The sequence below is a fragment of the Vicia villosa genome, linkage group LG7 (genome assembly GCF_029867415.1).
Source record: "Vicia villosa cultivar HV-30 ecotype Madison, WI linkage group LG7, Vvil1.0, whole genome shotgun sequence".
Classification (NCBI taxonomy): Eukaryota; Viridiplantae; Streptophyta; class Magnoliopsida; order Fabales; family Fabaceae; genus Vicia; species Vicia villosa.
In genome coordinates, this window is record NC_081186.1 from 109,206,783 (window position 1) to 109,350,961 (window position 144,179).

Below are 144,179 nucleotides of genomic sequence, written 5' to 3' on the forward strand. Positions count from 1 at the left end.
AAAGAAGTGGAAGTCTATGTGGACGACATGATTGCCAAATCAGAAAATGAAGAAGACCACATACAAAACCTGACAAAGTTATTTCAACGCTTACGGAAGTTTCAGCTTTGCCTGAACCCCAAACAGTGCACCTTTGGTGTCTACTCAGGAAAACTCCTTGGTTTCATTGTCAGCAAACGAGGAATTGAAGTAGATCCAGACAAAGTCAAGGCAATTCAAGAAATGCCTTCACCCAGAACCGAGAAACAAGTTAGAGGATTTCTTGGACGTCTGAATTACATCTCGAGATTCATATATCTCATGACTGCAACTTGTGCTCCTATTTTCAAACTTCTACGGAAAAATCAAAGTTGCATCTGGACAGACGATTGTCAGAAAGCGTTCGACAGCATTAAGGAATATCTGCTCGAACCACCCATCTTGTCTCCTCCAATGGAAGGAAGACCTTTGATAATGTACTTAACCGTCTTAGAAGATTCCATGGGTTGTGTCCTTGGACAACAAGACGAGACGAGAAGAAAAGAGCATGCCATTTACTACCTAAGCAAGAAATTCACTGACTGTGAATCCCGCTACTCCATGCTCGAGAAGACGTGTTGTGCTTTGGCCTGGGCTGCCAAGCGTCTCCGCCAGTACATGATTCGACATACTACTTGTTTGATCTCTCATATGGATCCAATCAAGTACATCTTTGAGAAGCCTGCCTTAACTGGGAGAATTGCCCGTTGGCAGATGTTGTTATCAGAATATGACATTGAGTATCACGCACAGAAAGCCGTGAAAGGAAGCATTCTAGCTGAGCACCTGGCTCACCACCCACTCAATGGTCATGAATCAACCAGTTTCGACTTTCCGGACGAGGACGTCATGTACCTCAAGATGAAAGATTGCGACGAGCCACTACCAGACGAAGGACCTGAGATAGGATCCCAATGGGGCTTAATCTTTGACGGAGCTGTCAATGCTTATGGACGAGGAATTGGGGCAATCATTGTTACACCTCAGGGTACCCATATTCCATTTACTGCCAGGTTAACTTTCAAGTGCACAAACAATGAGGCCGAATATGAAGTTTGCATCATGGGTCTCGAAGAAGCCGTGGATCTAAGAATCAAACACTTGGATGTATACGGGAATTCTGCTTTGGTCATTAATCAAATCAAAGGATAATGGGAAACACGCCAACCAGGGCTAATTCCTTACAAAGACTACGCGAGAAGATTGTTACCATTCTTCGACAGGGCAGATTTTCATCACATTCCTCGTGAAGAAAATAACTTGGCTGATGCATTAGCCACACTCTCTTCCATGATTAGGATAAATCATTGGAATGACATTCCTCGGATCGATGTTATGCGCCTGGATAGGCCCGCTCATGTTTTCACAGTAGAAGCAATCATCGACGACAAACCGTGGTATCACGACATCAAGAACTTTCTTCAAAAGCAAGAGTACCCTCTTGGGGCGTCAAAGAAAGATAGAAAGACTTTGAGAAGGTTAGCTTGTAGATTCTTCCTGAATGAAGATGTTCTGTACAAGAGAAACTTCAACATGGTTCTGCTCAGATGCGTTGACAGAAAAGAAGCAGAAGTACTCATGAGAGAAATACATGAAGGTTCCTTTGGTACTCACACCAATGGACGTACCATGACAAGGAAAATACTGAGAGCAGGATATTATTGGTTGACGATGGAGTCAGATTTTTACCAGTATGCAAAGAGGCGTCACAAATGTCAGATCTACGCCGATAGAATTCATGTGCCACCATCTCTTCTCAACATACTCTCTTCCCCTTGGCCTTTCTCCATGTGGGGAATCAACATGATTGGAATGATCGAGCCAAAAGCGTCCAACGGACATCGCTTCATCTTGGTAGCTATAGACTATTTCACCAAATGGGTTGAAGCAGCTTCATATGCAAACGTTACAAGACAAGTTGTCGTCAGGTTTATCAAGAATCACATCATCTGTCGCTACGGCATTCCTAGCAAGATAATCACTGACAATGGGTCAAATTTGAATAACAAAATGATGAAGGAGCTTTGTGAAGAATTCAAGATTGAACATCACAACTCATCTCCTTACAGACCAAAGATGAATGGAGTTGTAGAAGCAGCTAACAAAAACATCAAGAAAATCGTTCAGAAGATGGTCATCACTTACAAAGATTGGCATGAAATGCTCCCGTATGCTCTTCATGGTTACCGTACATCAGTACGTACTTCGACTGGAGCAACTCCTTTCTCCCTTGTATATGGCATGGAGGCAGTCCTACCTATAGAGGTTGAGATCCCATCAATGAGAGTCTTGATGGAAGCAAAATTAACAGAAGCCGAGTGGTGTCAAAGCAGATTCGATGAATTGAACTTAATCGAAGAAAAGCGCATGACAGCTTTATGCCACGGTCAGCTATATCAACAAAGAATGAAGAAAGCTTTCGACAAAAAGGTGCGACCTCGCACAATCAAAGAAGGCGACCTTGTACTCAAAAAGATTCAATCTTTTCTCACAGATTCGAGAGGGAAATGGACTCCCAATTACGACGGCCCCTACATGGTCAAGAGAGCTTTCTCAGGAGGAGCCTTAATACTCACGACTATGGATGGAGAAGAATTCACCCGTCCTGTGAACGTCGACGCAGTCAAGAAATACTTCGCCTAAATAATCAAAAGAACAGCTCGCTAAGTTGAAAACTCGCAAAGAGCGACTTAGGCAAAAAAGAGCGTCTCGATGAATCGAAAACCCGAAAGGGCGATTCAAGCAAAAGTTAGAGACATAAAAAAATAAATAATCAATCCCGGTAGACTTAAAACCCGAAAGGGGTAGTTTACGCAAAAGTTAGGGATATATGGCAAGTAACTGTGTTCAGGACAAACTTGATCATTCAAAAATCCATAGCGGAGTATTCATCAGCAGTAGGTCATCTTCTACGAAGCACGAATACAGCGCAACTCGGAGTGGAAGGGAAAGATAACGGTCGTCACGTTTCATCGTAGCCCTTTTCCCGAAAAAAAAATTAATTACTAATTTCCAACTTTGTAAATACTCCATGGAATCAAGCATTTGGCTGATTACCATTCCATAAATAATAATTTGAGCCTTGTGCTTTTTCTTTGCAAATCTAGTCTTATTCAGTTTCTTGAACTGCATTTTAAGTTTAAACAGTCATTTGCTTGAAACAAATGTTTTCATAAAATAAAATGAATTTACTTGCAAAATAGAGGTGAAATTTCTTTCTGAGGATTACAAACAATAGGAAGAATGCAAACAGTTGCTCCGAGAACGGTTGAGACTCCGGGAACCAAGATTTCTCCATGAGGTCGCTTTGCGAACATCTCCCAATGACGGATCTTCACTTCAATTCATATTACTCATTTCGGACAGCGGACAACTGATAACCAGGTGTTCCCAACAGAGTTCGAACTACAAGAAGAAGACATCTGCTGATCAACAAGATTCAAGTCGTATCATAGGATTTTACATCCGTGACAATTCTATTCACTTTCACTTTACATTTTATATTTGTCATAATATTCATGCATACATAACTGCATAGTCGAGTCAGGCTTTGATCATGTGAGTGCCCGAGTCATTAAAGCATATACTCAAGATTCCCCTGCAAAGTTGTGAAAAGGTTTTCTTCTTCATGAAGAAGGTTCATACACCCAAATTCCCCAAGCAAGTCAACAAATGGTAATCTCCCTCAAAGAGATAGTTTGTTCACTTTTGGAATTCCCCAACTGAGAATCTCCTGCAGAGCGACGCTCGACAATCTTCTTCAAATAAGATAGGTTGTTTTGCATTTTGAATTCCTCAGAAGTTCGGTATTTCCCCAGCGGATCAACAAATGATCCCCAACGGAGTCAGTGGATGGTAGTCTTCGTCAAGAAGATAGTTCAGATTCCTCAAGCGTAAGTAGGTGAATGGTAGTCTTCTTACCAAAGACAGTTCGCCCGCTTTCAAGCAAAGTCATTAGCCCCTCAAAAGAGCGCGGGATCATATGACAATCCTTCAAAAAACGTTAAGTTAAAAGGAGGGATGGTGAAGTTTCTTTATTTACCATCAAATGGTATCTTACCTCCAAGTGCTGGTAAGAAGTTTGATGAGGAAACAAACCTTTGAAGTTTCTTTATTTACCGTCAAATGGTATCTTACCTCCAAGTGCTGGTAAGAAGTTTGATGAGGAAACAAACCTTTGAAGTTTCTTTATTTACCGTCAAATGGTATCTTACCTCCAAGTGCTGGTAAGAAGTTTGATGAGGAAACAAACCTTTGAAGTTTCTTTATTTACCGTCAAATGGTATCTTACCTCCAAGTGCTGGTAAGAAGTTTGATGAGGAAACAAACCTTTTAAGTTTCTTTATTACCGTCAAATGGTGTCTCATCTCCAAGTGCTGATGAGAAGTTTGATGAGGAAACAAATCTTTGGAGAATTTCTCTTTATCTGAGATATTGTCTAAAATCACAACTGAGACCAGTTTCGAGGTACAGACATCCGAAACAAGGGGAAGTTGTGCACCTTTTTCTAAGTGTCCACACTTAGTTAAAGAAGATGGATTGTGCATCCTACATTGCCATCCATTCACCAAAATCCACATGACGTATTCCTACAGGAGTTTGTCTCCTCATTCCCCGCTAAGTACGATAACGGGATCAGTTCATGTAAAGATTTTATCAATTACAACATCTCAGGAGCGCCCAAAATTCGGGTATTCTTTGATATTTAAGTCTCTTTCACGCAGGAGAGATCGAGATATCAATCTCTCTCCCTCCGGATAAAAGAAACTTAAATAGGGGCATCTGTCATACCCTAAATTTTGACCCCCCTGAGATGACATATCTTCAGGATTTTCATCAGGTCAAAGCAAGTACCCAGAGCAGTCACTTCTTCATCTGGCATTTAATCAAGGATGTTCAAAGACAAGAAAACTCAGGCAAAGGATCAATCAATAGAAGGATTGGTCTCTAACATAATCATAGGACTCAAAAGCTTCACTTTTATATTCACCTATGATTGATTAGACACCCAGTCATCTGAGTACAGGTTTACTCAGGTCACCAAACTAGGGTTTTTTAGCCTATCAAGGACTAAAATCAGGGATCACCTTTGGGAAACCCTAAAAAGCCCCAGGGGATCATTCAAAGACATCAATCATCTTCAAATAGCTCATATAACAAGATCCACTGGACATCACACCTCAATTCAAAGTCTACAGTCATCATTTTCATCTGGTCGACAATTAGGGTTTTTGACCTAATTCACCAGGATAGTTGACTTTTAATCAGGGCATGGATCCAAAACTCAAGACATGATTCAAGAACCTCTACCACCTCAATATAACCCATTTACATCACTCATTTGAGGAGAAGATCTTGATTCTACACAAAAGTCCAAAATCTCACTTTATCTGGAAAAAGTCAACTATATGGGATCACCTTTGACTTTTAAGATTTTTGGTCAAACCATGACTTTCAAGGATCAATATCATCAATATATGGATATTAAAGTCATTTGACCAAAGAAATTCAAGAAGAATCTTCAAGGAGCAAAAAGTCGGGAATTAGGGTTTTTGAGGGCATTATGGGAACTCAAAATTTCACCTACACAACTCAAAAAACTTCCAACATGAAAGTTGTAGATCTTGCAAAATAAAACAACATCTTACAATGGAACTTTTTTCAAAAGATCAATCATTTAGGAGTTTTGGAAATTTTGAAGTTTTAGGTCATAAACACTTAGAAAATTTTCTAAGTGTTTTAACCTAGTTTTCTTCCAACTTTGGCCTCATTTTTCACAAATTTGCCAAAGGATTCTGAAGAAACTCCAAACTAATGATTTGAAGTAGATGTTTAGGGCTTTCCAAATTGTGTTCAACCTTCTCCAAATTCATTTTGAGCTAGGAGTTATGCTTGTTCAAAGTTGGCCTCATGAAGTGAAATTATAGGTCATGCATCATTTTGGAACTTTGCAATTTTGTGCATATGACCTCAATTATGGATGCTACACGACCCATAACACATCTGAAAACATGCCATGCATTCATTTTCACCATGCCATGATAATTGAGGAAGATTCCTAAAACAAGAACATGTGATTATGTAATGATTACATTTGAGAATTTATGGCAAATTGATGAATCACCCAAGGAATCTTCTCACCAACCAATTAGAGCTCACTTTGTATCTGAAATGTTCCCTAAGATCAGATAGAATCAATGGATAGGGAGCTGGCTCGAAAATGCAATGATCACACTTGGATATTCTTTGAAATTTCTTCATGGCTAAGAAACCAAATTCACTTCACTAAGCAAGCTCACTCTCTCAATCAGTACTGAATCATTTGCCTATAAATAGGAGAGCATACCTCAGTAGAAAAACACACCAAAGCAACCATATTCCTTGCTTTCTCTTTCTCTTCTCATGCTTATTGTTTTTCAAAGTTCTTTGGCAAGAAGAATCGTTTTCTTCAAACCAGAGCTTATCTTTGGAAAGTAAGCATTCTAACATCTCAAGGAGGTTCATTTGAGGTGATCCAAGAACCTGGATCACTTCTGTAAGTGGAGGAACGCCATTGTTACTCTCACTTTGGAGCTGTTGCAGTTGGAGGTCCACAGAGCAATTCAGAAGGCTCCAAGCAAGGTTAAGCATCCAGGCACGTTCCATAGGAGGTAGTGGAGCTATCCAGATGACTGCAGCTCGTCTGTAACTCAAGAATCATCACTCTCCATGTTCACTTGAAGCTCAAATCGAGGGAGGTCCATAGAGCAATTAAGGAGAATTGAAGTTACAATAAACATCCAGTTAGCATCACTGAGTCACAAGGAAGCTTTTGGGATCATTCATACAAGCCCAGGTGCTCTCTACCATCCTCACGACCTCCATTTTCAGAGGTAAGTTTCTGAACTCCACCTCTTTAATTTAAGCACTCTTTGTGGTAAAGCTCGATTCTATCTTGTTCAGCATCATCAGAGGATTGAAAACCCTCTATCATCATTCATTTATTCATCTTGTGCATCATTTAATTTTAAAATTAGGGTTTATATGTTCTTCGTGTTCATGATGAAATTCGTTAGTTACACTTAGAATAAATGAATTTTGAGCCCATGATCATGTTCCTTGTCCAAAAACGAGTGAGATTGATGTTTACATCATGCCATTTAGTTGAGAAACCAGAGAGTTAGGAATTTGAAAATCTGAAGCTCGAGGAAGAAGATGAACATGGCGCGCGTAAAATTTGAATTTCCTGGCTTATCTGAAAATATAATATATTGAGTGTATATAGTTAACAAGCTGCGCGCGCAGCTCAGTTGGTTAAGTTTTGAAATGTGATCATGAAGGGCGTGGGTTCGAACCTCTCTAGGGCCAAACCAATTTTTTTTAGCACCCATTTTCATTCCTTTTTTATACAAACTTCACACAATTAATAAACCTATCAAATTAAATCATTTTCACTTCATTTTTCACACACTTGTTATTTAATATACCTATTTTGTGAATAATAAAAAAAATCATAAAAATATTATTTATTTTATGTATTTTAATTAGGTTTAAAATAGTATGTTTTAAATGTTTTCTTAAATACTTTAAAATATATATTTTCATTTTGTTTTAACCTAATTACTTTGTGAATAATTTTATGATAAAACCCTAATTATTTAGGTCTTAATTAGGTATAGATTTTATCTTTACCTTAATTAAGTTGACTTTCGTCAATTTGCAAAACTGTTTTCAATCTCCGATCAAACAGACGATTAAGATTTTCAAACAACAAAACCTTATATCATTTCAATCATTTTCAACTGTTTCTCATAACAGTGAATCATTTTCAAGTGGGCCTCTAATAGAGTGTAAGTCCCAACACCTTCTTCTCTTCTTAGCTTGTTTTCAAAACTGTATTTTCAAAATCTCCTTTCTGTTTTCAAAACATTCTTCTGGTATTTGAAGGGCATTATTCCCGGTGAAACTTTTCAGATACCTATGTGACCTTTGTCCATCTTCACTTCTTCTGTTTTCAAAAAAACCATTAATTGTTTATCATATATATTCAACTGTTATCCATCAATTACTGTTGAGGCTCTGTACATACCTCTTCAAAGGCCTCCACTCCATCCAGGTTAGGCTTTACAAGCTTTCAATTTACAGTCTTTATTTTAAATTATTGTCAAATATAGAACTGTTTATATATATATTAGAACTACGTTTGAGTATAAACCCTAGGACAGTTAAACTATATATATATTATAGGAATATGACCTAGGGATGAGAATGTCTTCCCGGTGAAGGCTCTTTCCTAATTAGAGATCTGTAGTTCAAACCCCCAAGATGAATTATTCCTGGTGAAACATCTTGGCAAAAACCTTAGAATCCAAAAAAATAGGGCACATCCACCCAAAGAGGAATTATTCCCGGTGAAACCTCTTACCCATTTGCTTAAAGCCAAAATAAGTTCAAAACTACATAGCTTTCTCTTGTGCTATAACAAGGACCCTCGATGACCCTCGATTAGCCTCCTCTTGGGCTTTGTACAAGGACCCACAGGCTTCTTAAAAGCATTTCCAGCTTCCTCTTGAGCTTGTATACAAGGACCCACCAGGTTTCTTATAAATATAGGAACAGGTCTTTAGTCACCTTTTAACATACCTTGGTGAGTTTCTTCCAATTTAAACCAGACTTTAAACAAGCTAAGATTGTCTCAATTTTACATTGAGTACACCTTTTGGAATGAGAGACATGGACAGTCTCTGTCACCCTTATCCTCATCAATCTTCCTTAGCAGAGTTTAGGATCCATGTTTGCTTATCCTCAGTCAGTGTCAGCCTTCATCTTGGGCTTTAAACAAGAAGTCTCATTAGATAATCTTTCTGCCATTCATCTTAACAAAAACCCCTGGAAAGGGTTAGCCTCCAAATCATTCTTTCATCTTAACAAAAACCCCTGGAAAGGGTTAGCCTCCAAATCATTCTTTCATCTTAACAAAAACCCCTGGAAAGGGTTAGCCTCCAAAATCACATCTTCAAAAACCAAAGATTCATTCTCTTAGGAGATAATTTCCCCAAAAAAGAGTCAAAATCCCTGGAAAGGGTTAGCCTCCAAACATTCCTTCATTTTTAACAAAAACCCCTGGAAAGGGTTAGCCTCCACAACACATTCTTTCATTTTAACAAAAACCCCTGGAAAGGGTTAGCCTCCAAAATCATTTCTTCAAAAAAAACAAAGATTCATTTCTCTTAGGAGATAATTTCCCCAAAAGAGTCAAAACCCCTGGAAAGGGTCAGCCTCCAAAAACATGACAAAAATCAGTCTTTTAACAGACAATTCTACCAGCTGAGTCAAAATCCCTGGAAAGGGTTAGCTTCCAAAAAAAATCAGTCTTTTAAATAATAAATCCTTCAATAGAGTCAAAAATCCAACAAAAACAGTTAGCCTCAACCTTGGGCTTCATACAAGGCACCAAAAACAATAAAACTCCCTGTTAATATTCAGCCTCAACCTTGGGCATTGTACAAGGCAGATAATAGAGTCTCCCCTAGTAAGTCCTTCATTGTTCAGTAGCCACAACCTTGGGCTTCGTACAAGGCAGATAAAACCATATTTCATGTGTCAAAGATTCCTAACATCTAGGATCTTTTCCCATAGAGTCATCCATACTCAGTTTATTTAAGAGTCCGCCACAACCTTGGGCTTTGTACAAGGCAGAAAATGATGTTTCCCTAGCTAGAGTCAGCCTCAATTCTGGGCTTTGTACAGAACACCAAATAAAATCCATCCAAATAAACACTCCCCAAGAAGAGTCATCCTCAATTTTGGGCTTTGTACAGAACATAAAAATCCTTGTAAGTTAATCCCCAGTGGAGTTTTCTCCCAGAGTCAATAAACAATCAATCAATTAAAAAGCCTCAAGCTTGGGCCTCATACAAGCCAGTTAAAAATCAAATCTTTTATACAGTAGATAGACATAGCTTATCTCTATAGAGAGATCTTTCTTCTATCTCACCACATTCAAACAAACAAACATTACATTTCATTTCATTTTAATCAAGTCTCCCATTTAGGATTTTGAAAGGCATGAGCTGGCAGTAAAACCCAGACATGTGGTAACTTTCCCTAATTTGGATGAGCATTTTTTCTTTCATTTAAGAGGCATTTGACTGATATACTTGCACATACACAAGTAAGGTCCCCCTCTTGAATGAAATGAATTCAGTTATTCTGTCACTCTTTTAAATGTTTGTGGTGGAATAGTAGAAATACCTCTCTATAAAGATGACTTCATGTCTCTTTACTGTAAACAGAGATTAAATTCAAGCTTCAACCTTGAGCTTCAAGCAAGGAACCCAAAAATAATTAATAATTAATTAGTTCCCCGAACTACATTAAGCTCTGACTTCCATTAGGGATATGTAGGCATGAGGTTCACAAGGAATCTCAGCGAGCTAATAAAATACCAAAAATAGTCAGTCTGTCTGTCTGTCTTTCTTTTATTCAATTCAATTCCTTCTCCTAACACAAAGGAGAAACTTTCCCAATAATCATTAGCAGCACAAACACATTTAGACACAGAGAAGGTTCCTGTAGAGTACTACAGATATGTAGGGTGTTTAAACACTTCCCTATGTATAACCGACCTCCCGGACTCCAGAATTTCTAGTCTAGGTGTAAATCCCCACACTTAGCAAACTCTTAGGGTTTAGTTGAGATCTTTTTTTCCCTTTCCTACTCGTAGGACAAATAAGAAAGTTCGTGTGATATCGTAGGAAGAACTGAAACAAAATTCATCCCACCACGGGCGCATTCTCCTTCCAAATTTCGCGTGAAGGGTCTAGCGTGCCGTCCTCCCAAGTGAAACGGGGAGGTAAAAAAACGACACCACAACTGGGTAAGGGCTTCTTATCCCGACCTCCTTAAATTTTATGTTAGTTTACTCTGTCAAAATCCTCTCTTGCGATGTGTTCAAAGGAGTGTAGGAGTCAAATTTAGAACGAGGCATTCGCTCATGTTCTTTTCTATATTTCTTGTAATCTTTCTCCAACATTTAACTAAATCCAGGATTCCTTAGTCCCCTGTTGTCTCCATCAACCAACAAATTAAACTCACAGTTAACATAAGGTTGCGCCCTACTCAATAGGTCTTTCAGGTTATGGACCTTCTTACACCCTAGAATTTCTCAGAAAGTACTATTTGCCCTAAGTTATTTTTCAAAGATCCAACACTTTCATATGATCCTCTAACAGTCACTGCTACTTTGGTGAAGCAGTTAATGCATGCACATAGGGATATCTACCGTCCTGTATGCGAAAGGTCAATTTGTTCTTCTTCCTTGATTGAGTGGGGAATCCTCATTCCTTTCTCTTCTTTTTAGTTGACGGATTTTTGATGGAGTTAGGTTGCCCTCCCTCCTTTAGGATCGCTATAAGAAGTGTGAAGCTTCTATCGTCAATGGTCTGAGGATTTTTCAACTTTTTTGAGGTCCTTTCTTGGCTCGATGACCTTCTTTGAAGGGCTCTAAGGTCTGTCAATGATTGCACGGGATTGGGTGGTGAAGGAATAGAAGAAATGGCTGTTGAGATATGAGATTTTGTCATTTATGGAGGCAGAGGAAGATTTTCTACTGGTTCAACGACTAGGGAAGCTTATTGTTGAGAAGTGAAATGAGTGTATTTCGATGGTGCCATTTCTTAGTAAATCTGGGGAGAAGAAATTGACAGCAGAATTTGATGAGATCAACTTTGAAATGGATATTTAGGCTTCAATTGAAGGAAATCTAGATCTAATTGGATCTAAGATCGGTGGAACATAGTAATTGTAGGAATTAAAGGTCAATCCCGACTCACAATGTTGATGTTCCGTTCTGGAATGAAACAATGATCAATGGGATTGAATGGATGCAATGTTGTGGTGGTCCAAGGTTCCTGCGATGCACACTAGATCAAGCGAAGTCGATTTTAACAGTCTAATATATATAAGCACAACCACGTGCCATAACATGTATTATCTATTTTTCATTCTTACTAGTTAGTATGTTATTACCTCACTAACATGGGTGTTAGAGTGTTAACTTTACAAGTCTATCTTGCTGGGCTGTAAAAAAATTCATGCCACCGTACCAAAATGAATTTATCCCTTCACCTTACTAACCTATCGTTACGTGACCAGAACAAATTGTTTCCTTATAAAGTTTATGCTAGTTTAGATTTGAAAATTTTTTTAATGCAAATTTTAATTTTTTTTTTCAAATTCATATTATATATATATATATAGAGAGAGAGAGAGAGAGATTTTGGATCGAAGTCAAGTAACTCGACAATTATAGCTTCTTGGTTCTACAGAAATTGAGTATATTGTCGAAGTCTGTTAACATGTTGATGTCGAAGTGTGTATGTTGTAGTCGAATTGTGTTCTAGCATGCAGTAGTCGATAATACTAGGTTTGTTAGCATGTAGAATTGGACCTATTTGTTTAGCCCAATTGTTTAAGATAGAATAACCGAAGTTAGCTTAGTAGTCTATAAATAGACTAGTTCTCTCAAGTTGTTGAAAGAAGTTGATTATTGTTATTCACATGTAATCAGTAAACCCTAATAGATAAAGTGAATAGAAAAACCGTTACAACCAATCCTAATATTTCTTCTTCCTTCTCTCTCTTTCGTGAAACCTAATAGGATTTCTTGTGTTTTTTCAAGAAACTCAATCTTTTTCATAGTTATAATTTTTTCTTGACGACGCTCTGACTATATATATATATATATATATATATATATATATATATATATATATATATGGTTCTTTCATTTTTTTTAATAATTTTTTTTTACCAAATTTAGAAATGAAACGAGGATCTGAGATAATGGTGGATCAAAACTTCGGTGCGGTGGAGAGGAGGCTGACCAATAAGGTTAGCACTCAAATGCTTAAGTCAGTATGTGAGGAAAATGAGTGAATTGCAACTTAATACCTAAATTGGGGTCTTCTCTATAAATAGTAGAGAGAGAATAACAAACTTGCTATTTGTCATATGTAGATCGTAGAGAATCGTTGGATGCACTTGAAGTTTTGATTCTTTGTGGTCATGAGTAGGATAGTTCCCGTGTGTTGAAAAAATTATGGAAGGATTATAGCCCCTTCAGAGTTGTCGGTCGAGATCGATGTGGTTGGGCCAAAACACTTGGCATTAACAAAAAAATTAATCACCAGTGTAAATGAATATCAACAAATATTTTAAAAATATTATTTATATATATATATATATATATATATATATATATATATATATATATATATATATATATATATATATATAATATTTTTAAAATATTTGTTGATATTCATTTACACTGGTGATTAATTTTTATGTTAATGCTAAAAAAAATTTGTTAGTTCTACTCATTATTTTATTAAAATCATTCTCTTATATTAGAGAGTTTTTATTTTATAGATAACTCCACACAAAATAAGGAGTACCATTGATCCTCCTCTATTATTTCATTTTTAAAAGAAAATAAATGTTTTCTTTTTCTTGATAATTTAAGTGAAGATGTAATGTCTAAGTTCTTGATAATCATGTGTATTAACTTATTGTTATTTTGGAAGCTCAGCCGACTCCTTAACAATATTGTCAAATAGATAGTAACCAAGAAAAATCAAAACTTTTTCGACAAAACCTTTAGTTATTTTGATAAAGATTTTACAAATTTTTGTACCCAAGATTTGAAATTTTAGAAATGTTTCTTCCTTTCTTAGTAAACAAGTTTAACCGCTTTCCTTTTGTTGAAGTAAAGACAAGACCTAAAGTGACAACTAGTAGTATCCTTCCCTTGGGCTCTATTAAAGCATAGCACTTTATGATAGTTAGAAGCAACTAGCTAGTTAGTGCTTCTTTTAATGTGTTATTTTGATGCGCGAAACCCTATGCATAAGAACTTATATTTGATTATATGCTCAATAAACTCAAGTGATGCAAACTTGGTTGAAAATTGTAAGTAAATCCAAGATCCAAATATCATGTAATAAAGATGAGAGGAGAAAAATTATTTTCTTAAAAAAATACAGTTTCTGTTACACATATATAAGCAGTCAAATGCAAGACTTCCTACTAATTTTAGAGTCATCACTCAAAATGTAAAAATATTACACACATTAATATACTATATTATTACACACAAATCAATAGAACTATAGCTTCATGAATCCACATCACAAACTGGAGCACCAATCAAAGGAATCTGACCCACAAGACCTTTCTTCAAACCCAACAACAAATCACACTTGGCATACAAATTATAATGTGCAGATTTTATCTCACCACTTTTCCATCTCAACCTACCTTGGAACACAAGTTTCACACCCACCACACCATAACCCTCATCCACAACCAAACCATTCATCACGTCCGCCGAAACCGGAACCGGGACGCTTCCTAGCACCGGCGACACGGACACGGTTCCGTGCTTCTCCAAGTAAAGCGGCTGGAGGATAACATGAGGCGTGATCGGTTGGTTTCTATAGGAGACGTAGGTGGAAAGCCTGTCGAAGTAGATTGAGACGTGCTTGTTGGGATTTCGAAGGAAGATTGTGAACTGCATTGAGATTGACATGAAGGGTGGTGAGGTTGCATTGAGGCTGTAGATTGAGGCGCTAGTGACTGTGATGTGAGGTTTTGAGGGATGGTAAGCTAGCCATAGGATGAGGAGTATGATGCCGAGTAAAAGGAAGAAGATTGTGATGCATATGCAGTGTTCGCGTTTTGGAGCATTTGGCATTCTGTAACGAGAATCCATGTTACCTTTGTGTTCCATTGGATAGTGATAACCTTGTTGTGGTTGTTGATGATGCTGTTGTGGCATTTTGTTAGGAAAATTTCGCTGTGAAGGGTGTTTTTGAGTTGGATCGTGTTGACGTTGTGAATGGTGTTCTTGAAATGGATCGTGTTGACGTTGTGAATGGTGTTCTTGAAAAGGATCGTGTTGACGTTGTGAATGGTGTTCGTGAGTCGGATCTTCTTGGCGATGTATTTGCATGATTTCTGCCATTTAGTATAAGAATGTGTGTGTGAGAATGTGACTTTATTTTTTTGAGTTTTATGAACAAGTGAAAAAGTGTAAAGAATGTATATAGGATTGTTAGATGGAAAAGCTAGGAAGAATTTGAATTAGGTTGCTTGGAATCCAAGTATAGTACTTTTTAATTTTTATTTGGATCAATGGTTGATTATTGATCTGATGAGTTCATGTATATTATGCTATGTGTGTCAGTGTGTTGATTCTCCCATAAAAATGCTATGTGTTACTTTATGTTTTGTGCCTTGCTTTTTCTTTATCCAAGCTTCTTTTCTTTTCACTAACTTAGGGAAAACAAATAATAATAGTGTAGATTAATAATAAAGATAACAGTTAACAACAACAATTGAACCGTGACAAGAATCAGATGCCTTAAGTGGAGATAAGTGGAAAATCACATGTTTAGAATCGCGTCTCAACACATCAAATGTCTTCAAAAATCGGTCAGCAAAAAATCAGCGCCCGTGTTTTAAAAACTCCATGTTCAGGCGGGTTACAATGAGTAAAGGTGGCGAAACGGATTGAGTCAGCATAGCCAACTTGTTTATTACTATATTATTATAGGTTGTATGAATTGAGAATTTCTGATCCTTAATTTCAAGTTGATCAATATGTTTAATTGAGAATTATTACAGTAAAATGCCCATTTCTGCATCATGACGCGATTTGAATAATCATGCGACAATTTTTCTGTTCTTTTCTTGCTCAATAGGCTTCTTTGATGCTCTTCTTGTCACTTTGTTGTAAGTCTCAACTATGGCCAAAATTAGTCTTCAAACCATATAATTCCACATAAAATAACGCTCAAACGATTCTAAACTAATGCATGACAAACTGTCATCAGCCGTTTCTACTTTGTAAGTATCGCAGATGCTTCGGATAATAAGACTAATATCACTAATCAATCTTATGCAAATAGGCCAGTACAAAATCTAAGCTACCAAAAAAAAAAGCCTTTAGGTCTAAAAAACAAGCCTTCAAAACTATATAATTAGATTCAGTAGCAGATTTCATAATTATGTTACTTGTTGGATGAAAATGTCAAACATCATATTACCTGTTATTCCTAAATAAATATTTAACTCAATCCATTTTCACTCTAAAATAAAATGTTTTAAGGGACCCAAATACCACTCGACAACTATTCTGAAAACAGATAGACAAAAAAAAATTGTCTAAATTTTAACTTTTCACAAACAAAAATTACCAAAATTGGAGAGGAAAAAAAAAGCAGAATGAACCCAAAAAGAGACTATACCATGTGTGATGGACCCAAGAAAACAACTGAGCAAGGTTATGTGTGTGGCTGGATTTGAGCCTTTCACAGTTTCACTGATGTATGGAAAAATAATAGCATGTCCCATTGTCAATTCTACATGTTTATTACTGTTACTAGCATGGACATTTCCTTGTTGTGTCCTAAACTCCCAAAACATATTTGTCCCAACATTCAATTATTAGTTACTCATGCTTTACCTCTGAAAAGTTTCTGCACTGATTATTTGAGAGATCACTTTCAACAATATGTTAGTAGACCTCCAATTACTAATGTGTATGTTAGGCGTAGGCCCAAAGGCCAAGTAAGTTAGGCCCAAATGATTTAGTTAGATGTCAAGTATATAAGTAGAATAAAGAATGAGAAAGGCTATCATTCAGTTTGTATTTGGTTGGGTTGGTTTGGGAGAGACTAGGCTCTCTAATCCTAGAGGTTATTTACAGTTAATTGTGTAAGTATAACTGCTGTTGCAGTTTGTAACTGCTACTGCAGGAAGTTATTCCCTGTATAACTGCCATAAAGTACTCTAATGGTGTGTATTATTATTCCCTTAATTGTCAATACTATTCAGAATCTATCATTGGTATCATAGACAACGATCCTTGGCACTAGTTTATGGTCCACACGCGCCGCCAAATGGAAGCAAGATTGGAATTTTTGGAAAGGGCATATGAAGGTTTTGTTGCAACCAGAGAAGAGATTCATGAGTTGCGCAATCTGATGGAAACTGAAAAATATGAATCGCAGCGCCGAATTGATGAACTACTCGAAACTGTCCGCGGTCTCACTATCCGAAATGACAACATAGGTAATGGTACCCCTGTATTTGGACAGAATCTCCGCAACCATGATGACAAATGGAGAAAACTTACAATTCCCATTTTCGAGGGTGAAGACGCTTTTGGTTGGATTAATCGTGTTGAACGCTACTTTGATTTAAGGGGTGTAACTGACGAGGAAAAGGTACAGGCTGCCATGATAGCAATGGAAGGAAAAGCACTCACTTGGTATCAATGGTGGGAATTTTGTTCCCCCTCACCATCTTGGGATGATTTCAAGGCTGGTTTGATCAAACGGTTTCAACCGTCAATGCTACAAAGTCCCTATGAACTGCTCCTCAGCCTTAAGCAAATGGGATCGGTGGAAGAGTATCGGGACAAGTTTGAATTGTATGCTGGCCCACTTAGAAGTGTAGAACCAGATTATCTTAAAGGGATTTTTCTCAATGGGTTAAAAGATGGGGTAAAGGCAGAATTGAAATTACATCCGGTTACAACCTTGGCCGAGATGATGGATTTCGCCCAGAAAATTGATGAAAAGAATGTCATCCTTGACAAAGGAACTTCCTCCAACACCCACTCCAAGACTTTCACCAAGGGTTATGGTTATCCTTCTAACCGCACTGTTACGTGGGACTCCAACAACAAAGCAATCAACGCCAAAACAACGTCGATTGCTGCCACAACTGAGACATCTAACACAAAACCAGCAACTACTTCTCGTGGGCGAGCTTTTCGACGCCTTACAGACACGGAACTGCAGGATAAAATGGCCAAGAATTTGTGTTTTCGCTGTGATGAAAAATTTGCTCCGGGTCATGTGTGCGCTAATAAACAATTTCATGTCATGCTTATGGAAGGAGACGACGATGACGAATCAGCCCCATTTATTGAAACAGCAGAATCCACACTCCATACCCTTCAATTGTCGATGTATAGTATATCAGGATTCACATCTAAGAAAACTATAAAGTTGTGGGGATATTTGGCAGAGCAACGCATTTTGGTTTTGGTCGATTGTGGAGCCTCTCACAATTTCATTTCCTCTCTCTTGGCTCACCAACTAAGCTTATCCATTGCTGCAACACCTTCTTTTAATGTGGAGGTGGGAGATGGCCGCAAAATTCCATGTGGAGGGGTTTGTCAACAATTAACCTTGGACATTCAAGGTCTTACAATTCAACAAGACTTTTATGTCTTTGAACTTGGTGGAGTCGATATTGTGTTGGGGATGGAATGGCTAGCACAACTTGGGGAAATCCGGGCCAACTTTGGAGACTTGCTTCTCAAAATTCCTACACCCACAGGAACTCACATAATCCAAGGGGATCCCACCCTCTCCAAAGCACCGGCATCTATCAAATCCATGTATAAGGCACTCTCCAACCAAGGGGAAGGGTTTCTAATCACCTATCACATGATTTCAGAAGCAACAGACCCACATGCTGCCACACTACCGTGGATTCGACCAATTTTGGAAGACTATCCAGAAGTATTCACCGAACTACAAGGTTTACCACCCCAACGGAGTCATGACCATGCAATCATATTGAAGGAAGGCGCTCCTATCCCCAATCTACGTCCTTACAGGTATCCCCATTATCAAAAAAATGAAATTGAGAAATTAGTAGATGACATGTTGCAATCCGGAGTCATTAGGCCAAGTGTTAGTCCGTACTCTAGCCCTATCATCCTTGTCAAGAAAAAAGACGGTGGCTGGCGGTTTTGTGTAGATTATCGAGCCTTAAATAAAATCACTCTGCCAAATAAATTTCCTATACCCATTATTGATGAATTGTTGGATGAACTCGGAGGTGCGACGATATTCTCTAAGTTGGATTTGAAGTCTGGTTATCACCAAATCAGAATGAAAATAGAGGACATCCCCAAAACAGCCTTTAGAACTCACGAAGGCCACTATGAATTTGTTGTTATGCCTTTTGGTCTTACTAATGCCCCTTCGACATTTCAGGCTTTAATGAATGAAGTGTTACGCCCATATTTACGTAGATTCACATTGGTATTTTTTGATGATATTTTGGTGTATAGTAAACCCGAGGAGGAGCACAAGAGACATTTGAAGGCTGTTTTGATCTTGCTCAAAGAGAATCAATTGGTGGCCAACTTCAAAAAGTGTACCTTCGGACGAAGCCAATTGGAATATTTGGGACACGTCATTTCGGGGAAGGGTGTGGCAGCCGATCCACAGAAAATTGAAGCAATGCTCAATTGGCCTATTCCAAGAGATCTTAAAGCCTTACGGGGATTCTTAGGTCTGACGGGTTATTATCGTCGGTTTGTTCGAAATTATGGGAAGATTGCGAGACCTCTCACTCAACTTCTTAAGAAAGACAATTTTGGTTGGAATGAGGAAGCACAAGCTGCCTTTGCAGTTTTGAAAAACGCCATGGCTGAATTACCTATCCTTACTGTACCAGATTTTTCTCTTCCCTTTGTTATTGAGACAGATGCCTCTAACAAAGGCTTAGGCGCCGTATTAATGCAGCAGGGTCGACCAGTAGCATTTTTAAGCCAAACTTTATCTGACCGGGCACAACGCAAATCTGTCTATGAGCGAGAACTTATGGCTATTGTCATGGCGGTTCAGAAATGGAGACATTACTTGATGGGACGCCATTTTATTATTCACACTGACCAGAAAAGTTTAAAGTTCCTCACTGACCAGCGCATTTTGGGTGATGACCAATTCAAATGGACTTCTAAATTAATGGGCTTTGATTTCGATATTGTTTACAAACCCGGCAGTGATAACCGAGCAGCCGATGCTCTATCCCGTCGCATGACTTATGCTGCAGTTTCTGTGATCCACTTTGCTGATTTGGAAGAATGGGAAGCGGAGATAATGGCTGATTCTAAGCTCCAAAGCATTATTCACGACTTGTTGCGGGATTCCAGTACTCACCCAAACTATACCTTCCAAAATCGGAAACTATTCTACAAAGGCAAGTTAGTCTTACCCCGGAGTTCTTCCAAAATTCCCAAACTACTAAATGAATACCATTCTTCAGCAGTAGGTGGCCATTCGGGATTTTTCCGCACTTATAAACGGTTAGGTGCCTTGGTTTATTGGGAAGGGATGAAGAAAGATATTCAGAATTTTGTGGCTTCTTGTGCTATTTGCCAACAAAATAAATACCAAACCTTATCCCCTGCTGGTCTTCTCCAACCACTTCCAATCCCCTCTCAAGTTTGGACCGATATATCAATGGATTTTATCGAAGGGCTTCCCAAAAGTCAAGGTAAGGATGTTATCTTAGTGGTGGTTGACAGATTCACTAAATATGCTCATTTCTTGCCTCTTAGCCATCCTTTTAATGCTAAGTCAGTGGCTGAAATTTTCCTGCAAGAAATTGTTAGACTTCATGGTTTTCCTTCTACCATAGTCTCTGATCGGGACAAGATTTTTCTGAGTCATTTCTGGACGGAATTGTTCAAAATGGCTGGTACCAAATTGAAGTTCAGTACAGCTTATCACCCTCAAACAGATGGCCAAACTGAGGTAACAAATCGGTGCTTGGAGACCTATTTGAGATGTTTAACCGGACACAAACCGCGGCAATGGGTCAAGTGGCTAGGTTGGGCAGAATTTTGGTTTAATTCCAATTACAACAACTCAACCAAGACCACTCCTTTCAAAGCTTTATACGGCCGTGATGCACCACAATTGGTTAAGGGTACCACTGTTCCTTCAACGGTGGAGGAAGTTAACAGGTTGACTCAAGAACGTGACATCATTCTGCATGATCTTCATTCCAACTTGGCCAAAGCCCAAAACCGAATGAAAACTCAAGCCAATAAACACCGGAGAGATGTATCATTTGTTGTTGGGGACTGGGTTTATCTCAAATTGCAGCCTTATAGACTCAAATCTTTGGCAAAGAAGATCAATGAAAAGCTTAGTCCTCGTTTTTATGGCCCTTATCAAATTACTAAGCTCATCGGTTTGGTTGCCTATCAATTAGCCCTTCCTGCTGAAAGTAAGATTCATCCCGTCTTTCATGTTTCTCTGTTGAAGAAAGCTGTCACACCAGTCCCAAATCCTCAACCATTACCACCTATGCTGTCAGAAGATTTAGAACTTCAAGTGGAACCTCAAAATCTCATGGCTGTCCGTACTAATGCTGCCAACGTTGTGGAGGTGCTTATTCAATGGAAGGACTTACCAGCATTTGAAGCAACATGGGAAGCTTTTGAGGTCATCAACCAACAATTTCCTGATTTTCACCTTGAGGACAAGGTGAAACTTTTGGAGGGGAGTATTGTTAGTAGACCTCCAATTACTAATGTGTATGTTAGGCGTAGGCCCAAAGGCCAAGTAAGTTAGGCCCAAATGATTTAGTTAGATGTCAAGTATATAAGTAGAATAAAGAATGAGAAAGGCTATCATTCAGTTTGTATTTGGTTGGGTTGGTTTGGGAGAGACTAGGCTCTCTAATCCTAGAGGTTATTTACAGTTAATTGTGTAAGTATAACTGCTGTTGCAGTTTGTAACTGCTACTGCAGGAAGTTATTCCCTGTATAACTGCCATAAAGTACTCTAATGGTGTGTATTATTATTCCCTTAATTGTCAATACTATTCAGAATCTATCACAATAAGTGATCAAAAAAGCTTAGAAAATACTGTCATCAACTTCATCAGCATTTCGCTTTCTTAGTTATGCCGCGTGTCACAGTTACTTTAGGACAAAAGATATAATAGATTGAAAGAAAGATGAATTGAAAATCAGTAGAACATTACAGTAATGAAATTTCATTAAGAAAATTCTACCTTGCAAATCATAAGGAGATTTCAAAATCAAATGTCATTTAGCTTGAAACAGATACTAGTCTTCAATTTTCACTTATCAAGCAAACAACATCAATAATTTTACAATATAGAATGGATATTACCCTAAAATTATAGGTGCTTAATGTGTGAGACTTGTCGCTGGACTCTTCAGAATATAACAGAAACAAAAATTGTGTAAGAATTATTCACTTGATAAGGTGGTTTCAATTTTTAATAGGAGATAATGCATTTGTGTATGAATTGAGTTTAAACATTGTTCAAGATTGTGAAACTAGAGGTGCTTAACTAAACATTTTCAAACAAAGTTCAACCAAGAAAATGTATAAACAGCTGAAATCAAACTTCAGAGCAATCAATATCCCACTAAATATTTACAATTATGAAGTTAAATGCATCAATCAGAAGAAAAAGAAAAAAAAAACAGAAGAAAACCCTAGGAATCTTTAACATGAATAACCCTTTAGCTATCTCGCTACTGCTTTAAGGACAGGCTAATGTTTCAAGAAAAAACAGATTATTCCACTGTATACACTCCACTCCTCATCTAATCATAGTGAGCAAAAATCGGTGATAAAGTCAACGGTAAGTTAAAAAGAGCAAGTTTCATTGATCACCGTTAGCATCTGCATTTGGATGATCATCATCATCCTGTGCTCTACGTACGAACTGCCCTTTCACCCGAAGGCGCTGCTCTGCGATTTTTTTCCGGCTCTGATACCGAACCTGTGCAATACATCAGAGTTAAGATCTGTGGTTTAACATGCTACAAGTTTCCTAAGTAAATATATCATAGATTACACATACGATTAATTTCTACAGAATCCACATTAGTCATAGTACCTTTTTCGCGAAGCATCTCTCTTTTCGCTTTAAACGAAACTTTGTTAGAGCTGCTTCTCTTTGACTGGAGCGATGAGAATCACTCAATCTAAATTCATCATCATCATAATCATAACTATCTTTTCTGTTGCGCCTACAATCATTAGAACTTCTTGAATTCTTTGTAACCACATTTGAAGTAGCTCTTTCATCATTGCCACTATTAATATAATTTGAAGCTTGGCAAATGTCATCGCCGAATCCTGAACCAACACTAGGAGAATCATGCACTACATGATCCAAATCATATTTTTCAGTAACACTTTGATTAAGAAAACTGTAGTTAGCATCATAAGAGCAATTATGATGATGGTCTGAATTGTGACTTTCAGGATTTGACTGGGAAGAGGAACTAGAGGGAAAGGGAGAGCTCTCTTTTTGGAAATTTGATTTAGGAATCCGCATGTGATGAAGAACATTATCAGCTAAGAGTCCAGTGTTAAATAATTTTGGTCCAAATTGTCCGTAATGAGCCGTGACTGCGTTAGTCATGTCTTCTATTTTAATCGGGCCACCGTATTGAATGCAATTATCAACAGCAACTACTGATAATTCATTAGATTTATTAGAGCTCCAATTGGGGTTTTGAAAAAGTGGCCACAACATCTTACTACCATCAAACCTGCATGCAGAAATTTTGTCGGTCATTATTAGAACAGTACTATAGCCGTGAAGAATAAAGCAATACGAAAAATACTTTTAAATGAAAGATTATATACTGATTTCTTGTCATGCAACAATAAAAGTTTAAGATCAAATAATGTATATTGCACCTAGATTTTGTGTTTTCATATCAATTAAAAAAGTGAAAAGAAAACGGCGGCCTCACTGGGAAAAAGTAGAAGTATTTGAGTGGTTCAATCTTTGCCATTCCTCAGTGGCTTCACTTGCTTGTTTGCATGAGCTGCCTGAAAAACCACTTCTTAAAGACAGCTCCAAATCTTTTTCAAAATCAAACTTGGTTTCTTTATCGCCATTAACGCAATGGATTTCCTTTGTGCACTTGCGGAGATTCCCAACTGTGGAAATCAAGTCAATAGCTTCGCTAGAAGGTTCTATAAGTTCATCACTGCATCCACGCATCGCAGTATCATTATCAGTATCGCGGTTCTCTCTGCTTAAGTCAGCTCTAAATATTTCATTTTTCGATTCAACTTCAGAAGTACTGTAGTCTTGTTCTAGCCTTGAGTCTGTCAATTTAAAAGTTTTGTTACACCATGCAATGCAATTGATTTCTCTGAAGGAAATATTTTTCAGCAATGAACAAATTGTAATTGTAAAAAGTTATTAATTAATTTTAACAATGATTCTAACAGAAGAAAATGAGAGGAATTTAAATACCTCTTGCTTCAACATTAAGCTTAGTTGATTCCCTTTCAAGTTTTGTTACTTGAGCCTCGCTCAGTTTCTCACTGCATTCATTATTTTTCTGTGAGGAAGTCACAGAAACAGAATCAGTCGATTGATTGCCAGTAAAACTGTCTTCTATGGCAATTTTAAGTTTATCTTGTGCAGATGTATCTTGGAGAGGCCTGTTAAACTGTATAAATAATATACGACAGAGGTTAAAACAAGCACAAGTACATATATGCTATATTTCTAGGCCGCGTATACTTAAAAGTAAAAAGATTCAGAAGTATAAGACATACAACATGCTTTCTCCAAACATGCTGCCATAAGTTCGTAAGCTCATTCTTCCGAACAGGTTTGATTAGAAAATCAGCTGCACCTTTGCACATGCAGTTCATTACCATGCTACGTGAATCGTGAGAAGACATCACTGCATGCTCGTGAGAAAAACTGTCAGAATATTAGAGTATCTTAGATTTTCTCATAAATATGAAAATTTGATTCCGGATTAGTTTAGTTATACTTTCTTCTTTAAAAACCTATTAAAAATTTCTTGGGAATGCATTTTCTCAGCTTCTCATATTGGAATAAATTCATGGAAATAATGGAAGTTATCTCATTTCTGGAACTTTATACCCAGAAATATTTTTTTCTTAACCCTGTAATAAATACGGTAATAGTCATTCCCTATCAATGTATTCCTGAAAATGAGATTTTTAGCCTTGAAACAAATACCCCCTAAGAGTTTTTTCATTTCTTATTTGCTTATGTCTTTAGAAGTTTAGCCTCGTGATTTTTTTTTTGCTATTGATGTTTGAGTTTTGTTAGCTTATGCCTTATGTGGCGGTTAAGCATAATTGTCTCTTCATAATGGTTAAACTTTTGTCTATTTTTGACATTAGTTTGTTATCATAATAGAGTCTCGATTCTTTTGGATGAGTGTCTTGATACACTAGAAGAAGATTGAAAGTTGAAGATTTCCACGATGCATGTACCTCAAATTTTTGTCTCTATTGTTACATTTTCCCTTTTAAAGAGTAGATTTGCAACAAGTTTAAAATTTCATAACCTTTAACTTGAGGGGGAATGGTAGAATATTTTTAAAAACAATCAAATATTTTTTATATTATATTAGAGTGTCTTAGGGTGTGTTTGGGATGGGGGTTTTGAAGGGGAAAGGGTTCAGGATGGCTAGGTTTATATATAGAAACATGTTATTTCCCGCCTCTCCCCTCCTTATCCCCTCCCAAACAAATCCTTAATTTATTTTCCGCTATCTATTTATAACACAAGAATATCTTAAATTTTCTTAGGATTACATTTTATGTTACTTAAATATTAATATCTTTGGTCTTATTTATAAGAGAAAGTTGACTTTTTAGATTCATTTTGAATAATTAATGTATCTAGTCTACTATACTGTTCAGATACATCGATTACTTAACGAATTCAGGGGAGACATTGATTACTTAATCGAATAGAAGTATTAAAAGGAATTTTTCTCTTATAAATAGGACCAGAGGGAGGGAGTATGATTTATTACTTGATTTCCTTAATAAGGATTAAGAGTCTTGTTTGTGTATACATATGGGTTAGTATTTAGTTTTTTGTACCAAGTTGAACAAGTTTCTTTTTATATAAAATACATTACTTATAATAAGCTAAGAAGAAGCACTTACACCAAAAATACAATCCGGACACTAACTGATTCCGATAATAATTTGAAAAAAATAAATAAGTTAAACGTAATCACAAGAAGTCGGTTATGAAATGAACACTAACACCGACACAGATACAACTTTTTTTTCCTGAGATGTCGATGTTATATAGTTTAGCAGATTAACAACAAACAAGAACAAACAGTAACAAGTAGCAAGTGAACATACTTATAAGAGGAATGTTTTTGCAAGTTTCATGCTCCATCATCAAAGAAAGAAGCTCTAATCCAGATATTACAGGCAACTCCATTTCTGCTAATACAATATCAACATCAATTTCCTTCATTTGCAAAGTCTTCCATGCCTTTACTCCATCTGAAACAGCAATAACTGCAAACAAAATATCAAAATTAAGATCTAATAAATAAACCATAAAATTAAATCAAAAACAGTAACTAATCAGAGATAAATTAAACGAACCTTTGTAATTGCAATTCATGAGAAGTGAAGTAATTAACCGCCGAGTAGAACGATCGGATTCAACAAGCAGAACAGTAACAGTTATCTTTGGTAGAAACAATTCCCATCGAAAAACCTCTTTACAGTGATCATCACCATCGTTCTTCTTCTCTGATTCATTCATATTTCTGTTTAATTCAACTTCTTCATCCATTCTCGAGCATGCTACATTTCACACACAAAATGAAAATGAAAAATCATGAGAAAAATATATATTAGAACCCTAATTTTGAAAGAGTGTAAACTAAAATTGAAATTTACCTTGTTATTTATTTCATAAAAAAAGCTGATTTTTAGTTGAATTGAAGAGTTGAAGAGGTAAAGGATTTTCAAACCCGCGAAAAACGCTGAAAATATCTCCCGTACAAGTTTTTTGTGAAGGTGGTTTGTTACTGGAGGGTGAAGTGGCAAGTTTTGGGCCGTTGGATATTTTAATGTAGAGTTTGAGATTTTCCGTTGGGGTCCACTAATGGGACACGTGTAGCTTTGTGTTTTATCTTGAGGCTGATATTTTTTTGGATGGGACGTCGTTATCAAATGTAAATCAAATTTTGATTTACCTTGGTTTTATCTCGTGGTGGGGAGACTCACACGTGGAGTGCTTGAGATTTACTAACTCGATTAATTTATTTATCACGTACTAAACTTTATTAAAAAAAAAAATTATCTTGCATTTCTATCAAACTCTTTTTTTTTTCACCTATCATTTTGAAAGAGTAAAGATAATTCTGCAAACGAATTTTTTAGCCTAGAAAAATCTGAAAGATTCAATCTATGAAGTGATCGTAAGCATCTTGATACTGTTAAGCACATGTCATGGTGATTCTCTCTAGTACATGATGGTAGGTGATCAAGTTCTGTGGGTTCTTCTAGTCAACTACAAGCTTTACTGTCAATATATTTGATCTTATGGTAGGTGATCAAGTTTATTTCTTTCTTGAGTCCATTCTTCTATCAAGTATCACTAAAGTATACTCTAAGAAATAATAAAACTTAGTTATTTTTCTCTCATTCTGAGTTAATGAAAAAACTAAGAAATAGTTCATGTACTTGAAAAATAATACACCTTTGTAACTCTTCTAGCCACAAGCTAGTAAAGCCTCAGTTGTATTATATTTGTGAATTATTTGCCTATTTTCATTCCTTTTACGTGTATAAATATATCTAAAAAAACATGTGTGATTATGGTAATTTAATAGTCATTTAATGATGAAGTTTCTTTGTTTGAGTCTGGTTGTTGTTGTCATTAAACTGGTTATGATTGTGTTTGTCAGGATGTTTAAGTCTTCTTAACAAAGTCATTATCTGAATCAGCATCATATTAGTAGAGCCGAGTTGGTCTTCGAGTTTAGGGTCACTCCGACCTTGAAGCCAGGAGGTGCACCTTCGTATCTTGTTGGCAGGTTCCTACAACTTTGTTTGAGGTCATTTCAAGCTCACCCATCATTTGTTGGATGCTTTCCAAGGCATTGGTGAGGCTCCTACTTGGAGGTCTGGTCTTACTGAGAATAAGTGACCTTGTGTAAAAATATACATACTAGTACACAGTCTCCCAAGCATAAAGCACGAGGCTTGTAAGGGCAAACTACTTTGAATGATACACCATGACATTACATTGTCCTTCCAAGCACGAGGAGTGTAAAGGATAAGTAATTTGAGTGATAAACCATGACATTACACAGTCTCCTAACCACGGAACGTATAATGGTGATGTGCTTTGACTGATAATCCCGTAAATAGGAAAATTCATTAGAACAAGTAATGAGTCAAAAGAATTGTATTGTGAGTACTAGTAAGAAACCCGTGCTCCCGCACGGGTGATGTATTTTTGATATTGTATAAATTTCCCAAAGAAATCATAGTATTTGACAATCTTTAAGTAACAATACAATAATAACAAAAGATATGATAATGTGAAAACACATGAATGAGCGTTAATTACATAATATATGGATGGTATCAAAAGAAGAAATAAAAACAAAGATGTGTTACAAAAAATTATATCATTGTATAGACTTGTAACACGAATCTTCAAAATGAAGTGAAATGTTGTACCTGAAAAAGCAAATTAAAATGTTATAAAGTGCAACAGTGGCAAATAAAAATGTTATTAAAATGAGTAAAGAGATATCGCAATAACACACCTTTTAAACATTTTGGAACACTTTTTTGAATACAACATTAGTGGTAGTACTCATGGGTTCTCTATCTTTGTCATGAATAAGAATCTTTAATCCCTTTTTGAATTTCACTCTAGAGATAGCCACATATAATTGACCATGACTAAAAACTTCCTTTGGCAAATACAAACCAACATGGTCTAGTGATTGCCCTTGAGACTTGTTAATTGTCATGGCGAAGGAAACAATAATTGGAAATTGGCGTCTCACCAATTTAAATGGCCACGGCGACTGTGAGGGGGACAAAGACATTCTAGGAATATAAATAGTGTTCCCAATATTTTTTCCAGAAATGATCTTAGCTTCAATGACATGAGCAGCAAGCCTTGTTACAGTGAGTCGTGTACCATTGCACAAGCCTTCAGACTGATCTAGATTGCGCATTAACATTATAGTGGCCCCAACTTTCAACCTGATTGAATGATTAGGCAATCCCGAAGTTTTAAGAGCATTTAGGAACTCGGGAGTGACGTGCTCATATGCATCAAAGTTAGTAACATCAGACTTATCTATGCAATCACTACTAAAGTACTCTTTCTCTTCTCCTACAATAACTGTAAATATAATTATCGACTAAACATCATATATGACCAGATTTTTACCATTAACCTAAATAATTTGGAAAAAGTGCAAGTTCAATACCTGGAAGAAGGTTTGTGATATATTGGTTGATCTCATCAACCACTTCAATTGTTGAAGCTAAGATTGCACGACTTTGAAGATAGTTGGAATCAAGATAGTTATGAATGAGATCAGGGTATGTATCCTCAACAATTGCCTTAATCGGATTTGAAAATTTTGAAATTAAAAACTCGTCTAGAATACAAATATCAGCATAACCATCGTATTTTTTGAGTGATAAACCATGACATTACACAGTCTCCTAACCACGGAACGTATAATGGTGATGTGCTTTGACTGATAATCCCGTAAATAAGAAAATTCATTAGAACAAGTAATGATTCAAAAGAATTGTATTGTGAGTATTACTTAATCAACTATCCTATAACAATAAAGTAAAAATAAAAAATACATAAAATAAACAAAAAGAAAATAAAAACAATAAAAAACTAAACTAAAGAGGGCGTGAAACATCTAAATCACATCTAGTGAAGGTGTGGTGGTTTGTTGATGAGTATGCATAGACTGGTAAAGGTTTACGTCATCCTGTTGCCATTGGTAGACTATGGCTATAGTCTGCGCTTCCTATTCACAACAATATCCCTCTGCTTTTGAAAGTTGAACTCCATGTTTTCAGCAGTCCCAGAGCGTTTGAAGGGTTAATGTTGTTGATGGTGTGGTCAGTATGTATCTTCTGTTGCTCGGTGCTCGGGGGTCAAAATATAGAGTTTCCTGAGTAAGAATGCTATCATCTATGAACTTTTCAAAATCAATATCTTCTCCCCCTTTAGAATGGAGTAAGAATGCAAACACCTTTTTCAGAATGAAAACCGAATAATTAGAAGGTTCCAAAGGCATAACATTTTATTCCACTTGGGGTGTAACGAATTTGGTTACACAACAAGTTTATATAGATAAAACGCATAGCGCCAGATGAGCCTTAAGCTAAACGCAACAAGTTCTGTCAAAAAAATAAAGCTTACAGAACAAGTTTATATAGATAAAACTTCGAAGATTGTCATTCTTAACACTAATTCCACAAACAATAACAAATACAAGACAGGAAAAACAAAGTTTCCAACCTAAAGAACAAATCCTCTTTATATTAGGCAAGATAGATGATGCATTCTATGAGTAACATTTTATGATTAGTAACCATATTAATAACAACATTGATACAAAAATGAAAGCACACAAGAAAAAACTAGACATGAGCAGTGCCTTCTGTAAACTTTGGATCTTCACATCTATACCTGCCATCCGGTCCAATTCCAAAACCTTTCGGATCGGCAAACACATTCTCTAGAAGTTGGCTGCGCTGTGGCTGAGGGCTCTTCTCGGCAAACTCAACGGCCTCTTCAAGGATCTCGTCGATTTTCTTGTCTATTGTTTTCAATTCTTGTTCACTGGCTAAGTTGTTCTCGAAAAGGTATTTCTTCAATGCAGTGATGGGATCCCTACCAGCATAGTGTTCCTTCTCAGCTGCCAAATAGAAAAATATTACGATCTTACAATCCAGCACTCGATCTTGACTACACTGGTCAAAATATATACATACTTTGCAAATTAAGAATGCAAACGAATAAGATTATATCGAAACAAATGCTTACCAGGGTTACGAAGCTCGTCAGGATCGGCCAATGAATGTCCTCTAAATCTATAAGTCTCGCATTCAACTAGAGTTGGTCCCTCTCCTCTTCTAGCTCTATCGATTGCCTCCTTTGCCACCTCTCTGACCTTCAAAACATCCATCCCGTCGACATGAACTCCCGGCATCCCGAAAGCTGGTCCTTTTTTCCATATCTGAGGATCCGAAGTTGCCCTGAGATGCGACATCCCAATGGCCCACAAATTATTTTCCACCACAAACACAATTGGCAACTTCCACAAAGCAGCCATATTCAAACACTCGAAGAACTGTCCGTTGTTACAAGTTCCATCTCCGAAAAACGCCAATGTCACGTTATCAGAATCAGCCTGATTCAACACCTCTCTTTTGTACTTCATGGAAAACGCCGCACCGGTGGCCACTGGAATTCCTTCACCGATGAACGCGAAACCACCAAGCACGTTGTGTTCTTTTGAGAACATATGCATCGAACCTCCCTGACCTCGGCAGCATCCTGTTGCCTTCCCAAAGAGTTCGCTCATCACAGCTCGAGAAGGGACCCCTTTACTCAACGCGTGGACATGGTCTCTGTATGTGCTCACGATGCAATCTTCTTGCCTCAAATACTTGATGAATCCAGTTGACACGGCTTCTTGGCCGTTGTACAAGTGAACGAAACCGAACATTTTACCTCTATAATACATCTCAGCACACTTGTCTTCAAAGGACCTTCCTAGTACCATGTCTTCATAAAGCACTAACCCTTCCTCTTTAGTAATAAGCTGCACACACAAATACAGATAAGAACAGGCTAAGAAAAAAACCCTTTCAAACCTCTTTGGTTTAAGGATAAAAAACATGGTTTCAATTTTAGCTTTTAAAAAAAGCCTACTAGTAGTTTTCAGTTTTCACAACTTTGAAATCAGTAACAAAGATAAAATAAACTGTAAATAAAGCAGGTATGATTAATAAAAATAAATTGTTAGATAATTAAAATGGTTATATAAATTGATTTCATAAATTTAGTTTTGGTTAAAAGTGGTTTGAATTTAAAGTGATTTATGGTTTGAATACGTTCATGAAAAAGTGAGTTCAGCAATAAATTTGAGTAAAAAAATTCAATTCTGAACACAAAAGCCAAAATTTCAGTTTCATGCTAGAATCAATTCTTCTCAACACCACCCAAATATGTCAAAATCAATTAGTTATATGTTTGGTTTCATGTTTGGAGTACCTAGAATTGATTAAGGACGTGTAAAATTGATTTTGATATGTTTGACTGTTCTTGAGTATAATTGATTATACTTTCTAGAACTGATTCTACTTGAAAGCTAGAATTTGTAGCTTTTGAGTCTAATCGTGACTTTTCCATTGAAATTTACCGTTAACTCACTTTTCCAGTAATTTATCCAAACTTAAATTACTTTGTCTTCTATTCAATTTTAACCAGAATCAATTCACTTAAAATCAATTTTCTTCCCCGCAGAACCTAACTCACACTATATGATTCTAGAATCAATTTTGACTCTTCCAAACTCCAAAAGTGAAATCAATAATACACTAAAAATGGAAACAAAACAAGACCTAATAAAGCAAAATCAAATCAACTTCAATAGTCTAAACTTCAGAAACCAATTGAACAATAACACAAAAAACAAAACCCATAAACCATAAATCATATATCACTACAGTTAGAACCAACAAAACCTCTGAAAAATCAGAAACAACATAACCCAACAACAAAAACATTCAAAATTCAAATCATGTAGCTCACAAACCCAACCCAACATGTTCAATTCATCTTTCAGAACATAACAGAATCAAAAGTTAAGCTTTTTACATAACCCCATAAGCGAGAATCAACACCAATTAACAAAAAGCACAAATTTTTCACATGAAAATCAACAAAGAACGATAAAGGGTTACCAAATCAGAGGTTTGTTGCAGAAGAACAGCAACAGGCGATGAGGAACGACGATGAAGAAACGGCTTAGTGATAGAATTGAACCGAAGAAGCTTCTGAGTGGATCCAAGGAACGAGGAAGGAGAAGGGTTGTGTTTGAAGAGATCAGAAGAGAAAGATATTGATTTATCATTGGATCTTGGAGTTGAGGAATTGACAGGAACCGCAAGAAGAGAGTGTGGGAGCTTTGTTGCAGAGAAAGACATGTTTTTTTTTTTCTTCTCACTTTGCAAACCAAAGTGAAAAAACCAGAGATGTTTTTTTTTTAAGATTGTGGTTATAGGAAAATGGAACAGAAAATAAGGTTGTTTATTTATATGAAAATAGCAGAAATTAAGGTTAAGTGAAAAGTGGCGGAGAAAACTAGAGAGTGGTGCTTGGAGATAATCGACTTGTGCTTGAGGGGTGTTTTTGGCTATGCTTAGTTGGCTATGAGTGATATGTGCAAATTCATTAGATGCTACCAAAAACTCAACTAACTTTTACTACATTAACATTCATTTAGTATGAGGTTGGTTATGAATTTGAGGAAAAGAAAAATGAGTCAAATTGATTTAAGTTTTATGAAATTGATTTTGATCTTGAGTGTGGTGAGATATTCTTTGTTCTAGCATTTGTAAGGAAATTTTGTTTATGATTAGTTATTTATTTTCAAAGTCCAATACTTATTTATTAGAAAAAGAAAAATAAATATAATAAAATTTATTGATTGTTATGTACAAGTAAAACAAATAAAAATAAAATAACAATCAAGTTTTATTCTATTGAGTGGAGTTGGTTACATTGACTAACTTTTATCATAATGTTCTATCTAGATCATGTTTCTATCTAAATGGATAAATTTGATATCCTTTTTATTGATTCCTTTTACAATTTTCTAAATCTTCATGTGCATCTAGTTGTTTGACTCATCTCTATCTGGTCTACCCTCTTTACCACAAAATTTACAGGTCTTCTCTCTATATTCTTAAATCACTTATCTTGTCTTGTCTAGTATTACCATACATTCAACGCAATATCTCCATCTATACTACAGTTATTTTATTCTCGTGGTGATTCTTAACTGTCAAACATTTTGTCATGTACAACATCGTAAGTCTTACTGCAATTTGATAAATTTTCTCCATCTTGAGCGGTACATTTGCATCACATAAAATCCCGAAGCCCTCATCTACTTCAACCCCCCGGTTTACACTTTCTTCTATTTCTCCTTCTATTTCTCCATCATTTTGTATTAAGGAACCAAGATATCTAAACTGCGTGACTTGTAGGATGATATGGTTCAAACGTTCACCTATATGCTAGAAACACTTTTCCTTTTGTTGAACTTATATTCCATATACTTCATATTATTTCTGCTTAGACGAAAGCCATGCATTTCTAAAGGTCCTCTCTAAGTCTCGAACTTCTCATTTAAGTCCTCTTTCGAATCTCCAAGTAGAATTATGTCATCTACAAAACACATGCATCTTGGTGCTAGCTCTTGGATATGATTCATGAGTACATTCAAAATTAAAGCAAAAAGGTATGGGCTTAGAATTGGACCTTGGTGTAAGCATATTGTAATGGGGAAATCGCATGTCTCCCCACCCTGTATTTATATACTAGTTGATACCCTTTCTTACATATCTTGAAAAGCTCGAATCTATGCAATCACAATCGCTTTCTTCTCTAGGGTGTTGGTGAAGAATATAGTATTCAAATGGTTCAGAAAGGGGTTGAATGGACCATTCTCCTAAAAACACTTTTCAAAACCATTTTCATTGAAAATCATAGTTGTATAAACAGATATGCATTTAACAGGCGCAGTCAACATTTTGTGGAGGTTTTGTATATCATACAATTAATTGGGTTGTACACTTTACTTAGATTATCATTGAAGTTGCTCTGCCTCTTAGGGTTTGCTCTAGGTTTTGTTTTGTTGCTTGTCATTTTTTTAGTTTATTTGTTGTCGTAAGTGAGTCTCCTCACATAGTTGTGCATTCTAGAGTTGTGTGTTAAATCATTTTACGCATGCGCAAATTAAACTATTTGATTAAGGTTAATGCAATATGTTTCTAGTCAATTTCGTTTGAGGTTTGGATCAAGAACAAATGAGAAATGGTTTAAATTTTGCTAAATCTTTATTGAAATTAGCATTTCATTTTTGTTAAAATTTTAATTTTTAGAAGTGTGATTTGAATTAGGATATTGACTTACTCGAATCAAATTGTATATGAAAAATCAGGATTTGCTTCGGTAAGTCTGATTTGAATCACAATATAGACTGACTTGAATCAAATATGGTTTTGAAAAATAGGATTTTGCTTTTGTGAGTTTGATATAAATCACAGTAAAACATGACTTGAATCATAGAGGTTTGATTTCAATCATTAGAAAGCTTAACTCAAATCAAATTCTGGCAGCAAATTTTGGTTTTTGGTTCTCTAATCTTGATTTGAATCATAGATCTGGTTGACTAGAATCACATGACTCGAATCATAAAAAGTTTGATTCGAATCATGGGAGTAGTTTTCTTGGATATTTATTCAAATCATTCAGTCTCTTGACTTGATTCAATGATACGGAATTGTATGAAACTCTAAGTTAAAGGAGTGAACCAAGATAAATTTTGTATTTTTACTCTTCTTTCCTAAATCTCATTATCAGTAAACACTTGTAATTGACTTGAGTTTATTTGAAACAAACCTTAAAAATTTAAATCGTCAACATAATACAAATTTCCCTTTCTTGTGTTTTTTTATTTTTATATGTGAAAGAGATTGTTAAGTTGCATGGAGTTCCCTCATGTATCATTAGAGATAGAGAATCGAAGTTTATATCTAAATTTTGGAAACATTTTATTAATGAAATGAGGACAAATTTGAGGCTAAGGTATTCTTATCATCCACAAACGTATGGCCAGTTTTAACGAACAATATATTTATATTCAAGTTAAGGCTAAGATATGCTTATCATCTACCGACGCATGAACAAAATGAGACTAAGTTGTAAGGGCTAAGGTATTATTGTGTTGTTTTGAAACATGTGAGACCAATATATTTAGATCCAACTTTGTGTAACAAACTACGGAATAAGTTAAGATAATTTTAGATATAATGAAAGTTGTTAAAGATAGGCATAAATATTATAGTGATAAAAGAAGACGGCCTTTGTAATTTAAGGTTGAAGATTATGTGTTCTTGAAAGTAACTTTGAGGACATGTGTTAGCATAGATATTAAGATAATTAAGCTTACACTTAGGTTCATTAGTTCATTTCAAATCCTTATAAGCATTTGGTACAATGGCTTACCACATAGAATTATCACTAAACTTATCAAATCTACATGACATGTTTCATATCTCTCAATTGAGGAAATATTATCCATCCCGTGTAATTGAACCTCAATCTATTCAATTGAGAGATAACATGTAGTGTGAAGTATTATCAACTATAGGACGAGCTTATTCTTAAAGTGAGACCCACCATATATTTAAAAAAAAAAAGAAAAAAACTGTTTTAGTTTCGGTGGTTCAAGCCCATGAGTATTTTTTACGTTTGGTTCTAGAATGGTTTTATAATCTAGAATGGTTTTATAATCTGTAGTTACAATAACAACACGACAACAAAGAGAGGAAGAGAAAAACAACAAACAATAATATAAAGAATGAAATAAGGGTTACAATGTTGTGAGAGAAGAAGAGGAAAATTCGTTTTGGGTGATACATAGATGTGTAATAAACTTTATCAGTTTCAACTATAAATTCAATATGTTATTCATATCACTTAGCTAATAATATATGTGTTTCGTATACCAATATTTTGTGGACGTGTTGTCTGGAGAATCTTTCCCATATTTATTCTTTATTGGTGAAGATTTTTAATCCGTAGTGTTATTAAAAAGACTTTCAGTATAATGGATGATTTTTATTCTCTAGAAGATTCCCATTAAAGACATAGTATACATCATGTAGATGTTATTGATTGGCTGTATTTTTTGGTAAAACAAATAGTGTCTTTATCATGTCAAACCTGGTGTCATGACATGCATTGTTTTGAAGTTTTTCTTGTGCAGGCTTTTACCTGATGTCAAGACCGATGTCATGACATCCGAAGCTGCTGTGTTTTATTATGTTCTCGTTATGGTTGTTTGATCTGTTAAGACTTTGCGCGCCTCTTTTGGAAACTTTGGATATTGATTTGTTTCAGAACAACTTTATGCGATGGTTATTCATAGGATCTTTGCTTTATGGAAATGGTCTTAATTAGGTTTAAAACTAATATTGGATCCAAGGCCCAGCTGCTGCAAGGTTATTTATAACAATTGAAGAAGCTGCTGGATTGATGTTTTTTTGGTTTTAGGGTTTACCGTCCAGAAGTTTGTTGAGTTTGTTTTTCGTTTTGTGTACTAGTCTTCTTGTAAGCCAAACAATCATCATGATGATTGTCTTGGTCTAGGCGGTTTTTTTGTTTTGAGTTGTAGAAGTACTCGAAGCTTTTAAGCAAGAGTACTATTGTACTTGATCAAAGCTTTTAAGCAAGATCAAGTTGTGTTTTTGAAGAGTGTCTTCTTATGTTTTTAATTGGTTAGTTTTTCATCACTGCTGTGATTGAGGGGGAGTGAGTAGGATCTCTGGTCTAAGTTGTTTAGATTGAAGTTGCATTGGGTAGATATTAAGTGAAAGGCGTAATATTGAGTTGTATTACCTTGAATTGATATTACTTATAGTGGACTTCCTCCCTGGCTTGGTAGCCCCTAGATGTAGGTGTGTTTGCACCGAACTGGGTTAACAATTTTCCTGTGTTGTTTTCTGTTTACACTTTGTTCATTTGTTTAAAAACATTCAGATAGTGATGTCGTGACATCCTGTAAGACATCGCGTGTCTGAGTCCAGAATTTCACATCAAAGATTTGTATGACCATATTGAGGAGGAAAAAAAGTAAATCGAGTGATAAGTTTGATGTCGAATTAAAGAAGATGAAATTGAATGCAATTTCTATAATCATATAGTGGTTGAAACCGAGTATATATCTACATGTTGAATCATAAATGTTTGCACACAAAATATTGACAAAGCATGTTTGATCAAAAATATTGTGAATCAGTTTCACTATGCCAAATTTGTCTTTTAGCAGCACCCCTACTAAAGCGCTTTTAGGAAAGCGCTGGTATAGGTTTCGCTAAAAACAAAATAAAAAAACACGCAAAAAAAGCGCTCTTAAAGGGGGGGTTACGAAAGCGCTTTCAAAAAGCGCTCTTATAGGGGGGTACGAAAGCGCTTTCAAAAAGCGCTCTTATAGGGGGGGTACGAAAGCGCTTTCAAAAAGCGCTCTTATAGGGGGCTTATGAAAGCGCTTTCAGAAGCGCTCTTAAAGGGGGGTACGAAAGCGCTTTTACCCTAAAAAGCGCTGGTAAAGGCAGGGCTACCAGAGCGCTTTTTAAAAGCGCTTTCATAGCTGTTTCGTTAATTAAAATTTTTAAAATCAAAATAATAGTTGTTTCATAATCCCTAATTCTTCTTTCACTGCCATCGCTGCCCAGAACGAAGAAACGAAGAACCATCGCTGCCCAGAACGAAGAACTCCATAAAAACTCCTCAAAACCGTATCTCATCCTCAAAACCGCAACACTTAATCTCCATAAAAACTCCATTGCTGCCCAGAATACGAAGCTAGACGAAGAAGAAACCCTGCCCAGAAAACGAATACGAAGAGAAGACGAAGGTACACGATTTGTAGTTCTGTTTTTGACATTTGAAAGATTAGTGTTTATAGGTATTTTATTCAGACCTTTCAAAAAAGACAGTGTATGTTTCTTCAGAAATAATGCATTTTTGTGTTCTCTGAGTGATGCTGGGGATGGAATAGACCAATGAATATATATTGTATTCAGGGACAATGTAACATAACTGTATAGTTCAGCTTGTGTACCCATTCAGCTTGAGAGATTACTATGTCGTTATGCTGCCGAATCGATATGTTTGTTGCTGTGAAAATTCTGTTTTTATCTTTGAAAATTCTGTTTATGAGCAGTCATTTGTTGCTTTATTGAAATAGGTACATGCTCTTCTAAATTGATAATTTTCTTATTTGGGTTTTTTTGTCGTTGTGTGTGTAAATTGGCATACTATTACTTTACCTCTTCCATCAATTTTGTAGAACGTGAATTTACTAAATCTAACCACGTAGGCATGTTGTAGTATCTCGATGTTCATTCATGTATACATGATTTTACAAAATTTAGACATTAATCTACATATAATTTAATAGCTGAGTTTTAAATATGTTTTGAATAACATTATTGAAGAACTACATAATGTGATGGAGTATCAATTTGTTTTAGTTGTATCAATATTTGAAGGCTAGACCTTGGGTTTGTTAAACTTGCATTGTTTAAATAATTGCTGAAGATGTAACCATGCTATCTTTGAAATTGGTGTCATAGCTGTTTCCTTTCTGTGTTATATAGGTTAGTGTATGTCCAGCGATGGTTTTAGGTTGTAGTTTGTGCTACAGTTTGCATATAGTTCCTTCACTTTTATGATATTTGTATTTAACTGCATCGTGTGTGTGTTTAATTTTACAGTTACTTTGAAGTCTCTGGTTTCTACTTGTACAACGCCGATTCAAACCTACCCATCTCCCACATCAAGTCTAACTCAGGTTACTATCCATTTCTTCTTGCTTATAGTTTGTTGTTTTCTGCTTATAGTTTATTGTTTATGGTTCTATTTAATATCAATTTAGTGTCTCTCAACCAGTTCTATGTCAATGATCCGACAAGTACGAAATGGTCTATAGTGCTCCGGATACAAATGCTCCACCTGATACTGAAGCAAAAGAAGTTGCACTAGGCATCACCATTATGAAGGGAATCATTCCACATAGAGACCAAGGATTAGTATACCATTTGGAATGGAATTTTGATAACCAACCAATTGGTCCTAATTATGAATCATTTAGTTTTCGAATGTCAATTCTGCACCGTTACGTTAATTATTTTTTACATTTTAATTTTAGACTGCTCCTACAAAACCCGCAATTAAGGGCAAAGGGATTTTACAGGAGGAGGAGTCTGTTGCATCACTAAAAGAGGTACATTTAAGGTGTTAATATATAATTTGAATCTAAAACTGCATGATTTTATATTTTATCGATCGTTATATGATTTTTAGGCATCTGCTCAGGGGTCACAACAAGTGACACAGGAAGTTCGTAGCGTACCACCTAAGGGTCCTTCGAAGCAAGCGGCAAAAAAAGGTGGTGCTTTTGTGCCTCGATACCGGATGACGCTCGGAACACTTGTTGATATGTCCGATTTGAAGGAAGGTGCTCTCCGTCAAATCAATATGGATGAAGGTATCTTTGGTGTTGAATTCATGTCACATATTGCAATAGATGACTTGGAAGAGATTTTTACGCAAGAACAACTAGGCGTCGCTAATATGCACTCGTACATCCGGTAATATTCACTCATCCGATATATTATTTAATTAGTCGAACAATTTATTTACACATTATGTTTATTATGTTTTTCACTCATCCGGTGATATACACTAATATGCACTCATACATCCGGTTATTCACTCATCCGCTAATATGTTTATAATGTTTTTATTTAAGGTTGTTGCATGACAGAGTGTTGCGCGGGACTGCATTGTCAAACAGATTCCGTTTCGTGTCTTCCGCCCATTGCAGCGGAATGACAATTGCTTCGGAACCGGAATCAGTTAGACAGCGCTTAGTCGATAGATTCATGTCATCCGGCAATACAGAAAGTCTGATTCTTTGGGCGTATAATACCCGACCAGTAGGGTTAGTTTCTCATTCTTGGTTCATTTAATCTTTGTTTCTTTTGCGTAGCAAAATTTTCATATAACCTATTGTTTTAATTTATAGAGCACACTGGTTGTTGCTTGCTATCAACCCGATAAGAGAAGTGGTATATTTTCTGAATTCGGTAGATGGTGAGTGGAACAATTATCCGGCTATGAAGGAAATTATTGATTTGTAAGTGGGATCGTTCTAAATATTCTTGTATATTTATATATTTAATTATTTGTGAGATTGATCTAAATATATGCTTTTATATTTTTGTTAGATCAATACAAGTGTTCTGAAGTCAACGAGACGCACAGGTATCCCGGACTAAATCAAACAACATTACTTGGATCAAAGTGCAGGTACATTATTTTTCACAATTTTGCTTATAATATTTATGCTACTTGATAAAACAAGACAACTATAAAATCTTATTTGTTTTTCTATGTAGTGTTCGATACAGCGAAACAGTTCAGACTGCGGATACTTTGTTTTGAGATTTATGAAAGAAATCCTTCAAATGAATCAATTAGAGATTCCAATCACGATATGGATTTATAACTTAATTAGATAACTTCTTATAATTTATTACATTTAACTAAACCATTCATATTATGTTTTTATTCTGTAGTACTTTGACGAATACTGTGCTGCTTCTTACACGAGACTTAAGTTGGAAGAAATCAAAGAGGATTTGTGTCAATTTTATATTCATCAGCTATTCATGTAGTAGGATTTGTGTCGATTTGAAGAGAATATTATAGTACTCTAGGATATATGGTTACTAACTTTGTTCATATTGTTTCCAATTAATATTTGAAGTATAATATTGTTGATGTTAGAGATTTAGTTTGTTTGACATAATGATGTATATATATATATATATATATATATATATATATATATATATATATATATATATATATATATATATATATATATATATTTTGGATATTATAATAGTATTATATTAGTATATATATAGTCCTACCTATGGTTGAAAATATATCGTCGAAAATATATTACAGGTCGAAAATATTACAGGTTGAAAATATATTACAGGTCGAAAATATTACAGGTCGAACTGGGAGGCTGAAATTACAGGCTGCACTTTAAAATACCTCATTTAGCAACGACAGCGCTTTTAAAAAGCGCTCTTAAAGGTCCACATACGAAAGTGCTTTGTTACAAAAAGTGCTGCCAAAGATTAAAAAAAAAAGAAAAAAAAAACGCAACCTACCAAAGCGCTTTTGGAAAAGCGCTCTAATAGGGGGGGCTACCAGAGCGCTTTTTCCAGCAAAAGCGCTCTTATAGGGGGTCTACTAGAGCGCTTTTCCAGAAAAAGCTCTCTTATAGGGGGTCTACCAGAGCGCTTTTCTGGAAAAAACGCTCTTATATGGAGGTCTACTAGAGAGCTTTTAAAAGCGCTTTCGTTACCTACGTCAGCGCTGGCTTTGGCAGCGCTTTAAAGCGCTGTTAAAGGCCAAAAAAAGCGCTTTTGTATGTCTTCCGTGTTGTAGTGTTTGCAGCTACTTATATTAAGTTGGATGATGAATTTCAAGACTTGTTATTGCTTATTTTCTTACCTAAACATTAGGAATTTCTTATTCTGACACTTGCTAATTTAGATTCGAATGGGAAGTTACTAATGTTAACAGTTAACGATAACATGGTTAATAAAGAAGTTAGAAGAAAGGAGAATAGTTTGATTGTTACTCCTAATCAATCTAAAGTTCTAGTTACAGAGTCACGAGGGAGAAGCAAAATCAAATATTTTTATAAGCGTGACAAATCTGAGAATCACGACAAGTCAAAAACTAGAAAAAAAATTATATGCTACAATTGTGACAAGGTGGGACACATAAAAATAAATTGCATGTTTCTCAAAAGTGAATATTCAAGAGAAAGAGATTAAGGTAATAAAAAGAAAAATAATAAAGACATGACAGTCGTTGCACATGATAGTAATGTCGACATTGTTTATGATCATAATTTTTTAAATATTGCATGTAAAGATTCAACTTGAATTATTGATTCATATGTCACATACCATGTTACTCTTATGTGTGATTTCTTATCATATTATGTTGTTGGTGGTTTTAGAACGGTAAAATGGGAAGTGAGGAAGTTTCTGAAATTGTTGGTATGAGAAAATGTTGGGTTGAAACTGGTGTAGGGTGCAAGCTTCAATTGAAGAATGTGAGACATGTTCCTAATTTTGTCTCAATTTGATTTCGGTCAAAGTCTTGGATATTTATGATTAATTTGGTAGTGGTGGATTATGTAAGATCATCAAAGAGTCACTAGTGGTACCAAACGAGCAAAGTCTCACAACTTTTAACAGGGTGCCTGTAAAGCTATGGAAGGAAGAAGTGAACGCAGTTGAATATGTATCTAGTGATGTATGGCATATGCATCTTGATCACTTAAGTGATCAAGGACACAATATTTTTGTAAAGAAAAGTGTTCTTCCGATAAAAGGTACTCCTCTGAAAACTTACACTCATTGCTTTTCTAGTAAGCAACATATAATTTTCTTCCATAGTAATGGTACTCATAGGAGATCAAATATTCTAGATTTAGTTCACATTAATATTTGCATGATGGAAGGTAAATATTTATGTGGTCCATCATATTTTGTTACTTTTATTAACGAGCACTCTAGAAAAGTATGAGTTTTTGTTTTAAAATTTAAGCACTTTCATGCAAATGTTGAAAGAGAAAATGGGAGGAAGTTGAAATGTGTCAGAGCTAATAATTGTGGTGAATATAGAGGTCCATTTTAAGAATATTTCATAGAATATGGAATCAAGCTTGAGAATATTTTTTCAAAGACGCTTCAACATAATGGAGTTGTGGAGAAAGAATGAATCGTGTGATTAATGATAGAATCAGGTGTATGCTCTATCATGTATAGTTGTCAAAGGCCTTTTAAGGTGAAGCACGAAAAACTACTGTAGATTTAATCAATATTTCTCCTTTTGTTTCACTTGGTGGTGATGTTCCAAAAAAATATGAATAGAAAAAGAAGTTTTTTAATGTTACTTGAGAATTTCTGATTTGCATGGATTTTATTTACATTCCAAGAGATAAGAGATCTAAATAGTGTGTGTTTGTAGATTATGGTCATGAAGAGTTTGGTTGTAAATTGTGGGATCCAGAATGACAAGAAAAATTATCAAAAGTCTTGACGTAATATTTTTTGAAGATTAAACTATTCAAAATTTTGATTAGTCGAAATGTCAAAATTTGATGCTAGAAGTTACAATGATGTTGTGCTTAAACCTCTAAGTAAAAATTTTGTTGATGGAAATGATATACAAATAGATGATGAGAATGTAACTAATGACCAACAACCATATCACGATGATCTTGTTGAATATACTAACTCCACTTAAGCCTTCGTTTGATCCTTAGTTGAGAACATCTATTAAAGAGCATCATCCATTTAAGAGTGGGAGTTACTAAGTAATAAAAGTCATAAGTCATCCATTTAATGTGAACAAGTTAGAGAATTGGATATCCATCAAATATTCCTAACAATTCTTCTTGAATGGTTATTAAGAATATCTCTTATCAAAATCTTACTAGGAAAAAATTAATAGAACCTAGTAAAAGAAAAGGAGTACAACATCAAATACTTGTAAGTGAGAGATGATTCATTGAAAACATTACTATAAAAAGCTAATGGAACAAAACTATGGTGGAAAAAAAGTGTGTATAATGAAAGTATTTGAAAATTTCTTTGGCCACCTCCCTATGGGGGTCACCCCCTGCTTCGGAAGTTCATTTCCGAAAGCGTTTTTTTTTTAAAAATTGACTTATTTCGGAAGTTCATTTCCGAAAACATCATTTCGGAAGTGAACTTCCGAAATACTGCGATTTCTGCAGATTTATCAAAACACTCCCCCTCCCCCAATCATTTACCCTAAATCAAAACAAAAAGTGGCAAAGGCGAAAATTTGTGCAAACAGAATTCCAAAGCTGCATCAAGGCTCCAATCACACTGCTAAACAACATTCAAAAGCCCTCAATCCTAACACTTTGTAAGTTTTGAAATTTTTAGATCTATTATTGAAATGCATGTTATTTAGGGTTTTAATTGCATAAATGATATATGGTTAGGTTGTTAGTAGTATTTAGGTTGTTTAAAAGCATTTTGATTTGGTTTGAAGTTTGGTTTAGGGGTCTGCCATGGAAGTTGCAGAAAAGTGCATCGCAGGGGTGTTTCGAATTCATTTCCGAAAACACCTCCCTCCCAGTTTTCGGAAATAAACTTCCGAATTGTATCAGAAGTTCAAATTTTTTTGTTTTTTATTTTGTCTCGCATATTAATCGATTTCAACTGTTTACAGGAACATGTCAGACAACCAACAAGCACGCAGGACTGCGTCTTCTAAAGAGGGCGCTAAGGGAAGAAAGGGTTCTTCAAAGAAGGAGGTGAAAGAGGTGAAGGAGGTGAAGCAGGTGAAGGAGGTGAAGGAGAAGAAGAAGCTTTTGACTGGTTCTGCTTCTCGTCCCCTGGGAGTCCATGGCTCGGACGCGCAGGCTCAGCCTTCAGGCGTGATCAACGCTGATGGTTCTGATAATGAGTGGGATGAAGATTGGTATAATTATCTTCATTCGGAGGAGTTCGCTCGTCGAGAAGAATAACGTGTTTTTATTTTGTTTGATGTGTATTTTGTAACGCTCGTCGGGCAGAATAACATGTTTTTGTTTTGTTTGACGTGTTTTGTTTTGTTTTGTTCGGATTTCGGATTGTATCGCACAATGTTTTTGTATTGGATTTATCATGTTAATAAAAATACGTACTACTGTAAGTAACAAATGACGGAGGAGGTGTAACTGGGGCCGGAACATATGACGGGGGAGGTGGATGTCCGGAGGAAGAAGAACCGGAGGTACGTCCACCGCGAGACAAAGGAGCCAATCATTGTAAGCTATAGTTTATCATTATCATCTGGGGACGTCATTTCTAAAAAATCAAGATTAAAAATAATAAGATTTTTTCCCCAATTTTTTGTAATGACGTCCCCTGATGATAATGATAAATTATAGCTTACATTGATTGGCTCCTTTGTCTCGCGGTGGACGTACCTCCGGTTCTTCTTCCTCCGGACATCCACCTCCTCTGTCATATGTTCCGGCCCCGGTTACACCTCCTCCGTCATTTGTTACTTACAGTAGTACACCTTTTGAAATTTGGAAGCCTTTTTTTCTCCCCACCACTCTCTCATCCCCACCTACCCGTGTTCAACAATATGTAACTTTAATTTTATGTAATATTATCGTTGTAATCTTCACCCGATTAAATAAAGCGAATTGTTGTTGTTTTTCATTTTATTCTGTCCAGACATATTTTCGGAGGTTCATTTCCGATTTCTCCAAGGGGGGTGCGTTCGGAGATGAACTTCCGAAACACCACATTTTCTGAAAAGTAACTTTATTTCGGAGATGCATCTCCGAAATCAATATTTTATATTAAAAAAAACACGTTTTCGGAGATACATTTCCGAAAACACCTTTTTTAAGAAAAAAAGTACAGTTTCGGAAATGAACTTCCGAAACAAGGGGTATTGTGGTAAAATCACCAGGGGTGGGCAAGAAGGTTAGGAGGTGGGTGAAGAAAAAATCAAGTATTTTTCTCTCTTCCGTGTAGACAATTACATGAGACAAATAAGATCATTTTTTATATTTTTTGTTCAAAATTTATGATTGACGGACGGACTTTATAAAATATTTGTTCTATCTCCTTTGTTATAGTATGCTTCAAAATTGTGTGATACTCTTAATAGAATCGTTGCGATAATATTTTATTGAAGAGTCGTCACAAATTTTTTAAGTGTGTTCATACCTCAAACAAAATGCTTTCTTAACATTTGTTAGATGAATTGAATGTCTAAAGTTTAATGGAGTGAGTGGAATGATCGTGTCATCCTCCTTAGCTGCCGATGTGGCATTGAATATATGGATCAATAAGGGATGTCAATGGGGCGGGGCGGGGGCGGGGGATACATTCCCATCACAATCCCCGCCCTCGAATTTATTCCTCATCCTCACTTCGGGTCCCCGCTACGGGGGAATTTTCTCCCCCATCCTCATCCCCGCAGATTCCCACGGGTCCCCACGGATTCCCGCGGTTCATGCGGAGATCCGTAAACATGATTTTTTTAATTATTATTTTAAATCAAATTAATAGTAATAGCTTCAAAAACTAACCACAAAAAATTTAGAAATTATTCCTGTATGATAAATATATTATTTTAACAATATTTAATCTATAATATTGAGTGTCATGACCACCAAAATTTCAAGCAAAAAAAAATTAAAATAATCATTTAGATCCCACTCTTTTACAAACAATACATATATATTTTTAATTTTTAAAGATTAATCATATGAAATGAAAAATAAACTTACATAATAATTTAAAATTATACATAAATTCAAGACATTATGCTGTTTTAGGCGGGGCGGGTATTCCACGGGGCGGGGAATATTTACGCCACCCCCGTCTCCGAAGTGTCTTCGGGGAGACTTTGTTCCCTATCCCCGTCCCCGTGGGAGGAAAATTCCCCGTCTTTGGGGCCCCAAACAGGGAATCCCCACGGGGATCCCCGCTAACGGAGGCAAGTTGACATCCCTATGATCAATTCCAAAATCCTTTTCATTCTTGTGTGTGTACCCTTGGTATTTGGGTTATCTATTATAACAATTGAAGTTATATCACCAAAGGGTCCATAGCTCAGTGGTAGAGCATTTGACTGCAGATCAAGAAGTCACCGGTTCGAACCCGGTTGGGCCCTTTATATGTTCATATTTTTATTCTTTCTTTTTTCATGTATAGTTTATGATTTGTGTATAAAGAAAAAGGAAAACTGTTAGCAGCCAATGCAGAAATTCTTTATAGGTAGAAAACAAGTCCATCATCTTGCACTTTCAATAATAATTTTTGTATATAAAATTGTTTTGCTTTTGTCAAATTATTTAGTAATTTGATTCACACTTTTCAGTATCGATAAATAGAAAGTCTTAAATTCAAATTCACGTTTACAGCCTCAAAATAGTTGCATAGTATCAAGAAGAGAGAGAATGAAGCTTTTATTGATATTATTATTCAAAACAAAAATGGCATGCAAAAGTGTTAGAGTGAATCAACTCATAAGAATGGCTTTTCTATTGTACAGATACACAACCTTCTGCATATAACTAACTTATATACATAACATATACAAAAAGTATGGTAAGATACGGAAGAATAATAATGGATTCAGATACATCAAATCTCCTATTAGAGAGAGGTATCTTCTGTTAGCCTGTACAGTTAGTTAGTTGTTATTGCTTGATTTCTTGTTCTCGTGAAACAGTTATGTCATCGCTTATTCGTCTTTTCCTTGCCTGCGGATATGCATTATTTCCATTGTGTCAGGATTTTAAGCACTATAAAGAGAACCAAAACTTTCTTAAATAATAGTAACATTACTCACCAAAAAAACTTGACTTCAAAGGAAAACGAATCGAAGAACCTCTAACTCTTAGCTCCCGGTTTTGTTTTTGACGACTATGTTTCTCTATAACTGAAGAACTGCTGCTACTTTCTCCAGTCTGATAGTGTGCTACTTTACTTACCTTTTCATGGTACACAGCAGGTGGGGCAAGCCTCAATGGAGGCAAGTTTTCGAATTGCATAAATCTTTGATTTTTCTGCAAGCTGCTCAAGATCTCAAACTGCACAAACAAACAATATCGTAAGTCAAAATCTTGAACCAAATACGAAAGATTCATAAAAATCTCTTCCCTCTCCTTCATTCATCTCCAACTAAACGATACGTAAAAGTATGAACAAGGTCATTATATTAATCGAATGAAGTGGAGGTTTGTTCGTATTTTACCCGTGATATCTGTTGTTGTCCTCCATACATATTCTCTGATAAATCATTGTCATGGTGATGAATTGTACTACCATAATGAGGGGGCTGGCGCCTTGATGAGAATCTATTGACCAAACCATTCTCTGTAACGATTGATTTGTTTCTAGACTTCTGGGGTTTTTGGTTAGGCAAGCATATAGGGCATCCAGATGAAGATCCTTTGCTTGACGACTCGACTTCAGAGGCTTCACAGTGGAGATGAATCGCATGGCCACAGTTGAAAATTCTAATTCCGGTGGTGACTGCATTCTTTGTAAGGAGGCAATTACAAATACAGCACACTGAACTCTTGGGAGCGAATCCATGGGTGGCTCCTTTCTTGAGTAAACTCATCGTATAGAATGTATCATCCTCTATCAAAGATTTTGCAGCATCCTAAGTGAAGAAAGAGAAACAAGAGAAAAGAATCAGGGAAAAACAAGAAACCGTTGGAAGTAGAAAATGAGAGAAGAGAGAAATTAATTTCTCCATAAAAATTCTAGATATTCCATGCAATACTAAAACAAGGACAGTTATAAATAAAAAATTGAACCGAACTGCACTGAAAAAAGCCGAGCTGTGACTAATAGTTCATGAACTGAACCAGCCAAATATTCCATGCATGTCACTAGGACAATTGATAAATTTTAATAGAAAATGTTTGCCGAAAAATAAGATATTTGGTAAATCTTGACAAGTGAATCCAATTTAAAATATTAAAGAAACCACAATGAACAAGTTTATCTTACCAGAATTCTTCTTTCAAAGCCATATGTTCCCAGCATCCCCAATATGGTAAGTTTAAAATAGCCAAATTCTTGACTACCATTATCAGACAAGAGTTTGGACATGATAGCTGGAAGGTGAACATAACCTATCATTCCCTCAACAATCTCTTTAATGAATTGGGATAACAATTTTCTCAAGAGATCACCATTTCGGGACTGAGAAATCTTCCAACTGCTTTTATAGGTGTCTTTGTCCGGTTGTGAATCTGCTGATCCAGCTAGCACGCCAAAATAATTGTTTCTTTTATATGCTCTCTCTTCAACATATGAATCCATCAATGGGTCACAAAACCTGTATGAAAAACAAAGTATATTTGTAACATGAATATTATTATCAGCTATAAACCATACAAGTGATTTGTTACATCATGATTATTATAAAACTCATGTAATTAAGCCACAAATAAACTAATAAATAAGTGTGAAACAAAAACAATGCATGGTGATATTAAACTTACGAGTCAAGTAATTTAAACCAGTGTGCCTCTGACTCCTCAGGATTTAGACGAGGGGTGTTCCGCTGACATAGACCGATACAGGCATGCAATAAATCATACATGATATTCACCTATTGGATTTGTAGCCATTAAAAAGGTTAGGTTACGGAATACATGCAAAATATACTTGCACTGTACACCCATAAAAACAAACATGCATCTACGAACCTCTTTTGTTCTTAAAACAATGTTGAATACTTCCATATGAGAAGAATCTAGCTTGGGATGGTTCAACACTACAGCTTCCACAGCAGCATCAAGCTCAACAAATTTATCATTCAGATCAGAAAGTGTAAGTGAAAGAGCACTACCAACATCACCAACCCTTTCCAATAAGAAAGCGGCAGCATCTATAATGCCATATTTTTGGCACAGGCGTAAACAATGTTCCACACGATAGCTATCAAACATTTCTAGAAACTTTAGAACTGAACCCCGTTCATACTGGCATAACAGCTGCAAAATCAAAACAAAGGCATTAATAAAGCCCAATACTAAAGAGACATAAATTGGCACATGACACATCCCAAGAACAACAAGAAACACATTATGCTACACCTTTACAATCAAATTAGTTCTAGATAGCATGAGAAATAAACTGCCCACACAAAGACAATAGTGCAAAAACTCACCTCTAGGTAACGCTCAATAAGATCATCAGGCACATGACTAGGATTTTCACGCATATACTTGGGGAAATCGGATATATTTTCTAAGTAATCATGGATTCCTTGTGGGAGATCCTTATCCTGCTTTCCATTAGGGTGGTTTGTAAAAACATCCTTTGTCAAATTAGACAAGTCTAGGGTGCCAAATAAATGAAGCTCGATGAGTGTCTTTAAATAAAGAAAAAGACTTCTTGGATGAGAATGAAGTTTAGTGATGATATGGGAACTTTCATCAGTAAAATGTCTGGTAACTAAATGGAATGCACCTTCCCTACGATCAATAGAAAAGAGCATAAGTAAAAATGGAAACAAAGACGTCATAAATGCCATATAACATGCCAAGAGATTCTAACTTAAGTATATGTAATAAAGATGATTACCTGCTTAGTTCAACCAATTCAGGAATTCGAGATAGGACTGCTGATCGAATAGCAGCACGGTCATTGCCAATCAACTGTGAGAATGCTTTGTTGATAAAGGAGAAGGCATGAACAGGCTCGTCTACATCCTTCATATAGCTATCCAATGCAGCCACGTACTCATGTCTGATGGAATGAATCAATCCACAAACCTAAAACCCAACAAAAGAGTTAGTAAAATCATCTAACTAGGTAATATCAAATATCAATACTTAGTATTAGTACCACTATACTTCAAAAGATAGTATCACTAAATTGGACAATGTACCTACCTGATAATATTTGGCTCTCTCACATAAGTCTAGCAAAAATGGAACATCCCAATCGGACTCAGGAACTACTTCCAGAAGTGCAAGCACTTGCTTCTCTCTATTTTTTGGAGTTGAACTATGAGAAGAAACATTAGCTAAAAATTGATTATCCAATGTCAGATATTCCAATATTCGACAAAGCATGCCCTTTGAAACTTTAGCTCTTTGGCGAGCAACATAATAAGCTATGAACTCAAACAGACAGCCTTTATCCTTTGAAGGCCACTCTTTTGTTGATCCGTCATCACCACTACTAGAGGTTGTATCCGATGGAGCAACATTCATATCAGTTATTTGAATAAGAGCATCCACTGTATTCTGAACCAAAATATTTTCAGTTTCAGTAACATTATTATTTTCTTTGTTTTCTTCTTCGATGGGTTTATCAGCTGAATCCAGTGAAGATGAGCTGGAATTTGAAATTTTATCTTCCATGAGAGCACATCGGAGGACATCTAATGTAGCTTCGGTGTCTAACTCTAAGAGAAGATATAGATTCAGGTAAGGCTGTTTGGACACGGAATCTGAAGCAGTCCGTGATCTTATAGCACTGGAATCCTCTAACAAAAACTCTACAAGTTCTTTTCTAAGAGATGGCAACCGTGTAGGAGGAATAGTTCCATGGCCTACAATTATATGCAACAGATGAATCATGTGTATGTAGTATTACTGAAATACCTTTAAAATAGAAAATAAATAAAAGCAAGTGAAGATCCGGGAAAAAATACCTGGAGGAAAGGCAAGACCTATAAAACAGTACTTGAGATAAACCAGCATTCTATACCTGTTTAAAGGAGAAGCAAGAGAAGAAAAATACAGAATTAACTATTTCTATCAAGCTAAGACAATACTAACAAGTAACAATTTTCACTTTTGAGAAATGTAGTGAATGAACTGCTCTCATTTTTCACATACAGGTAGATAGAGAGAGCCACAGAATGGTTGAACCAATTTCCAAATGAAATTTCTGATTAGAATAAATGTCTAAAATTTTCTTATGATGATCAGAAATCCAATCTGGGAAAACAGAACTGGATTTAAATAAGGTCAACAGACGTTAAGTTGCATATAATAAATATATAAAGTTCTGTTCAAGCATATTTCTGATATGATGTTTCTTTATTTATTTGAAAAAGTAGTGAGGAGCCCTTATTAATTTGATTTTTTTCCCGTCCCAATTGAGGTCGAGGATGGGGAAGATATGTCTGAATTAGGAATGTTTACAGATATTCTCATCATTAATTAGCCTATTGAAACTGCCGCCAACTCAATTTGTCTTCTATTATTCTTCTCAGAGATAAATTTCTTTTTTGGTTTACTGGATGAATACAAACAAAATCCATAAATCGGCATTCATCACTGACTAGTCAATTGTAATCCACATATATAGAGGAAGCAAAGAATATTAAATAAAAAGAGATAAACAGCTTACCCAAGTGCCTTAGCATTTTCCTTCTGGCTATTTTGTAGAACTGCAAAGAGCTCCTCAAGAGGTGCTCTAAAATCATCTAAGCCTTTATTAAAGAGATACACCAGAGCACTATATAGTCCATGCTCCCGGCATAATCTAACAACCTAGAAAGCATCAAATAATCATTCATCAGCTATGCAATAAAAGAATTGAATGGAAAGTAAACATATTTCAATTGATATAACAATAACCTGATTAAAATCCAAGGATGAAATATCCATGTGAAGCACACATTGCTCAACCCGCTGTAACCACCCTTTAGTGCTATAATACTCCACCAGTTCTTGCATAATCTTGATAAAAGAGAGACAAATTATAAGGATGAAACTAAAACTTTAATATTAATAACCTATCATCCAACTACCACAAAAAACATGACCCAATACCTCAGGAGGTAGAGATCCAAGCATGTCCTTCAAAATATATGGCTCCAGAAGCTCCAAAAATGTTTCTGGAAAACATTACAAAGTATTTGCATTGATATACAATTGAAATTGGAAAAGGAAAGGAAAGATAAATAATGTAAGAGACTCTCTTCTTTCTATTCTTTTAATTTATCTTTCTCATACCTTTAATGAAGGTTAATTTTGTAAGACCCTTCATAATTTTCTTTTTCATACAACAATAACTACATTTCTTAACATTTGTGAAAGTGGCAAAATGACTTATAATAAAAAAATGGAGGTAGTATTATCATCTTTTATTAATACAATTTTCTTAATTTGTGTGAATAGGTCAGCTAAGTCACTCGTTTTAGGACAGAGGGAGTACTATTTGACAGTCATGAATTGATGAGACGTAAAAGAATTTCATTGTTCATGACTGTAATCATTTGAAACGATCTACAGTTTATTTTCTGTTCATGATTCTTAATAATCTCTGTTCTACCGAATGTTGGGCAAATTGGCAAGAAAATGCGGATAAAAGCAACAGTTCCATGCCTCAGAGATGAGAATACATGGGATAAAATCGGGAAAAAATGCATGAGAGAAATATGAGTAGCACCTCTTGAGGAAAAGATTTATAGAATTACAGAAGGCAAAGACAATAATACCTCTCTGTTGAACATGAACATCCACGAACTTGGAGAAAATTTTATCAAAAAGGATGTCTGTCCGTTTTATATGACAGCAAAATTCAACAGCAACTCCACCAACCCGGGTGAATTGTTCCTTTATTTCAGAGTGTACTGAATTACTTCTACTATTTGAATCATTGGATTGATCAGGTTTTCCAATTTGGTTGCAGAAAGCCACTGAAATATAGGAGAACACTTCGTCAACATATGATGTAAGCAACTCCTCCAAGAAGGGCATTATAGCCTCATGTATCGCATCCAAGGTTCTAGGTAGATCAACAACCCCATGAGCATGGCCGTCGTAAAGAGTCATTGCCATGTTCAAGGCACCCATCCAGTCACCTGCTTTTCGTAAAACCAAAATACGTTCTTTCCAAGGGAGAAGACGAGAAACAACAAGATGTGTTGGACCAAGTACATAAATAGAAGTTCCTCTTACAGCTATGGAGTTATGATAAGCTTTCTCAGGATTCCCATAAATGTTGATGAAGTGAGTATGATATGAAAGTAGTTCTTCTCCTCCAATACCATCTACACCAAAATTTGTTTGATGAAACACACCAAAACTTGTTTGATGAATCACAGTTCCATCTTTAGCAAATAAATTAAGCTGCCCAGTTGAAGTGAGCACTACCAGCATCTGAGCAAATACAATAATCTTTTAAATGCTGTTTACTGTTATTAAGAAGCAAAGAGATACAAGAAGAATAAAAGGGAACGGAACAGAAGATGATTTAATACCTGATCATCTAACCATGCCAGACCTATAGCCGCACTGTCAAGAGACCATTCTCCATATACTTTTAATTCTGATTTGACCAATCTTGCAACCTGAACTTTCCGTTCCCAAGCAATTGCAAGCAACGAAACTCTTTCAACAGCTTCTGCAGACATATTTTCAACAAGAAAGTAAGCAAAAGAAGCCAACATGGATCTATATTATATATACACACATGTCGCAGTGTCCTATACTTTGGATATTACTGTAGTCTATATGTCCACTGCTTGTGCTTAATAGTTTGTAAGTAACTGGTGTAATTACTGATACTATGATATAATACCCCATTATAACAAAGTGAATCCATACCAGTAGAACTTGTTTGCGGCATGTGCTTCCATGCAGTATATGGCATAGAACCCTCCCGGATCCCATTTGGCCTAGAGAGTTGAGCATAGACTTCCAATGAAGGACTGAGCCGAACCTAAAAAAAATGATCTAGTGTCTTCAATAAATAATGCACAATTTTTCAATAAAGCTGAAGTAAAAAGTAAAGGACAGAAGGTGCGGAACCAACACAAACATCTGAATTTCATACCACCAAGGCAGTTTGATGGGTGACAAATACAACCACACCTTCTTCAGCCAGAGAAGAGGCTTCATTGAAGAGTTTCCAACCTGCATCACCCCCGACAACGCCTCCGACCATGCTACTTATACTGCTGGTTGAGACCGTGGTGTTTCCCTGAGAATAAGATGAGGCACTTCCACCGAGTTCGTCTAAAAGGAGTGGTGAAGCAGATAGCACCAAGCCCGTTCTTTGCCCGTCAAGAAGACACTGGGAAATTAATACAAGTTTACAAAGAAGAGATACATGAGACAAGTAGACATCAAATTAACTCACAAATCCTCTGTATAACACGGTGCTAAATTCAATCCATTGCACACAAATGCAAAAGATGATATACCTGAGTTTTGACGTTGAATCTATTAATCAAAACAACCACTGAGATATGATGTAAGAGAACAAGACCCTTACAATCACCCGTAACAGCTTTAAATTGACGAGTATTCTGAGGATCCTGTCCTAGAAAAAAAGCATGTACCACTGGTGCTGTATGCTCTCCACTAATAACTTTAACCACAACCCCTTTCAGGGTATCCCAAAGTTTAACATGACCATCACCATAACCGGCTAAAAGAAGATCTCCTTGCTGATTGAAAGACATGGACGTCACAGGAGCGTGTGATCGATCACCTTGTATACCAAGCATCAACATCTATCAAGTGAACGACATACACTGATAAATGAAACTACATCTTATACCACAATTCCACCAAATAAATGCTTTAAAATGAAAAGGACCAGCGTTATCAACTATATACATGGACAAATGATTATTCAAATTACTACTCCATGCTACACCACTTATCCACTAATAACGTGTAATGAAATGGACAAGCATTATCAACTCATATACATGGACAAATGATTATTCAAATTACTACTTCATGCTACACCACTTATCCACTAATAACGTGTAAGGAGGATTTTGAGCAGATTTCATTTCCTGAATAGTTTTGTTCATTGTTTGATTAATTATCATTTTTTATCTAAAATTAAAATAAACAAATAAACTGCATTGATATATTGAGAATCACACACACTCATTATGTCAATAACCTTATATACTCCAAACAAAATCTGCTTTCATGCAAATCTAATAGAAATATTTAGGAAGCAGTAAACATAACATGGAATATTAATTGCTATTGCTACTATTTATTTACTATATCACATTGAATATAGGCGAGTATATCAATTTCAATAATTCAATTAACACAAACTTGGGCTTAGTTTGAAAAGCTGGATAGAATAAGGGAAAAACCTTTCCATCTGTATTATCCGCATGATGAATGGAATATTTACTCGGCACTAAAACAATGAGCCCTTTTGTCATTCCAACTGCAATGTAATTAGCATGAACCACCAAGACTTGCGCAGAACCATGATCACGCCTGAATGCCTGCGATGAAATGGCCCTTGTGACAGCATTATCAGCATCAACATCAAAATATCCTAATGTAATAGACCCTCTCCGAACACCTTCAAGCCTCATTGGCTGCGCAGCTGCACCCTCTTCTAAATGCAAACCAGTTGAAGCATTCTTTTTCTCCAATTCCTCTGCTAAATCAAGTGGCTTCTTCAAAGACTCGGGTTTTTTCTTTTTAAGATTTACATTTTCCAATTCCTCAAGTGTCTCTTCTACTAGTTCAAATACATCACCTATTGAACTACCATCATCATCACCACCACCACCATCATCACCATCACCCCCATCATCATCTCCTCTACCACTAACTTCATTCTCAATACCTCCAACAGAACCACCACTAACTCCAACATCAACACCATTAACTATTTCTTCTTCTGTTTCTTCAACTCCCTTATAATCAAGACTAGTTGTTTCACCAAAACCATCATCATTATCACCATCAACATCAAAAGGCGTCGAATTCAAATTCAAATTCAAACCCTGATCATGATCATGATCATGACCATTTTCATCATGATTCAAGGAAGCAGAAACAGAACACTCATCTAAATCACTTTTCTCCTCACTCACAACCGGAGAATCATTCTTCACCTGAATATCACCACCATCAGCAGCACCATTCACTTCAATTGCTGCAATTTCACCCTCATCAACAGAAGAAACACTCTCACTGCTCTCAATTTTCCTTTCCAATTCACTACCTTTATCGGAATCATCCGATTCAGTTCTGATCGACTGCGAACTCTTCCTCCGGGAAATAATCGCCGCCGCATGTGGCGTCGGAACGGATCTAGAAGCAGCGGCAGCCGCAGCAAGGGCGGCACCGGGTTTAGCATTGGGAGTGACACGGCCGAATAGGGAGGAGAATGGGCGGGGAGGTTTATCGGGTTTGACCCGGGAAATTGAAACAGGTACGGGTTGAGGAAATTGGGTGGGTTTGTTGTTGTGAGAAGGAGAGGAAGGAGGAGAGGGTGATGATGAGGATGAAGATGTATCGCAGTCGTTGAGAATTTCATCGATGGTGCGATGGTGGGTGACGTGGACATCGGCATCAGTGTCGTCGGGGAGGAAGGAACGGAGGTCGAGTTCCATAGTTGGCAGTTGATTCAGTTCAGCTATCGTGTGCTGTGGGTTTATGGAGTTTTTTTTTTTGCACAAACTAAAGAATATTTATTATTTTATTTTTATTTTTTTAGAATTTATTTACTTTTCATATTTATAATATTTTAATAAAAATTATTATAAATTTTTAAATGATATTAAATAAATTAAAATTATTCATCTTAAGTATTAGCTTATTTATATCAATACATTATAAAAAAATTTAAGCAAATTGTTTTGCGTGAGAACATGAAGGTGAACGGAACGATGGATATTGATTTCGATGTGGTGGATGGAGCTAACATGTAAGATTAGCACTTCAACGTTCAAGTTTGTGTTTAAATAAAGGGGGAATTTCAATGAGAGAGAGGATTATCTTCAAATGACGCACCTTTCTTTCTTCTATAGAGAGGTTTGCTGTAATTAATTTATGAAGGAGTCCCATGAAACGCGGTGAGAAGTCAGATTATATGGATGACTTTGAATGTCTTATTTTTCCCTATTAGTTATAGATTGATACTTGATCTATATTCATCGCATTTGACAAGCCTTAGCATGTGGGCATTCTTTCCTCCTACACTGTTTTGTCCGGCCTTAAACAGTTGTCCTCAAGCTTTGACCTTTGTTGCAACAAATGGAATGGCTTTGTATTTGCTAACGCTCGCGTGTTGGAGAGAGGGGTATAGTAAGTGACATGTGCCCCCTAATCTAGCTACTCACGCGATTTCCCTTTATAACGATAATTCGATGGTCGCGAAGGGATCTCTTCTATTGATTGTCGGGTGCCATTGTACGACTTACATTTGTTAGGGGAAGTCCTACAGTTTTTTGAAAAGGCTTCATTTGTTTGCTTCTTCATACTCTTGCCTTTATGAAAGCTTCCATCTATGAGTCTTTTTGTCTGAAGGTCCTGGAAGTTTTGACCTGAGCATACTTCTAACAAAGTTTATTCAGTTAACTCAATTTACATGTTTGTTGAATCTCTATTTGCATTCTGAGATTTAGCAAGTGTATGTAAATATTTCTTATCTAGATTTTTATACACTTTGGTTCATTGTTATTTGCTCTTTAGTTATAGGGTCATGCTAACTTGTACCATAAGGCAGGACCGACCCTAGGATAAGTCAGGAGTGCGACGACCTAAGGCCTAAGATTTTAGGGCCCAAAATTTTTTAATACTCACAAAATATTTTAAAAAAGTTATACATATACCGGGGTCATTTTTTTATATTGTAGTATTATAAAAAAAATTACACACATGTTAAGCCCAAATTTTTATCTGCGTCACTTCACTTTCTTTTATTCTAATGTTCAGTTTCAATTTCAATACAATTTGCATCTTACATCCGTCAAGATATGATTGCACGCTTCTCAATCAAGAAACGCATATCAATTTGCAACCATAGATAGACATTCTAATCTCTAGTAGAAATATTGAATATCACTCCAATTCTCAATTCCCAATATCAATACTACTCCAATTCAATTGAATCACTTAAATCTCCAAGTCACTTGAATCTTGTTATGAAATTTTGTTGGGAGATAGAAAGAGCGTTGAAGACAAGTTTTCTATAGAATATTTTCAATTGTGAAATGTCTTTTTAAAAATAGTCTTGCCTTTCGAGTATTCAATGAAAAATTATATCAAGATAATAATGACAATTTTCTGAATTGATTAGAATGATTGCACGATTGAATATGATAATGCAAGATCATTTGAGACACATTCATGATCTTGAAAGAATGTTGTGTTAAAAGATCACAAGAGACATATTCATTGATATTTTGTAAAATTATTATTATGTATTAAAGTGTATTATATTAAATGAAATAGATTATTTTTCTTAGCTTTAGCCTAGGGCTCATAAAATGTCAAGGAGCTATCTTATGTTAAGAAATCTACAAATAAAAAATTTATGTTGAAAAAATAGTAGTATTTAAATTCAATTCTATTGATATTAATGAATGATGTTTGCTTCCCTTTTAGGAGTAACGTAGCTTTTGAAGATTATTTTATCTTTTACCCAATAATATTTTGAGTTTGATTATATTTTGAGATTATAAAAAAAATTATTATTGAGATTAACAATTTAGATTGAAACATAATTTTTGGCAAAACATTATTATTGAGAAAGTTGATTCATCTAACTAATGTTGTTTCCTCTTACGGATGCCCTATGGATGCAGTGGAATGTAAGCTTCAGTTATTGTATATTGTGATAAGTGGACAGAATTCATTTTGGTAGAATTGATTCTATCAGAATTGAATTTAACAGAATTGATTTATGTTTGGATACATTTATGTAAAAGTGAATTGAATAATAAATTTCAATATAAAAAACATCCAGAATAATTATAAAAGCAGAAGCTACAAATTCTAACTTCAAGTAAAATCAATTCTGGAAATAGAATCAATTATACTTTTACCTAAACAAACATCTTAAAATCACTCAAAATCAATTCTATATTTCTAGAAGTGCTTTTGGCCTTTCCAAAAGTCAAACCAAACATGCACCAAGAGGAAGCATCTGGTGGTTTAGATGGAATGAAGATAAATGGCCATGGTCATAGAAAATAGCAAGTTTTTGTTTACATAAATAATCTGGTGATAAATATGTATACATATTCTTGGTACCAATTTCAATCAGTATTCTGTTCTGTACTTTACTATTTTCAGTAACTACCCTAATTTGTTAAAATTTTCTTAGTAAGTGTTGTCCTTTGAATTCGGCATGCCTAAATTCACAACTAGACTATTGAATTCCATTGCCCATTGAATATTTACAGCATTCCTCCTTGTCAACCACAATTTCTTACATGATCGCGTTAACTAACCGCACATCTCATTGCTTAATTTCCGTTATTGGAAGATGCTTTTTTCTTCCTCTTGTTCTTGGGCTTCACAGCGTCATTCAGAGTCTTACCTTCATTACTCTGTCCAGCAGTTAGAGCTGGGTCATCAATTGGTTCAGAATCTGCCTTGATTTCCTGCGCTGGTTCTTCCGGCTTAGTCTTCCGGCTTGAATCCTTTCGTTTACTAGGAGTTGATTGTCCTGCTTATTTTACAACAGTTCTAGTCAGTGAAATTCTGTACTCATTAAATTACATGAAGACGAGCATAAATACACCAAAAGCAAAGATGATGATGATGATGATGAAATATTGAAATTTAAAAGGGGAGTCCAACCAAAAGCACCGATGAAATCATCAAGAAAAATGATGCACATTTTACTTCTCAGCCACATAAACACCAATATTACAATGAAGATGAAAGAGAAGTAATTACCACGAGAAGCTAGAGAAGATTTTAGAAGATCTGAATTGACGCACTCTGAGTAGGGATCCCTGAGATGCGAAAGACCAAGTATACATTATTCGTCAATATATCCAAAACTCAAAAGTAAGAAACCATAACGGCCAATAATAATAATATTACTTATTAATTTCAGCGGTTCACTTACTGTGAATACTACTTTAACAAGCTTATGCCATATAGGTTTATGTATTATCTATACATTGGCTATAAATAATAATCTTTCGTTCAATAAATTGTTCTTATAATAGATAATAGATTTACATGAATGAACTGAATGACAAACAAGACTATGAAATTCTTGGTGAACAAACTGTTAGTTCTTGGTGAACAAACTGACACCTTACCAACTTGAGGGACCGCCAATGAAATTCTTTGAGCTTTCATCCTTCTTGTTATTCTGTACTTCTTCTGATGACGTAGCTTCACATTCCATAAAATTCGCCTCATCTTTTAGCTTCAATGGGGCTAGATGGCTACCATCTTTATCAGCATACGATTGATTTTGTTTGGGAGCTAATCTGGCAGTGGTACCATATACATCCACGGCTACAGAGGAAGAATGGCGCTTAATCTTCTGTAGTGCTCTTTCAGTGTTACGCTTTTCAACCTACATCAATTCAGACAATAAAAGAAATTGGCAAACAATATACATTCCATATGTGATTGTTATGGTAATCAAGACAGATTGCCAAAAGCATGCAAAATTTTATAATGGCATCAAGAAAAAAAAGATATCAAAGCACACTTCATTGTGATGAAAAGCAAGCAGAGGTCAACACATAATATAGTTCTTCCTGTAACTATAAATAAACCAACCAGAAGACTTATAAATGAGGCCCTCGAATCTTAAGCATAAAAAAGGAGAACTCACTGCGTCCTTTATCTTGGCTGTAATATCACCAGCTTTAACATGAGCAAGTTTCAAGCAATGCATGATAACCCGTTGAGAGACTCCCTGCCCCCCAGGCTTTTGAATGCTACAAACATCACCATTTGCATTAAGTGTTGCAGTCACGCGTCCAGTCATTACAGCCTCTTCATGGTATGTCGGATCCAAGACCTAGAGAGCATCAAATAAAATCAAAGGACTGTTACCTCGTATATGTAACCATATGTAATAAAAGAGTTAGGGAGAGGGAGAGAGAGCGAGAGGGAGATCTGTACCACAAGATTTTCGTTACTGAAAAATCCAAAGGTGACAGCAATGGGAAGATGATGTATGATTAAAGGAAGTGGCTCGCGCACCTGCAATGCATATTATATAGATAACAGTTACAGAAGCTGAATAGAATACAGGGGCGAAAGGACACACTGTTAAACTGAGGAAGCTAACCTCAGGAGGATGCACTACAACTTGTTGACCATCGTCTCCCCCCAAAGAGCATTCAGGTCTTCTGAATGTCATCAGAGAAGCCAGTGCAGCAATATTTGCAGCATCAACAAGATTCCTGTTCACAAATTAAAACATAAAAACAATTACTTCGTTGTAGATAAGCTAATTAGCAAGTTGGGTTAGAAAAAAAAGAGAACCGAAGCAAAGCTGATTCTCACCCTACATTGTCCAGTATATGGATATCAACGCGAATGGCCCATACAAGTTTGGCAGAAAGAATGCAGAGCGATTCAGTGTCAATGGCTCTACTTTCCCGCAAACCACGGTCTATAATACGTCCTAACTCAACGGCAGATTCTCCAGGACGGCCAGGCTCAAATGAAGGATCAGCCATGGGAGAGAATTCAGTGAAGATGGAAAATGTGCCTTCATTAGGCCTATCTCTGTAAGGCTGCACAAGTTGACCACTCACAAAACACATCACACGTGTCTCACCCAATTGGACCTCCGCGGATCCATCATCCCTTCCAAATTTAATGTTTAACTTGCGATAATCCAACGGGCCACGACCATCCACTCGAATCTCTGATAGCAGAGCACTTTCGATGAATTTCTTTTCATTAACTGTCAACCGCCAACAATTAGCTAATCTTTGCTCCATGCCACTCTGCTTAACAAAAAGAAAAAGGCTGATCACCAAGCAAGAACAAATACAATGGCATGGTGCAGCAGCTATATATAAGAGCCGGTGCAGAAGCAACTTGCAATGGCATCAACCATATAGGATGAAACTAAGTTCAGACATTTTTTACAACAATCAAAAAGGGGGAAAATATTGAATTAAGTTGATAAATTATCACAATGTGGCATGAATATTTGGCATAGAGACAATCATAGAGAAGATGATTACCTTGAAGAATTGAGATCGAAAGCGACGAGAAGAGGAATTTCTTGCGCTGCTGCAAAATGGCAATGCTGTGTGTAGACTAGGGTTTATGGGTTTAAGCACAACGATTTCAAAGGGGGTATAAAAGAGAAACAGGTCTGCGGAAAGCGGTTATACATGACAAATTCTAATATGGATAATCTTTATAAGTGATTTTTGTGAATTAGTACTGGGGTGGGAATAGGCTGGGCCGAGCTAGGCTTTGCCAAGCCTGAGCCTGGCCTGCTATAATATTCAAAGCCTAAGTCTGGCCTGTAACCTATCATAGGCTTATTTTTTTGGCCTGGGTCTGGCCTTTTTGAAGGTCTGATTGGCCTATTAGCCTACTTAAAAGTCTATTTCATTTGAACATTTGTAAATAAGTCATTCAACTCGTCTTTATATAGACTAATAAATTAAAAGATCAATGAGATTAAATATTTGTTTGCATTAGTTTATTTGAGTTTACCTAGTAGCATAAATTTTGTGATATTATTTGTTTGAGAGAATTTATCGAAACAACTTATGACATTGTTCATAAGATTCTTTTCATCTTATTTTCATAATTTCTTCAAGATAACTAAAATTTATTTTTATATTTTTAACTCAAAGTAAAAAATATAATATAATAATAATAAAATTATTTATATGTATTTAAATAGGCCGGCCTCTTAGGCTTAAAAGGCTTTTTATGTGGCCTGTGGCCTAGCCTTTTTAGCTAAATAGGCTTATAAAAAAGCCTAGGCCTTTTCTATTTATCTAAAAAGTCTGGCCTGACCTAGGCCTATGTAGGCTGGGCCGTAGGCCCCTGTTAGTCAGTCTGCCCTATTCCCACCCCTAATTAGTACTTAAAAGAAAATGTTTATAACTCCAATTACATTTGAGATTATCTCTTAGAAGTAAACAAATTGATGATCATTTATATTTTCAAAATTTAGATTTTAGTTTATTAGATATTAGTTTGATTAAAATAAAAGAAAATAAATATGTATTTAGTATCGAATTGACATCAATATTATAATTATTCATAAAATAAAAGAAGAATATCGTCGATTATTGTTAAAATATTTAATAATTTTAAATATTAGTATTTAGTAAACCACTTATAAAAATGTCTATTATTGAACTCATGTTATTCTCGTGTATTGTTATCGATTGTTTTATAATTTTATATTGATTGGTCGTTTTGTTATTGGTTTATAGTGGACATGTTTTCGGTTGACCTACGATCCACAATTAGACCAATTCATATGGGTCAAATCTCTTTTAGGAGTTCAACTCGTTGACGGACAAGTGGACCTCAATCACTTGTCATCGCATATGAGTGTCTCCCTTTCATCTTCAGTATTAAAATTATCATCCAAGTGTCACCCACACTTCATGTCAGACAACCTGGAGACAGTTACAATAGTTTCTCCTATATAAGTGTGACTCTGAGTTTTACTCAAGTATGATTTATTTCGTACTTGCAAAATTCCACCTTATTTCTTATTGACATGAGCGTCGTAGTCGTAGTGCTAACTTTTTTTTGCAAGTACCATTTCCAGTCACCAAAGAACCATTTTAACTACACCAAAAACGTACTACGGTGGTCATCATCACCAGACCAATCATCCTCTACTCTAGTTCAAGATAATTTTCTTGGGAATCGAGATGAAGGTAGTTTATATACAACACACAAACCTCTCAATCTAATGAGACGCATTTTCCAATTGATAAAATTGTGATTGTTTTTCCACCAACGCGAATAATACCTTATATATGGAGTGAAACAAACTTGAGGCTGAAAATATAGGTATATTAATAAATCAATTAAGTGTCAATAATGTGCTAATTAGTAGTCAAAACATGATACAACACCTCTTATTAAGGTATACCATGAAAATTTAACTTAATTCGTTAGTTAATTGATTCATGGCTGAAAATATACCTTAATAATTTATTTTATGAAAAATTATATTAATAAATTATTAATATTGCTATTAATCTTGATTAAATGTGAATTTATTATATTATGGTAATTTCATATGTATTTACTGAATTTAATAAATAATATTAAGTGTCAACAATGTATTTTTTATTTAATATTTTGATAATTTTATAATTATGTCAGTATTTGAATAACTAATATTTTAATTATAAGTTAATAATATAAATAAATGAAAGTGTGTAATTTAGTTGGATTAAGGGTTACAAATAAAATATCAAGGCTTAAATACAGTTTTGACTCCTTAAATTTTTCAATTGCTTGATTTTAGCCTCCCATTTTTCAATGGTTTGATTTTGGTTTCCCAAGTTTTTTAATTGCTTGATTTTGGTTCATAGATGTTAATTGCTTGATTTTGTCCCCTCAAGTTTGTCCCCTTTTGCATTTGATAGTCCCTTAATGACATGTAGGTTAAATTTCTCTTTTTTTTGTTGCTCTTCCTTTTTTTTTCTTATCTACAATTATAACTTGGGACCAAAATCAAGCAATTGAAACAAGAGGACCAAAATCAAACAATTGATAAATTTGGGGGACCAAAACTATATTTAAGCCAAAGATCAATCGTTAGTTGGTCCAGTAGTAATTGACGCTTGACTTGTTAGAAAAGATCACGATTCGGTCCCTACAACTATCTGTGAATTAGTAAATAAATTACCAAACCCATGAATCAATTAACTAACTAATAAAGAAAAAATAAACCTATTTGTCATAGTAAATAAATTACCAAACCCATGAATCAATTAACTAACGAATAAAAAAAATAAACCTATTTATCACCATGGTGCTAATTAGTAGTCAAAACATGATACAACACCTTGTGATTCTGAAAAAATTTCGAGTTAATATTCAGCCTCCTTTTGCCCAAAATATCGTGGAAGTCTTTTGGAAGCCCCCTCCGTGGGGTTGGATTAAATTTAACTGCGATGGTGCTTCCCTTGGCAGCCCGGGTCCTTCGGCTTGTGGAGGCATAGCTAGAGATCATGAGGGTAAGTTTCTCGGTGCCTTTGCCAGCTTCCTGGGTATTACCAACTCTCTCATTGCCGAACTCTCAGGTGTTATGTTAGCGATCGAGTTCGCCCATGAGAAGGGTTGGAGGAACATTTGGTTAGAATCTGATTCTTTAGCGGTAATTCGTGCTTTTTCCACACCTATCTTGGTTCCTTGGCGAATCCGTACTAGATGGGTGAACTGTATTAATATCATTGGTAGTATTTCTTTTGTGGCCTCTCACATTTTCAGAGAAGGTAATAGCTGTGCGGATTCACTGGCAAATATAGGGCTAACGGTTACTGCTTACACTAACTATAACAGTATTCCTAATTTTTTGGGGGCAGATTTTGTTAAGAATAGGCTAGGTTTGCCTTTCTTTAGGTTCGTTGTTCCTTGAGAGGGTTTTGGTTTGGTCCCCCCTCTCGTTTTGTTCTGTTTTTTTGTTATATGATAATCTTATTCAAAAAAAAAAAACTCTTGTTAACACCGATGTGGAGGAAAAAGCTAATTCAGTTTCGGTGTCAAATTAGTTGTGCACCAAAAGTTTCTTTGTTTCGTCTCAAATTTGAGTATGTTATTTCTATCAATTAATTATTTAAATTTTCATATTCATTTTATTTTTCAGCCTTCTTTGTCTCGTTTAAAATATTATTTTTTCAATTCGATTAGTGACATTTTGTTGTTCTTATCTCCATCCATATAAATCTGAATTTTGCAAAACCAACACCAAAACAATCGGTTGAACATAACTAATATTTTCATAAAATTTAGTTTATGTTTAGGGGTAAGTTTCTTTTACCTAATTTCAAAATTGGTATTCTTAGTCTATTTTAATAATCTATTTTTAATTTTTATTCATAAATAATCACAAACGAAACGATTCAAGGATAAGGAGTCAAGAGAATAAAATTTTTGCATCTGACCTAAAATTAATATGTTAAAGCATGATAAAGATATGATCTTGCTTGTGGTGATCACTAAATGCGTCGGGAAGAAAAACATCTAAGGTAAGGGCACTTTCCCATACTTATTATAACGAAATTAATAGTTAGGTATTATAGAATAAAAATTTATAATTGTTGAGATATTACTGTAATTTGTTGAAATATTATTGAGAATGATATTATTAATATAATATAAAATCAAATCTAATATAATAATATCAAATATAATCCAAGTTGTGTAAGCCCAAGCCCAATCCAGATTATATATAAATAGTCATAATCTGTATCATTATACAATTCAATTCATTAATATAATTCTTATTTCCTTTATTCTCTCTATTCTCTCCTCGCTAAAAGTGTCACGCACTAACAAATTGGTATCCAGAGCTTCCGATTATTGTTCTTGAGAACTTCACGTCAGAGATCGTGTTTCTAAGGACGTGAATCAATCGCTGCAAAGATGAATGACACTGATGGCATTCCGAATTCGCTTCCAATGTTTGACGGTAAAAATTGGATCTGATGGAGAAAACAGATGCAATCCTTGTTTAACTTTCATGAAACCCTAGAAGTGGTTACCGACGATGTTCCTAAAAAGCCAAGAAGAAGGATTACAAGGTTGTATATTGCATTCAAACGGTGGTTGATTCTACAAATTTTGACAAAATCTCTCATGTTGAATCAGCGAAGGAGGCGTGGGATATACTTGTCAAATATTATGAAGGAGGTGAGAAATTCAAGGTTGTCAAATTGAAGACCTTGCGTCGACAATATGAATTGTTATCGATGGGAGAAGACAAAGATGTTGTAAAGTATGTGTCGAAGGTGCAAAAACTCGTCCATCTCATGAAGGGTTGTGGTGAAACCCTAATAAGATGATAGTTGAGAAGGTAATGCGTACGTTAACCTCTTACTTTGATCATGTTATCGTAGCTATTCAAGAACCCAATCAACTTGAAAACTTAAAATTGGAAGAGTTTGTTGGTTCATTGGAAACACATGAGATTAGGATTGTCAAAAGGAAAGGATTTCAAGATTCGATACAAGCTTTGCAGGCTCAGTCATGGAAAAAGAATGGTGGTTCCAACAAATTCAAAGACAAATTCGACAAGACTCAAGGCAATAAACCTTGGTCGAACCCTCACAAATAGCAGGTCGAAGATAGAACTTCTGAATCCTTGAAAAGAGGAGGAGGAAACTATCGAAAGGACAAAGAAGATAAGAAAGGTGTTCGGTGCTATCATTGTGAGAAGTGAGGTCACTTATCTAAAAATTATTGGTACAAGAAAGACTACGGATCGACAAAAGGCAAGGACGAAGAAGCGAACCTTGCACGCCAATGTTCAGATGATTCTGAAGGTATGATGGTTATGGCTGCAGTTGCAGATAACCATGTCGAATCCAAGATATGGTTCCTCGATTCAGGCTGCTCGAATCACATGAGTGGTCAAAAGGTGTGGTTGGCAAATTTCGACGAGTCGAACAAGAGCAAGGTAAAACTTGCTGATAATAGTTTGCTGCAAGTTTAAGGTACTGGCAACATAGTTTTTCAAATGAGTAACTCAATTAACAAGCCATTGATAAGCTCTGACTTCGACGAGGAAACTGCCAAAGTCAAAGTTGATGAAATTGCCAAAGAACTAGTTGAAGTTGAAGCAGTTGTTAACATTCCCGACACAGTCGAAGTCGAAGAGGATGTGGCTGATATAAGCCAAAGACCTTAAAGAACTTTAACTCTACCAGCAAGACTTCAAGACTATGAAATAGTCGGTGATGATGAAGTCACACCAGATGGACAATTAGTTCATTTTGCTTTACTTGCACGTGCTGAACCTATCAACTATAGCAAGGCTTTAAATATTCAACAGTGGAACTTAGCTATGGTATAAAAGTTACAGGCAATCAAAAGAAACAACACGTGGGAGTTAGTCGAATTGCGAGCATATAAAAAAGCTATTGACGTAAAGTGGATGTTCAAGCTGAAACATAACGCTGATGGTTCGATCGCAAGACATAAACCAAGATTAGTAACTCGAGGGTTTCTTCAAAGAGCAATGCTCAACTAATGTGAAGTATTTGCTCCAGTAGCAAGATTGGAAACAGTTTGACTAATAGTAGCTTTGGCATGCAACCAAGATTGATCAATATTTCATTTAGATGTGAAATCAATATTTCTGAATGGTCCTTTAGACAAAGAGGTCTATGTCACACAACCTCCAGGGTTTGTGATTCAGAAGGAAGCGAATAAAGTATATAAGTTGCACAAAGCACTCTATGGTCTCAAGCAGGCACATAGGGCATGGAACAAGAAGATCGATTCATACTTAGTAGAATTAGGATTTTTAAAATGCAAATCTAAGTATGGTGTCTATATTCAGGATGTGGAGAAAAATATAACAATCATCTGCTTATATGTCGATGACTTGGTGGTAACTGAAAATAGCTTGGAGAACTTGTCAAAGCTCAAAGAGCTGATGATGAAGGAATTTGAAATGTTGGATCTGGTAAAATTATTTTATTTCCTAGGCATGGAATTTCAAATGTCGAAGCAAGGTATGATGCTACATCAAAGGAAGTATGTCAAAGACATACTCAAGAGATTCAGAATGGATGATTCAAATCCTACATCCTCACCTGTCAAAACAAACTTAAAGTTAGAGAAGCATGGAGAGGAAGACAAAGTCGATGCAACTTTGTTCAAGCAAATTATAGGATCTATAAAGTATATATCCAACAGTCGGCCCGATATAGATTTTGCTGTCGGATTAGTGAGAAGATACACGAGTGAACCAAGAGTGTCACACATGAAGGCTGCAAGAAGAATTCTAAGATACTTAAAAGCATCAATAGAGTATGAAATTTTATTTCGACGAAATTCTGAACACAAAGAAACAACAGTCACTTGTTTTTCAGATGCTATTTGGTGTGGAGATAAGGAAAATCAAAGAAGCACAACTAGATATTTCTTTCAAGTATTTGGTGCTTCAATTTCACGGTGTTCGATGAAACAATTGTGGTGGCATCATCATCATGTGAAGCCAAATATATAGCAGGATCCTATGCTGCATGTCAAGCAATTTGGATCAGATCAATACTTTAAGAAATGGAGGTTGAAATGAAGAAACCTAACCTAGTGTTGCAAATTGACAACAAGTCATCCATAAATTTGGTGAAGAATCCAGTTCTGCATGGAAGAAGTAAGCATATCGAAGCTATATTTCACTTCATGAGGGAAAAAGGTAAATCGAGGTGAACTTGAAGTTAGGCATTGCTTAATTGAAGTACAGTTGGCCGACATTTTCACCAAAGGATTGAAGATCGACAGATTCCTAAATTTGAGAAAGAAATTAAGAATAGTTCAGATTGACTATTTCTATAGTTGTTCGACAACTTAAATTAATGGGGGTATGTTGAGATATTATTGAGATTTGTTGATATATTATTGGGATTGATTTTATTATTATAATATCAAATCAAATATAATCTAATATCAAATATAATCCAAGTTGTGTAAGTCCAAGCCCAATCCGGTATATAAATAGTTATAGTCTGTATCATTATTTGTACAATTCAAAATTCATTAAAAGTGCCTCACTAAAAGTTGTATAATCCTTATTTCTTTTATTATCCCCTCACTAAAAGTGCCTCACGCACTACCATTAATACATAATTGTTCTAAAGAAAAAAGAGACGACAAATTTTAATCTTTGTTAAAATAATGAATACCTGTTAGATATTTTATTTGTAAGTGTGTTGGTGTGATGTGGATAAAATTTTGTGCAATTTCTGATTTGTTATTATTATGCGTGGTCACAATGAGAAGCAGATGAATTGTGTTGGTGTGACGTGGATGAAACTTTGTGTTATTTGTGATCTATTATTATGTGTGGTCGTGATGTGAACCTGATGAATTGTGCGGGTTAAAAGTCTATTAAAAAGATTGAAATCTATTATGTTTGAAGATGGATAATTATTTGAAATGAATTTTAAAATGATGTGTTTTAATGAGAGTTTCTAGAAGGTATATGTATTTCGTGGCATATGCATATTTTTCCTGAGTGGCGGTTTATACCCGGATCATTTAGATTTATGAGCATACATATTCACACGTAAATATATTTGTAAAATTATGGTTTTTGTGAATTTGATTTCTCTTAATTTATTATGTTTTGTATGATTTGTGTTATAATACCATATTGTTTGTTTTATCACCAAAATTTTAGAGATGGGAATTTGCAACGTTTTAAATAGTTTATTTTAAGAATTTTCTTTTATTTACGATTTTTTGAATTTATCATGAATGATTATATTTGTTTAAATATAAAAAAATATCACATACATGGATATCTAATATATGTCTTTTTTTTAAATGTCTATTATATTTATTTACACATAAAATTATAGTAATAGAAAAAATAAATAGAATATAAAATGAAAATCACCTTAACCCCATTTTAACATTTTCCTTAGAAAATTCAAGTGTCACACTCAAATTAATGAATGATAATCTATTGAGAAATTTTTAATACACCTTCATGTGTTTTTTACGGACTTCATAAAAGTCTCATTCAGAATCTGATTAGAATGATCTTTTTAGATGTACCATATCCACGAGTTTCCTTCTGAAACACATGTTTATATGTTCGCGACTCAATTTTCCCCTTCGCCATTCTCATTTTTCCATTTCAAAAAACCCTTAAAATCCTAAAACCTTACGACTCTCATTTTCATCCAAATCAAAAGCTAAAAATTACAACTTATCACAAATCATCAAATAAATAATGAGATATGTTTAATTTATCTTACATTTATTATAAATAGTTTCAAGTGCATATATGAACGAAGAAGTGATATAATAAGATATATTTGTAAGAAATTCAGTAAACAATTTTTCATTAATTATTATTAAATAAAAAATTAAAAATTTGTCTAAATGACATATATGTATCTTTTCACATTTAACTTGAATTTATAGATAAAATGTATATAAAATATGAATAGTAAAAAGTGTAACAAATTAGTTTTAATACAACTTATAAAAAAACTCAAATGCACGAGTAATAAATAGTATCTAGTCAATAATAAAAAATAGAAGAAAAAAATTTAATTAATAATATAAGTGTGTTTTAAAGTTGTGCATAAGCGCTTCTTCTTGATTATCATGATTCAAATGATATTTTGGCTTAATTACACTTTTGGTCCCCCTATTTTCGACTTTTTGAAGTATTAGTCCCTCCATTTTAAAAGCCAGGTTTTTAGTCCCTAAACTTTGCTCCACTTGGGATTTTCAAGGTCCCCCTCCACTTGGCTGCTTCATTAATGATGTGGCATACACAATACACTGACAGTCACATTTTTTCCATTTTTTTTCTGAAATCTAATTTTTAATTATGGATAATTTTTTTTGTTTATTTAAAAAACATTTATTTGTTTTATTGTTTAATTTCCCATTAATTAAAATAGAAATTGGGAAATTAAATAAAATAGGATTTGGAGTTGTTGCACGTTCTTCTTCTCCTTCTAGTATTCTAACGGCGCAACTTCCTTCTCCATCTCTGGCGAGCTTTTCTCGTCTCTCTCCGGCGAGCCTTCTCATCTTCTCTTTCGTTCTCATCTCTATTCCTCATCTTGATTCCTCTCTCAATTTCTCTGCTCCATCTTCGATTCAACACTGTTTTTCAGATTTGACTTCTTCTTTGCGATTTCGATTCCACTGTTGTGTTTGTTGAAACCGTGATGTTGTTCTGTTGTAGATTGTTGAATTTATTCTAAAGCAGAGAGCGAAGATTGTTGTGGTTGCGTGATGCATTTCGAATTCGCGAAGTTGTTGCGAGGATGAAATATGATGTTACGATTCGATTGATGCAGGGAGTTGTGTTTGTTGATTGTGTATGTTGAAGGCTGAAAGAAGGTGATGGTGAGAAATCATGGAATCAGTTTGAGTAAGCTGAAGGTGTTTATTTGTTGTGAATCAGTGTTAGGTTGAAGAAGATTGTGAAGGATTGAATTTGTATTGTTGTGATGAAGTTTGTTTATATGTTGGGTTTTGAGTGAAGTTGAAGGATTGTTGAATTTTGTTTTGAGGGAAGCCGAGAGTTTGGTGAGAATAGTGAAGGGATGCATTGGATAAATATGAACAATGGTGAGGTGTGGTGATGTGTTGTGGAAATGGAAACGTGAATAGATCGAGCTCGGTGTTGAAGCAAAATTGCAGGTTTCCGGTGGTATGAGGTTGTGTTTGTAAATTGCAGGTTTTTGTTGTGTTTGTAAATTGTAGATCGGTGAGTTGAAACAAGATTTGGTGAAGAAGATGAATGGATGAATGAGTTTAAAGGGTTTAATTAATGGGAAATTAAACAATATAACAAATAAATGTTTTTTAAATAAACAAAAAAATTATCCATAATTAAAAAATAGATTTCAGGAAAAAAATGGAAAAAATATGACCTGACAGTGTATTGTGTATGCCACGTCATTAATGAAGCAGCCAAGTGGAGGGGGACCTTGAAAATCCCAAGTGGAGCAAAGTTTAGGGACTAAAAACCTGGCTTTTAAAATGGAGGGACTAATACTTCAAAAAGTCGAAAATAGGGGGACCAAAAGTGTAATTAAGCATAATATTTTTTTGTGACTCAAATGATAAACCTCTCTTTTGAATCAAGTTAAGAAAATCATATCCAAATTTCGTTTTGATGTTTGATTCGAATCACCAAAAGGTATATTCAAATCAAGCTAAAAAAACTTATTTTAAATTTTTTAATTGTAATTCAAGATACACTAAACATGTTGATTTTGTCCAATTTGCTAAGACTAAAAAAATACATTGTCATTGTCATGAGTCTAAAATTAATTTATTGAATGTAAAAGTACCTTAAAGGACAAATTGAATAAGCGAAATAACATAATTACACACAAATTAGAAATAGTGATAAATTAAATTACACACTATTAAATTTAATCAGAACATCAAAATAAAAGATGATACCAAATGCAATTTCACATATGATTGTCTCTATCATCTCCTCCGTCTCTACCAGAGCTCTCTGTAACTTATGTCTTACTCAATCTAAAAATAATCTTACCGTCTCCTTCTCTTCTCCTCACTATTACTACAAAGGAAAAAGAGCCAAATATTCAAAAAACAATTAACCTACCAAATTTTAGAAATATTTAATCACACCGACATATCTACCAAAAAATTTAAAATATTCAGTATGAAATATGTATTCTTGCCAGCATTATGCAAATATCCAGAATTAGTATATGGATTTTTACTGGTTATTTTAAAATTGTCGATAAAGATAAAAAAAATAGATATTTTTAAATTAATAATATAAAATTATAAATTTGATACTGACAACTTAATTTTTTATTAAAAATACAATTTTTTTAAATATCTGATATTTTATCAAAAAATTCGTTAAAGATGCGTAATTATAATGAAAAAACAAAGGTTACTTGTAAATGTCAGTTACTTTTAGCAAATATTGAAAGAAAACTAAATTTCTTTTGCAAAAATGAAAAAAAAAATTGAGTTTGATAAATTAATATTTTGGCTTTGAAAATATTATGATCAAATGAAGGGTTAAGCAAGGGTGCCATGCTGTAGAATATAAAATGTACAAATATAACTATTATTTTGAGCTACCATGAGCTGTTTACCATTTTGTATGACTTCCAAATTCAAGTTCTTCATTTTACACAAGGGCACACTAGTAATAAAACACAACTTTGAAGTCCTTCATTTAACACGAGGGCATATTCTAGAACCAATTATTCATATTCACCACAACCTTACCCCACAAAACCATATAAAAATCTCAAAAATATTCTAAGCCGCTAATAATATTTAACGTGTCAATCTATCCTATGAACCTCACGAGGTAGCTAAAGGCCAAAAGCTAGTTCCCTTTCCTAACACACTCACTTCATCACTACAAATCAATCTTGAACCTTAGTTCAACTTCATTCTCCTTGCATGCTTCATTGCCAGGTTAGTTAGTTACTATACTATAGTTTCAATTTAATATTTGATGTATTAAACTTTCTTTAATGGTGCTAATTTAGTTGTTAAATGCTGCTGATTAGTAATGTTCACTATTCATTTCATTTAGGATAATTTTATGAGAAACCTAGTTTCTAATATTGTCATTATCTGATCATTACGAATCCTCTGAATCCTCTGAAGCTAATGGCTTCAGAGGATTCGTAATGATCCGAGATTCTCTACATTGAATTTGTAATGGTAGTTGAACTTGTACACAAGAGTTTCACAAATGTTGGATTAAATGATTGAAAATTGAAAGTGTTTGGTGCTAGTTTGTAATTAGTCTAATTTTAATTATAGTTGTTTAGAGTACAATTCGGTCGGAAAACCAAACCGAACCATAGTAATAGGTCATTTGAACCGAACCATTTCAATTTACCCAGAACTGAACTGAACCAAATTTAATGGTTTGGTATGCTGATTCGGAACTCCTAACCGTACCAAACCGTTAGAAAAAAGTTTTTCCTAAACCAAATCATTTGTTAAAGGACCGAACCGTAATACTTTTTTCGAATTTTTTAATAAAAAATTTTAAATTTGTTTATAGTATTTTTTTTTTTTTTTAGTTTCGTCGGTTCGATTTATTTGCCATTTGGTTCTGTTTTAGATCTGTTTGTGCAATGTGGTTTAGTTCACTAACCAAACATAACGGTTCGGTTCGATTTATTTGGTTTGGTTCTAGAACTGTTTGTGCAACATGGTTTGGCTCACTAACCAAACATAACAGTTCTGTTATTTTAACTTCGTTATGTTATTTTAACTTCAGTCAGGTTTGGCGGTTTTTTTTAAGAGTCCTAATTCTAATGGACTATTTGTTTTTCAGTATACAAAAATGGCAACAGTGACGGCTTCAAGTAACATAGTATCCAGAACCTCTCATGTCAATATACCAACTGTCTCATGTGAGTCTAAAATGGGACCAATGAGACTTGGTTCCATAAGGAAAGCCAATACTCATAATGGGCTCAGAGTTTTGAACTCGTTGGACGAGATACTAAATAGGACGCCGATTAAAACGAAGGGAGTGCAATCGAGGAAGAAGGGTGTTCAGAGGAAGAGTGTTAGGCCTAAAGGTATTATAGTTTGTGGCATGAATTTGATCTTTGTTGGAACTGAGGTTGCTCCGTGGAGCAAAACTGGCGGTTTAGGTGATGTTCTTGGAGGTCTTCCACCGGCATTAGCAGTAAGCTTATTGTTATGGTTTTCTTTTTCTTGCTGGTTGACATTGAGTGACTAGTGAGAGCGAGAATTTCTCTAATTAATCCTTGTTTAGGCTAACGGACACAGAGTTATGACCGTCACTCCGCGTTATGACCAATACAAAGACGCGTGGGATACAAGTGTAACGATCGAGGTATATTATATTATCCTTGACCAAATGAGAGATGATGTTTTCATTTTAATCTTCATTGGACCTATTTTTCCTTTTATACCGTTGCTATGCGATAGTTAAATGCATTGTATTGTAATCTGTTTATTACAGGTAAAAGTAGGAGATAGAACAGAAAAAGTTCGCTTCTTCCATTGCTTTAAACGAGGAGTTGATCGCGTCTTTGTAGATCACCCTATATTTCTTGAAAAGGTGAGACTATTTCTCTTCTTTTTTTGAATCTATAGACTCACTGTTTTGCTTTCATATACTTACCGATGAATCGATGATGACTGAACATGAAGGTGTGGGGGAAAACTGGAACAAAACTTTATGGTCCTGCTGCAGGAGACGATTACCAAGACAATCAACTACGTTTTAGCATCTTCTGTCAGGTTCTATAACCATATCCATTTCGTTACAAATGTTCTGTTCGCAAATATTGTATTTGTAGCTTTTTATGCTTCTAAGTTTTCTGCATTTGTATCACACTAGTATAATATCAAGAACTCGTTTGTGCCACTATACGATATGTGTTCATATTTCTAAACTCTTAACTTCTGTTTTTCTCATATAATTTTTTTTCTTGGAATTAAACTTAACAGGCAGCTCTGGAAGCGGCGAGAGTTCTGAATCTTAAGAGCAATAAATATTTCTCGGGACCATATGGTATGGATTAAGGTCATACATGAAGTATATGGTTGAAGATCTTTTAAGCATGATGTTTTGATTTTTTCCTATGCAGGTGAAGATGTCATTTTCGTCGCTAATGATTGGCACACTGCCCTTATCTCATGCTACATGAAATCCATGTACCAATCGATTGGCATCTTTAGGAATGCCAAAGTATGTCTAAATTACAACTTGATTATTAATTATTTTCCTATTTTAGCAACTATGATCGACTAAAAAGTTCTTCGAATTTTCTTCCTCGTTCCTTCCTGCCCTTTTTAGGTTGTTTTTTGTATACACAACATTGCTTACCAAGGAAGATTTGCATTCACCGACTATTCGCTTCTCAATCTCCCTGACCAATTTAAAAGCTCCTTTGACTTCCTTGATGGGTATGTTTTTCATAAATTTGTGAACTAACTTATCAATTTAGCATTCATGACGGAAAAAAAGTTTAAGTACTCTATGTTGTTCGAATTTATAGGCATGTTAAACCAGTTGTTGGAAGAAAAATCAATTGGATGAAAGCCGGAATTATAGAATCTCATCGAGTTTTAACTGTTAGTCCATACTATGCACAAGAACTAGTGTCAGGCCCAGATAAAGGAGTTGAGTTGGACAACATTCTTCGCCGAGTTGGTGTTACTGGAATCGTAAATGGCATGGATGTTCAGGAATGGAATCCATCCACCGACAAATATATAAGTATCAAATATGATGCCTCAACAGTAAGAAATAGAATTTAATTTGTATACATCGACTCTGCATGAAATTTGAACTCTACGGCAAATCCTTAACAGAGTTTGAACTAACTCGTCTACTTAGGTATTGGAAGGAAAAGCTCTTCTGAAAGAAGAACTGCAAGCAGAAGTTGGATTGCCGGTTGACAGAAGTATTCCTCTCATTGCTTTCATCGGTAGGCTTGAAGAACAAAAAGGTTCTGATATTCTTGTAGAAGCCATTCCCCAATTTATTAAGGAGGATGTTCAAATAGTAGCGCTAGTAAGTATAACGAAAGAAAAAACGTTAACATAATTTTCTGATCTATTCTTACAAAGATATCTCATTTAAATTTGTTCCGACATTTCTTAGGGAACGGGAAAAAAAGAAATGGAAAAGCAACTTCAGCAACTTGAAATATCATACCCTGACAAGGCCAGAGGAGTTGCGAAATTCAATGTTCCCCTAGCTCATATGATGATTGCAGGAGCCGATTTTATCTTGATTCCAAGTAGATTTGAGCCTTGTGGTCTCATTCAGTTACAAGCTATGCGCTACGGAACTGTATAGTTTCATCTTTTCACTGTCATTTCCTAGTGATTTTCCAACCACGTCTAGACCGTCCGATAAAAAAATCTTCTATGTCAATTTTAATTTATGTTCTTGGACTATGCTAGGTACCTATTGTTGCCTCGACGGGTGGATTAGTGGACACGGTCAAAGAAGGTTTCACTGGATTTCAGATGGGTTCTTTCAATGTTGAAGTAAAACTAATACCTACAAGCTTTCTTGTTGTATGCAATTGTGTTCATAGTAGATTAAGTAATAAGCAGTAACCATTATGTTATTATTCTTAAATATTTTGATGTAGTGTGATGCTGTGGATTCTGCTGATGTGGATGCAATAGCAAAGACTGTCACAAAGGCTCTTGGAGTCTATGGAACTTCAGATTTTGCAGAATTGATCAAGAATTGCATGGCTCAAGATCTTTCATGGAAGGTGAGTTAGAGCCTAATTTCAACTTATTTAAGAATTTTTTTTATTCTATAAAGTGCTTCTAGAGAAGTGTATCAAAATAGGCTCTAAAAGTATCCATCAACTTGAGTAACTGAGTTTTGTTTTGGAATTAGGGACCTGCTAAGAAGTGGGAGGAAGTGCTGTTAAGTTTGGGAGTTCCTGACAGTGAACCTGGAATTGATGGAGAAGAAATTGCTCCACAGGCAAAGGAAAATGTCGCAGCTCCATGATTAAAATAATGATGTGATGAAAGCTTCTTCTAGTTTCCATCTCTTGAAGTTTCATGGAACTTCACCCGAGTGATGGAAGCTTCTTCTAGTTTCAATCTTCATGAAACTTCACCTGAGTGATTATTATTTTTCAAGCTTCTTCTAGTTTCAATCTATAAGTGCATTTTTTCAAGGAGTTAATTATTATTATCTTTCCTTAGAATGATAGATTAGCATTCCTTTTAGTCCGTACTGAACCAAATTGTTGATGTTCAACTCGAACGTAATTGAAATAATTGAAACAATTTGTCTTTCTGAACCGAAATGGTTGTAGATGAAAGAGCCAAGTCATTTTAGAGTTTTGAACTGGATTTTATTTTTAACTCAAGTTTTGAAATGGGGTTATAATCAGTTTCTGATTTAGTCTTAAACAAACAAAGAACTTGATTTACTGAACTTGAAGCTGTAACAACTACACCCTCCAATGGAAGAGGAAAGTAAAAAAAAAAACTGAAGATTATAAGCTTGATTACGCTGAAACAGAAGAACTTACACCTGCTCAAGTTAGCAAACTCCATTTCAACACTCAGCTTGGTTTGCAACCAATATCAAAAAGTTAATTTATAAAAAACATTGAAGTTTAGTTATGGAATTTGATCCGGCAGTAGAAAACTCGACACTTTCCTTGTGATTTTGGCAATATCAGAAATATATGTTTGGATTGGAGCATAAAACTGAGAATTCACATCATTATCTAGCTACCATATTTTCTACTGGTTTCAGACACGGTTTACTATTTTCTACTGAATATTGCAGCATAGTAGAAATTAAGCTGTAAACATTAACAGATTTGCACAATCCAGAGCAGGAGGCACACATGAACATAGAAGAAATGACTTATAATTCTTTGATTCTCAGGAAAAATTGATACCAACACAAAATTCTCAATGTTAATAGAACAATCTCAAATTCTATAGTTAAAAAGCACAACAAAATCTTGACCTAATAACGCAATCAAAACAAAACAATAATACACTTAGTTACTACCAATGACCAGTACAAAAATTGGACAAGATCATACAAGTGCTTCTAATCAAACAAGCTGAATCCCATGTCATCATCACTTTCTTCCTTTGGTTCTTCCTGTAATAATTACAACCAAAAACGCCAATTAGATAACCAACAGCTACAAAACAAAGTTCAACAACACATTCAACAAAAAAAACCTACCTTCTTCTCCTCAGTTGGAGCGGCAGCTGTCGTGGCAGAAGCAGCAGCAACTGGGGCTGAAACAGAAGCAGGAGCCCCACCTCCCGCAGCATTCAAAATCAAATCATCAAGGTTTTTCTTCTCGGCAAGCTTGGCAAACAAGTTTGGCCAATAAGATTCAACATCAACCTTTGCAGCTTTCAACAATGTTGAGATTTTCTCACCCTATTAACAATGACTTAAGGAGAAAACAATCTTCACAAACACAACAACAACAACTAAGCCTTATCCCACTAAGTGGAGTCAGCTACATTGATCAATATTCGCCATAATGTTCTATACAGAACCATGCTTCTATCCAAAACCTTAAAATCTTCGGAAACACACTATCTTAGAAAAATCAATTTCAAACCCTTACACTAAAATTCCCTTTTTACACCAAAACAATATTCTAAATCCAAAGTTCTAAAATTCTTCCAAAAAAATATACTTTTTCAAAAACCCATTATGAATTAGTTGAAAAATTCTAAACTAACAAGAGAAAAAAACAGAATTATAGTCATACAAATCATGAAAATTGAAAATTAAATATTACACATAATATTTAACTAATGAATTAAAAATGAAAACTTCAAAAAGGATACAGTGACTGCGATGTTATCATCATGAAGGATCATAAGCGAGTAGCTGCAAGCAACCTCTCCGATCGACATTTTCACACTAAAAAAATCCAACAATCAAAAGAGGAAAAATAAGCGATTTTGAATTAAGTTGATAAATTATCACAATGTAGAATGAATATTTGGAATAGAAATAATTATGGAGAAGAGGGTTACCTTGAAGAATTGAGATCGAAAGCGACGAGTGGAGGATTTTTCTACGCTGCTGCAAAATGGGAGTGGGGAAGATTAGGGTTTCAGGGTTTATGCACAACGATTACAGTGTTCTTGGTAGAGACATTAATGGGCTGTATATAAATAAGCCCATTTTAAAGGGGAGTGTATAAGAGAAAGAGGTGTGTGGAAATTAGGCTATTTTACACTTCACTAACATGTAAATATTTCTTTGTAAAAAAAAAAGAAGTATATATAAGTTTGATAAAAATAAAAGAAAGTAAATATGTATCTCTTATTGAACCAACATTAATATTGCATTATTCATAAAGTCAAAGAAGAATATTGTTGATTATTGTTAATTTTTTTTAAAGAATTTGAAGTATTGGTTTCTAGTGAAGCAGGTGGTGAACAATTGAACTAATGCTATCTTGTTTTTTAATTGGTTGTTTTATAATTTTACATACATTGATTGTTTTATTACTGTTTATAGAGAAAATGTTATAGGTTGACCAACGATCCACAAGACCAATCTAATTCAAGTGGGTCTAATTTTTTTTAGGCGCTCAACTTGATGATGCACATGTGGACCTCCCTCACTTGTCACCACACAGGAGCATGCCTTTCATTTAGCCACTAAATCACTATCCAAAGATCACCCGCGCTCCACTCCAGACAACCTGGAGTTAATTACAATAGATTACCCTATATAAGTGTGACTTTGAGTCAATACCCTAGTATGATTTATTACATACTTGTAAATTTCTACATCAATATATTAGTTACATGAGTCTCAAAGTGTTAACCTTTCTAGTAGGTACCATCTTCGATCACTAAAAAAAATCATTTTAACTGCACTAGAAGCTTAGTACGATGATCTTCATCTCCAAACCAATCACCATCTACTATATTTCAATACAATTTTTTTAGGAATCAAGGCGAATAATAGTTTATGCATAAACACACACACACACACACACACACACACACACACACACACACACTTCACAATCCAACAAGGCGCCTTTTGCAAAGGACAAAACCATGAATGACTTTCACACCCAGAGCACATAATACCTCGTAGACGTAGTGAAACAAACTTGAGGCCATGTATTCGAGGTTATTACTCTTTAGCTCATTAGCCTTGATTGAGGGGCGGCTGTCTCGGTATACCTCCTTTTCAAAATGACAAAATCGTGAAAGGCTTCTACACTTAAAATGGACAATACCACGTAGACATCTTATAATGGACTTGAGGATGGTTAGAGCATCGTGTATCCCTCTTCCTGACTCTAAGGAGAGGCACCATGAGCAGTTTAGGGCATTTCCTTTAAGATTGTAGAATCCCTCTCTAATGAAGGTTTACCAATAGGGTCAGACTATGACCCGACAATGGTTGGGGACAAGGTATAATTTCCCAAATTTTCCTTAAGAGTAAATTTGAAAAGTTGCTCATTTCTTCTAAAAAAATACATTAGAACACAAAAATGTTAACAGGATTAGTAGTCTCATTACTTATAAAAATCCAATTTATTTCTTCTTTATTGCCTACCCTAAGCAGCCAACGGGAATCAATATATTTAAGCTTCATTTTTTAGTATCATGCTCTGAATCATAATACAAATCATGTTCAAAGTTATTGACTAAGTCCACCAGCTTATTCTTCAACCTTAACTCTTTGTGAGTGAGGTAGACTGATTTGAATATGTAAGTTTTGAAACCACTAGTAAAGTGGCCCTAAAACCGCCATTATGAGAGCTTATCCTAACTAGCTAATCAGGAAGCAGATGATTCAACAACCTCCTTGAAAATTCCATTCTCCAAAATTGCAAGTCGTGAAAAAAATCACCAAAGATAGTAACCTCAAAATTGTCCTCACCCTCCTACAGGTTGTTCTCATTCTCTCCATTCATGAATACCTCTTTTGGGATCTTAAAAAGTGTTGCGTGTGTACCACAATTGAGGGGTACCATAAAGAAAAATATATCCTTGAAATTCTCCAAGGAGTTCAAGAATAATTCAAAAATCAGACGAGCCTTGTTTAAAAGGACCAACCCTCGAGGTTGCCGGGGGTCAACTAGACAAATAGAGTTATAAGGGGGCGACCCTTAAGTGATTAAGGACTTCAACCTCAAAATCAATGAAAAGCAGTGTTACTTTCATCTGCATGAACAAACACTCATACATGGGGACGTTATATACCACATATTGCTAGGGAATTCTCATTTTTGCATTGGGGACAATTATCTTCCAGTCGCAGGACGACCCCACAACTTGGCATGCCATTTTAAACCCATCCTTAGAGCTATAGAAGGAACAACACCCCAAGATTTTTTCATATACCTAACAATAGTCCTCAATATAAGTTCCAACAACACGTTTTTTTACCTATTTCTCAGTCATTGTTCAAACACAAAAAATGACGACCATGATTTCTGCATCTAGCATTTTTCTTAAACCACCATTTTACTTTCTCAACACTAAGAAAACATTTTAACTGACACTATAGACACCCATAAAACGTAGGCACTTTGGAGTTATCTATAACGTTATCCACAATAGTGAGATTACATATTATTTATACTAATATTTATGCTATTATTTTAATCAATAAAATTATAATGATAAGTTATTCTATTAATTAACCTTAATAAAATTTCCTAATATATATGTTCACATAAATAAAATTATTTATGTTATTTTTTCGTATGTATAAAAATTAAGAACATGCGCATAAAAAACCAGAACTCTAGGATCATGAAATCAATCCTTAAGCATCCAGAGAGAATTTCAGAGATTCAGCCCCTTTGGGCCAATATGTCGAGTAGGGGTCGCTTTTGTATGAAAGAAGTATACAGTAAACTCTGTTTGACTGTTCCAAAAGTTAGACAACGAAACCTATTCCACTGCAATCCCGCTAGACCTGGAGCGTTGATGATACTCTGGCTTGCCTGCCATGGTAGATTAATCACCAAGCATCGGGTAAAGAGGTTTGGTATGATTAATGATGATTGTTGTTTCTTTTGTTCCTATGAGAAAACAATTGATCATTTGTTTTATGGTTGCTTAGATCTAAATAATATTTAGTTAAAGGTTCTTCACTAGATCCAAATCAAGAGGGTTTCACATGAATGTAGTGAGGATCTAGAGTGGCTGATCCTATCCACTAAAGGTAAAGGATGGAGAGCATCTATCTTAAAGTTGACAGATGCTGAAATAATTTATGGAGTTTAGAAATATCGTAACAACAAATGTTACGGTAGCACGGTGGATAATATAATAGACATGATAGTTTATTAAGGGTGGTATAGAGAAAAATATATAGCGAAACTAATGTTACTTAGGTCTTTTTATTGTTTTCCATTTTGTCTGTTTTGAGGGCTGAATCCAAGCGATCGCCATTGTACCTTATGTGATTTTTTGAATTAACAAAAGTTTATTTATTAAAAAAAATTAAGAACATCAACTTGAAATAGTAATTCAAAGAGAATTGCACGACTATTAAATCGTGTGATCAAATACAAATAGAAATTACACAAAATATTATATATATATATATATATATATATATATATATATATATATATATATATATATATATATATATATATATATATATATATATATATATATATATATATATATATATATATATATATATATATATATATATATTAGGGGTGGAATAGGCTGGGCCGAGCTAGTTTTTGCCAAGCCTAAGCCTGGCCTGTCGAAATAACTGAAGCCTAAGCCTGGCCTGTGGCCTGTTGTAGGCTTAGTTTTTAGGCCTGAGTTTGGCCTTTTCGAAGGCCTAGTTAGCCTGTTAACCTATATAAAAGCCTATTTGTTTTAGACATATGTATATAAGTAATTAAAATAATATTTAAATAGACTAACTAACTAAGAGATCAAGAGACTAAAAATTTGTTTGCATTGACTTATTTTAACTTACCTCTTAGCATAAGTTTTACAAGACTATTTGTTTAAGAGAACTTATGAAAACAATGTTCATCAGATGTTTTCATCTTATTTTTACAAATTCTTCAAGATAACTAAATTTTATTTATGTATTTTAATTCAAAGTATAAAACATAACATAATGATAATAAAAAAAGCATTCATATTTATTTAAATAGGCCGGCCTGATAGGCTTAAAAGGCTTCTTTTAGGGCCTGAGGCCTAGCCTTTTTAACTAAATAGGCTTATAAAAAAGCCTAGGCCTTTTCTATTTATAAATAATGTGTGGCCTGGCCTGAGCCTATATAGGCTAGCCTGTAGGCCCCTATTATCGGCCTGACCTATTTCCATCTATATATATATATATATATATATATATATATATATATATATATATATATGTTCTCTGTTTTATTAAAATATTTATTTTTATTTTACATGCTTTTCGAATTTCGAATCTAATTTATCCTCATCACTATCAATTTTGGTGAAGATAAATGGATCCTTGTTTCATTGAATCTCGACGAAGAATAACTACTAAATTTTTAGTGCATACACATTGCTTTTCAAGTTCAATGGTTTTTGCATTTAATATATTCTCAATGACTTTTGCATTCATTTGTTTCTAATATAAAATAAAAATTTATATAAATTAAATAAATTTTTAGTTACAAGATAAGAGATTATGTAAGAACACATGCACCGAAGTATTTTCTACTCCTGCAATCCATTCCAGAGCACCGAAATGTTCTGCTCTTGCAGCGAAATTTTTTCTAAGCTTTTTTAAGTTTCACTATTTTCAGTCCAAATAATTTCATTATCAATGTTTGAGTTTTACAATGTAGCATCCTTTATAAATAATTGTGGTGTTTGTATTCTGATTGTATGTAAAAAGTTTCTTATGGATTGATATTTTGGTAATATCTTTTTGTGTTGTTACTTTATAAATAATCTACAAATATTCGTTTATAGACAAAACTGAGTTACTTTTCCCCTCGGTTTTTTAGTAACACCAAAGTACTATGTTATTTCTCTTTTAAATAAAAGATAAAATAAATAGAGACTTTTTCCCCTAGTGGCTAAATCCACCTGGATAATAGATTATTTCTACTGCAAAAAAAAAATGGTGAATAGAAAAAAAATGAAAATAGCGTGTATGATTTTATTTTTTATTTTTTTACCATTCGCCAATTTCTCGGTGTGTTGCAATATTCAAATAAAGGACTATACTCAAAATAAAATTTTCAAAATCATGTTTTGCGAAACAACGACATTGCTTGCAATATATTAATAATGTGACTAGGAATAAATTTCTCAATGTTGTCAGACATAAAAAACAATAAATTATACAATGTTTTTGACTTACACCATTGCGAAGTTATTTCAAAATATAACAATGACCTTGCAAGAGATGGAAACAGCACCACCATTATATGAGACAAGTTGCAAGAACGGAAAAAACCCGCAAAATTTATATTAATGTTCATGCCTGTAAAAGCCCGTGAAAAACAGAGCGGGGCAGATACATTAGAGGATGTGAGCCTAAACGTTTAGTCCGCCTTGCACTAAAGTGCAGGCAAAACAAACATATGCAAGAGGTCGAACTCGTTTTGTCTCCCTAATCTATTTCAATTGATGGAATAAATGATATTTAAAAAAATTTCAAAACACGGTGCATCTATTGACTTATACCTGTAATTTATTTGTAATTTATTTGTTAAGGTGAAAACTTATTCATAAAATATATTATTTATATTAGTGTCAAAAGTATTTGGATGAGATAATTTATAATCTCTTTTATTTTAATACGTATTAATATTAAATTCTTTTGTGAGAGCAATCACTCTAATATAGTTTTTTTAGATTCGTTATAATGTCTCACTAAATTTTATAGTCTGAAATTTTAGATAAATATATGATGCATGAATAAAGGTAGTCCGTTCAAGTGGTAATGTTGTGCTTTCACAACTTAGTAATTTCTTTCCATTCTCCATGATTTTATGCCGTTACTGGCCATAGATTCAATTTTCCTTTAGACACGATCCCACATTTGGAATTGAATGATTGTCCACTAAGAAAAACATGCCTTTGATTAATTAATTAATTACCGTCTAATAAAAAGTGAGGACGGGACGGATTAAATTTGCGGGTATCGCATTTTTTAAGTTTAAAAGTACAAAATTTATATTAATGTTTGTGCTCGCAAAAATCCACATATAAACGAGACGAAGCGGGGCGGTCACACCTGAGGATGAGAGCCTAAAACCATATTCCACCCCGCACAAAAGTACGGTCAAAACGGATATGTCCAACGAATCGGACCCGTTTTGCCACCTCTAAATATACATAGAGTCCACAAACTCAAGCTAAATTGTTATCTTACCAAAAAAAAAATAGTAAATCTAAAATGTTAGTCTCAAATTGAGAACTTAGTTAAACCAATTAATTAATTAAGTGATTAAACTCAAATCATCAATAAATTTCAGTTACTTCTAACAAAAACAGAATAATGAATAATTGCACATGGTCCTAGAAATTGGTTTTATCCAAACTTCATCATTAGTAAGCCAAGTTTCAAATTGTAATCAAGTATCACCGACAGTTGTAGGACTGTATATCATGATGCTAATGGAGGAAACGAGAAAGATAAAACAAAAGGAACGTTTCCTACGATTATGAACTAATTGCTGTTTCAAATGACCTGGTCAAGATCCTATGTTAAAAGACATAGGCAGTCTTTTAAAAACCGGACCGGTCATCAAACCGGTGAGGGTATTGGGTCATTGGTTTATTGGTCGAATCACTGGGTCACTGGTCGAACCGCACGACCAAACCGGATTAAATCGGATAACTCGGTTGAATAGACCTGTCATTATATAGGTATAAAATCGGTCGAACCGGATGATTCAGTCTCTAAAAAAATATAACTAGCTTTTAAATTTTTTAAAAATATCATATCATAAATTCACAATTTCATAACTTAAATTCAAATTTTAAACAAAGGTATCACACATAACAAAATAGTAAAAAATTACAAAGTCTAATTGCAAACAAAGTCTAATTACAACATAATCTAATTGAATAGTTTATAACAAAATAACTCCAATGTGTACCAAATTTAACTCAAAATAGGATCCTCCTAAAAAGAAAATCAAATAAAATTTAATATATGCTATTTAAGAAAATTTATTAGCAAATATAACAAATAGACAATAAAGTTTTTAATTTGTCACTAATAAAAAAAACTATGTGAAAATGCTATTTAAGTAATACACTACTAAATATATTAAAAAAAAATTAAAAAAAAAGTTTAAAAGAAATGTTAAAAAAAAAGTTTAAAAAAAAAAGTTAAAAAAAAAAAAGCAATTAAACCGCCGATTTTCCGATTTTCCCGGTTTTTCCGATTTTCACCGGTTTGATGGCATATCCGATCTAACTATTGAATCAGACCGGTTACCTGGCCGGTTCCCGGTTCGACCGGTCCGACCGACCGATCCGGTCCGGTTTTTAAAATACTAGACATAGGTACTTATTACTATAACTAGAAAACAGTGAACATTATTATCGTTATATTCCCACATTCAATATTTGTAGACTGCATATATTCTCTCTCTATGTTTATATATCCTCCTTTTATGGTAAAGTGTCCCTCCTTTTTGCATGTAGAAAAGTGTAGGGTACTTTTTAAAATTTGAGTGTGGTTACTTAGATGTGGTTGAATCTTCTCCTGCCTTTATCTCCAGGTTTTCATGCTGCTCCTAATTTAATGGTTAAGAAATTATAAAATACTAATGATTTAGGTGAAAGATAAAACTAGAAAGCAATCCAAAGGCTAGTTGAGAATAAATTGGAGAGATTCATATCCGTTAAACCCCCTATAAATTTTATTAAAATTTCATCCATTAATTTTTTTTTTCATTCGCAATTATTTAAACTAAGTTATAGAGATTATCGAACGACTTTTAAATATCGCACAAGTTCATGTAAAGATGATACAAATAAATGTTTATTTTTGTTCTACTAAGAAAATATCGTTGTTGCCGAAGATTGATGTTTAGATATTGAAAGAATTGCGATAATATTTTTATCATTTTGAGTATCTTTGTTCATATATGTTTATAATTGTTGATATTTGTGAATATCTTTTATTTATCTTGCTACTAAGTGTGTAGTTAGATTGTTGATTTGTTTATTCGAGGAAATATTCTTAAGATAAATTACTATTTGATCATGAAATCGAAAGGACAGGTTGCTAAATCAACAGTGAAAGAAGAGATTAACTAGCCAGAAGAAACCTCTGTTTCTACAAAATTAAAAGAAATGGAAGATAAGAATAATCAAGCCAACAACAACCAAATCAGGCCAACAACGCTGCTGGTGGCATGCCCTGCTACAATAGTCCAAGAAGACTGACTCACATAGTCAGACCCCATAAAAATACCAGACAAGTTGAAATGAATACTAACTTACTTCAAATTTTATACACTAATCCTTTTCAGGTCTAAACCATAAAGATCCGTATATATGTTACCAAAATGTGTGAATTATATGGAACTCTTGGAGCAGTTAAAGAAGAAGCACTACTTACATGGTTATTCACCCATTAATTGATTGGAAAAGTCAAGGAATGGTACTTGGACCAACCTACACAGATAATGACCGATTGAAATATCTTCAGAAAAAAATTTCTTAATAGGTTTTTCCCACACAATAAGTTTATCGAAGCAAAGACTATCATGACCATGTTCTCCCAAGTATCAACAAAGACATTATGAGAAGCTTGAGAGTGGTACAAGTCCATGATGCATAGATGTCCAAATCACAGTTTTGGCGACCTCACTCAAATTTATATATTCAGAAATGGACTACAATAGTAGCCGAAGCTCCTCCTTGGTGCAATTGCTGGTGGTCCCCTCATGTCAAAGAGTGTCGAAGACGCAATCATGATTATAGAACAAATGACACTAAGCGATCACCATAAGAAATACAATAAAACTAAACACAAGGAAAGGTTGACATCATTGAGATGAATGCCAATGGTGTAATCCTAGACCAAAACAAGTTGCTAACCCAAACCTTGGATGAACTTACAAATCAATTGACAAAACCACCTCAATAACTCAAAAAATACACTAAATGCCAAAGCATCGACAAATTGATTATTGTGAACTATGCAGCGGAGATCATCCAACAATTTTTTCCCATCATCAGACAAAGAACTAAACTTTTTAGAAAATCAATAAAGGTCGGGGAAGTATCAGAATAATAACTTTCATAGAGGAAACAAATATAACGAAGTATGGAGACCAAAGGTCATACATACAAATAGACAACAACCATATCAAAGTTACAATCATTCTCTTCAACAACAAGACATAACATCGAAATTAGAGGATCCCTGAACCAATTCATGCAGTTGTCCATGGCAAATCAGAAAAACACAAAAGCCTCAATCAAAAACCTCGAGACTCAAATTGGTTATATTGCCAAGCAGATTGGTGATCAACATTCAGGAGCGTTCAACCCAAAAACTTAGACAAACCCAAAGGAACACTGTAATGGAATCATAACCATAAGCACAAAAGTGAGTGACATTGAGGAAGTAGAAGAAATTGTTGTTGAAAACCTAGAATAAAAATAAACTGAAGGACAAATAAATGGAGAAAGGGAGATGGATAAAGATGAGCCAAAGATAAAAAGTCAAGTAATAAAGGAAGAAAAATTGAAAGGTCAATTTGGTCAAAATCTACTCCATCTACACTTGTTGCACAACCCTTGTCATAAAATAAATCATATTGCTAAAATATATCAACAACCCGTATTGCACAAGTGACAAAGAAACATGCTCTAAGTAATTGAAAAGTGCGCACACATCAACAACCTTGTCCTGCAGACAAGGAAAAAATGTTGCACGCATGCTGGGACATTTGTTCCCACATGTGTCCTTTATAGAAACAACTTGAAAAAACAATGTTGTTTTGCATAATGCAGCAAATCCAAAAGGAACAACACTTGGGTTAGTTCACATATGTGTGTAAACCAAAGAAGAACAATGGGCTTGAAGTCTGTGACTTTTGCTTTGTTAAACTTACTCTTCAAGGAAAAAGAAGGTGAAGGTTGATTTCCGAGTCCACCGGTGTTATGAGAGATATTTTGATTGTTAGATATAGGATCTAGGATATCACCTCCTTCATATGAGGTAGTGTGTCAAGACTCCAGTTCGTTTCCCTTTGGTGGAGAGAAGTCTATCTTCTAGATTCTAAACCCGCAAAGTCCTCATATTGGTCTGTGGATGGTTTGAAAAGGAAGGTGGGATCATGTATGCTCACTTATTGGGTGGGGCACATCCCTCTTAAAGTTCCTTTTGATAGGATTTTCCGATATCTGAGCAAAAAATAAGTAAGATGGATGATATTGGTGTTTGGGAAGAAGAGGTCATGGTCTGAAGTTTTCTTTAGAGGAGAAGTCTCTTAGACTATGAGTAATATTTGGTGGATGATCTTATCTAGAGTATTCAAAGTGTAAATCTCTTGATGGTGAGCAATCACTGGTCCTGCAGGGATGTCAACTTGCCTTCGTTAGCGGGGATCTCCGTGGGGATTCCTAGTTTGGGGCCCCAAAGATGGGGAATTTTCCCCGTGGGGACGAGGATGAGGAACAAAGTCTCCCCGACCCGCCTAAAAAAGCACAATGTCTTAATTTATATATATAGTTTTAAATTATTATGTAAGTTTATTTGTCATTTCATATAATTAATCTTATACACAAATTTAAAATATATATGCATTGTTAGGAAAAGAGTGAGATCTAAATGATTATTTCAAGTTTTTTTTAAGTTTGAAATTTTGGTGGTTATGACACTCAATATTATAGATTAAATATTGTTAAAACAATATATTTATCATAAAGGAATAATTTCTAAATTTTTCGTGGTTAGTTTTTGAAGCTTTTACTATTAATTTGGTTTAAAATAAAAAATAAAAATCATGTCTATGGATCTCTGCATGAATCTTGGGAATCTGTGGGGACTCGCGGGGATCCGCGGGGATGAGGGACAAAATCCCACCGTGGCGGGGATCCGAAGCGGGGATGGAGAATAAATTCGAGGGCGGAGATTATGATGGGAATGTACCCCCGCCCATTGACATCCCTAGGTCCTGGTTTCTGAGAGATAACAATATCAATATTGTCACCTCCACATACTGCAATCTTCTTAAGTCTCTTGCCCATTCTTCTACTTTCCTTATAGTTTAGTTTATTTGTTAGCTTCCATTTGGAGTAGTCAGGCTACCTCGAAAATGGTGGTCTTCTCCTGACACTTCCTCTAGGATAAAATCCAGACCAGAGAGAATCTGAGAATTAGAGGGATTATTCTAGATCCTACTGGTGTTTCTTATGTGTTATGTGTTGGGTCTTTAGAGTCAATTTTCCACTTGTTTGTCACTTGCTCTATTTCTTTAACTATGTGGTATATGATTTTTCGGTGGCTTGGTAGTGTAGTTGCTTTACAAGGGGATATTTTATCTCTGTTTGATATTTTTTCTCCTTACGTGATTTGACTAGTATTAGAGGCGGTCTTATCATGATTTATCATTTAGTGATGTAGACTTTATGAAAAATCAAGAATAATTTAATTTTTAAAGGATCACCAATTGACGAGAAAAACTTGAAAGATAGGTGTATCTCGCTTATTTAAAAATAGTTTTTTTGATAAATCGTTAGGGTGTGTCTTCTAATTTTTTTAGGGGTGCAGTCCTAAGTTTCTACTTTGTGAATTGTGGTTCGTTTTTCTTAGACTCTAGCCTAATTCCTTTTTTGGTAGCTCTTATTTTAGTTCATGAGCTAAGAATAAACTCAGATATAGTAAGAATTATATCTAACATTTCAAGGCATTGAACAAAGACGTTTTGTCAACTTTTCTTTTTGTATGGTTGCATGCACTTGTTATAACTCTTTCACGATCCAACAAAAACCACTCATGCAGAGGAAGCATACATGAAGCAACATGTATTCCAGGTGATGGTATCATAACCGACAAATGCTGCCTATTATGACACAATGAAATACAACCTAAGTTTGGTCACATGCTGTTTTTGACTCACCGGATTCAATGTTGTTAACATTTCAATATCAACGAGATCATCCAAAATCCCTATACACACGTATATATATATCTGACCCTACACGCTCATCCAGCTATATTCCCCCATGCAAACAACCATGAAAATAACAATTTTATTTATTCAATCTTAAAATATATTTAAATCAATAATGAATCTTTTACATAATCCTTTCGTCTTTTTTTGGTCCGTCGGTGAAAAAGCCCCCCCTAAGAAAAAGGAGGTAAATTAATTAATGGATATCAGTTCGCTCATTGATTTAATTTTAATATTGAAACTTCATACCACCAGCCAATTAGTCATTGAAATTAATATAAAATATATCTATATATATATATATATATATATATATATATATATATATATATATATATGAGGAGGGATCAAATTACACCCGAAGAGTTACACCACGAGTTATACTCGTTCAATAACTACATCTCGAATTAATATTTTTTAAATTCAACCGTTGGATTGAAACATAATATCATATAGATCATACCTATAAAGTTTGAGCTTAATCTATAATGATTTACTATGTCATTGAATTACATCAAAATTAACGTTATATAAAAGCTCATTTTGACGTTAATCTTTGGATATCTTGATGATATAGTAAATCATTATAGATTAAGCTCAAACTTTATAGGTATGATCTATATGATATTATGTTTCAATCGAACGGTTGAATTTAAAAAATATTAATTTGAGATGTAGTTATTAAACGAGTGTAACTCGTGGTGTAACTCTTCGGGTGTAATTTGATCCCTCCTCTATATATATATATATATATATATATATATATATATATATATATATATATATATATATATATATATATATAAATTCTAATTTTTTATAGTGGAACCAAAGTTGATAGGTAAATGAAGAGGCAATATTTGGTGTCGTGATCCTGAGCTTTTGAGGTAGTGGGGAGGTCGCTGATATGTAAAGTTAGTACTAAAACACTCGAGTAAGTAAGAAAATGAAACATGAATGATAGTGAACTTGAATACTTCAGAATTGACGTGATTTCTCTCTTAGTGGATGAGTAACATATGAGAGGCTTCTAAAGTGTTACTTTGGCCCTTTATTCCGTTAACGACCTGCAAAAGTGTTCGTTCTACTTCCTTTGTCATTTTTCCTTGTGAGATTCCTTGCTCTAGTATTTGGTCGAGTTTATTTCCATCTTGTTCGTAGGTGCTTGAAGCCACTTTATATTGGGGATGGGGTCCTATATATGTCTATAAGGAGGAGGACTTATTCTAGGAAGAGTTATACTTAAAGAAGCAATATTGGTGACCTTCTACAAGGAGCTTGGCTGTGACGGTAGTATCGTTCCACCCGATGCGGCACCGAGAAAACGATTGAATAAGGTTCATCCAGACCCGCTGACTCGTGGATGCTAAATCAGAGAAGGAGAGGAACACCATTTCTGGTAAGTGACACATAAACCTCACTTTTCTTGATCGTTTTCTTGAACTACTCTTCCTCTAATGTCTCCTTTGTTAGTTGCGTGGATTCAATGAAGAGTGAAGAAGGAATGTGATAGATGAGGAAAGACCTTCCAGTTGCCTCTCTTTCGGAAGGTATTTAGAGTGTTCCGTCCACTAGAAAAATTTCTATCTTAGGTACAATCGTCGGTCTAGATGTTCAGATTACTCTTCTCCCCGTTGAGACAGAAGTTCATGTCTCTCTTGATTAGATTGTGATATATAATGTTTTACCTCCACCACCTTTGAAGGGCAAGATGAGACTGACTTTCATCCCTGAACTTGAAGAAGTTTAGATTGAAAAGCCACTTACCAAATGTCCTTAACTTAGATCTGCAGGAGAGCAAACTTAGTTCGAGGGAAGTCATTTCTCATGCTACTAGTTCGCCTTGGCCCGAGGACTATTTTTCATTTCAGAGTTTCGGGGTTGTTGGACGGGGAAAATCTTCTCACAAATATTGTCCTCTAGTTAGTTTTAACAATACACCAAACCAACTATTTTCCTATTTGTTCCGCTAATCATAATAAAACATACAATCAATACTCATATTTTTTATTTATTTGTGAACAAATGTACACTTATGCCAGTGTCGAACAATTTATCATAAAAATACTATTTGAACGATAAAAAATGAGACATTAAAAAAAAAATACTCTCAAAACCAAAGCCTTCACTACTAGACCACGCACGTTCAAAAATATATTTAATTTTATAGTTCTCCACTCATTCATATTTTGATTTTTTCCATTAAAATATTTAAAAATAATAATGATCACGAATTATCATAATCTAGATAAATTAAGGTTTTTCTGTTATGATACAAATAAAGTAGGACCACTTTACTATAATAGCTACCAACCTATAACCAATACCATACATGCACTACAAACCATTAGGGGTGATCGCGGTGCGGTTTGGGCGGTTTTGACGAAAAAAATCATCCGAACCGCAAGAGAAAAAATCGTGCGGTTTGGTTTGGTTCGGTTGGCTTTTAAAAAAAATCCAAACCAAACCAAACCAACCTAATGCGGTTTGGTTCGGTGCGGTTGGTTCGGTTTTTTAGAAATATTTTATTGAACCATTCATATACATATAGATGATAACATAACTTTGTATTTAGACATTCATACACTATTAAATAACAATAAAACCCGTCATATTTTGACAATAACTTTCTATTTAATATGTAAAAATTAAATTAGACAAAAGTGGAATAATAAACATAAAATAATAGTATAAAACAATATAAAAATTATTAGAATGAAACAAAAAAATAGAAGATACGAGAGATTAGTGAAGGTGAAAAAGAAAAAACAAAAGAGTTGAGAGATTAGAGAAGAAGATGTGCGATAAAAACGAAACTGAAATAGGGAACATTTGCCTAAAAATGAGAAGGTGAAAAAGAAAGAATATAAGAGAGTAGAGATTATAGAAAAAAAGGAAAGATGTATGTGGCAAAGAAGACGCGATAATGCTATTAGAGATTTGAGAAGATCGGGACTAAAATCATGTGTAAGGATGAGAAAATTGTTCGTAATCATAAGGTTAAGATATTATAGATTTTAGTTTGGGTTGGATGTGAGTTAAGTAAAAGTTAGGTTGTAACATAATGCGGTTTGATTCGGTTTGGTTCGGTTTATAAAATACAAACCGCAAACCAAACCGAATCATGCGGTTTTGTTAAAAGATGACCCAAACTAATCCGAACCAAATGCGGTTTTTTGCGGTTTCAGTTTGGTTTGGTTTGGTTTGCGGTTTTCTATTGGGTTGGTTTGGATTTGATCACCCCTACAAACCATGGCCCATACCATAACCGATACTTTCATAGACAAATAGGCAATCTTAGTTTATGGAATCACAACAACAAAGAAAGGATTTGATACCTTTTTGTGTCGGCTAGTCATCATCTATCCTATCAAAAAGAAACCCTCAAGAAACATCCTCATTCATCATCACTCCTCTCAATATTCAAACCCTTATAACCATAACCATTCACCATCATCACAACCAAAGCCTCAAACTAGATCCATCATATCATAATTGACTCAACACAATGGGTAACTGCGTATTCAAAGGCTTCCATCATGGAGATTTTGAAGACAACAACATGGTAAGAATTGTAACATCAAATGGAGGCATCATGGAACTATATGCCCCCATAACGGTCCAATGCATAACCAACGAGTTTCCACATCATGGAATCTTCAAAAACAATTGCAACATACTTTCTAAACCTCTCATGAAAAACGAAGAACTTCATGGTGGTGAAGTTTACTATCTTCTCCCTCTCAAGAAACAATTTGGTGAAACATTCGAAACGTTAACTCCGTATCGAATGTCCACGTGCGATAGGAGTACTAGCAACAATAATAATAGTAACAATATATGGTCTGAACATGAAGTGTTTCCGAGGTATAATAGTAGCGGGGTGTGGAAGGTGAAGTTGGTGATTAGTCCGGAGAAGTTGTCGGAGATTTTGTCGCAGGAGTCGAGGACGGAGGCGTTGATTGAGAGTGTAAGGACGGTGGCGAAGTGCGGGAATGGGGCGGCGCCGTCGTCGGTGGCAAACTCCGATCAATGGAGTGTTTCTAGTAGTTTTAAAGGTTCTAGTTTATTAGAGAAGTTTAATTTAGAATCTTCAAGTTCAAATTAGTTTATTTTTCTCCCTTTGTTAATATATTCATTAGTAGTGGTGATTAAGATTTTATCTTTCTATATATGAAGAAAGTACTGTTTATCATGAACAAAGTATATGTGAGAGTTGAATATTATTTATCAAATATTTCCTTAATTAATTTACATTTTCCATTTGGTTCATAAGATAATAACACTTACAAGTTACAACATCATAACAAATTATAAATCTAGGATTTCAGTAGTTTAATGGTTGTGATCACAATAGGACTCCTAACTACATGCTTCTCATCCATCCAACTTAGATATCCAAAAGCCACTTCCTCTAAATTTGTCATTCTTTCAACTTCAATCCTCAACTTGAAGCTCAACTTCTCATTCTTCTCATGAAACACTAACTTGTTTGGGATAACACTAACACTAAAACCTTTAATAGGAGTAATGCTAGCAACATAAGTTGTTTTCCCTTCACCAACATTAGTAACTGTTCTATGAAATTCATGTAATGTCTTCGAAGAAGAATTTCCACCATCGAAGAAAACAATAAAAGAAGGATAATTAAGATCCAAAGAAGGTTTAGAGCAATCATTGAAAGATGATCTTGTGATGGCAGTGATGTTTTGTTGTGTGAAGTTAAGTGCACAAAGAAGATTAACATAATCTTGTACACCCACATCGTAAACAAGACCAGGATCAAGTGCTCTATTAGGATTAACATGACCAGCTCCCAGCGCAAAAGGCGTTGCTACTTCGTTACCATTTCCAATGTCTTTGATATGTTCTTTAGTATTATCAAATATGTCTGATGTTGTCATAATCGCTGACCTAATAGCCGCGGGGCTCCAATCTTTGTGTGCGCCTTTTAAAAGCGCGGCTGCGCCTGCAACATGAGGACATGCCATAGATGTTCCACTTATCATATTGAAATCGTTAAAATCTTTAGAAGTTTCCGAATCCATCACATGAACATTTGAAGGCCATGCTGCTAAGATTAAAGTTCCGGGCGCAGTGATGTCGGGTTTCAAAACAAATGGACAACTATTTGATGGACCTCTTGAACTATAAGAATCAACACTAGGTGCTGGTTTTGTTCCAAAAACGGTTTTCTCGAAAGACATACTTGCTATAGAACTAGTGTTTTTTGAGTTAAAATTTTTGATGTAATCTTTGACAGTCTCACCATTGATTGGATTGACAAAAATTGATGCTAAAAACTTTTTATATGGTACATCTGTGACATTTGAAATCAAAACTGCTCCAAAAACTTGTGTTACATCCAAATTATAGAGTTGATTAGAGACACTAGTTCCATTCTTGTCTTCACACACCACAATCTTGCTTTTCACTTGTTTCAATTCATTAACACTATCACATAAACCCATGAAAACAATTGGAACATTGTTAGAAGAAAACTCTCCTATATAAAGAGACAAACCTATGATTTTGTTACCATTTCCAAGTATAAGAGTCCCTTGAAAATCTCTATCCATAGTTCCAGCAGCAACAGTTATGACCCAAGGTGTTCCATTGTGAATAGTTTTAAGGGCAGGTCCATCATTTCCAGCTGAAGTAGCAACAACAACACCTTTTTCCACAGCTGCAAACGTTGCTATAGCTACAGGGTCTTCATACAACGGTACATCTTGAATACCTAATGATAATGAAAGAACATCGACACCGTCTGATATTGCGGCGTCAATTGCAGCTATTATATCAGATGAGAAGGCTCCATTTTCCCATATAGCTTTATACATTGCAACACGCGAATTCGAAGCTATTCCAGAAGCAGTTCCATTTGCATAACCATAGAATGATGCTTTATCAACTCTACTTCCTGCTGCTGTTGTTGATGTATGAGTTCCATGGCCTTTTGTGTCACGTGTGGAGTTTAATCCTAAGGTTGCGTTTGGATTTTGGGCTAATAGTCCTTTGTTGAAGAATTTAGCACCAATGAGTTTTTTGTTGCAAAGTGATTTATTAAAATGGATGCTGTTTTCACATTGTCCATTCCATTTTGAAGGAACTTCAGTCATTCCGTAGTCTTTGAAACTATCACTTTCTGGCCAAACTCCGGTGTCGATTACACCGATAATTACATTGTTTCCGAAATCGGAGTCGTGCCAAGCGCCTTTGTTTGGATTGAGACCAAGGAATTGAGGTGAGTAGGTTGTGTCAAGGTTAACAGGTAAATCAGGTATTGAAGAAATGTAACCTGGTAGGGTTTTGAGAGATTCATGTTCTTTTGGTGATAAATTAGCACTGAAGCCATTCATGACATGTGTGTAGGTGTAAATAAACTTGGAAGAAATTTGAGAGTTGAGATTATTGGTTATTGTTGTGAGTTGTGAATTTTGTAATGCAGAAGAAAGAGTTGAATGGTACCAAGTGTGATGGTTTGTGAATGATTCAGGCATGGCTGATAGGTTCATGTGGATGATATAGTTTTCAGATTGAGCTAATGTGATGAAAATGAGGTGAAAGAGTGTAATGTAGGAGAATAATACAGATAGATGAATATGAAGAATCATGGTTGAAAGTTTTATGTTTAAAAAGTGTGTAACTATGGTGGATTTGAAATATATTAAACTAAAATGGTATATACTTTAAATAGGAAATGTATTCTGATCAGATATTATTGATCCTTAGCATTTACACGTAGAGATGCGTATTATTATAGTATTAGAATAATTTATTTTAGTTTAAAAAATATTTTATTGAGAACATTTATAGTATATAAGTCGATTTTGAAGAAAAAGTTTATTTAGTCTAAAGATAAAATTATTTGCTGTTTGTTCCATTTTGAATGATTAGTTAAATGAATCTGATATTCAATTTTTTTAAGGTTTGTTCTATATTGGCAATTTTACTACTTGTGACGAGCGAACAACTATTAAGTGCAATGAAGGGGTAATGCTTTACAGATTTTATGGTTAGAAAATCATCGTAACTTTCTCTACATGATATGATTGTAAAAATTGAGGTTTGGTCATGAGATTCTGTTGAAACTTAATTAAATTGGTTTGCGAATACCCCTATCTCTATCTATTTTTTTATACCGCTCTCTTTCATTTTAATTATTATTATTTTTTCATTTATTTATTTTATAAAATACCTTGGAATCATGAATATTTATTAAGGCACGGTCACAATTGAGAATTTTTTACTATACTAGCACACTTTTTGAAGGATTTCCTAAGAGATTACTCATCATAGTACTACTCTCACCCCATCACATTTAACTACGAAGTTTTGGTTGTATCCAATGCATTAGTGTTGGTACAATCATTCTCCATATTTTTTTCAAGATTTTCAAAACTTTTAGGATTTTCATGAGTCAACCATTGCTAGGGTTTGCTAATGCAAACCAAACAACTATGCGCGAAGAAGATGATTTGAGGGATAAGAGAACCAAAAGAGATATATAAAGAGAGGTAACTCTCTAGCAAGCAATCATATAGGGGATAATAACAATCTGAATCGAGATGCTGACAAAATAAAAAACAATGAATGTCTCCTAAGGATATGGTGACTGTAGAAAAACCCGATGAAAATGAAGAATTAGAGGAGCACGAACAATCACCTAAAGGATTTTTGAAAGTCCAAAGGCCAGAGGAAGGTTTAAGAATTGAAGAGAAGAAATATGGAGAGTATGTTTGTCATGAGATTATACTATATGAAGTGGAAGAATGGAAAATTGCTAATGCTTGGAAAAGAGGCGTGATAGTCAAAATGATGGGGAAAAGATATGTTACAAGGCCTTGGATAATAGACTTTAGCAGACGTGGGCAAGGAAATTTGTGTTGCATATAGTTGATATTTACCTAGTCATATTACCAGTAAAGAAAACCAAGATTTTGCACTAATGCAGGGGCCATATTTAATTTATGACCATTATCTACCGATTAGGGAATGAAGATGCAATTGAGTGACTAAGAATGTGGGTCACAACTTCAGACCTCCCTATTGAATACTAAGAAAATAGAGTATGGAAAAATAGTTAAAGTAGATAAGAACACATTCATAAGTGAGAAAGGAAAGTATGCAAGGTTGTTTATACAAATCGACTTAACTAAACCACTACTTGCAATGTTCTCTATCAATGTGAGGCATTATAAGGTAGAATATGAAGGCTTAGATCTTTTGTGTCTAAGTTGTGGAAGATTCGGTCATCATACTAAAGGATGTGGAGAAAAGAAGGAAGCTTAGATAGTGGAAGAAAGAGTTAAGGAGTTAGATGTCCATGGAAAAGTGGGGAAGAATGACTAAAATTAGACTGAGAACTTAGGCCAATGAAGGAATGACATGCAACTTCGACAAATGGTGCGCCAAGGACGACGATTACATTCAATGTTAGAACGCATACGTTAGGTCTAGGTTTAGTGCTCTTGGTGAGGAGTTAACTGGAATTAATGGGAATTATAAAGGTAATGAGGAGAATGAGGAATATAACATAAAAAAGTCATGCAATATAGATGAAATGAGAGAAGTTGGAGAAAATAGGTCTAGGTTTAGTGCTCTTGGTGAGGAGTTAACTGGAATTAATGGGAATTATAAAGGTAATGAGGAGAATGAGGAATATAACATAAAAAAGTCATGCAATATAGATGAAATGAGAGAAGTTGGAGAAAATTTGAAAGGGTCAATGAGAATGATACAAGTGGAAAAAGAAAAAGAAAAAAAAGGAAAAATAAAATAAAATGAGAAGTTAGTTATTGTGTCACGGAGAATAAAAAATACTTACCATTTACACTCATCATTTACACGTACTATTATACGGTAAAGATCATTTATTTTTCTTTAAAAATATTTTATTGGGTATATATATATATATATATATATATATATATATATATATATATATATATATATATATGTATATATATATATATATATATATATATATATATATATATATATATATATATATATATATATATATATTAAATATATTAATTATTTAATAAATCTAAAAAATTAATTTTTCTTTTATAAAAAAAGATAGAAGAAATATTAACTAATAGAGTTTAAATGTAGTGCACTGATGTAAATTAACTTTACACATAAAACCAATCAAAATTCTTACACTTGCCATGTCATATTAGTTTTTTCTAAATTAAAATTATGTTTTAATTAGATATATGGTTGTGATTGGTTGACTGTGTAAAAATATTTTACACCGTCAATGCATATCCCCTTTTTCTCTAACTAATAATAATATGAGTGTTTGAAGTGTAATTTAAGTCAAATTTGAAGAAAAAATTTATTGGATCTAAAGATAAAATTATTTGTTGTTTGTTCGATTTCGAATAATTAGTTACAAGAATTTGATATTCAATTTCTTACAGTTAAATTTAGATCAATTTGTTTATATTCAAAGTAAAGATTATAATTTTTTTACTAATAGTATTAAATACAATAAAATGGTAAGTTTTGAAATAATATACAAATATATTATATTAAAAATAAAATTTAGAAAATGAGAACAATCAATTATGTTTGAAATAAAATAAATAAATAATTTAAACTAATAAATTATATTAAAATAAAATAAATATAAAAATAATAAAATAAAAATAAATATCAACAAATAATAAATTAACATAATATATTATAGTAATAAAATATAAATAAATATTAAAATATATGAATGCGGGACACTTCAGTTTGCATCGATTTTGAAAATTCAATATCAAATTCTATTTGATATGAGTGATTTTTATAAAAGATAATCCAAACACATTTAAAACTAGGATTTTTTTTAAAGTTTTTCAATTTTAATTTAATCAATTTTCCATTTTAGTTTGAATTGATTTAGATTTGAAAGAGAAACAAACAACAATTTCGAGAATAATGATAATGATTTTGTTGGCAGTTTTACTACTTGTGATGAACTTACAACTATTAAGTACAATGATGGGGTAAGACTTTACTGACTTTTTCTCTATGATAGGATCACAAAAATCGAGGTTTGGTCATTAGATTCTCTTGGAACCGAATCAAATTGGTCTACGAACACCCCTTTCTCTATCTATTTTCCATACCACTCTCTTTCATTTTAATTATTATTATTTTTTTATTTTTTTATTTTATAAAATACACCAAAATACACTAAAGTCCATGTAACATTACCTTTCTAAAGTCATTCAATTGATCGCTGTAATGAATACCATAATAGTATATGAAGAAATTTGAATGAATGAGAATTCTTGGAATCATGAATATTTATTAAGGCAGGGTCACAATTGAGAATTTTTTACTATACAAGCACATTTTTTTGAAGGACTTCTTAAGAAATCACCCATCCTAATACTACTTTCACCCCAACATGCTTAACTACAAAGTTCTGATTGAATCCAATGCATTAGTGATGGTACAATCATACTCTCCATATTTTTTTCCGAAATTTTCAAAACTTTTAGGGTGTTCATGAGTCAACCATTGCTAAGGTTTGCTAATGCAAACCAAACAACTCTGCACGAAGAATATGATTTGAAGGACAAAAGCACCAAAAGAGTTAAAGATAGAGAGGTAACTCTCTACCAAGCAACTGACACCTCTGATTACTTTTTATTGCATATTCGTATAACAAAATCCATTGTTGGATTGGAAGCTATTATGATATAGATCATGTGTATAAAATTTAACATCAGTCGAAAATCATTTGATATGTCAACGAGATGCATAAAAACCAATGATTTACAAAACTTCAACAAAATCGTTAATTTTTATCATTCTCTTTAATATATCAAATGATTTATGATTGATGTTAAATTTTATGGACATGATCTATATCATGTTAGCTTTCAATCCTAAAATGGATTTTGTTATACGGATATGCGGTAAATAGTTATCAGACGTGTCATGTTACTAAATTTGACACCTTGTTGTCATTTGATCTTGTCTCATATATATATATATATATATATATATATATATATATATATATATATATATATATATATATATATATATATATATATATATATAACGGGTGTGAATAATTCTTTTTTCTTTAAAATTACATTGTTTACACAGAATATTAAAATAAATTGTCTATAACAAATATTTGCTCTTATTATTGAATATCTTCGTTGATATCCATCTTCTGATAAGTTATCTATTCCTACAATGCGAAATTTTCTTTCCAAAGGTTAAGCTCCATTCTTTGTTTAACTTTTAAAGGTTGAGTTCCCTTTTTTGTGTAAGTTGAAGAAAGAATGATTCTTGCACTTGCAATCTATCAACTGAGTACTTTTCAAAGGTTGAGCTCCGTACTTTAACTGTGGGTTGTTCCAAAAATACAATATAACAACAACATCAACACCATTATGTGAGATAGATTGCAAGGGCAGAAAAAAAGTTATGTTCAAGATAAAAGAACAATGAATATATTTTTGTCTTGCAATCCATCTCAAAGAATGATGCATGCGAGTTTGTGGCGGCTTCATATAAGTAATAATTTGAGAAAATATATTTATTTTTATAGTAAAATCTGATTATTTTTTCCATGGATTATATCAAAAACCGAAGGGTTAGATCATTTAGTTTACACTTATAAACAAGTAAAAACATAAACTGCAATAGTTGAGATTTGAAGCGTCTTGAGTTGTTTTTCCCCTTGGTTATATTAAAAACTGAGGGAATATGTGAGTTTTTATTTTAATAAACAATAAAAGATGGCGCGCCTTGACATTATATCTCGGTTTTTCTTTGGTTGAGGTGACAGCTCTGTCGTGTAAGGCAGACTATCACACATGACCTCAAATCTTTCAAGATTAAATTATAACTAAATAGGGCCTCATAAATATTTGTCATGATTAAAATGTGGATACATAGAGCCTCTAATTGTTTTATCATGGTTGAACCACAACTAATCGACACAAGACCTTCAAAAATTTGAAACGACTTTGGTTTTTATTAGCTCAATATATTTATACATTAAGCTTCTTTTATCTTGATATATATTAAGCTTCATAGATTGTTGCCACTTGTACTGTTTAGATTGCTGCCACATGTATAGTTTAGATTGGCATCTAGGATACAATGTATATATACTCTTGTATCACTCTCTTATCCTCAGTTCAGTGAATATTATCTTTTTCCTACACTGTTGCATTGCTTCACTTTCTCTATGTAACATAATTCTGCTACATCTTCATCTTCTTCCTTGGCTTCTTCAATGGAAGCTAGGTCTTTTCACTACAACCTCAATATGGTATCAGAGCTCACACAGCTCTGGTAGCCATTGTTATTGGTCCTTCTTGCGCCCTTTTGTTTCTGATTTGTTTCTTTTGGCGATTTTTTTCCCTTATCGCTTTCTTGTGATTTTCTTCTCTTCTCTGCAACTCCATTAACAATGGCATACCAGCAATACCTCGATTTTTCAACAAATTCCACTAATCCGTTTTACCTTCATCCAAACAAAAATCCTGCATTGGTGCTCGTTTCCCCTCTTCTTGATGATAAGAACTATCATAGTTGGGCTCGTCCTATGCAGATTGCACTGATTTCCAAGAACAAGGATAAATTTGTCGATGGATCTCTCAGCAAACCACCGGTCTCTGATCCACTCTATGCTCCGTGGATTCGTTGTAACACGATGGTTCTCTCCTGGATTCATTGGTCGATTTCAGAATCGATTGCCAAATCTGTTCTATGGATCGAGAATGCTGCAGGTGTTTGGAAAAATCTTCAGCTCCGATTCTCACACAGTGATATCTTCCGCGTCTCTGACCTACAAGAGGACATTTACAAGCTTCTCCAAGGTAACAATGACGTCTCTAATTACTTCACTCAGTTGAAAGTGTTATGGGATGAACTTGAAAATTATAGACCTATTATTGCCTGCTCTTGTGCCATTCCTTGTTCTTGTGGTGATGTTGTCTCTGCCAAGCAGTATCGTGCCCAAGATCAAGTGATTCGTTTCCTAAAAGGTTTAAATGAGAAGTTCACTCATTCTAAATCTTAGATAATGATGATGAGTCCATTACCTGACATAGACACAACATTTTCTCTAATCATTCAACAAGAACGTGAACTCAATAGTTCAGCTTCTGCTTTAGCTCAGGCCTCTTCTAATCCTGAGGAATTGAATGTTGCTTGTCAAGTTCAGGCTAACTATGGCAATTCTACTGCAAAACCATGAAACAGTTCCTTCAAAGGCAAGCCTTCAGGTCCTACTAGAGGTTACAACCGTGTTTGTACACATTGTTGTAGGACTAATCACACAGTGGACACATGTTTTCTTAAACATGGATATCCTCCAAGCTTCAAGAGCAAGAGTAAGAATTAGACTCCTCACAGTACTAATCAGCAGGCTGCCACCATCAATGCTGTGTGTGAGTCATCTCCAAAAGATTAAAAGACTTCTCCATGTGTTTTCACTCAAGAGCAATACACCAATCTTCTTGAATTGCTTCAACAATCAAAGCTTTCATCCCAAGCCAACTCTGTCTCAACTTCTCCTTTGGCCTTGACATCTCATTCCCACACCAATGGTAAGTCCTCTCATCTTTGGATCTTAGATACTGGAGCAACAGATCACATCTCATATGACATACATACATTTACTTCTTGCAAAAATATTATACCTATCACTGTTAATCTGCCTGATGGTTCATCTCTTACTGCTTGTATGTCTGGTAGTGTAATCATTTCACCTTTTTTAACACTTCACCATGTCTTGTATATTCCCAATTTTCATGTTAACCTTATTTCCATAGCTAAACTAGCCAGTAATAATGATTGTTCTGTGCATTTTGGAGCTGATGTATGCAAAATAATGCAGAATCATTCACAGACAATGATTGGTACAACTAAGCTTCAAAGAGGTTTATATGTCATGGATTCCTCCAACCAATCATCTGTTTGTAATTCTACTTTCTCTTATGAATCCTGTAATTTGTGGCATCTAAGATTAGGCCATCTTTCTACAACAGGAATGAAATCTATTTCTCAATTGTTTCCTTTTATGCCATGTAAACCTAATGATGTTCCATGTGATTCATGCCATTTTGGCAAACAAAGAAAGTTACCTTTTCCAAATAGCAAATCTCATTCTATGTTTCCCTTTGATATTTTACATGCTGATGTATGGGGCCCATATTCTACAATTTCTATGCTAGGTCACAAATACTTTCTCACTTTAGTTGATGACTATAGTAGGTACACTTGGGTGATTTTCTTGAAAACCAAAGATCAAACTAAAACTAGTGTAATTCAATTTGTGGCATACATAGAAAATCAGTTTAAAACTTCTCTTAAATGTCTCAGGTCTGATAATGGCTATGAGTTTCTGGCCTTATCTTAGTTTTTCTTGTCTAAGGGCATTCTCCATCAAACTACTTGTGTTGAAACACTCCAACAAAATGGGGTGGTTGAAAGAAAACACCAGCACATTCTTAATGTGGCTAGGTCCTTATACTTTCACTCTAAAATCCCTCTCACCATGTGGAATTTTTCTGTCCAACATGCTATTCATGTCATCAATAGACTGCCATCACCCCTTTTAAAGCACAAATCTCCCTATGAATTGCTTTATTCCCAACCTCCTTCTCTAATCCACTTAAAGGTGTTTGGTTGTCTTAGTTATGCAACCACTCTCCAAGCCCACAGAACAAAATTTTCTCCTAGGGCTAGGAAGTTTGTTTTTATTGGTTTCAAAGATGGCATTAAAGGCTACATCCTTTATGATCTGCATAATAATTCTGTGTTTGTGTCAAGAAATTTCATCTTTTATGAGAATCAATTTCCTTTCAAACACACTTTACAGCCTAATGCCCCTAATGACACCTCTATCAACACAGACTTTTATCCACTTTCTGATGACACATCTAATCCTTTCTCTCCAAGTGGTACAACTGATTTGTCTCTTTGCCTTACTAATGGCTCTTCTGATAGTACACCTCTAATTAATTCTCCCTCCTCCAATCAGGCCCCACAATATGCCACAAATCAGTCTCTATTTCCTACCTCAAATAGTCCCATCAGTCCTAATACTCTTTCTTCTCCTTTAACCATTGGATCCTTATCCATTCCCTTACCTGCCAACAATTCTCCATCTAATAACTCTCCCTTACCCAACAGATCTCCCTCTCCTCATATGTATGCTAATTCACCTAATACATCTGCTGACTCTACCAATCAGTTTATCTCTCCTACTCCCTCTATACCCTTAAGACAGTCCACCAGGATTGCTCATCCTCCTAGTTATTTAGCAGACTATCATTGCTATCTTGCATCTCATAACACATTTGCATCTTCATCTCATGATTCTAACATTGCTCATCCCTTATCTTCTGTTATTTCATATGAAAAATGTTCCCCATCATATAAGCATTTATGTTGCTCCATCTCCTCTACTATTGAACCAAAAACATATAACCAAGCCATAAAGCTTGATTGTTGGAAGCATGATATGGAGATTGAGTTACAGGCCCTTGCAGAGAACAATACATGGGAAGTGGTTGATGTTCCCCCTGGCAAGCATCCTATTGGCTGTAGGTGGGTTTATAAGGTAAACTATCGGGCTGATGGAACCATTGAGAGGCACAAAGCTCGTTTGGTAGCTAAAGGGTACACTCAATTAGAAGGGATATATTACTTTGACACTTTCTCTCCAGTAGCTAAGCTTACCACTGTCAGAATTCTTCTCTCCTTAGCAGCCATTAAAGGTTGGCATTTAGAACAACTAGATGTGAATAATGCCTTCCTCCATGGAGACCTCCATGAGGAAGTATACATGACTCTTCCCCCTGGATTCCCTTCTAATAAACCTTCTCAAGTGTGTAGATTGCATAAGTCACTCTATGGTTTGAAACAGGCTAGCAAGCAGTGGTACTCCAAACTGTCTTCATTTCTTATATCCATTGGTTACCTACAATCTAAGGCTGATCATTCTCTCTATGTTAAAGTAACATCCTCTGACTTTACTGCTTTGTTGGTGTATGTAGATGATATTATTTTGGCAGGCACATCCATCACTGAAATCTCTCATATTAAGCAGTTACTTCATCAATCTTTCAAAATAAAAGATCTTGGAAAATTAAGATTCTTCCTTGGTTTTCAAATTTCCAGAAACACAGAAGGGATTTTTCTCAATCACAGGAAGTATACTTTGGAACTCCTTAAGGATAGTGGCATGCTAGCTTCCAAGCCATCTCCAGTTCCCTTTGATCCTACAGTCAAACTCTTAACTAATGAAGGGCAACCCTTGGCAAATCCTTCCATCTATTGAAGATTAATTGGCAGATTAATCTATCTAACCAACTCAAGGCCTGATATCTCTTATGCAGTGCAACATCTCAGTCAATATGTCTCACATCCCCTTATGCCTCACTATCAGGATGCCATTAGTATGTTTGGTAGTGTAATCATTTCTTGTCTAAGGGCATTCTCCATCAAACTGCTTGTATGTCTACTAATGTAATCATTTAACCTTTTTTAACACTTCACCATGTCCTGTATATTCCCAATTTTCATGTTAACATTATCTCCATAGCTAAACTAGCCAGTAATAATGATTGTTCTGTGCATTTTGGAGCTGATGTATGCAAAATAATGCAGAATCATTCACAGGAATGATTTGTTAAGAAATGTGGTTGAGCCTAACTCAACCCTACAAATCCGGCTTGTAGGGTGAGGATTGCCCCCACTTATAAGGACATAATCAGGCCATATATTGTCCGATGTGGGACTCTTAACACACCCCCTCACGCCCAGGACTAGACAACTAGAGCGTGGAAATAAATGGCGGGTGGCCCGATAGCGGAAACCATAGAAGGTGGTCCACCGGATCTTAAACCAGGCTCTGATACCATGTTAAGATATGTGGTTGGGCCTAATTCAACCCTATAAATCTGGCTTGTAGGGTGAGGATTGCCCCCACTTATAAGGACATAATCAGACTATATATTGAACCTCAATAGTTTTGATATAGCTTATGAATAACCAAGAAAACATTTCTTTATACTTATAGTCGATTAAATGTTGATTAAATATAATATACGCCTACTAAAATACCTTTCTTTCATCAACTTCAAAAATTTGTTAGAGGTCATCTATTTGTGTTATATGCAGGGCCAGCCTTGGGCCAGGGCAACCAAACCCACAACCCAATACCTCAAAAAATCAGGGGTCTCAAAATCGAAAAATGAATTAAAAATTATAATAACTAATAATTAATATATAAAGTGAATGCTCGAATGCTAAAACAATGAGATTGTAGCTTAGTGGTAAAAAGGGATAATATATGCATTCACACATAACTTTTCAATTTTTTAAAAAATGAATTTTGAATAATATATAAATTATATTTAATTTATGTATAGTTCTATTATCTTTTATTTTATTTTATAAAAAATATTATTAAATTTCCTTTTATAATAATAAATTTAAAGTTAAGAAATTCAGTATTATTTTTAATTAAGTCAACATAATTAAATATATAATAAATTAAATCATTAAAATTAAAATTATTTTGAACAAATTTATTAGAGTTAATCATGTATTATTTATAAGATTTTATAATTTTATTTAACTAATTTAACTTTTTTATACTTATATATCAATTCTAATAATCCCTTGAAGCTTATATTGCTATCCCTTAAAGTTTTGAAAATCTCGTTATTTTAAAAATATTTTTAAAAATAAATTTTTAATGTTTATTTTAAAAATCATAGGATCATTAGATGTTCTCATATTTTACAGTTTCAAATTTTAGATGTTTATTAATTAAAACAATTCATATTAACAACAAATGTATATAAATCACAATTGCATTTATCGAATTCTATTGACGTACTTAAATATTTTTAAATTTTTTTAATGTTGTCTATAATTTAAATATGATAAATATTTTCTTTTGAATGCATCAATGTTAATATAAAATTCACATCTCCTTCTTCAATACATTTTTACGTTTTAACATATTTATCTTTCTTTTAACTCTTTACCTTCGAATCTTTGCGTCCCACACACCAGCTACCACATTGCCGCCACCCCCGATGATAACCACAACCTTTGAGGTGATACAATGACCTTCTCCTCTCTTTCCATCTGAAGCCAAAGGAAAAAACACAACTAAAAAAATAATAAACATTCAAGTTAATTATTCAATTTTTTATTAGACGTCAATTTTTATTATTTGTCTTAGACTTCTAAAAAGTAAGGACGGATCCCGATTATATGCGTGCTACTTCGATCAACTTGCTTCCTAGATCAAGATAAGAGTTTCACTAGCAAGTAAGAACAAATTAAAAGCCACCACTTGGGGTTCACACTTTTTTTGTCTTTGTTATCTAAATTCCCAACCTTGATCGATTATTACAAAACTACATATAGTCAGTATAGGCGTCACGGGTCATTTATCTTTTCGTATGTATATAGAACACTATCAATAGGCACATGTATATAATGATCACTCTAAGAGTAGGACCCACCATTCATTCAGGGGACCAAGTCCACATATTGCAACCAATAGGATTTAATCTCTTATTATATAAACAACACAATAAAAAAAATGAGAAAGAAAAAAAAGAATATTAAGTAAAAGAAAATAAGGGTTACGCCTAAGAGAGAAGAAGTAAAATTGGCTCTAAGTGATAGATGAGTGTGTGACAAACTTTATCGAGTTTTAATACAATATTAATAGGTTGTTCTTATCTCTTAACTAATTATATTTATGTACTTCTTGTGTAATTTTACATTCTCTTATAATTGTTTCGGTATACGCATATTTTGTGGATGTATCTTTCTCACATTTATTCTTAATTGGTCAAGATTGTTATTCTCTAGTGTTAATAAGAAGAATTTTGTGTATCCATTATTCATATAGTGGAAAGATTTATTGGACTAAGTTCTCTGCTTTTAATTATCTTTTTTGAGAAAAAATGATCATGTTAAAAATTTGATGTCTCTGATATTTAATTTTTCTGTTATTACTATTATTGTGCTCTAGAATTGATTTTGTTGGCTACCTGTTTAAATTACACAGATTAGGGAAAGATATTTCGTTTTAAAGAGACCGATTTATTTGATTATTTATCAACAAAGTGGTAAAAGTTTTGGTTGGTTTGTTTTTGTGCATTTTAAATGGAAAAAATATAGAGCCCAATATAATTAAACTCAGCTCTAGTAATTATACACTCTCAAAGACACTCATAAAAGACATGTTGTACAACAAATACATGTATGATTCTATTAAGTGGACAAAGGTAAACCTATTACCTAGTAATAAGTCTAATGCTGAATGAAAGAAGATGAACTGGAAGATAGTTACTATAATCATTTAGTGGTTGGGCTTGAATGTATATCTACATATTAAAGCCGAAACTAATGCTGAGAAAACATGGAATAAATTGAAAGAGTTTTGTAAGTGCAGCAACATGAAAAATAAAGCATGTTTAATTTGAAAGTTGGTTAATATAAAATACAAGGATGATGAGTCAATGGGAGAGCATATGAGTCTACTTCAGAATATTGTTAATCAATTGGAAGTTATTGATATTAAGTGGGATGATGAGTTACAAGCCTTATTATTGTTTAGTTCCTTTCCAAATAACTGAGAAGTCCTTGTTGTGACACTTACTAGTTATGATCCCAATCGAAAAATTGGTAATGTCAATAGTTAAAGGTATCATATTTAATTAATAATGTAGAATAAATGAGTGTGATTTGATTGGTACTCCTAATCGGTCTGAAGTTGTAGTTATAGAGTCACAAAGAAGAAGCCATACTAAAAAATTTCTTGAGCGTGAAAAATCTGAGAATCGTGGAAAGTCAAGAACTAGAAAAGAAATTACATGCCAAAATTGTGGCAAGGTGGACACATAAAAATAAATTACATCTTTTCAAAAGAGAAGAATTAAAGAAAAGAGATGAAGAAAATGAGTAGAAAAATGATAAAGACACAACATTATTTGCATGTGACAGTTGTTTACTATGATAGTTCCATAAACCTCGCATGTTAAGATTTTACTTGAATTATTAATTTAAGTGTCTCGTACCAAGTTTTTCTTAAGCGTGATTTTTTCTCATCTTATATTATTAGTAATTTTGGAACGGTGAAAGGGAGAATGAGAGAGTTTGTGAAATTGTTAGTATGAGAGATGTTTGGGTTGAAACCATATGATTTAATCTATCTTTATCTTTCTGCTCACTTGATGGTGATGTTCTAAATAAAGTGCTGACAAAAAAATAGGCCTCTTGTGGTTACTTTAGAGTGTTTGCTTGTAGAGCTTTTGTTTATATTCCAACAGATAAGATATCCAAGCTTGATATTAGATATACAATATGTGTTTGGAGGTTATGGTCATGAAGATTTTTGTTAAAGATCATGTGATCCAGTTGACAATAAAATTATCAAGTTATGATGCAATATTTCTTGAAGATCAAACTAATGAAGATTTTAATAGAGCTAAGAAGTCCAAATCTGATGCTACAAGTTACAATGATGTTGTACCTAAAAATTGTACTGGAAATATTGTTGATGAAGGAAATCTACATGAAGATGATGATAAACTAATAATCAAGAACCTTATCATGATGAGCCAGTTGAAGAAGCTCCATCTAAGCCACTGATTGAGCCCGAGTTCAGAAGATCTACTAGAAATCTTTAACTTTTGTAGAGATATACTCCATGTAAGTATGTGATGATCATTGACAATGGAGAGCTAGAGCATTATCAAGAGGCCATTTCAAATGCTGATAAAGAAAAGTGGTTGCTATTGCTAGAATAGATGAGTTTCTTGCATGAGAATCACCCACTTGAGTTGGTGAAATTTCCCTAAAAGTTAGAAGAGCACTCAAGAACAAATGAGTATAAAAGATAAAGTCTGGAGAGAATAAATCTATACCAAGATACACAACAAGTTTTTGTGTGAAAGGTTTTAATCAATGAAATGGTATTGACTTTGAAGAAATTTTCTCACATATGGTGAAGAGGACCTATATTTGAGTTATGTTTGGATTAGCAGTTAGTTTGAATCTAGAGGTTGAACAAATTGATGGAAACACTTTTTTCCTTTATGGCGATTTGCAAAAAGAGATCTATATGGAGCAACTTGAGGTCTTCGAACTAAAAGTATGAGAGCTTGTTTGTAGATTGAATAAAAATGTGTATGATCTTAAGCAAGCTACAAAACAATGGTGCAAATTTTTTTGATTCTTTCATGGAAAGAAATGGTTATGGTAAAAAATTTATTGATCATTATGTGTTTGAGAAGAAATTTTCAGATAGTAATTTTATTATTCAATTGATATATGTTGATGATATTTTGATTGTCGGTCATAACACTAAGAAGATTTAAAGCTTAAAGAAAGAGTTAAGTGAATCCTTTGTAATGAAGGACTTGGGTCCTGCACAATAAATCCTTGGCATGATAGTTTCTTGTGATAGTAAGAAAGGTAAATTATGTTTGTATAAACACAATTACATTGAAAATGTGTTAGAGGTTTTACACGGTCAATTCAAAACTTATGAATACTCAACATACTAGTCATTTCAAATTCAATTTGGAACAATGTCCTAAAAATGAAGAAGGCAAAGAAGATATGAATATAATTGTATATACATCCGCAGTTGAAAAATTGATATATATTATGGTATGTATGAGACTAAATATTGCTTATGATGTTGGTGTTATTAGCCGGTTTCTTTCTAATGGTGGTAAAGATCATTGGCAAACAATGAAGTTGGTTCTTGGATATCTTAGATGAACTTTCAGAGTGTTCTTATGATTTTAGAGTGGTGGATCTCTGTTAGATGGCTACACATGCATATATTATCAGTGAGAAAATATATTATTGGACACATGATGACTTTTGCAGATGGAATGGTGTCTTGCACTACAACACGGAAGGGCTTCTAAAGCGCTTTTTTGGCCTTTAACAGCGCTTTAAAGCGCTCTCATAGCCAGCGCTGGCGTAGGTAACGAAAGCGCTTTTAAAAGCGCTTTGGTAGACCCTCCTATAAGAGCGCTTTTTACAGAAAAGCGCTCTGATAGACCCCCCTATAAGAGCGCTTTTTCTGGAAAAAGCGCTCTGGTACACCCCCTATAAGAGCGCTTTTGCTGGAAAAAGCGCTCTGGTAGCCCCCCCTATTAGAGCGCATTTCCAAAAGCGCTTTGGTAGGTTGCGTATTTTTTTTCTTTCTTATTTTTAATCTTTGGCAGCGCTTTTTGTAACAAAGCGCTTTCGTATGTGGACCTTTAAGAGCGCTTTTTAAAAGCGCTGTCGTTGCTAAATGAGATATTTTAAAGTGTAGCCTATAATTTCAGCCTCCCAGATCGACCTGTAATATTTTTCGACCTGTAATATATTTTCAACCTGTAATATTTTCGACCTGTAATATATTTTCGACGATATATTTTCAACCATAGGTAGGTCTATATATATACTAATATAATACCATTATAATATCCAAAATTATATATATATATATACATCATTATGTCAATCAAACTAAATCTCTAACATCAACAATATTATACTGCAAATATTAATTGGCAACAATATGAACAATGTTAGTAACTATATATCCTAGAGTACTATAATATTCTCTTCAAATCGACACAAATCCTATTACATGAATAGCTAATGAATATAAAATTGACACAATTCCTCTTTGATTTCTTCCAACTTAAGTCTCGTGTAAGTAGCAGCACGAAATTCGTCAAAGTACTACAGAATAAAAACATAATATGAATGATTTAGTTAAATGTAATAAATTATAAGAAGTTATCTAATTAAGTTATAAATCCATACCGTGGTTGGAATCTCTAATTGATTCATTTGAAGAATTTCTTTCATAAACCTCAAAACAAAGTATCCGCAGTCTGAACTGTTCCGCTGTATCGGACACTACATAGAAAAACAAATAAGATTTTATAGTTGTCTTATTTTATCAAGTAGCATAAATATTATAAGCAAAATTGTGAAAAATAATGTACCTGCACTTTGATCCAAGTAATGTTGTTTGATTTAGTCCGGGATACCTGTGCGTCTCGTTGACTTCGGAACACTTGTATTAATCTAACAAATATATAAAAGCATATGTTTAGATCAATCTCACAAATAATTAAATATACACGAATATTTAGAACGATCCCACTTACAAATCAATGATTTCCTTCATAGCCGGATAATTGGTCCAGTCACCATTTACCGAATTCAGATAATACACCACTTCTCTTATATAGTTGATAGAAAGCAACAACCAGTGTGCTCTATAAATTAAAACAATAGGTTATATAAAAATTTTGCTATACATAAAAGAAACAGAGATTAGATGAACCAAGAATGAGAAACTAACCCTACTGGTCGGGTATTATACGCCCAAAGAATCAAACTTTCTGTATTGCCGGATGACATGAATCTATCGACTAAGCGCTGTCTAACTGATTCCGGTTCCGAAGCAATTGTCATTCCGCTGCAATGGACGGAAGACACGAAACGGAATCTGTTTGACAATGCAGTCCCGCGCAACACTCTGTCATGCAACAACCTTAAATAAAAACATTATAAACATATTAGCGGATGAGTGAATAACCGGATGTATGAGTGCATATTAGTGTATATTACCGGATGAGTGAAAAACATAATAAATATAATGTGTAAATAAATTGTTCGACTAATTAAATAATATATCGGATGAGTGAATATTACCGGATGTACGAGTGCATATTAGCGACGCCTAGTTGTTCTTGCGTAAAAATCTCTTCCAAGTCATCTATTGCAATATGTGACATGAATTCAACACCAAAGATACCTTCCTCCATATTGATTTGACGGAGAGCACCTTCCTTCAAATCGGATATATCAACAAGTGTTCCGAGAGTCGTCCGGTATCGAGCCACAAAAGCACCACCTTTTTTTGCCGCTTGCTTCGGAGGACCCTTAGGTGGTACGCTACGAACTTTCTGTGTCACTTGTTGTGACCCCCGAGCAGATGCCTAAAAATCATATAACGATCGATAAAATATAAAATCATGCAATTTAGATTCAAATTATATATTAACTCCTTAAATGTACCTCTTTTAGTGATGCAACAGACTCCTCCTCCTGTAAAATCCCTTTGCCCTTAATTGCGGGTTTTGTAGGAGCAGTCTAAAATTAAAATGTAAAAAATAATTAACGTAACGGTGCAGAATTGACATTCGAAAACTAAATGATTCATAATGGTTTTGAATATACCTCATCACCAATGATAATGAGCTCCGAGGGCCATGCAACAAATGACCCTATTGCATCTCGCATCAATGTTGTCTCTGAGACCATGTCAGGTACCGGTAGCACCGCATCATGATCTAATACAACATCAACTGATACTTTCAGGTGTCCATCCGGGAGCGGTCTATGGTGAAGTAAATCTCCCACAGTGTTGTGCACTTTTCCCTTGCCAACTAGGCGATAATACGGTGCCGATAAGTATAGTTGGCAAGAAGAAATGCCCTAAACCAATAGTAAATATAAAGTCATTATCGTTAATAAAATAGAACAATTTGTAAGGAAAAGAAATTTATAATTACCTCAGGAAGTTTTCTTTGACAGTTGAAACTAGCTTTATCACTAGTTTCTTTCACCGATGCAGTATTGCACTTTTCTCTCATATACATATCTTTATCTCTTTGCAATTCAGAGACTTGTGCTTGCAATTCCTGCAATTTTTGCAACACTTCTTGATTGGTAGGATTTCTTCTCCTAGGATGCTTGTAAAAAGAGGTTGGAGTCACACCATGACCCTTACCCCTCACCCGACCGGGATACTCAGGAGCATCTAGTGCTCTACTAAGTACGCTCCTATCATCCTGGTCCTCACCGGTGGACACCGATTGCGACAAGGTCTCCTGTAATTCATTTACATTTCAATAATGATTAGTGGAGATAAAAAATCATTTATATATTAAAAAACATTTGATTTAATTAAAGACACAGTATTATACTTACACATTCAGTATAAACTCTCTGAACATCGGGATCGACAGCTTGATTCTTGCCCACACGAGCTTCCTTCCACAACACATGTACAGGAAGTGAAGTTTCCTCACTTTTAGTCTCCTCTAACTATGCATTGACACAAATGATAAAATCGTCAAATAAAACACATTTAGACAATTAATTAAAACGCATTTCTATTTACTTACAATTTTATCCTCTAAGCGTGCATATCCCAAACGCCCTTTTTTGTATGGATACGCGGGTTTGGATGCTCTCGCACTATTCGTGGCACTCCTTTTCCGAAAATCTTCATCTCTTTGATTTACAAACTCAACCCAATCTTTTTCATCAATGAAGATCTCATACTTTTTTGGCCGTCCCGGTGCCTCTTCAAGAAAGTTTCCATCTTTATCCTTAAGATAGGTGTTTGTCAAAAAAGCTTTCCACCCTCTATATCTTTTTCCGGCCAAACTAAGTATGTAGCGTCTACGATCATCTGGTATCTCAAAAGTCCTCTGCAAAAAAACATACGCATAGTGTGTTAGTATAAGTAATTTAAACACTTTATCGTCAAGATAATAACAACAACCATATATGATATATACCTGAAGCTCGTCCCAAATCGTTTTTTTTCCGCATCCAACTCTTCGCTTTTCAGATTCCATTTAGCTACGGAGACTGGAATATGCATACGAACAAGTGTACCAATATAGCTTGTCAACTTTGCAGAATTAGGACCAATTGGTTGGTTTTCAGAATTCCATTCCAAATGGTATACTAATCCTTGGTATCTATGTCGAATGATTCCCTTCATAATGGTGATGCCTCGTGCAACTTCTTTTGGTTCAGTATCAGGTGGAGCATTTGTATCCGAAGCATCTCTTTCTTGATCATCTCTTTCTTGTGAGTTTTCTTGTGAGTTTTCAGGTGGAGCATCTCTATCCAGAGCCATTGAACCTGTATCAAACAAACTAAAGCACATTAGTACACTATTAATAAGCTAACAATCTATACAAGTCAAATGGAAGTCAAACCATGCATGTACAAGTAAATCGATAACGAAATCGGTACAAATCAAAATAAGCGTCAAAAAAGAAAGTTGTCAGAATTGAACGAAATTTACATGGCTATGGTAAAACGTCCCCACGGACTCAAAAATAAAGTCGGTTTTCCGAAATTCATACCCTAAGCTCGACTTTTGATTACGGGCAGAAGCAAAACCGATAAAAAAACAGTCCCGAAATCGTCAAAATAGTATAGTTACATGTAAAGAAGTCGACAAACGGATACATGGTTCAAAAGTTATGTACAAAACGAGAATATGCACCAAAATTGAATAAGTACTATACTATTGAATAAAACAATCGGTACAAATTGAATAAAGCAAATTAGTCGGAATATGTATACTATTACCTTTATCACTAACGTCTCTTTCTTTTCTTGGTAGGATTGTGTTCTACGCGTCTCTTAACAACGCGGACGGTTGGATGGATCCAAATACCCTCATTATGATCATTTCTAGTACAAGATTCATTCTCATTTTGATCGTTTCTTGTACAAGATTCAATGCCAACACCAATATCACCTTGATCTTCAATGTTTTCATCAACTATTTTGTCAGATAAAAGCACTATAGACCATTTCGTACTTGTCGGATCATTGACATAGAACACTTGTTTAGCTTGAGAGGCTAGAATGAAAGGCTCATCTTTGTACCCTACCTTATTGAGATCCACTTGCAAAAATCCTGACTTATCCATTCGTATGCCACTATTATTTTCAACCCACTTGCAACCAAATACAGGAATCTGAAACTTCGCGTAATCAAACACCAAAATGCGCTCGATAACCCCAAAATATGACAAATTTGCAAATTTCGGATTTAAGTCATTCGCACTTGATATGTGCATTGCTTCAGCTACCAAGGTAACACCACTATTTTGCATAGTACTTTTATCATCCTGTTCTTTGGTATAAAATGTGTATCCATTAATTGCGTATGCGCTATAAGAAAGCACAATTACACTTGGACCATAGGCTAAACATCTCAACCTTTCTGTTATTGAAGCAGGATCTGAACGATACTTTGAATAAATATGATCCCTAAACCACGGTATGAAACTTCGATTGTGCTCTCGTACTATCCAGTTCTCATTTCTATTTGGATTTAAATCTCGGAGAACAACCTTGTGCATTTTAACATACGGCTCAACCTCAATCTCATTGTGCAGAACATACAAGTGCGCTTGATCCCGTTCGACCATTGATACTCTCACAACTTTATTTCCAATTAGCCTTTTTCCTTCTTTTTTTTCGACAATATGAGATTTGGGGAGTCAAATTGATTGAACATTTGACAGATATTCAGTACAAAACTCAACCGCTTCTTCAACAACGTATCGTTCGGCAATACAACCCTCCGGTCGACTTCTGTTTTTCACGTACCCTTTTAATATTTTCATATAACGTTCAGCAGGGTACATCCATCTCATATAAGTTGGTCCGCACAATTGTGTCTCTTTCACAAGATGAACGACTAGATGAACCATTATGTCAAAAAACGAGGGAGGAAAATACATTGCAAGATCATATAAAGTAACAACTATCTCTTTTCGCAATGTTGGTAAGATCGCGGGATCGACCACCTTACTGCAAATTGACCTGAAGAAGAAACACAGCTTAGTTATTGCGCTTCTTACTTTTTCTGGCAGAATAGAACGTATACCTATTGGTAAAAAATGTTCCATTATAACATGGCAATCATGCGTCTTCAAACTCTTTAACTTGAGGTCTTTCATGGACACAAGTCTTCTAATATCTGAAGAGTAGCCTTCTGGAACTTTAACTTCACTGAGGAACTTACACAATGTTTTCTTCTCCTTTCTAGATAGAGTGTAAAAAGCAGGTGGCAGATATGTTCGTCTTCCTTTCGTCACGGGTCCCAATTCAGTTCTCATTCCCATGTTTACCATGTCCTTCCTTATGTTAAGGCCATCCTTAGACTTTCCTTGTATATTGAGTAACGTACCTATGACGCTTTCAAATACATTTTTTTCAATATGCATAACATCCAGGAAATGTCTTACGTACAACGACTTCCAATATGGAAGTTTAAAAAAAAATTGACTTCTTCTTCCACCCACCCTTGACAAGTGAATGTGCAAAAGGCTTGCCAAACTGAGTGCTCATATCTTTCACCTTTTCAAAAATTTGATCACCTGACAAAAAAGGCGGGGCTGTACGATGTTCGGCCTTTCCATTGAATGCTTTTCTCCACCCACGGTAGTGATGATTAGAATTTAAGAATCTACGATGGCCGAGAAAGACATTCTTCTGACAAAGCTCCAATCGTGTCGTATCGGTTTCATCTTCACAAACAGGACACGCCTTTTGACCTTTATTGCTGTACCCGGATAGATTTCCGTATGCTGGAAAATCATTAATTGTTCCAAACAACATCGCCCTCAAGTTGAAACTTTCCTTCCTATACCCATCGTAAACCTCCACACCGTTCTCCCACAAAAACTTTAAATCTTCGATTAAGGGTGCCAAGTATACGTCTATGTCATTCCCTGGTTGTTTAGGCCCAGAAATTAGCATAGATAACATCATGTACTTAAGCTTCATACATAGCCACGGAGGTAGGTTATAAATTATAAGAATCACAGGCCATGTGCTATGCGAGATACTTTGAATACCATGCGGGATCATTCCATCAGTAGACAATGACAACCGAAGGTTTCTTGCTTCTTTTCCAAATTCAGGATAATCAGTATCAACTTTCATCCATTGTGGTGAGTCTGCCGAATGTCGCAACTTTCCATCAATAATTCTTTCATCTGCATGCCAAGTCAAGTGTCTTGAATCGGTCTCACTACGATACATGCGTCTAAATCTCGGAATTATAGGAAAATACCATAAGACTTTAGTAGGAGACAACTTTTTCTTATATCGAGGGGCACCACATTTAGGACACTCATTCAACGCTGCATACTCGTTTCGAAACAAAACGCAATCGTTTGGACATGCATGTATCTTATCATAGCTCATGCCAATAGAGGACAACATCTTTTTGGCTTCATACGTTCGATTGGGAAGAACATTATCCTTTGGTAGCATATCTTTCATAAGGGCTAATAACTCTGTGAAACTTTTATCCGACCATCCATTGTCCGCCTTTAAGTTGTACAACTTTAACACCGCAGACAATCTTGTGAATTTTGAATAACCATCATACAACGGTTTCTCTGCATCGCTTACCAACCTCTCAAACATTTTGGGACAATCCTCAAGATCTTCTTCAAGCGCTTCTGCAATCTCTTCGACTCGATCGCAATCGTATGTGTCTGTGCAATCGTCGTTTGAAGCATACTTCCTATTACACATCGACTCAGCATTCCCGTTACTTTTCTCACCATGCATTGTCCAACATGTATAACTTCTATCAATTCCAAACCGTAGTAAATGGGATGCCAACTTATTCCCGTCAACCTTACCCCCATAACAACAACCCAAGCAAGGACACGACATTCAAAGCGGGTCTTCGGGTTGTGCAACCGCAAACTCAACGAATTCCCATACCCCTTTCTCGTACTCTTTCGACAATCGGTTTGAATTCATCCATGTCTTATCCATGTCTTAATTAATCTAAACAAAAACGGTCAAACTTTCACTCTTCACAAGTAACCCCTATGGCGAATTCAATTCACAAAGTTAGTAAGTTCATCACTTAACGATTAACGAAATTGACATCAAGAATATTCCACATGTTGGAATAATGAGTATTACTTAATATAATCTAAAAGTTACAAAGTTAGTAAGTTCATCACTTAAAAATCAGAGAATATTCCACATGTCGGAATTATGAGTATTACACTCATGTCTTAATTAATTAAGCTAAACAAAAACAACTAATTATTAAGGAACAGAACGGTATAATGCGTTTCTGTCAAAACGCAAAGGATACACGGAATGAATCAGAAGCAATAAAACGCAACATATTACTTTGGCGAGAGAGAACAATTAATTACCTGTATAATAGTAAGCAACTTCTAGACCCACACAATGTAAGATTCTTGAATGAGATCAAACTTTCACTCTTCACAAGTAACCCCTATCTAGCAAAGATATTCCTAAAAAATATAAAATAAAAAACTTAATTGAAGAGTATAAAAATTAAGTCATAATCCATAGCTTAAAAAAATCAGCATTGTATCATTATGTCAAATGCATTCAAATTCAAGTAAACTCACAAACTAACACAATTTTCAAACCAAAAATGAAACAAGATGCAAGAAGTCACATTGTACCATGAGAAATTGGGTTCAAAACAAGTTCTAAATCCCTAAACCAACATCCCGGACAGCCATGATATACGTATAAATTGGCTCTCAAAATTCACTTCAAACAAGTTCAAGATGAAAGAAAGTAAACTCAACCATAGCCAAAAGATCTATCGATCAACCAAAATCATGCATATTCAAATATCAAAGCTCAACGATGTCTTTAGAATCAAAATCAAATAATATCAATACAAAATATGACTTAATTCCACTTCAAAACATGAGATCAATTCCAACCACCTTTGAATCAATTAACTTAGAAACCGGGAAGCCACTACACCAACCTATTAACGCATACTTAAGTTCACTTCAAACATGTCTTACACAACGAACTCGGGCAGCCATGAACATGAACCAAAACCAAAACTCAAAGAGAAGCACAATATCATTCAAACCCAATCTAATACAATATATGGATTATCAAACACTTAGCAAAAAGAACCACCAATAGTTATACTCAAACCCGACACATAACTATGCTAATGTGAGTATTAGCATAGAAAACGATTGCATTCATCTTTCAAATGTAAAAAACAGTGCCATTATCCAATGCCTAGTTACAACATAGAAGCAGAAGAGAACACCTAATATAATACACAACCAAATTCTTTACAGTTACACATTCCTAGAGAAAACTACAAAATCACAAGAAAACATATTGGCGATATCGCGAATAACCAATAAATCGTGTACCTTCGTCTTCGTTTTCTGGGCAAGTGTTGTTCTTCGTTCTAGCTTCGTCTTCTCTTCGTATTTGTTTTTCTGGGTGGTTTTGAGGATGAGATACGGTCTTCTCGAATTCGTATTCGTTCTAGCTTCGTCTTCGTCTTCTCTTAATAGATGGCAGCGTTTCTATGGAGTTTCTATGGAGTTTCTATGGAGTTCTTCGTAGATGGCAGTGTTTCTTCGTTCTGGGCAGCAATGGCAGTGAAAGAAAATTAGGGATTATGAAACAGCTATTATTTGGATTTTAAAAATTTTAATTGACGAAACAGCTATGAAAGCGCTTTTAGAAAGCGCTCTGGTAGCCCTGCCTTTACCAGCGCTTTTTAGGGTAAAAGCGCTTTCGTACCCTCCCTTTAAGAGCGCTTCTGAAAGCGCTTTCATAAGCCACCTATAAGAGCGCTTTTTGAAAGCGCTTTCGTACCCCCCTATAAGAGCGCTTTTAGAAAGCGCTTTCGTACCCCCCCTTTAAGAGCGCTTTTTTTGCGTGTTTTTTTATTTTGTTTTTAGCGAAACCTATGCCAGCGCTTTCTCTAAAAAGCGCTTTAGTAGGGGTGCTGCTAAAAGACAAATTTGGCATAGTGTTGGAAAATAATATTTCAAAAGTGTGTTGAGTTATCTACTATTGAGACTGAAAATATTGCAGAAACAGAAGTGTGTAAAAAACTTTTATGGATGAAGAAATTCTTACAAGAATTGGGTGTTGAGAAGGAGAAATTTGTGTTGTTTAGTGCCATTTAAAGTGTAGTTCATCTTGGTAAGAACCCGAGTTTTCATTCCAAGTCAAAACACATTGAGGTGCAATATCATTGGATATGAGATGCGTTAAAGACGAAGACGTTTTCACTTGAGAATATCCAAACTTAGAAAAATGGTTCAGATAGATGACATAGATTTTGCTTTTAGATGACTGGCTGCATTAAGAAAGAAGAGATGGTGGAAAATCTTCTTCTCCTTTGAGTCGTGGATGAGAGATTTGTAGGGCGGACTCACTTCAAAATGAGACTTACCATTCATTTATAAAAAGAAAAAACATGTTTTTATTTTATTTTTGTGGATCACACCCACATGTTGCAACTAGGGATGTCAACAGGGCAAAGAATGCTCGGAGGATGCTTCCCCCCCTCCCCGCCCCCTAATTTTTTTCCATCCCCAATCCCCGCCACAGGGGAATAATTTTCCCCATCTCCACAGAGATCCACGGAGATCGAATCTTAATTTTTTTTATACTTTTCGATTAAAACTATGTCTATGGATTATTTTTTCCTTTTAATAAAAACACATCTTGCATCAATAGCAAAAAAAAAAAAAAAGAAGCGAAAACACTTGTAGTTGGTATTAATTTTTTATATAAAAAAATAAATATTCATTTTCTAATGTATTAACTTTTTTATTAAAAAAATATAAAATATAAAATTATATATTATATAATATATAAAATATAAAAATTAAATGATAAGGTCGGGTTGGGAAATCCACGGGGCAAATAGGAATGGCAACGGGTCGGGTCGGGTGCGGGTTTTACACTACCCAAACCCGCACCCAAAATCACCACCCGAACCCAAATCCAAACCCAAAGCTTATTCGGGTGGGAAAACAACACCCACGCCCACACCCGTTCGGTTCGGGTTTTTTCACCCAAACCCGAACCCGCAACAAAATACATTTTTCCTACAATTTTCCACAATATTTTATATGTATAATAATTAAATATATATATATATATATATATATATATATATATATATATATATATATATAAGCGGGTGTGATTTCGGGTTTCGGGTGCTGGTTTCATACTACCCAAACCTGCACCCAAAATATCGGGTGGCACCCGAACCCGAACTCAAACCCAGTCAACTCGGGTTTTCACCAGTTGACTCGGGTTCGGGTGCGGGTGGGCTCTGTGGGTTCGGGTCTGCTTGCCATCCCTAGGGACAAATGATACTTTCCTGATCCCCGCCAAAGTATATCGGAGGAACTTTTCTCTCCATCCCCATTTCCGTGGAAAAAAAATTCTCCGACTTCAGATCTCCGAATAAATAACTTCCACTGAGATCCCCATTAACAGATACAATTGACATCCCTAATTGCAACCAATATAACTTAATCACTTGTTATATAAACAACATAATAGCAAAAGGAGAAATGCAACAAGAACATTAAGTAAAAGCAAATAAGGGTTACAACTAAAAGAGAAAAAGATGGAAAATTAACTCAAAGTGAAAGATGGTTTTGTAATAAATTTTCTTAATTTTTTAATATAGTATGTTGTTCTTATCGGATTGAGTCAAACTCAGGACAAAGAAATTTTTTATCATCTCATGCAAGTATTATTAGGTTGACTATTTAATTTTTTATTACTAATATTGTATTTGAGAATCATTTTGTTAGATATGTATTTAAATTTAACAGATCTAAAAAAATTGCTTAGATAGACGAATTTATTTGATTATATTTTAAATGCTAAGGAGTCTACTTCAATCAAAGTTACAATACACTTTTTCATATAGTTCACGCGTGAACTATATTGTGGGATTGTGGCCACAACATAAATGGAAATGTGGGGTTTGGATGTTAATTGCCACTCTTTTTTCTCAAACTGTATGAGTTGAGAGTTTTATTATCATGTACTACAAGAGTTGTGCTATCATTTATTTGTTTTTATATTGAATTGTGTATTATTCTTTTGTACCTTTTATTACTTGTAGGTGAAAATTTAGAAACTAATGATAGACATTTGGCAATCAGCTTCACACAATTAAAAAAAATTTGTTGAAATTTATGGAGATTAAATTTTGGATCCTATTTTTCTTCGTCTAAATTACACGTGGGAAAGGAATCAAATACATATCTTTGGACTCTACATATAAAAGTATGGTAGGATGGACCAATCAAGCAATTAAAGTGTCTCTCAAGTTTGGAATGTATATAAGTCTTGCAAACAAATGGTGCTCAAAATGGGACAAAAATCGTCCACACCAATGACAATCACATATAGCTCATCATCAAGGATGAGGAGAAATGGGCCTAAGAAGATACCTGTGGGACAACTTCTAAAATTCAAGATGAAGAATATCATGAGGAATTTACATGGCACCCCTTCATTTGGATATGACACCTTCAAATATTTTTATAATATTAAAAATAGTTTCTTATTTTCTTCATTAATTAATTTTTATAAAATATTTTCTCAATTGCAAAAAAAATCGATAGTGCATTCAAAAAATCTGATATAGGTTTTCACCTAATTATTTGAAAAAGTTGTTGTGTTTCAAAAGACTTACCGGATGTTTCAAAAAATTCCATATATTTGATTTTTTTCTCAACTTTAAAAATGTGGCAGTGTTATTTTTGTGCGGTTGTGATTATGTAGACACTTTTATATGATTGTAATTGCACCGACAATTTTGTGTGATCCATAATAATTTAAAACTTGTATAAACATGCCACATATGTTGTTGACATAAACATCTCACAATGTGTCAATTTTAGTTTCTCCATTTGTCTATTGCAACAACGTATTGCAACAACGTGATGATCTTTGGTCTTTCCAACTTTACCTCACCTATGCTATAAGTACGTACACAGTCCGCAAGACTGCTTAATCCTCCTACGGTGAGAACCGGTGGGGGACTACTCCATTTGTCCTAGTCTACAACTATTTTCTATCATTTCTGTCGCCTCCGCTCGAGCTCTTTGCAACTATACTCTTGTTCAATTTAAAAATAATATGTCGTCTCTTCCTCATCTCCTCATGACATGAATAACAAGACGAAAAACTCAAAAATAAAATTTAATCTACTGAATCTTATAAAATATATGGTCACACCCTTACATATATGATATTTCAACAATTCCAAAAATTTGGTATGCATATATGTGTTTTTACCGGTATTTTAAAAATATTCGATATGCGTATATGCATTTTTACTAACAATTTCAAAATGGCTAGTATAATATGAAATATTTCTATATTATATTGTGAGTAAAAATGCAAGTAAAATTTAGAATTATAGTGGATATTTCTAAATTGTCGATATAAAACCATAATTTTGATATCAACACTTTTAAAAATTCAATAAAAACATATTTTTCACTAAATATATGATATCCTATCAAAATATTCAATATAAATGCAAAAATTTAATAAAAAACAACACTCTAAATATTTGACATAAACTTCAAAATCTTCAATAAAAATTTAAGTTTTTTGAAAAAAAAAAAAATCAAAAATTGACATTGTCAATGTGAATCATGAATATTGTATATTTTTTAACCATAATATATTATGGTCATTTAAGAGTTATGTGAGAATCCCAGATACAAACTAGGGGCTGTCAAACAAATTCCTAAAATATTATTGGTGTAAGATTAGATGTATTTTTCTTTTGTCCGTTTGCGACTAAATTCTGGAATTTTTTATCAATAGCTTTGTCGCACAGTTTCAGCTCTATTGAGGACGTTTGGATTGCTTTCAATAAGCTGTCCTCGGCCCAAGGTAAAGTTGTTCTGCTGGCAGCGGTTATTTGCATCATTAGCAAGATTTGGAAAGCGAGAAATGTTAGAAGATTTGAAGATAAAAATCTTACTTGGTCCTCTCTTCTAAATGAAATCAAGATTGAAGTTGCTTTCTCCGGTAATAACACTCCGAAGGTTGGTTCGAACTCGATTCTGGACTTCAAACTTCTTACTTATTTCAACATTAAAGTTCACCCTCCAAATGAATTTATTGTTAAAGAATTTTTGTGGCATCCTCCTATCCTTCACTGGATCAAATGTAATACGGATGGAGCGGCGTCGGGCATTCCTTTGCGAGCAGCTTGTGGGGGTATATTCCGAGATCACGTTGGAAATCATAAGGGTAGTTTCTCTAAATTCATAGGTGATGGAAATTCTTTAGTGGCAGAACTTTACGGTGCTATTCTTGCGGTCGAAATTGCAAAACAGCATAATTGGAGCAACATTTGGCTTGAATCGGATTCTATGTTTGTAGTTCTAGCTTTTTCTAAACCTGGTATTGTCCCTTGGGAGCTTCGTAACAGATGGGAGAATGTGCTTCATCATACAAAATCAATTAATTTTTTGGTAACACATATATATAGGGAAGGGAACAAATGTGCGGATAGACTTGCTAACATCGGTTTATCTGTTAATGATTTTATTTGGTGGGATACGGTTCATAGGGAGATCCTCATGGAATTTGCTAGAAATTCTATAGGTCTTCCCAACTATAGATTTAATCATTAAGGGGTTTTGGTTTGGTCCCCCCTTCTCTTTCCCTGTATCTTCCTTTTGGTTATATATATTTTGTGGGGGCTTTGCCCACCTTTCACTTAAAAAAAAAAAAACTTAGCTCATGCCAAAAAATTTGATAAAATATAGAATTTAAGCTTTAAAATTAGTATAGATTTTTTAAGAGTTTTTTAACTCAATCTTTAAATGTGCGTTCGTATGAGCCATGAGTAATTTATTTAATTCGTATAACTAAAAATTCTAAAAATTGTACTAATATATATTTATGTTATTTTTTTCTCTTATAATATAACATTTATTTGTATATTATTTTAAATAATTTTAAATTTGTATTATATTTAAAAGAGAAAATGGGTGATGCACTGACAGTGTAAAATATTTTTACACTGTCAACCAATCACCACCATGTATCCAATTAAACAATTTTTTTATTTTAAAAAAACATGTTAAATTATTAAAAATATACATGTAATACCTAAAAATATATATTAGATTTAAAGTAATATATAATTTACATCAACAATACCATATCATTCATGTTCATTTTAGTTTCTCTATTTAAAGCATCCATTACACATTGGTTCTCTATAACCATATCCACATTTTCAACACAAAAAAACTTTCAACCATGATTCTTCATATTCATCTATCTATATTATTCTCCTACATTACATTCCTTCACCTCATTTTCATCACAGTAGCTCAATCTGAAAACTATATCATCCACATGAACCTATCAGCCATGCCTGAATCATTCACAAACCATCACACTTGGTACCATTCAACTCTTTCTTCTGCATTACAAAATTCACAACTCACAACAATAACCAATAATCTCAACTCTCAAATTTCTTCTAAGCTTATTTACACCTACACACATGTCATGAATGGCTTCAGTGCTATCTTATCACCAAAAGTACATGAATCTCTCAAAACCTCACCAGGTTACATTTCTTCAATACTTGATCTACCTGTGAAGCTTGACACAACATATTCACCTCAATTCCTTGGTCTCAATCCAAACAAAGGCGCTTGGCACGACTCGGATTTCGGCAACGATGTAATTATCGGCTTGATCGACAGCGGAGTTTGGCCAGAAAGTGATAGTTTCAAAGACTATGGAATGACTAAAATTCCTTCAAAATGGAAAGGACAATGTGAAAACAGCATCCATTTCAAAAAATCACTTTGCAACAAAAAACTCATTGGTGCTAAATTCTTCAACAAAGGACTATTAGCCAAATATCCAAACGCAACCTTAGGATTAAACTCCACACGTGACACAGAAGGCCATGGAACCCACACTTCATCAACAGCAGCTGGAAGTAGAGTTGATGAAGCATCTTTCTTTGGTTATGCAGCTGGAACAGCTTCTGGAATAGCTTCGAATTCGCGTGTTGCAATGTATAAAGCTATTTGGGAAGATGGAAGGTTATCATCTGATGTAATAGCTGCAATTGACGCGGCAATATCAGACGGTGTCAATGTTCTTTCATTATCATTTGGTGTTAATGATGTACCTTTGTATGAAGATCCTGTAGCTATAGCAACATTTGCAGCTATGGAAAAAGGTGTTTTTGTTGCTACTTCAGCTGGAAATGATGGACCTGCACATAGAACTATTCACAATGGAACACCTTGGGTTATAACTGTTGCTGCTGGAACTATGGATAGAGATTTTCAAGGGACTCTTACACTTGGAAATGGTAACAAAATCATGGGCCTGTCTTTTTATTTAGGAAAATTTCCTTCTAACAATGTTCCAATTGTGTTCATGGGTTTATGTGACAATGTAAGGGAATTGAGAAAAGTGAAAAACAAGATTGTGGTGTGTGAAGACAAGAATGGAACTAGTGCTTATGATCAACTCAATAATTTGGTTGAAGCAAAGTGTTTTGGAGCTGTTTTGATTTCAAATATCTCAGATGCATCCCTTACACAGACCTTTGCATCCATCATTGTTAATCCAATCAATGGTGAAATTCTAAAAGCTTACATCAAGAGTCATAACTCTAACTCGAAAAACTCGAGTTCTATAGCAAACTTGTCTTTCAAGAAAACAGTTTTTGGAACAAAACCAGCACCTAGTGTTGATTCTTATAGCTCAAGAGGTCCATCAAAAAGTTGTCCATTTGTTTTGAAACCCGACATTACTGCGCCCGGTACTTCAATCTTAGCGGCATGGCCTACAAATATTCTTGTTTCGCATTTAGGGACTAAAGAAGCTTTCAGCAATTTCAATATGATAAGCGGAACATCTATGGCATGTCCTCATGTTGCAGGCGTAGCCGCGCTTTTGAAAGGCGCACACACTGATTGGAGCCCGGCTGCTATTCGGTCGGCAATTATGACAACATCAGACATACTTGATAATACTAAGGAACATATCAAAGACCTTGGAAAAGGTAACAAAGTTGCCACTCCTTTCGCATTGGGAGCCGGTCATGTTAATCCTAATAGAGCACTTGATCCTGGTCTTGTTTATGATGTTGGTGTACAAGATTATGTTAATCTTCTTTGCGCACTTAACTACTCGCATAAAAACATCACTACCATCACACGAACCTCCTCTAATGATTGCTCAAAACCTTCTTTGGATCTTAACTACCCTTCTTTTATTGCTTTCTTCGATAGCGGAAACTCTTCTTCAAAGACAATACATGAATTTCAAAGAACAGTTACTAATGTTGGTGAGGGACAAACAATTTATGTTGCTAATATTACTCCTATAAAAGGTTTTAGTATTAGTGTTGTCCCAAACAAGTTAGTGTTCCATGAGAAGAATGAGAAGTTGAGCTTCAAGTTGAGGATTGAAGTTGATAGAATGACAAAATTTAAGAAAGTGAGTTTTGGATATCTAAGTTGGATGGATGTGAAGCATGTGGTAAGGAGTCCTATTGTGGTCACAACCATGAAAATGAAATCCTAGAATTTTATAATGTTATATTGTTGGAGAGGTTATTATCATATGGATCAAGTGAAAAATGTAAATTGAATAAGAAAATATATTTGATAAATAATATTCATTTCTCACTTGACCAACTAGTCGTTTCAAGTTAGTAACAATAATAACTGAAAAGTAACGTAGATAAGTAACTTTGACTTCATGGTGATAGTTTTTACCAATAAAAATATAGATTTTTAGCCACTGTCAAAAGAGTGGCAATTATCTGCCATCTAATTGAAAATGCATAAGCTCAATTGAGTTTTAACAATTCCTATGACTTATCAGATACATCAGATTATAAATTTAAAATATTAACATCAGTTTGTTTTATCTTTACAAAAACATATTTTTTGTATTTTAAAAAATATTTTTTTTAAAAATAATATAAATGTTTTAATTTATTTTTAAGAAACTAAAAGACAAATTTTGATACAATGAAACTATTATGATTTCTTGGTAAAATTAGGCTAGTACAAATGTGCACTGGTTTTCATTGTGAGAATCTTGAGTCAAACTCCTCTCCATTTCTCATCATCTTCATTCCTACTATTAGCATAGTTTGTGAAATATAAATACAATAGTGTGACATTAATTGGATTTAATGATTTATTATACACTCCAAAATATTTGAAACTATAGTAATGGAGAGAGGAAATGGAGAAAAAAAATGGAGAGGATTCTATCTCGAGAATCTTCTATCATACTTCTTATCAACTTCTTACATCCAAAAACATGATTAATAACGAAAGCGGGATTTCAAATCTTCCCAATCCATCTTCTATGGCAAAATCTAATATATAATGAGTAAGACTTTAATATCATCTAAGAAAAATTGAATTTGACTTAACTCATCTCTACAAAACGAACTTGAAATTGAAATGGTGTTAATTAATGTGGGACTTGAATTCAAATACATTCATTACACCGAACAAAATTGGGCTTGGTGCATAGATATAAATAGTTAATGACTTGAATTGTGGATATATGAGACTTGGTTTTTTCAATACACCCCTTATGTCCAGTACTATCGAGTTTGGTGCACCTATATTTTTGGCGGGTGGCATGAATCGATAATATATGACATAAACATGTGTTTATAAGTGAGGATAATTTCCACCTTACAAGTTGGTTTTGTAGGAATGAGTATGCTTCATGATTAGTTAGGTGGATTCATCTACTCTCAGATTTTCGATATCATGACACTCTACGCACCAACTACCCAGCCAGTTGAACATCCTATACCACACAGAAAGTGGTACTTCCCAAGTCAAAAAAACATGAGAGGACAACTTAATAACCCCAAAACAAATAGGGTAAAGGACACCTGACGATACTAATGGGACACCCCTCTTAAGTTAGTTCTCTAGTAAGAATATGGTCTTGGAGGAGCTTCTAGGAAAAAACAATTACTTTGGAAGGGACCGACTACTCTAGATATCGGGAAGAACCTGCTCTATGTACAAGGTCTGGTGATCAGTGATCTCTAGGAAGCTCCCGAGCGGGGAGGAAAGAATATGCAGATGACACAGAGTAATAATCGTCTTTATAATGACACCACCACCACTTATCGAGTTGAGCTGGATGGGTAAAATCCTTAATCACTTAGAGAAGATAAAAAATCCAAACCCGATCATTCTCAAAAAGGCACACTCTTCTCCACTTAAGATCCCAAACTCAGGTTTGACCCTCCCACCTACCAACCTCCCCCACATAACGATATTTCGGCTTAGAGATATAAAAAATCCTAAGGAACCTGACTCTAAGATGAGTGACCCCGATCCAAGGATCATTCCAAAAACAAGTGAGAAAACTTGACCCAACCCGCTTAAGGAAACTGTCCTAAAACGAGTCAGAGCGTTCCTCTACTTTGACCCCTAGGAACGACACCCGTCTTCACAAAGGAGACATCGATTGAAGGCAACCAACTCTACCACCCATGATAAATGAGATCAGCATGCCTCCATATCTAATGAATAAAATATCATGTCAGATGCCTAAAGCACTTGAGAGCACCTGCCACTTCCACTTGCCAAAAAGAGTCAGATTGACCGTCTGTAAGTCAGACACACTTATACCATCCGGCTTCTTAGACTTCTACATCAATCCATCTAAGCTAAACAACTTTTAAACTCCTTCTGACACCATCCCAAAGAAACATTCTTTGAATTTTCACAATATTTCAAACCTTAATAGTCATATTTAATAAAGACAAAAAAAGATATGAATGATATTACGGACACAATTGAGAATAATCATTATCCCTCCTAGAGATACATACCTATGTCTACATTGAGTTTTTTTGAAAAATTTGGCATGCTTTTTTTTTTCAATTATTAAAATAGCACAAAATACCTATGTCTACATTGAGTTTAAAAGATCTATTTGCGAGTTGGGTTTTGAAGGATTTTAAAGAGAAAATTTTACAAAATTACAATCTATATTTTGTTGTCGATTTAATATTCTTTTAAAAAATAACAACATGAAACATTAACATAAATATCAGTGTTCTTAATTTTTTTTAAATATCATAAAAATGTTAAAATATATAGATAGTCTTCCAAAATCATTTCCTTCAAAACCTTCTAAAATCCAACTCGAACCTAAAAATACTTATGCAATAGAGAAAGGTCCATCATGATTAGTAAATAAGGTGTGATCAACTAAAACCTTTAAAACCTTCAAATATCAAGAAAAATTATATCTAAATGAGTTTATGTAGTTGAAGAGCCAATATGAAATTGGGATTTGGTTCATCTTTTGTAGACTAGTTCCATCAATTTCATTTTTTCTGTCTCCATTTTTAGTCGAACAATATAACAATTATCTGAACTCTCAAACAACATTTAATCTATCAATCTATAATATAACAATGAAATTTGAATATTAACTTTAGACAAATAAAAACTCTACCTGAACTTTACTGCTAAAAAAAAATTGAATAATACCTTAAACAGAATTCACCAGCAAAGAAAATTCATTCATATACTAATCCTTTTGTAGACTAGTGATGTTCAAATATCATAGATGTAGTACTGTATCCATTATCACATGTATAATCCTGTTTTGATTTCATATAGTGATCTACAAATTGAAATTGGTAGTAGTCTCCTCACCACATGCTTGCTATCTTTCCAAGTCAGATATCCAAAAGATACTTCATTTTTCAGTGTCACTTTTTCTCCTTCAATCTTCAACTTGAAACTTATCTTCCTGTTCTTCTTATTGAAGACCAACTTATTTGGTACAACACTGATATTAAACCCTTTAATTGGAGTAATGCTAGCAACATAAGTAGATTGTCCTTCACCAACATTCGTAACTGTTCTGCGAAATTCATGTATTGTCCCCAAGTTACGGGAGCAAATTAGTAAAATCCTCATGCCGTAGGTTTTGGGGCTTAACTGTTTTGTTTTTGTCTTCTTGAACTAGTTGGATCATTGGATCACTTGATGTAATAGTTTTTTGAATATTAATAAAAGTATCTTTATTCAAAAAAAAAAATATTAAGGACAAAATTGAGAAGAATCATTATCCCTCTTAAAGACACATACCTATATCTACATTGGATTTTTTTGAAAATTAACACTATTAGATCTTTTTAGATAATCGTATAAGCTAGTAGAAGATCTATTTACGAGTTGGTTTTTGAAGAATTTTAAAGAGAAAATTTTAGAAAATTACATCTACATTTTAAATATCATAAAAATGTTAAAATATATAGATAGTCTTCCAAAATCATTTCCTCCAAAAACCTTCTAAAATCCAACTCGAAAAAAATACCCAAAAATGTTTAAGCAATAGAGAAAGGTCCATCATGCTTAGTAAATAAGGTGAGATAAACTAAAACCTTTAAAACCTTCAACTATTAAGAGTAATTATATAAATGAGTTTATGTAGAGCCAAAATGAAATTGGGATTTGTTTCATCTTTTGTAGACTAGTTCCATCAATTTCATTTTTTGTCTCTATTTTTAGTCGAATAATATAACAATTATCTGAACTCTCAAACAACATTTAATCTATCAATCTATAATATAACAATGAAATTTGAATATCAACTTTAGACAAATAAAAACTCTACCTGAACTTCACTGCTAAAAAACAAAGTAAATAATACCTTAAACAGAATTCACCAGCAAAGAAAATTCATTCATATACTAACAGTGATGTTCAAATATCATAGATGTACTGTGTCCATTGTCACATGTATAATCCTATTTTGGTGGTAGTTACAACAATAGGACTCCTTACCACATGTTTCCCATCCTTCCAAGTGAGATATCCAAAAGATACTTCATTGTTCTTTGTCACTTTTTGTCCTTCAATCTTCAACTTGAAGCTTATCTTCCTGTTCTTCTTGTTGAATACCAACTTATTTGGTACAACACTGATATTAAACCCTTTAATTTGAGTAATGCTAGCAAAATAAGTTGATTTTCCTTCACCAACATTGGTAACTGTTCTGCGAAAGCTATGAGTTGTCCTTACAGAAGTATTTCCAGCATTTATGAAAGCAATAAAAGAAGGATAGTTAAGATCCAAAGAAGGTTTAGAGCAATCATTAAAAGAGGTTCTTGTAATGGCAGTGATGTTTTGTTGTGTGAAGTTAAGTGCACAAAGAAGATTAACATAATCTTGCACACCAACATCGTAAACAAGACCCGGATCAAGTGCTCTATTCGGATTAACATGACCAGCTCCCAGTGCTAAAGGGGTTGCATCTTTGTTATCATTTCCAATGTCTTTGATGGGTTGCTTAGTATTATCATGTATGTCTGATGTTGTCATCATGGCTGACCTAATAGCGGCCGGACTCCAATCAGGATGCGCTCCTTTCAAAAGCGCCGCTACGCCAGCAACATGAGGACATGCCATAGATGTTCCGGATATAACATTAAACTTGTTGTAGACTTTAGTTCCATAATCCAACACAGGAATATTTGTAGGCCATGCAGCTAAGATTGATGCACCAGGAGCTGTAATGTCAGGTTTCAACACATATGGACAACTACTTGATGGCCCTCTTGAACTATATGAAACAACACTAGGTGATGGCTTAACACCAAAAACTGTTACCTTGAAAGACATTGTTGCTATAGAACTAGAGTTTTTTGAGCTATAACTCTTGATATAAGCTTTCACAATTTCTCCGTTTTTCGGATCAATAATGATGGATGGAAAACTAGTGTCTGAATCATCTATGTTTGGGATCTTTGATATGAAAACACCTCCAACAACCTTTGCTTCAACTAAACTATATATTTGACCAGTAACAGATCCATTATTGTCTTCACAAACAACAATGTTACTCTTCACTTTTTTTAACTCTTCAACATTATCACACTTACTCATGAATACAATTGGAAAATTGTTAGCAGAGAAATTTCCTATATAAGAAGACAAACCTGTGAGTGAGACTCCATTACCAAGTGTAATATTCGCATGAAATTCGCGGTCCATAGTGCCAGCAGCAACGGTTATCACCCATGGTGTTCCATTGTGGAGAGATTTAAAGGATGGTCCATGGTTACCTGCTGAAGTGGAAACAATAACACCTTTTTCCATTGCTGCAAAAGTGGCTATTGCAATAGGATCTTCATATAAACTTATAGTATTATGGCCTAGTGACATCGAAAGAACATCAACACCGTCTGATATTGCAGCGTCAATTGCTGCTATTACATCAGATGCAACTGCATTTCCCTCTGCTCCCCACACAGTCTTGTATATGGCTACTCTAGACAATGAGGCTATTCCTCTTGCGGTTCCATTTGCGTAACCAAAGAAAGATGCACCGTCAACTTTGCTTCCAGCTGCAGTTGTTGAAGTATGCGTTCCATGACCGTCCATGTCACGCGTGGTATTCGCAATTGTTGAACTAATGTTGGAATATTTCGCTAAGAAGCCTTTGTTGAAGAATCTAGCTCCAATCAGTTTCTTGTTGCAAAAAGATGAATGGTTGGAGTTTTCAAATTGACATAACTGGCCTTTCCATTTTGAAGGTATTTCAGTGATTCCATCATCTTTGAAACTTTCACTTTCTGGCCAAACACCAGTGTCTATTACACCAACAATGATATCTTTGCCATACTCAGAAGCTGGCCATGCCCCTTTGTAAGGATTAAGGCCAAGGAATTGAGGTGAGTGTGTTGTGTCAAGCTTCAATGGTAAATCAGGTATTGAAGAAACATAACCATGAGAGTTTTTGAGAGATTCATGATCTTGAGGTGATAGATTTGCACTAAAACCATTCATAGCATTAGTGTATGTATAAATGATTTTAGAAGAGGGAGAATTGAGATTTTTGTTGGTAGTAGTAATTTGAGAAAAAATGGAATGATACCAACTATGTTGATTTGAGAATGCTTTTGGCATAGCTGATAAATCCATGTGAATGATGTAATTATCAGATTGAGCCAATGTAACAAAATGAAGGATTGTTGTAATGTAGAAGAACAAGAAAAGGAGAGAAATATTGGAAGCCATGATTGAAATGTGTTTTGAATGTGGGTGGCTATCAAAACAATGTGTGTGTATATAAATACAAATTAATAATTAATATTTTATTCTTAAAGTTTTAAAATAATATTATGTAGAATAAAATATTGATTTATTATTTAGATTTCCTTGTAAAGATTATTTTAAATTATGAATTTTCTTTATAAATAATTCATTATTAAAGTAAATACTCCATCTGTTTCAAAATCAAAATCATTTAATATTTTTGTACATACATTAAAGAATGTAATTATAGTATTATAAGACTTTTTTTATTATATTAATCTTATTAATATATTGGACGTACAAGACATAGTAATAATTAAAGGATAAAAATATTATTATTTTAAAATAAATTTTATATGTTGAAAGTTAAAACAGCACTCATTTTAAAATGAAGTATAGTGAAAATTTATAATAATTTATTCTTTTCAAATTTTCAATAATTCATTTTTTTAATTAAAATTTAGAATACTAAAATAACAGCTACTAAAAAAATGATGGTATAAGAGTTGTTTTTGACTTAACTTTTATTTGGTCTTAAAAACTATTAAAAGCTAAAGTTATGAGTAATAACTTTAAAGGTAAAGTCAAAGTTTTTGTTCATTATAAAAAAAAAATTAAAATGAAAATTATTGTCAAAGATAAAAATTTAAATAAAATAAAAAATTGTTTTCATATTTATTTTCCTAAAATACATTTATTTTATAAAATGTATAAATTTTTTTATTACAATAAGGAATAAAATATATTACTAAAGACAAATTATTTTTTAGAAGAAATTTTCAGCTAGTTTGTCTTTCTTGGCCATGGTTATTGATTAATTCAATGTGTCACCAATTCCTCTTTTCTCAAATATAGTGTCATGCTCAAATATAGTGTCATGTTATAGCATAGTCATATATGGACTATAATATCAATTTTAATTAGATGTGATAAAGGGATATGTCCGTCCTATTTAAACTCGATCCACAACACTGTAAAAAAATAAACAGAAAATAACATCAAGCTAATTTAAAAATAAAAATAGGGTTTATGCTCCTTTAATAAGAGAGGTGTTTCCCTATAAAACCATTCTAAAAAAGTGTTATATATAATTCTAGTGTATAATTTTTTATTCTATTTTTTTTAATAAACAATGATATAACATATCGCATTAGAGGTGCAACCCTTACAACAAAAACACTATATAAAAATAAAACAATTTAATTATAACTTGTACCAATCGTAGAAGCTAGTTATAGAAGTAAAAGTTTCTACAATAACCACTTCATTCTCTTTTTTTTTTTTTTTTTGTTGAGGTGGACCAAAGCCCAGACTACACCCTAACCCATCTCTTATATGAGGTTCCCCTCGTATCATTTATATACAACTTGTACACCTCCCTAGGACAATCTTCTAACCTATCAATACATTGATCCTTACATATCTCTAAATTTGCCAAACCATCGAGACACTTGTTTGCTTTCCTAAAGACATCTTTAACCCTTGTATCAACATATTTACACATATCAGTTTGAAGAAATTTTAACAAACTAACGTCATCCCCTTTGTGGTTTTTTTTTGTTGTCATAGCTTTGTACACCTCTATTGCGTCCACTTGAATTTAAATTCTTCTTGTGAACTAATTTGAGTACTCCCCAAAATTCTGCATTCCTCATCTAGCATTTTTCAAGTCTTTTAGAGTTTGTTTGGATGAGGTAATTAGAAATTTTAAAGTAACTTAAAATTCAATGCAATTCAAATGATTCAATTCAAATCCATTAATTTTTAAATTATTTTGTTTGGATGAAATATTAAGATATTTCATTGTTAGATTTTTGGTGTCATTTTTTATAAAATTTAAAATTTTTGGACCAAATTAAAAAAATGAAAAAGTAGGGACTAATTTGCAATTTTTAAAAATTTGAAAGACCAAATTGTAAATTTTAAAAATTATTAAGGACCAATTTTAATAATTTTGAAAAATATGAGGATCAATTTGTATAATTTGAAGAGATAATAATAACAAATACATTTTATGGAACATGAGAGGAATTTCAAATTCTTTGGTTTTTGGTGTCATTTCAAAATGATTAATTTTAACTTAGATGAAATACTTCATAAATTTCCATCATTTTAACAATTCTCCATTTTTATCCAAACAATAAATTTTGTGCTAATTATATTAAATTCCCTCAAAATATTACATTACCTCATTAAAATACTTCATCCAAACACACTCTTAATGAATCTACCTAGCCAATACTACCATTGTTACGTATCTTATTTTTTTCATTCTCATATTGATAGTTTATAATTTTTAAATATGTAGTTCTTCTTCGATAGGGGTGGAAATAGTGCCATATTTATAGTCTAGCCTATTTAAACTCATGTACCAAGTTAATAAGTGCTCACATTCAATGTGTTTAAGTACCATATTTTGGCATATAAGGGAATTCCATTTAGAGTATTTTTTTACTAAATAAAATATTCATTCATTCTAATCGATAGAGTACATTGTTGCCATACAAATAAAGAATCGCCAAAAATAAAAAGGATGAATCTGCAAAAAAAAACTCACAACATCCATGTTAATAGCATAAAACGGCAAATTGCATATGCCTACGAATATAACTATGACTATATTGAAATGTCTGAAATATTCATGTCTCCAGATCTGTAGCGTTAATGGAACCAAAGTCATAGATAGGATCTGCACTAGATCGAAACTCATCTTTCAACCTGAAACAAATGAACATTGCGCACAAAGATAGAAAAACTAAAATACACCGCACAAAGACGGGAAATCAAAACAAACAACGACACACTAAAATGACGAAATCACAAAAAAAAATACTAAATATATATGTGAAAATCACTTATTTAACTAATAGAGAAACAAGAACGATTTAGAGGGGTGATTTTGGATCAAAATTGATCCTAAATCACCCCTCTCGGGGATACAGAAGAAGAAGAAAAGTGACGACGGCTAGGGTTAAGAAGAGAAAGACATTTGAATAGTGATGTTAGAAGATAATATTTTAGAGTGAGAAACGGGAGAAGAGTGAAAACTTGAAGAATTGAAGCTGGATACGCATCAACCGTTGGAAAATCACTATTGATGCTTATTCATCTTTATTCCTCTCTTTTGTATCAAGCTATCATGAGTAGCCAATTTTTCTCTCTTGTTAGGATTGGATGTAATTCATCATAATCGTATGTACGTTCATTTATCATAATATTATATATAATTTATTTATTCATGATTATCGATGATATATTTGTTTTACCGTTTAACTTCATATATTAGAATTGTTATTGAGAAATACAGTTTGAATCTTGATCTAAGATAACAATTTGTTGAACTCTAAATTCTAGATAGAGATTTAGGATTAAACATTCACGTCAAGTATTAAATCTTAATGCTACTAGATTGTTTAATAGATTGAAAAATCGTCGATTAAACAATCCTGTAGAAATCTCATATGGAGTTTAGACATAAACATTGTTGTGAACAATACGTGAGGATAGTGATTAATATCTCGGTTATGTATAAGTGATTAGTAAACTATGTACGCATTCGGTGGATGAAACCCAATCACAACAAGTTGTCATATTGCTGAAACTTTATTTATCAATTACCGTTTTTATATTTCGTAACTTCTACAATCAAAACATCTTACAATTCTCTACTTAAAACTCTATTAACTGTTGAACGACAATGATATCGCATCAGTCCCTATGTATACGATACAAATAATACTTATTTTTATTTCCTGAACATCACACTCTCTTTTTCTTTTTTCTCTATTACAACACGAAACTCTATCAAACTTAAAAAGGAAAAAAATTGAAGTTATAACTATTGAAGGTAATATTATTTTTTATTGTTTTATTTTATATTACTCATTTTGAATTTAGATATTATAATATAACTTAGTAAATTATCAAGTATCCGTGAAGAATAGAAAAATAATAAGTTTATATGGTTCTTGAAGAACATATGAAGTATCCTCTGATCGAAAAATAATGAATTTCTTATATAATTTTTAAAGAAAATATAATCCATCATTGAAGGATAGAAAAATATTGAATTTATTATATATTTCCTAAAGAATATATAAAACACCCCTTAATGATAGCAAAATAATAAATTTGATACGTAATTACTCAAGAACTTATCAAGCATCCTTAAAAAATTGCAAATATTATTATTCTTAATTATAAAAAGATGTGATTGAGTTCTTGAAGAACTACATAAAAAAGTTTATGATTGAGTTCTCGAAGAAGTACAATATATTTTTTTTGATTGAGTTCCTAAATAACTTTATAAAAAGATTTCTGATTGAGTTTTCAAGAATTATTAAAATAATTGTGATTGAGTTCATTAACTTTACTAAGGACTATTTAGTTGGTTTTTTAAATTTTAATGTAATTGTTTCATATATTTAGATACACAATTTATGGTTTAACTATTGAATGTTAAAATAATTTTATTTAAGATTTTTATACGTATGAATTTTTATCTTTTTAAATAGATGATAAACTAATGATAATAGATTTATTCAATCATTTATGTTAATATTATTTATGATTATTCAAAAATAAAAAAGTTAAAGAAAAACGATAAAAGAATAATATTACAAAAAATAAATAACCAAATTTTTATAAATAAAATTCAAAATTTTCTAATTTTTTCAATGACAGACTAATCTGTGGCAAAAAATATAATAAATATTTAGTACCACTACAAAATTCTTATGAAATGTATATTAGTTATTTCTCCAAAAAAAATTATGGTCGTTTGAATTGACATAATTTTACATTTGTGATAGTAACAATCGTCGCAATAAACATTCAAAATAAAAACACCAAGTAAAGTTGGTGGTAGTTAAACCCGTTGCAAATATGTTGATGTGGCAGTTTCATATTTGTCTCAAATATTAAAGGCGGTTTGAGCAACGGTCTAGCGACACACATTTTTGCAATGAATTTTAAACCGTCATAACTTGAGTTCTGAGGCAATTTAATCCACCGCAACAACAAAAAAAAACTGTCGCAAACCCCTTATTTTCTTGTAGTGATACTTAGTTGCATCCTTCCATGCCAAACCTTGATAGAATCTCAACCGCATAATTTTGTTGATGGATGAAGAATCCATCTTTGCCTTGTTTCACCTCAATCCCTAAAAAGTACATCCTCTTC

General features: G+C 34.3%; 13 protein-coding genes and 1 non-coding gene across 16 annotated transcripts; 5 read left to right on the forward strand and 9 right to left on the reverse strand.

Moving 5' to 3' along the window:
- Positions 1–14,008: 14,008 nt before the first annotated feature.
- Positions 14,009–15,309, reverse strand: LOC131618246 (NDR1/HIN1-like protein 26). The gene has a single exon (XM_058889508.1). It carries the CDS (start codon positions 15,023–15,025, stop codon positions 14,177–14,179), a length of 849 nt encoding a protein of 282 aa, XP_058745491.1. The 5' UTR covers positions 15,026–15,309; the 3' UTR covers positions 14,009–14,176.
- A 6,403-nt stretch (positions 15,310–21,712) lies between these two features.
- Positions 21,713–26,719, reverse strand: LOC131616500 (two-component response regulator-like APRR9). Of its 2 annotated transcripts, XM_058887845.1 has the most exons (8): positions 26,586–26,719; positions 26,286–26,489; positions 26,034–26,195; positions 24,447–24,577; positions 24,139–24,337; positions 23,627–23,987; positions 22,759–23,419; positions 21,713–22,641 (listed from the first exon to the last, which is right to left on the reverse strand). In XM_058887845.1, exons 2-8 carry the CDS (start codon positions 26,476–26,478, stop codon positions 22,522–22,524), a joined length of 1,827 nt encoding a protein of 608 aa, XP_058743828.1. In that variant the 5' UTR covers positions 26,479–26,489; positions 26,586–26,719; the 3' UTR covers positions 21,713–22,521. The 2 variants fall into 2 exon arrangements, with proteins under 2 accessions (XP_058743828.1, XP_058743829.1); XM_058887846.1 differs by lacking the exons at positions 26,286–26,489; positions 26,586–26,719 and having other exon boundaries at positions 24,447–24,597; positions 26,034–26,170.
- A 1,752-nt stretch (positions 26,720–28,471) lies between these two features.
- Positions 28,472–29,451, reverse strand: LOC131619970 (uncharacterized). The gene is made up of 3 exons (XM_058891004.1): positions 29,380–29,451; positions 29,147–29,282; positions 28,472–29,058 (listed from the first exon to the last, which is right to left on the reverse strand). Exons 1-3 carry the CDS (start codon positions 29,449–29,451, stop codon positions 28,472–28,474), a joined length of 795 nt encoding a protein of 264 aa, XP_058746987.1.
- Positions 29,452–30,084: 633 nt separating this feature from the next.
- Positions 30,085–33,116, reverse strand: LOC131616501 (pyruvate dehydrogenase E1 component subunit alpha-3, chloroplastic-like). The gene is made up of 3 exons (XM_058887847.1): positions 32,661–33,116; positions 30,736–31,516; positions 30,085–30,607 (listed from the first exon to the last, which is right to left on the reverse strand). Exons 1-3 carry the CDS (start codon positions 32,901–32,903, stop codon positions 30,330–30,332), a joined length of 1,302 nt encoding a protein of 433 aa, XP_058743830.1. The 5' UTR covers positions 32,904–33,116; the 3' UTR covers positions 30,085–30,329.
- Positions 33,117–40,044: 6,928 nt separating this feature from the next.
- Positions 40,045–40,839, forward strand: LOC131618247 (uncharacterized). The gene is made up of 4 exons (XM_058889509.1): positions 40,045–40,142; positions 40,304–40,495; positions 40,580–40,690; positions 40,782–40,839. The coding sequence occupies exons 1-4, from the start codon at positions 40,060–40,062 to the stop codon at positions 40,798–40,800; spliced, it is 405 nt and encodes a 134-aa protein (XP_058745492.1). The 5' UTR covers positions 40,045–40,059; the 3' UTR covers positions 40,801–40,839.
- Positions 40,840–47,235: 6,396 nt separating this feature from the next.
- On the forward strand, positions 47,236–47,307 carry TRNAC-GCA (transfer RNA cysteine (anticodon GCA)). The gene has a single exon. It is a non-coding gene; the product is annotated as a tRNA-Cys (tRNA).
- Positions 47,308–47,581: 274 nt separating this feature from the next.
- On the reverse strand, positions 47,582–57,551 carry LOC131616502 (uncharacterized). Its single transcript, XM_058887848.1, has 19 exons — positions 56,251–57,551; positions 55,330–55,641; positions 54,960–55,199; positions 54,731–54,845; positions 54,385–54,527; positions 53,620–54,283; positions 52,952–53,016; positions 52,757–52,858; positions 52,527–52,669; positions 51,823–51,878; positions 51,056–51,720; positions 50,745–50,935; positions 50,329–50,635; positions 49,865–50,152; positions 49,658–49,767; positions 49,161–49,491; positions 48,394–48,807; positions 47,989–48,229; positions 47,582–47,899 (listed from the first exon to the last, which is right to left on the reverse strand). Exons 1-19 carry the CDS (start codon positions 57,508–57,510, stop codon positions 47,874–47,876), a joined length of 5,673 nt encoding a protein of 1,890 aa, XP_058743831.1. The 5' UTR covers positions 57,511–57,551; the 3' UTR covers positions 47,582–47,873.
- Positions 57,552–60,065: 2,514 nt separating this feature from the next.
- On the reverse strand, positions 60,066–63,210 carry LOC131618248 (exosome complex component RRP45A-like). 2 transcript variants are annotated; one of them, XM_058889510.1, is made up of 8 exons: positions 63,079–63,210; positions 62,387–62,835; positions 62,169–62,283; positions 62,000–62,080; positions 61,707–61,895; positions 61,180–61,442; positions 60,806–60,864; positions 60,066–60,572 (listed from the first exon to the last, which is right to left on the reverse strand). In XM_058889510.1, exons 2-8 carry the CDS (start codon positions 62,827–62,829, stop codon positions 60,370–60,372), a joined length of 1,353 nt encoding a protein of 450 aa, XP_058745493.1. In that variant the 5' UTR covers positions 62,830–62,835; positions 63,079–63,210; the 3' UTR covers positions 60,066–60,369. The 2 variants fall into 2 exon arrangements, 1 of the variants encoding a protein (XP_058745493.1); XR_009288775.1 differs by having other exon boundaries at positions 60,496–60,572; positions 61,175–61,442.
- An 11,641-nt stretch (positions 63,211–74,851) lies between these two features.
- On the forward strand, positions 74,852–79,294 carry LOC131616504 (granule-bound starch synthase 1, chloroplastic/amyloplastic-like). Its single transcript, XM_058887849.1, has 14 exons — positions 74,852–75,007; positions 75,885–76,244; positions 76,335–76,415; positions 76,545–76,643; positions 76,736–76,825; positions 77,036–77,099; positions 77,176–77,276; positions 77,385–77,494; positions 77,587–77,830; positions 77,928–78,104; positions 78,195–78,386; positions 78,500–78,586; positions 78,694–78,822; positions 78,954–79,294. Exons 1-14 carry the CDS (start codon positions 74,993–74,995, stop codon positions 79,068–79,070), a joined length of 1,866 nt encoding a protein of 621 aa, XP_058743832.1. The 5' UTR covers positions 74,852–74,992; the 3' UTR covers positions 79,071–79,294.
- Positions 79,295–79,933: 639 nt separating this feature from the next.
- LOC131616505 (large ribosomal subunit protein P1z-like) lies at positions 79,934–81,219 on the reverse strand. The gene is made up of 4 exons (XM_058887850.1): positions 81,095–81,219; positions 80,903–80,978; positions 80,280–80,483; positions 79,934–80,192 (listed from the first exon to the last, which is right to left on the reverse strand). Exons 2-4 carry the CDS (start codon positions 80,969–80,971, stop codon positions 80,139–80,141), a joined length of 327 nt encoding a protein of 108 aa, XP_058743833.1. The 5' UTR covers positions 80,972–80,978; positions 81,095–81,219; the 3' UTR covers positions 79,934–80,138.
- Positions 81,220–96,537: 15,318 nt separating this feature from the next.
- On the forward strand, positions 96,538–97,440 carry LOC131618250 (uncharacterized). The gene has a single exon (XM_058889512.1). It carries the CDS (start codon positions 96,713–96,715, stop codon positions 97,310–97,312), a length of 600 nt encoding a protein of 199 aa, XP_058745495.1. The 5' UTR covers positions 96,538–96,712; the 3' UTR covers positions 97,313–97,440.
- On the reverse strand, positions 97,420–99,850 carry LOC131618249 (subtilisin-like protease SBT1.9). The gene has a single exon (XM_058889511.1). The coding sequence runs from the start codon at positions 99,819–99,821 to the stop codon at positions 97,524–97,526; it is 2,298 nt and encodes a 765-aa protein (XP_058745494.1). The 5' UTR covers positions 99,822–99,850; the 3' UTR covers positions 97,420–97,523.
- A 30,230-nt stretch (positions 99,851–130,080) lies between these two features.
- Positions 130,081–132,615, forward strand: LOC131616506 (subtilisin-like protease SBT1.9). Its single transcript, XM_058887851.1, has one exon. It carries the CDS (start codon positions 130,177–130,179, stop codon positions 132,475–132,477), a length of 2,301 nt encoding a protein of 766 aa, XP_058743834.1. The 5' UTR covers positions 130,081–130,176; the 3' UTR covers positions 132,478–132,615.
- Positions 132,616–136,579: 3,964 nt separating this feature from the next.
- LOC131618251 (subtilisin-like protease SBT3) lies at positions 136,580–138,980 on the reverse strand. The gene has a single exon (XM_058889514.1). It carries the CDS (start codon positions 138,978–138,980, stop codon positions 136,695–136,697), a length of 2,286 nt encoding a protein of 761 aa, XP_058745497.1. The 3' UTR covers positions 136,580–136,694.
- Positions 138,981–144,179: the final 5,199 nt, after the last annotated feature.

Coding starts and splice junctions, on each gene's coding strand:
- LOC131618246 (XM_058889508.1), bottom strand. CDS start 15,025: ATGGCAGAAATCATGCAAATACATCGCCAAGAAGATCCGACTCACGAA.
- LOC131616500 (XM_058887845.1), bottom strand. CDS start 26,478: ATGGATGAAGAAGTTGAATTAAACAGAAATATGAATGAATCAGAGAAG. Junction 24,578..26,033: donor CAAAAACATTCCTCTTATAA/GTATGTTCACTT, acceptor ACGAGCATGCAG/TGATGTCTTCTCACGATTCA. Junction 24,338..24,446: donor ATGTTTGGAGAAAGCATGTT/GTATGTCTTATA, acceptor TTATTTATACAG/TTTAACAGGCCTCTCCAAGA.
- LOC131619970 (XM_058891004.1), bottom strand. CDS start 29,451: ATGAATTTTCTTATTTACGGGATTATCAGTCAAAGCACATCACCATTA. Junction 29,283..29,379: donor TTCCGTGGTTAGGAGACTGT/GTAATGTCATGG, acceptor AATCCGATTAAG/GCAATTGTTGAGGATACATA. Junction 29,059..29,146: donor TATCACAAACCTTCTTCCAG/GTATTGAACTTG, acceptor TTATATTTACAG/TTATTGTAGGAGAAGAGAAA.
- LOC131616501 (XM_058887847.1), bottom strand. CDS start 32,903: ATGTCTTTCTCTGCAACAAAGCTCCCACACTCTCTTCTTGCGGTTCCT. Junction 31,517..32,660: donor TGCAACAAACCTCTGATTTG/GTAACCCTTTAT, acceptor TTGTGTGTGCAG/CTTATTACTAAAGAGGAAGG. Junction 30,608..30,735: donor TGACGAGCTTCGTAACCCTG/GTAAGCATTTGT, acceptor TCTATTTGGCAG/CTGAGAAGGAACACTATGCT.
- LOC131618247 (XM_058889509.1), top strand. CDS start 40,060: ATGTCACATATTGCAATAGATGACTTGGAAGAGATTTTTACGCAAGAA. Junction 40,143..40,303: donor AATATGCACTCGTACATCCG/GTAATATTCACT, acceptor TTTTTATTTAAG/GTTGTTGCATGACAGAGTGT. Junction 40,496..40,579: donor TATAATACCCGACCAGTAGG/GTTAGTTTCTCA, acceptor TTTAATTTATAG/AGCACACTGGTTGTTGCTTG.
- LOC131616502 (XM_058887848.1), bottom strand. CDS start 57,510: ATGGAACTCGACCTCCGTTCCTTCCTCCCCGACGACACTGATGCCGAT. Junction 55,642..56,250: donor CGGATAATACAGATGGAAAG/GTTTTTCCCTTA, acceptor TTCACTTGATAG/ATGTTGATGCTTGGTATACA. Junction 53,017..53,619: donor TGTTCATGTTCAACAGAGAG/GTATTATTGTCT, acceptor AATGTTTTCCAG/AAACATTTTTGGAGCTTCTG.
- LOC131618248 (XM_058889510.1), bottom strand. CDS start 62,829: ATGGAGCAAAGATTAGCTAATTGTTGGCGGTTGACAGTTAATGAAAAG. Junction 62,284..62,386: donor CATATACTGGACAATGTAGG/GTGAGAATCAGC, acceptor ATTTGTGAACAG/GAATCTTGTTGATGCTGCAA. Junction 62,081..62,168: donor TTGTAGTGCATCCTCCTGAG/GTTAGCTTCCTC, acceptor TATGCATTGCAG/GTGCGCGAGCCACTTCCTTT.
- LOC131616504 (XM_058887849.1), top strand. Junction 77,495..77,586: donor TCCTTTGACTTCCTTGATGG/GTATGTTTTTCA, acceptor TCGAATTTATAG/GCATGTTAAACCAGTTGTTG. Junction 78,387..78,499: donor AAGCTATGCGCTACGGAACT/GTATAGTTTCAT, acceptor GGACTATGCTAG/GTACCTATTGTTGCCTCGAC.
- LOC131616505 (XM_058887850.1), bottom strand. CDS start 80,971: ATGTCGATCGGAGAGGTTGCTTGCAGCTACTCGCTTATGATCCTTCAT. Junction 80,484..80,902: donor ATGATAACATCGCAGTCACT/GTATCCTTTTTG, acceptor CATTGTTAATAG/GGTGAGAAAATCTCAACATT. Junction 80,193..80,279: donor CTCCAACTGAGGAGAAGAAG/GTAGGTTTTTTT, acceptor TAATTATTACAG/GAAGAACCAAAGGAAGAAAG.
- LOC131618250 (XM_058889512.1), top strand. CDS start 96,713: ATGGGTAACTGCGTATTCAAAGGCTTCCATCATGGAGATTTTGAAGAC.
- LOC131618249 (XM_058889511.1), bottom strand. CDS start 99,821: ATGATTCTTCATATTCATCTATCTGTATTATTCTCCTACATTACACTC.
- LOC131616506 (XM_058887851.1), top strand. CDS start 130,177: ATGATTCTTCATATTCATCTATCTATATTATTCTCCTACATTACATTC.
- LOC131618251 (XM_058889514.1), bottom strand. CDS start 138,980: ATGGCTTCCAATATTTCTCTCCTTTTCTTGTTCTTCTACATTACAACA.